At 36.3% G+C, this 143669-nt stretch overlaps 1 long non-coding RNA gene across 1 annotated transcript; it reads left to right on the top strand.

The window, feature by feature from the left end:
* The first annotated feature begins 23753 nt into the window (after nucleotides 1-23753).
* Nucleotides 23754-99871, top strand: LOC134731970 (uncharacterized). The gene is made up of 3 exons (XR_010114728.1): nucleotides 23754-23813; nucleotides 93436-93513; nucleotides 99814-99871. It is a non-coding gene; the product is annotated as an uncharacterized lncRNA (long non-coding RNA).
* Nucleotides 99872-143669: the final 43798 nt, after the last annotated feature.

Raw genomic sequence — 143669 nt, 5'->3', positions numbered from 1 at the left:
TTTGGCAGGCCAAGGCAGGAGGATCACCTGAGGTCAGGAGTTCGAGGCCAGCCTGGCCAACATGGTGAAACCCCATCTCTACTAAAAATACAAAATTAGCTTGGCGTGATGGCACATGCCTGTAATCCCAGCTACTTGGGAGGCTGAGGCGGGAGAATCACTTGAACCTGGGAGGCAGAGATTGCAATGAGCCAAGATTGCACCATTGCACTCAAGTCTGGGCAGCAGAGCAAGACTCCATCTCAAAAAAAATACATAAATAAAATTTAAAGAGTCGAATGTCACAAGAGTACAGTTATTAACTAATCATCCAGATATATGCATATAACTTAAATACCTGGGACCATAAATATTGAAGGTAAGCATAAATATTGAATCAGTAGATTTCTCAGAATGAATTCAACAAATGGCGTCTCTTTCAGTGATATCTTATTACATAGCTAGATGTTGTTTCCATCCAATATTTTTCCTTAACTTTGAAAAGTATGTATTTCATTTAGTAAGCTGTTAATGTTCAGCAAATATCAAAAAATGTTGTTCCAGTCTGTTGTATTAGTTACTCTTGACTTTCAGTGTTCTGTTATTCACTGCATTATTTCACCTCTATGAAATAAGTTATTATTTCACCTCTATGAAATAAGTTATTATTTCACCTCTATGCTAATATTTATTAATCTAATATAACATTGCATATTAGGTGTTATAGATCATGGAACTCCATCTTACTTTGCAGAACACCTCCCCTTTGCTCACTTCACATCAGCACTGTAACAAGACCGGCACGTTATACAAATGGACTTTTTAAAAGGCTATCCTGATGTAAAAGAACAGGACCATATCATGAAAAATATATGCCACACTAAGAAGCCACAGTCTTTCAAATGTAGAATGCCAAATTACTATTTTATTGTATGTAGAGCTGATAACCTCAGAGTATGGAAAGGACACTAGGTACTCTCCCCACCCTTAAACATGTATGCCAGCCCATCCAATCAACAAGGTATCAAATTAAATTTGATTTTAAATCTAAATATTGTTTGGGGATAAAGCCTGTAGGTTCATTGTGCTGCTAGGCTTTCTTTCTCGCCTCTCCCACTGTTCGAGTCTAACCCACTATCATCTGATTCTCCCATTTGTTCTACCTGTTTCCACTCTTACCTTTCTACAGTCAGTTTTCCATGCCACCATCAACATAAACTATTCATAATATAAATCGCATCATTTTTCTTTATCTGCTGAAAATCTTTCAATATCTTCTTGTTGTATTTAAAAGCCAAACTATCATGGCCTGAAAAGGCCTGGAGAACAAGCTGGTACCTGGTTCTCTCTCCTACCCACTATGCTCCCACCATCTTGATGTTCTTTCTATTTTCAGGATACACCTATCTAAGCTGCCTCAAAAACCTTGCCCTATTTTGAGTAAAGGTAAACTTAAGCCCCTGTCCTCACCTTTTCTCTTAGCCAATTCCTTCCTGCCATTGATGTTCAAAGGCTCCCTCTTGAAGAGGACTTCCCAGACTATGCTATCTAATATGATGTCACCAACCACCCTCCCTCCAGCATCCCTGACCTTGTTGACTTGGTCACTCTCTAAAATAGCACACTCTAGAATCATCTCAGAATTTGCCCTCTTTATTGTGGTTCTAGCACACACACGAATGTGGTTATTGTTTGCAGTAAGTACCTTAGCCTAGGTACACTCTCACCTCAATCCAAAAGCAGTCTGAGACAAGGGGCTGCCTGCAGGTCATTCATTTTGGGAAGTGATCATATGAAATGAAAGTGGGAGACTTTGGAATTATGCAATAGGGAAGGAGAAAAAGGCAATACAAGAGTGTTTCTGCAGTTCATCACAACTGAAGAAACAGAACTCAATCCTACTGGGAATTTCTAGGCTAGAGAAGGCATGCCTGGGATTGTCTACCTCAAGAATGGAAGAGGGAAGCACTTACGCCTTGATTCTTGTCTTGTATTGTTCAAGCATGGGAATGTCACCCCCCCTCCCCCCCCCACTTAGAGGCCGTGCATACATAAGTTCCAGGCCAGTTTCCCAGGCATCCCTTACCCTAGCGTCAGAGAAGCCCTGGGCAGACAGGAGAATCAAGTGTAGCAACTGAGGTCAGATGCTGTGGCTCACCAGGGTGAAGCTGGTTGTCTCAGCAAAGGCTGGAGTCAAATGCAGTCCAAGAGGATGTGAGCCAGGGCTCTTCAAGTACCTTTCTCCTTGCTCCTGTCCACCATCCAGAATCCAATGAGTTGGCTACCGAGGGATGAGTTGTTTTGATTTCAAAAGGAATTTGGCTAAATGGAATTTTTCAATGAAAGACTGCAGTGTGAAGGCTCAGGAAGAACAAAGGGAGAATGAGGGAACAGGAGGACAGAGATCTCTTATTCTATATCGAAATGAATATTTGTGTGGAAACTCAGTGAATGAAAAAATGTTAGGAAGACAAGAATAAGGAGATCTTGCAAAGAATATTGAGATATTTATAAAAGCTTAAAGAAAGTCGTTCATTGAGAATAATGGCTCTAAAGTGTTGGTTGTGTTTTAAAGTTATGACTTACAATTTGTATGACTATCAATTTGAATTCACACTCTGTTCCACTAAGATTGTAAAGAGAAGTACGGTTCTCTACTTTTCTACTATTATAACAGGGCTACTTTGAAGCAAGTTGTGTCTGTTTTAGCAATTTTCCAGGTGTCTAGTTAGGGACTGATTTACCCTAACGCATAAAAATAAGCATAATGCATTTTTTATTTGATCCAGATTTAAGGTGGACTATGATGTGGAGATCTGAAAATATTCATAAATGCTATAGATATAATGTGAATTCCTTAATTATAGGCTGCCTTGTGTTGTTTCAGAGAAATTGTGCCTTAATTTTAATCCTTGTGACATTTAGAAACACATCTTGAAAAATATTTAACTGCTTCATAATTTTACTTGCCAGCACAAAGGCAGTTCAAGGAAATTCAGGAAAATTTAAACATGACATGGATATTCTGAGTTAGGTCTGTCACTTCCATTTGCCTTTTAACTCTCAAGTGTATGCCAGATACAGCATTTGGGAGGGGTGCCCTGCTGAGGCTCCCCCTTAATAATGAGGCAATAATTAGATAAATTAGGTGTAAATCACATCAGTGGGTGTTTTTCCCTGTGTCTATTGATTTGTCAAAACACTTTATTATGAAAAAGCACAAGTGAAAACAACTATTTTCTCTCCGTAACTAAGACAGCATGCTTTCGGGTGAGTGTTTGCCCACCGAGCCTGCGATTCCTTGACTATAAAGCCCTCTTAGCAATTCTCCCGGAGTTCTGTGAACCAGACTGCCTTGCACAATCTCTTTCTATCATGTTTGACTCTGTGTTTTGTGCAAGGCCCTCTTCCAGTTAAGGATTTAAAGCTTGCTCTCATGTACACAAAAAAATCAGATTTATATCTTTGTACTGCAAAATGAAGCAATTATTTTGTCTTCCAATAGATTCCGCTTCCTCTGCATTGGCACCAGCGCTACCCACTGTTGTCAGCAAGGCGGTGACACTGGTGTACGCTTCATTAAATAGAGCCCTGCTGATACTGACCATTGATCCAGCAGCTAGCTCAGGTGCATTTAGCCACAATATTTTCTCCCTCTGCTCTTTACTTCTCTCCAGGGATAACCAATCAGAAGAAATGACCCTCATGCCTAGTGTTTTGAGAAGCAGAGAGCAGTTTGATTTCAATTGCCAACCTGTCCACTAGCTTGGTAAATCAAATTTCAATCTCTAAGGGCAAAAGAACACACAGCCTGCTTATGTATATCTATGTATGTGTGTGTGTGTGTGTGTGTGTGTGTGTGTGTGCATTGTACTCTAAGATCTGGTCTTTCCATATATTAAGCCACAGGAATTCACCTGGTAATGTAAAAATGAAAGATTCAAAAGTATTCACTCTTTAGAAGTGAGATTAATATTATTTAAACATACCATTGTTCCCTGAAATCGAGAATTACACACCAGCTATGTACAATGGGCCAACTGAAATCTGATCCAGCTCATTACAGAAACCGTTTCCCTTGTTGGGTATTTGGTGGCAATGTGTAAAAAAAAAGGATGATTTTTAAAAACTTGTATCTCTGCTAAGTCATCAGTCTAGGATACTGATTTCTTTCAATAAAATTTCAGATAAAAGCTATTTTTCCCAACCCATGTTAATTTTGATATTCCAGAAATAACAAATCTAGGTATTCATTTTATTGCAATACACCCAGGACATGTGGGTATGAAAGTAGTAATACTACACCAGTTTACCTTGGGCTTTATATACTTAATTCATTCTCTTAAATATATTATCTGCCCAAATAAGCCAATGTTTTCTCCTTAGCGTTTCACAGGCATAACACAGTTTAGCTATGGAAATCTGTCAGCTCTGCTTCTTTGCTAGGTGACTCTATGGAACGTGTCTTTAGAGAGTTGAACTAGTTTCCAATTTTATACAATGATATTTTTCATTTTCAGGATGTGTTATTCCACTTTTAAGGAATTCAGAGATTTGTAAGTAATATTTCTTTGAAAACATTGAGCCCATGCACTGTTTAAAATCCTTGTCATTATGTGTTGTAAATAAACCCCAAAGTTACTCTGGCTATGGAAGGAATAGAAATGATATATAATTCAGTAGTTCCTTTAGAAACTCCTTTTTCCTCTCCCCGATCTTCTCACACTGTTCCCTCTCTGGGCATTAAGCACTTTGTAAGTAAACTTATAAAAATAAAAATGGGATTTTTATGTATCTTTAACATTTTATGTGTCATCACACATTTTACATGCCAGGTAATTTAGTCATCAACCTATTTCATGACAAAGGATTAAACTTTCTAAATCTCTCTGCACCTACTGTTCTGTGATTTGTAAAAATCTTATTCTTGATATTATACACAATATTTATATAATTCTTAGGTTGCTTTTAAGATTTGTCCTGTTTTTGGTCTTTATACATAAATGTCCTTAGATTTAGCTAGAATGGAGTCAATAAAATGATTTGAGAGAGTGGCTGACAGAATATTATATTGTTTCTAGACATTACTAGGATTTTTAAAGTTTTATTTTCTGGCTATGAAGATGATAAGGGTTGGTTATTCCAATGAAAGGTCTGTGCCTAAAGTTCAATAGGTAACAAACTTAACTCAGAAAACTTCCCCACGCCCCGCTAATGTGAGCTGTTTCCTTCACCAAGTCAATAATAAATAGGAAGTGCAACCATGAATTACAATTTTTTTTTTTTTTAGTTTACATTAACACTGGTCATCACTTAGGCCAGTGATTCTCAACCAGTAATATTTTGACTCCCCAAGGACATGGCAGTATCTGGAGACATTTTTCATTGTCAAACCAGGTAGAGATGGGTAGGGAGAAGGTACTGCTGGCATTGAGTGAATGGAAGTCAGAGATGCTGCTAAATGTTACAATGCACAGGGCGTGCCCAACAATAGAGAATTATCCAGTCCAAATGTCAATAGTGTTGAGGTTAAGAAATCCTTATGGACACTAGAGAGGTATAATAGAATAGTGGAAATTAGGAACTAAGTTAACTCATTCATTAAGATAGTGTCTATGGAAATTATCAGTGAGAGCTATTAGTGTTATAGAAGAGTTCTTATCGTTGTCATTTAAAAATATTGTTCATTATTTTATTACAGCCAGATAGAAGGCACTTTCTCTAATATTCCCATTAATATGGGTTTCTGTCTCCTTCCCAATTTATCTTCACATAAATTAGGATGCATTTCTATAAGGATACATGATATAGTTAAGTATGCTAATCTTCACCAAAAGGGCAGACTGATTATTTAAAAGTCAGTTATTTCAATTTTTTTTTGTCTTCCCAGCTAAGCCAATTGGATTCTGTCGGTGAAAACAAAAAAAGAAGGTATTTTATTTCTCAAGAAATGGCATTCACTTTAATATTTTGCATTAAATCCAAATACAAAATAAATTTTTGAAGTCGAATAATGAAAGAATGTGCTTCATTTCTTCAGATATTTGTGACTTAAAATCAGTTAATCAATGTGTCATAAGTATATATGTATTTGTATTTCTGTGTAGTGGCTCATAAATAACCAATTTTACTAAACTACACATAAACATTTGCAGCCTTCTGCATTTAACTCTGTATGTCATTTTTTAAAATTTAATGTCTCATTTATTGCTGAGATGGTGAAATCATTTCAAATTATTTGATGATTTTAAGTATTTCTAACTAGTTCATATCCTTTTTGCAAACCATGCTCAAGAGTAAAGTCACTCAATAATGTCCTTAAGACAAAATGAAGATCCTTTTTTCAAATTTTATTATTTTTTAATTTAACTTTTATTTTAGGTTCAGGGGTACATGTGCAGGCTTATGATATAGTAAAATTGTGTCATGGGAGTTTGTTGTGCAGATTATTTTATCACCCAGATACTAAGTCTAGTACCCATTAGCTATTGTGTCATGGGGGTTTGTTGTGCAGATTATTTTATCTGCACTATACTAAGTGCAAATTATTTTATCTGCACTGTATTAAGCCTAGTACCCATTAGCTATTGTGTCATGGGGGTTTGTTGTGCAGATTATTTTATCACCCACGTACTAAGCCTAGTACCCATTAGCTATTTTTCCTGATCCTCTCCTTTCTCCCACCCTCCACCCTCTGATAGGCCCCAGTGTCTATTGTTCCTCTCTATGTGTCCATGTATTCTCATCATTTAGCTTCCACTTATAATGAGAACATGTGGTATTTGGTTTTCTCTTCCTGCATTATTCTGCTAAGGATAATGGCATCTAGCTCCTTTTATGTTCCTGCAAAGGACATGATCTCATTCTTCTTAATGGCTGCATAGTATTCCATGGTGTATATGTACCATGTTTTCTTTATCCAGTCTACCACTGATGAACATTTAGGTTGATTCCATGCCTTTGCTATTCTGAATGGTGCTGCACTGAATGTAAGTGTATGTGTGTCTTTATGATAGAAGGATTTATATTCCTTTGGGTATATGCCCAGTAAATGGGATTGCTGGATCAAATGGTATTTCTGTTTTTAGGTCATTTGTTTTTATTACCTCTGCCAAGTTCATTGTTAGCTATTCATCCTCCTCATCCTCTCTGGAAGTTCTTTCTAAATAATGTTGTAGAATTATTTACTTTTTTTAAAAAATTCGCTTTTGAGTACTACTTTATCTCAATAGTAAAAGTTCCTGAAGTTACTTATATAAATGCATTATATTTTTGTGAAACACACACTAAAGAAAAATGGATTCAGAAATTGTCTGTTTTTAAGATATGGAGTATGGTTTGGAGACAATATAATAGAAGGTAAGTGCCTTGACAAGAATCTTCCTCCCTATTTTATACTTATTTCTACTACAGTTTTCACTTGGTTTAGAAACCTGTAATTCCCAGACTGTCAGCCTCATTAGGGCAGGAAGGGGTCTACTTTGCACACTGTTGTAGCTTTAGTATTTAGCCCAAGTGCTGGCCCAGGGTGCACTCCATAAATATGTATATTCATTTTCTATTGGGGCTATAGTAAATTAAATAATACAAAGTTATTATCTTACAGTCCTGTAGGTCAGAGATATTAGAGGAGTCTCACAAGATTTCAGCAGGGCTGATTCCTTCTGGAGGCTCTAGGGGAGAATGTGTTCCTTTGCTTTTTCCTACTTCTAGAGGCTCCCCACTTTCTTTGGTTCATGGCCCCTTCTTCCATCTTCGAAGCAACTGCAGGTAGAATCCTTCTAATGCTGCCATCTCTCTGGTTCTCTACAGTTGGGAAGGATTCTCTGCCTTTAAGAACTCATGTGATTAGATTGGGCCTATCTGTATAATCCACAGTACTCTCCCAATCTCAAGGGCCTCAATCTTAAGCGCATCTGCAAAGACACTTTTGCCGGGTAAGATAACATGTTCACAGGCTCCAAGGATTAGACCATGGACGTCTTTAGCGGGACCTATCGTAATGTCTATTAAATGAAAAAAAAAAAAAAAAACCCTGAAAACATCTCATCAATTTTTATCATCAAAACTAGTCATCTACTTCTAACCATCTGTTGAGCTCCACTTCCATTTCCAGCGTGAGCACTGACATTCCAATGGGCATGCCGACCTTTTTTCCCAAGAATCCCTTGCTTTGATGTGTCAGCCTTCTTCTTTGATGTAAGATCCTGCCTCTGTTCATCATCACTCTACCATGTCAGCAGTCTACCATTAGGGATCACTGTCAATAATGATTGGGAGTTGATATGGTTCGGCTCTGTGTCCCTGCTCAAATCTTATGTTGAATTGTAATTCCCAGTGTTGGAGGCGGGGCCTGGTGGGAGGTGATTTGATCATGGGGGTGGTTTCTAATGGTTTAGCACAATCCCCCTTGCACTGTCTTGTGACAGAGTTCTCACAAGATCTGGTTGTTTCTGTGTATAGCACCTCCTCCTTCACTCTCTTTTCCTGCTCCATCCATGTAAGCTGTGCCTCTTTCCTCTTTGCCTTCTGCCATGATTATAAGTTTCCTGAGACCTCCCCAGTATGCTTCTGGTACAGCCTGTGGAACCAGGAGCCAATTAAACCTCTTTTCTTTATAAATACCCAGTCTCAGGTAGTTCTTTATAGCAGTGCAAGAATGGACTAATACGGGAGGGAATCTTTCAAACTCCAGAGCTTTAAGATGAGTCTGTGGCAAAATGGGAGAGAAGTAAAGAAAGGAGAGGTTGCCCATCTCTCCACGTTTTGAGCTATACCTGGTGAGAGGCATTCCAGAGTTCTGTTGCTGACATCCCATTGTAAAGAGTTTCTAATACAGTGTTTTTGATATCAATTTATGGTCCAGTAGAACCCTAACATGAGTCTATGAGACTGGATGGGAGTTAGAATCAAGTTACAAATACAAAAATGTACTGTCAAGCTTAATAAATGACCCAATTTGCTGTTTGATTCATCCTTTCCTGAAAATGAATTTTTTTCTTCATTTCCCTGGTCAAATTGATTTTTGGTGGTGTTTGGACATGTCTGCATTCCAGCTAAGGCTACACGTGGACCCACCCACATTGGATCACTTGGTTTTCTTGTTCTTAGCAGATTACAAGCAACATATTTTGTTGTTTGATACTGGTAAGCAACTATAATGGCAAAAGCAAAGAAGGGATAGTTTCTTCATCCTTTCAAAAATATTTATTGGATACATATTAAATTCTAAGTTCTACTCTACTATTGAAGCTATAACAATGAGAAAAAATTAAAAGACATTTTGACAAATATCCTGACTTGTTAAAAAGAAATAAAATCTACAGAAAGCCAATAGTAGAATGCCAAGAGTATAGCCATCACATGAAGATGATAGGCCAGCAGCTAAAAACATCTTTTGAATCTTTTATATCATTCTGTATTGTATCAGTAATAGTTTAACCATGCATTTTATGTACTATTTCTCAGTAATAATAAAAGCAAATATTGTTGAGCGTGGATTTTATGCCAGGAACTGTTCTAAGCACATTGATTCCTCACAACAACCCTACAGAAACATTATTATTAGTATCCCTGTTTAACATATGAGGAAATTGAGAAAGGTTAAGAGAAGGATTAAGTGTCATGCCTAACAGTAACAGATGGTGGTTGGCAAAGCCAGGATTTGAACACAGACATTCCAGAATAAAGTCTACACTTCTAAACACCATGCAACACTATAAGGAAGTGTAGTATATGTTTTCAAAGTGTCTCAGAATTGTTGGCATGTAAATAAATGTCATCACTTTATGATAATTCATTAAACTGTATACTATAAAGATAAGTGTACTTTTCTGTGTGGTGTATGCTAAAGTTTTAAGGGTTGATTATCATGGTACCTAAAAGGCTGAATCTAAATAATCAATCAATTCTATGGAAAACACATGTTATTATGTTGTTATTGGACTATTACTATACTTATTCACAAGCAGATGAATGGGGACATAATAAAGGAAGGTACAGAGAAGGGCAGTGAGTATCTGTGAGGAAGAGATGGTCGTCTCTGGTGGGCAAGAAGATCCTGCACTAAATCATGCCTCTTTATCTTCTGTACCTCTGATGTTTTGACATCTGGGGCATTGCTGCCTCTCTCCAGACTAGCCAATTCCTAGAGATTGCCAATGAGTTGGCCTGCTGGTGTACTTTTCATATGAAAACTAACCAATCCACAGTTCATAACCCCCAACTGCCTTTTTTATCCAGCTCTTATACTCCAGGGCCACTATTACCCTGATTAAATCACCACAGGATGCCAGGTATCAGACAACTAGGGCCAACCGCTTCATCTCTCTTTCCCTGTCTCCTCTGACACACATTATGATGAAACTATTCAAACTAGCCAATCATAAACCTGCATAGCCTGTCTACCTCTCCCACTCCTTCTTGCTAAGAAAAACAAAATAAAGGCTCTAGCCTACATTTTTCTACCTCTTGCCTCCTGACTGGCCCTGTGCTTCCCTGTGTGGTCCCCCCTGTGGTGTGGCATGCCCCCTCCTTTTGGAACTGTGAATAGGAAACAATCTTTTCAATGACAGTTGTCTCCAGGTGTGTTGGCCTCACCATAACTGAATAATAATAAAACCGATGTTTTAAAACAGACCCTTGGTATTTCCTCCACATATTTTTCTAACTTGTGATACACTTGGACAAGTGTCTTACCAAAATAATTTCAAAATTTTTTGAAGACCCACTAGAAACAAATTAGTTCTAGACACTATGGACATTTCAAAAACGAATGGCATGGCATTTGTGGGCAAGGAATCTATTTTCAACCACAGGAGATAATACAATACATTGATAATATACACTATAAGACAGACTATATGTACTAGTGAAATGGACCCAAGACTTTAGAATTATAAGAGGAAATAACTATTAAAACTTGTTAAGAAGGTCAGGGAAGTCTTCATGTAAAAGAAAGTATCTAAATTGAGCTTTGAGGGTTATGGAGCATTTTGACAAATACAGATGATTTCAGGCAGAAGAAAAACTATGAATTTTAATTGAACTATGCAAAGGTCCAGGAACAGGAGGACAGAAACTCTGGGTATTTACACTGGGTGGAAGAATAGGATGCATGTTTGGGAGACATAGATATCACAGAGATAGATGGTAGAGTTTTAGAAGACCTTGGCTAAAGAATTAGAATTGAATTCAGGAAAATGCCTAGGTTCTTGTTTAAGCATAACCAGGTTATATAATTACTAATTATATATGACCAGTATGAAATATTGGTAAGTGGGAAAACCTCTTCCTTTTTTTTTGCAGCCAGAGACAGGGGTGCATAATAAGTCAGTCTCAGGCTCTGAAACCGTGCAGAATCTTAGGTCGCAGGTTCATGCCCTCACTACCATTACCCAGAGTTTGCTGGCTCTTCTAGAAGAGAAAGATCTTACCTCGTAGAGCCTAGAAATCCTGAATTTCCACTTTATTAGCCATGATATCAAACAGACTTGAGAAATATGAATTGTATTCTATAGTCTACGAATGGGTGCTAGACTGGCTATTGCTTATTTATAGAATTCATAACGGGTCTCGCATTTGGGCTTTCAACAAAACCATTGGGAACTCTTCAATGAGAATTATTGAAAACCAGCACAATACTATGCTTTGTTTGATAAATAGGGTAAATTCCCTTCTGAAAGTTTAGGCTGAATTATCATCTTAGTGTGCATAACTAAGCACCAAACCTATATCAAGCTCTCAGAAACAGGAATCTTAATGAGGCTGGCAGCGGTTTGTGAAGAACTTTAGAGGTCTAGACAGTACACAGGATTTGGGGTAGTTAATGTAGAGGAAAGATTGTCAACTTTGGAGTGAAAACTATGTGGAGTTGTTTTGTGGCTTAGTCACTGAATTGCTCTCTAAACTTGGCCAGTGTGGGGTAATGAACAGGGTTGTTCAATGGTGATTCTGGAAACATTCTGGATTGCCTGAACGGTGAGCTGGGATGGGGCACCCCCACCTCATCCCAGTGAAAAGGGGTGTTCCCAAGACCAACTCCCCATAGTTTCAGGAGCTTCTTCTTCCTGGTAGATGTGCAACACGCCATGAGCCCCAAGTTCTTGAGTTGCTGGGCAGCTGCCATTCCCAGACTACTTCTGTAAACCACTGGCACCCTTGATGGTGGTGGAGGTGATGAGGAAGGAGGAGGAGGAAAGAACTCTTGAAACCCTGTTTAGGTTTAAATTACATTATGAGTTTATAAAATATTTAAATTTCTGCTGTGGGTCCTGGGAGCTAGGGGAAAGAGGAGAGGGAGAAAGAAAGAAGGCAAGGACTGAGGGAACTGGGAACTGGCATCAAGTGGTAAAAATTTATCTTCCTAAGTGTGAAGACTGAGAGTTTGGAGACACAGATTTAGAACATACTTTCCATGTTCTATGATAATTATGACTAACATTTATCTTATTTATCGCAATGATCCCCAAACGTTTTGGCACCAGGGACTGGTTTTCTGGAAGACATTTTTTCCACAGACGGGGAGTAGGAGAGTGGTGGGGGGTGGGCTAGTTTAGGGATGAAACTATTCCACCTCAGATCATCAGGCGTTAGTTACATTCTCATAAGGAGTGCACAACCTGGATTCCTCCCGTGCTCATTTCACAATAGGATTTGCGCTCCTATGACAATCTAAGGCAGCTCCTGATCTGACAGGAGTCGAAGCTCAGGCAGTAATGCTCACTCACCCACCACACCCCTCACCTTCTGCTGTGTGGCCCACTTCCTAACAGGCCACTGACCTACTAGTACCGGTCCACATTCCAGGGGTTGGGGACCCCTGACTTATAGTTCACAAACTTGTACAAATACATCTTCCCATGTGATTCTTCTACTAGCCCTGTAAGGTACATATTATCATCCTTTGAAAATGGAGGAAAAGCAGACTCAGATGAAGTTAACTTTTTTTCAGGGCACTCCATAGTGAATAATAGGATTAGGCTTTCAACTCAGATCCTTAGACATTGCCTATGACTAATGGACGTGCTGCCATCTCTCTACTAGCTAACATAGACTTCCTCAGTTAGAAGAACAGTCACTTTTACATTAACCCACAGGTTAGAGCGAATGCCCCTTGTTTTCTACCTGGACATCTAGGTCAAAGAAGCATGGTATTCTCTGCTCATAAACAATTTTAGTCTAAATGAAAACATGCTTGTCTGATTTCTATGGGAGTTCTCATCAATATTGGGCTGTGTTTAGTGTCTTCTTTTTCTCTCTAGGTCTGGGAAACCAGTCCTCCACAGCTTTTAGTCTTAGCTGAAAATATTTACACAGAAGCAGTGAAACAGCTATAATTCTACCAAATTGAACAAAATATCATGAATAAATTTCATATTTTTAGAGCAAAGGACCTTAACATTTAATTATTTTATCACATCTCTTGTTCCATCTTCAGCATATGCAACTGGGAAGAAAAGAAACCTTGTGTAAGGTACAGGACAAACTCATGATGCTACCATTATGCAATGCCAGGGATTCTCATATAGAAAGCTGTGGTGGAAGAGATAAGAGCACCAGAGACTCGCAGAGTTAGTGGGAAATGCTTGCACCTTTGTGATTGGCTACCATGTTCTGACACAGAGTAGCCATCGAGTATATATTATTTCATTCATTTCTGTAGAGAGACTGAGTCTTGCTCTACTGCCCAGGCTGGAGTGCAGTAGCACAATCTCAGCTCACTGCAACCTCTGCCTCCGGGTTCAAACAATTCTCCTGCCTCAGCCTCCCGAGTAGCTGGGATTACAGGCGCACCCCACCATGCCGGGCTAATTTTTGTATTTCTAGTAGAGAAGGGGTTTCACCATGTTGGCCAGGCTGTCCTCGAACTCCTGACCTCAAGTGATCTGCCTGTCTCGGCCTCCCAAAGTGCTGGAATTACAGGCATGAGCCACTGTGCCTGGCCAAGTATGTATTATTTTAATGAGCACATGGTTGTAAGAGCTAAAGTATATAATGGGCCAATACACATCTATGTATCTGTCCCCCAGAAAATTGACAAGAATAATTTAAATTCATTTGCTAATGTTTTCTCTAAAATAGCAGAGGAAATCCAGTTATTATACTCTGTAAACAACTCCCTTAAAATATTTGGAAATAGATGTCCTCTTTCTTCCTCTTCTCTTCTCCTCATCAAATTTTCAATCACAGAGTCATCATTCATTTGACCAGTTTATACCTGTTTGGTCATTGGCTGTCTTCCAAATCATACTTGAGCACTTCATAGTTTTGCCATGAAGTTAAAAATGGTCCACACTGCATAATGTGGTAAGAACTGTGACAGTGAACTATATGTTACACACCTTCAGGGACAGGCATGATTTGTCAATGACTGAATGTATGTTACTTACATCTTTAGACTGTGATCAATTTATTTTCTTTCCAAATCTTCACAGTTTCTATCTTATATTGATGCAATTTCATTGCACCAATTACACAATTATCACAATTATAATATCGTAATAATCATATTGTTATAATTATGTAATTATTACAATTTCATTGTACCTTCATATTATTGCTGTGATTCATCACTAATAATTTTATGATGTTTGTTTCTGATTCCAACTCTAACATACTTCAGCCATTGAGATTCAACTACCTCACTCTCTCCTTGGATTTGTTTTCCTTTTTCGATAAAATGAGGAAGCTCTCCTTTCCATCATTTGACCTAAGGCATTGATGAGGCTCTCATCATCACTTGCCCTAGTAAGGAGCCATACAGAACACTATTATGTTTCCCCTCAGTGTCTCTTGACTGCATTAAACTGCTCACACTTATTTAGATGTAGCTTTCCAGATGAAACAAGAGCAACTGCAATTTCCCCAAAGGAGCGGTGTGTTCTAGAATAATTTTTTTATTCAACTTAACAAGAGACAATACTAATACCAAAACTTTGCCAAAGCTGTCTGCAATGAAGAGTGAAATAAAAGGAGAATGACTATACATTTAGCTGCCAACACTGAATATGATAACACATTTTTTTTTTGCAGGAAATGCCATGTCTGTACCCAAGAATAACATTTTCCTCTTCATACAGATTTACAGGTGCAGAGCAATTGTCTCCCTCTTTTTTAGTAAAAAAAAAAAATTAATAATTTGAAGTTAGACTCAAGTAAATCTATTTATTTTGAAATAAAGAATTACTTAGAGTCCAGATTCAACATTTTTTATTAAAATTTGAGTTGAGACTTAGATTTAAAACATAATCTGACAGAAAATAAAAGGTTAGTTGTTATAAGCAGTGGCTATTTGCTTTGGTGGCTGGTTTTATTTGAAAGCTTCTGATAGCTACAGGCTGGGAGAGTCTTTGGCAACAGTCAAAAATGATTGTTTATTTGGTTGAATAACCTGACAACATATAAAAATAACTGCTAGAAATGCTATCTTCTCAAATTCAAAAGAGAGCCAAAGATTTTCTGGCAAACTTCTGGCAAAGTTGTTGAGACGCTTGTGTGCCTCCTCTCTTGTGTGATCAGTGATCACCGTGATTCTGGCCCTCGCCTGAATCCCAGGGAGGCAATGTCAGAGCCCATCATGACATCTCCCTCACTGTGCTATGTTGCTAAATCATCCTGTACTCAGCCACAGGGAATAGGAAAAGAAATAATGAAGCTTCTGAAGAAAGAAACGCTTTTCTACCCATCTACCCTCCCCTTAGCTGTTAGAGACAGCATCGAAAGGAGGTTTTGAAGTGACTGTATACCAAATTGCAATAAACAAACAGAAGAAACTTTATTGATTTTCTTATTCTTTGAAGGGCTAAGAAGCAGTATAGGAAATTGTGAAACAGCAATATCACAGAGCTCAATAAGGCTGCTCTTAGAGCAGAACCAAACAGACGAGGGAATTTACAGATCACCTGCTGCCCAGAGACCACTGGGCTTTGTGTATGTATTCCTGAATACAGAAAACTTGAGCAAACAGGTATTCATCTTTTGCATTGCTAGGTAGGAGGCTGGAATGGACTTGCTTTCTTCTTGAATTCTTTCACCCATTTATATCTGAGGTGCCATGCTGGCTACTGTCATTCCAAAGAACTGCCCATGACCAAAGTCAACATCCCCTTCTTGCTGACCACATTTTTTTTTTTTTTAGTTTTACTGTCTCTAAAGAATTCCTTCACTTAGAGAGGTGATCAAGTTGTTAGTCAAATACTCTGCTACAGGTTACACTCCTTGCTGAAGCATAGATAATTTTGTGATAATGAAGCTCACTGATTTAAATCCTTTAAATTTACAAATGCGATCTGATTTCTTGGGACATCATCATTAGGTGACATCTGAAGCAGAGCTCACTCTAGGGGGCCAAGTCATGCATTTTATTAAATTGTTACTAAAAATGACTGGCCCTTAGAATTGCAGTGCTGTAAGTTACACTTTATAGGACTCTTAATTATTTTCTTCATATCTTTTCCAAAAGGCCTATGAAGTTGAAATGCAATATTTCATTTTTGACACTTAATCCATGAGGAAGTCCTTGGAGCTCTATTATGCCTTTAAAATAATTTACGTACATTCTGTAATGATTGTGCTATGCTGAGGATGCTACAAAATGCTTTGGGTTTTATAAATAGGTTCAATGGGAAAGTTACACTAAAACTTTTATAATTATAAGTCAGTGTAGAACTAGAGTTAATCAGAAAAAAAAGCAGCTAATTCAAATGTTTAAAAATACTGTCAAAGTGTTATGGATGTATGAATGCTTCCCTTTTTATCATTAACTAAACATTTCTGATAAGATGTAAAGGAAACAGCATGGGCTTTGTAATCATATAAGCTTTGTTTTTATTTCTTACCCTGCTACCTAGAAGCTATTTGGCTTGGGTCATCTCTGCAAGCCTCAGTTTATCTCTAAGATAGAAATAAAAATACTGATTTCAGTTTGGTTGTAATGGCAAAATAAGCCCCTAGCACAGTACCCGTTACATAATTGGCAAAACTAGAAACTTCTTTACTTTCAATTAGGTTAGGGATCAGAGTTAACTTGCTCCTCTCTCAGACTCTTTATTATGTAACATTTTCAGGACATGTCCAGGCCAAGTTCCTACACTGGTTTTTAGACTCTCTCCCAGGGACAATCTGTGGACAATTATTCCACTTATAGTGCTTTCTAGACAATGAAGATGGGATAATTGGCCAGCCATTTTCCTAAAGAAGTAGAAAGCTCAGCAAGCTCCTATGGTCAAACTGTCGTGTCTTGCCTGATGCTCATTTTGTGGTTCCTTACAAAGTCCTGAAGCCTGCGTAAAAGCTTCAGGATGGCAAAAACCATGATTCTTAGGATCCAAAGTGGAAATGATTCTCTCTATGTGTAATAATTGTTAACCTGAATTTGATCTTTCGGTGGCAATTTGATCTTTCGGTGCTTTTGTAATTTTCCCATAGTAGACAATCATTTCATCTGAGAGGGCAAATGCCAGAATGTCTGGAACAAGTAGGACCTGGAACAACCAGGGGAAATAACAATGGTTCCACTGAATTGGAAGATAAAACTGCCACCTGGACATTTTGGGCTCCTTATGCTCTTAACCAACAGGCAGAAAATGGGTTCCTTTAATGAAGTGGACAATTATTTGCAAAGCCAGTAATTTCTTACCTTTAGGAAGCCCAGATTTTTAGATACACTTGATGCTGGCTATCCCTATCCTAATAACCTGGGTTGGCAAGCCACTAGGGCCTGTCTCACAATAGCAGAATGTCAGAAAACCAATTGCAAATAAGATTAGGCTTAACTGGAATTATTTATTGTAGATTAAATGCAACTAATTCTTATTTGTTCAAATATATAGAATTTCAGATACTCTTGAGTTCAAATTTCTACTTGATATCAACAATAACTCTGCTGTATTTTGCTAAAATATGTTATCTTTCCTGTAGTTGAGCAAGGCTAGCATGATTGTTAATTTTAGCATGTCAGCTTGACTGGGCTAAGGGATGCCCCCATAACTGACAGAACATTATTAATGGTTGTCTGTGAGACTATTTCTGGAGGAGAAGATAATTTCTTCTTCTTTTTCAACCCAATTTAGCACATTAAGTAGGAATTGAGACACCTACTCCTCTCAGTTTTTTCTGTTGGCTCCACAGTTTGTTCCACTTTCAGCCCAAGCTGTAGATTGCCCACCTTTCCTCTTCTATGTTCTCTTCCTCTCTTTTCCACCTCTCTCGCCTTACGTCTCCTTCCTTTAAGTTAGGTCATATTGCATTCCAAGGAGCTCCTCAATAAAAAAAAAGAACCTTAAATGTCATCTGGTTCAGTAGTTTCATTTCAAGCAATAAAAAATAACTCTCCTATGCAGACAAGTATTTTTGAAAGGACCCTTTCTTGACCTCTGGTACACTGAGCAACCCCTTGATTTCAGCCCTTTCTTACCTGCCTTTAACAAGTAGCCCTTTATTAAATTGTTCTCTTATTTCAAAATTTTATCTAAATATCTTCATTTTCTTCTTTTATCCTTGACCCTCCCCTGTCCACTGGCACACAAGGATGTCACTTGCATTTATATTTCCAACTGCACTGCCCCCTAGGTGTTTGAACATTCATGAGCTGAGGATTTCTAAGGTAATTTTACATTGGATAACCTTTTATTTGTTGGGTAAGACAGGACTACACTTTAATAGATAGTAGATTTTGGAGGGAAAATATGTTTATTTACAACCACAAATTCTGCCTGCTTTAGTAAAGTCCCACATATGGCTGAATTACTTGCTTCAAATAAAAAAACCGAACAAAACAAAAACAACCTTTTCCAGAACCCCAACACACATGCATGTGCACACATACACATACACACACACAACATATCCTAAAACAACAACAAAAATTCACACTGAGTATGCACAATAAGACTATGCTAATGGGAGGGATGGATTATTTAGGAAAAAGATGTTTCAATATTTAAGAATCCTGTGTGGGGTAGAATCACAAAACATCAGGAGAAAAGAGAGCATTTTCCAAAGAAAGTCTACCTTATTGGCTGGCATATTGAATCAATGGCAAATACATTCTTCAACTTCTAAATTTTTTCCATCAAAGATGAAAATTAAGTACAAGCAGTCTAATTTATACCATTCTTAGAATTTAAGGCATAAGGAAAATGGCTTCATAAGGAGGCACTCCCCTGTCAAATATCTTTAATGTGCATTATAGAGCTTTTTGGTTGGAAATAAGACTTTCTAGTCTAATCTGTCAAGTATGACATGTCAGCAAAACTTGATCAATTATGTGGGTATTTTATGCAGCTAAAATGATAAAGCAATTGATATTAATCTTCAGTTAAAAATGACTGATCCTGCACATCCGTTCATGGTCTTTTAGTTAGGCTGATGTCTGGACTTTATACTATTCAAAATCATTTTCATTTCTCTTTGCACTTGATGTTACTCTTAAAGCTCTCAGCCACACGCTGCTTTTAAAGTCTTAACCTGCAAGCCATTTCTGCTGTTTGTCAGCTTTGGTTTTTCACTCTTTTGTTCTCCAGTACTGACTTCATTATTTATAACAACACAGGAGCATATGCAGATTAATTTTTATAGAGCCACCCACTCACTTTTGGCATATGAAAATTCTGGGTTTCTGAACAACCTATCTAATATCCATCATATGTATATAATCATACACCTATATATGTTAAAAGAAAGACTAGAACTTTAAATAATACCAGTGGCAGGTTCAGACTGATATTGCAGTTAAGTCATATTGTCGTGAATATTTTTAACCCTATTCAGTGAATGTTTTGGTTGAGGGTTACCAGTCATTAGAGTTTAATGGATTATTTCTTTCTAAGATTTGTATTTACTTAATACAGAAAAATACCCCTTCACCAAGGACACAGCAAGATCCTCTGTGAAGAAGTAATAAGGTGCTGCCAATATGTGTCCCCTCTCACCATCCACAGTGTAACCAGGATAAGATAGATTATCCCCAACTCCAAGTAGCTTCACAAGTTGCCAGCCTTATAGAATTAATTTGCATGTGAGTTTTAGGTTAAAATTATCATGTAACTGAAGCAGTTTAGCATGACCAGTAGCTCATATAGCACAAGCACCTCTGTGTAAATCAGTTTAGGTTTCAGTAAAGTTTAAATTTTCTTTTTAAGAACTATACCACTGTAACAGAAGGAACTTAGAGAAAGCCAAGACCTTTCTTCTGTGGGGTGGGGGTGGGGGGAACTGTCTCAGGGAAGAACGTAGTCATTGCTGATGGAGTATTTTCATATTAATTAGAAGCCTTAGATTTGTTTTTGTTGCCTTAGGATAAACAAAGCATACATCTCAGACTGGTATGTAAATATCTATATAAATGATATTTGATTTTAAACATGTGTGAGTATTAAAACATCAAGTTTATATGTGAGTTACAGGACCAATCTTTGCATGTCTTGTCACTATAGGGTTAGATTCAAGTGTGGATGGTCATGAACCTTCTAAAATTTTGGAAAACTTTTAGAGTAATATACAAAATTATCAATATAGCATTTGATTAAAGTGAATATGTACTGAGAATGAGTAAAGAAAACATAAGAAATGAAAAATGTAAAACCCTGACAAATCTCATATCACAAATCCTAGAAAAATAACAATATTTTAATTAATCAGCTGCTTGCATACTCCTAATTTTCATCTTCAAATAAGAATTTTGTTATAATTCTAATTGAGAAAATAGAAACATACATTAAGTCTTTTTCCCTATGTGGTTGATAAAAATTTGTTTTTTAAAAATTATTGTTAGATGTGATTTCATAGACAGACATTCTTGCCATTTGTGGGATTGTCAGGGGTTTGTAACCTACAAATAAAGGAATTCTTGTTTATTCTATTTCACTTGATTTTTATAAAAAAGAAAAAAATTCAGTGTACAGTTCTGTTCATCTGATGATGCTTCATCATCAAATATGGAAGAGAACTTTCATTTTGACTAAGCATCTATGAAAGCTGAATCATCTACTTACAAATATACATGTTTGATAACTGTAGGGGGTTTCTACAGATTTGCTTCTGCCTTTGCATATTTTACACTTTGTTTCTTCTTCATTGCTCACAGCTAACTTACTTCCAGTACTGGTTGCCAAAAGTTACACTTTGTGTGATATCTGGCCAGGTTGGTTTGTGTTACAATGTTCAGTGAGTAAGCAAGGTAAGTCTTGGAAGTTATTCCTACACAAAAATGATTAGTGATAAATCCATTATACATTGGTGATGAAAACCACATAAATATATCTAGGTATTTCATGAAACGTTACCTGTCTTACGTAGAATGGATTTATGAGCAGGAAGTAGCAAATACTTCAGATGCCTTCATGATACGTACGTGAATGGCGGAGTGAAACCCTGCAGAAATTCAGGGGCCTGCCACCTTAGTGAAGTTTCTGAAAGTTCAATAGTCTGCAGCATGCTGAAACATCCACTTCAAAGTGAAAAACAAATTACTGTATCTTGCATCACTTATGAAAAACAGAAGTGTTTCTTGAGTTTTGGGGGCACTCTATACCACATTTGAACGTGTTACTTATATTACTTAATGGGTACAATGCGTGCTATGCTGGTGACAGATACCCTAAAAGCCCTAGTTTGACCACTGTGCAATCTATGCATGTATTAAAATTGCACTTGTATCTCATAAATTTATGCCAAAAAGATGATTCATAAGACTGCCAGTTTTGAGTGGGTAGTGAAGAAAAAACTGAGCTCTGCATGTTTAGAGTTCTTAGTCCTTGACATGGAAATGTTTCCACCAGAGGACATAACAATTATTTCACTAAATCAGATGATGAGACTAAGACCTTGGCATACGGGGCTTGTTATGCACGGAACCAACAGGCAAACAAAAATGGGTTCTTTTTTTTTTTTTTTTTTTTTTTTGAGGCGGAGTCTCGCTCTGTCACCCAGGCTGGAGTGCAGTGGCGCTATCTCGGCTCACTGCAAGCTCCGCCTCCCGGGTTCACGCCATTCGCCTGCCTCAGCCTCTCCGAGTAGCTGGGACTACAGGCGCCCGCCACCACGCCCGGCTAATTTTTTGTATTTTTAGTAGAGAAGGGGTTTCACCGTGGTCTCGATCTCCTGACCTCGTGATCCGCCCGCCTCGGCCTCCCAAAGTGCTGGGATTACAAGCGTGAGCCACCGCGCCCGTTAATTCTTAAGTAACTTCACCTGATCACCAAGAACAAATTAGGTTGCTGCTGTAAAATGTGGTCAAGGAAGACAATGTCTGCAACCCATGGGAATGTCTGGGGGGCTTTTAGACTTTCCGTGTCTAGTAATAAAGATGAATGGAAAACAACAGCAACCAAAAAAGACGGGACAATTAAGAAATCAGACCCTTTGAAATGGAAGTTTGGATGATTCCACCAGGTAAAGAACCCAGAGCAGCTGAGGTTTTGCCTGAGGTAAAGGAAAGTATGGAATGGGCAACTGGATAAAGAAGCCGTAGATAGCAACTGCAACCTCATAACCAATTATAGCAACTAGAATTGTAGTACCTTTCAAAATTTCTTTTCTTTACACGTGTGTTTGTTTGCATGCACTTAACGTTTTCTTCTTTCTCCTTCCCATTTTTACTTTATGTTCAAGCTGGTGGATTATTATTATTATTCTTGAGACAGGGTCTTGCTCTGTCATCCATGCTGGAGTGCAGTGGCACAATTATAGTTCACTGCAGCTTCAACCTCCTGGGCTCTAGCAATCCTCTCACCTCAGCCTCCCGAGTAGCTAGGATCACGGGTATGTGCCACCATACCTGGCCAATTTTTTTATTTTATTTTATTTTATTTTTTTAAATTTTATTTTATTTTAATTTTTTGTAGCAAAGCAGTCTCACTATTTTGCCCTGGCTGATCGTGAACTTGTGGGCTCAAGTGATCTCCCGCCTTGGCTTCCCAAAGAGTTGGGATTATAGGCATGAGCCATTGTGCCTGGCTTAATTTTATAATTTAGTCTTTAGGTGTTAAGATTTTCAGTGCGACTATGAATACAAAAGAGAAAACTTTTAATATAGACTGTGTGGATAGTTCAAATTCTCAAAATAATTCCATGCCATAATGGTAATGTTACCTAAAAAGGAATACTGCTACCTGTATATGTGGAAATGATCAGAAAGTTTGCTTCATTAAAGAAAAAATTGTGTATTTAAATTTGTTTAATTGTGTAAATGTTTAATTACAAATATATTTCTGTAATAAACCACAAAAAATCTAGATTAAAGAGAAAAGTATTACTTCTAAGAAAATGTTTTCACAACTAAGTTAAATCCTAAACTAATTTACTCATAGGAGTTAAGAAATTGTTTTTCTTTACATACCTTTCAGAGTTGTAAGGATTAGAAAAATAGGTAAAGTACCCAGCACACAGACAAGCTCAATAAAGTTATAGCTATTATAATGGGAGCTGGAAGGATGAAAGTTGTAAAAAGAAATAAAAGTTTGAGTGATATTACAGTGAATAAGATAAGTATGTGATTCTTGTATATGCAATATTCTATTTATGAACATGTTAGAAAAGGGATGGGCTACTTTTATTTATCATAAGGAAAGAAATGCTGTATTCATAGGGATGGTGATATGGTTAGGCTTTGCGTCTCTACCCAAATCTCACCTTGAATTGTAATCCTCATAATTTTCAGGTGTTGAGGGAGGAACCGGGTGGAGGCAATTTAATCATGGGAGTGGTTTCCCCTGTGCTGTTCTCGTGATAGTGAGTGAGTTCTCACGAGATCTGATGGTTTTATAACCGTCTGGCATTCCCGCTGCTGCCTTGTGAAGAAGGTACCTGCTTCTGCTTTGCCGTCCGCCTTGACTGTAAGTTTCATGAAGCCTCCCCAGGCATGCAGAACTGTGAATAAATTAAACCTCTTTTCTTTATTAATTACCCATTCTTGGGTATTTCTTTTTAGCAGCATGAGAACGGACTAATACAGGCAGGAACCATACAAATGTGAAAGGTAGAAGTGTGGGTCATGAACTCCTAAATGAGACTAGATGGCGTCCTGTAACACCTCGCATCTCCCCACTATTACCAAGGGTCTGACTGTGATTATTCAGTAACGCCAAAGGGTCCACATTTCTCCAGAGGTGAATTAAGTCTATGATTGGATGTTCCTGGGACGGGTTGCAGTCTTTGAAAGATATTTTTGTACTCATGTTCTGGTGGATTAAAAAAATTTTCCCCCCAAAATCCATTATTTCAGATTCAGACGTCAAATCTATGGGGCGTATTTTCCCCCAGAGGATGAGGAAAAAGAAGGAGAAAAGATAGCCAGAGGTACAGTTATTGGTGTACCTTCTCATCCAAATATCAGGTTCCGGCTGGTAGGAGGAAGAAGGCTGGGGAGTGTGCAGGCACCTGCCTTTGGGAGTGTTTCAAGTCATTTCTTTGTGGGGGAAGTAGCACTGTAAGGTGGAAAAGCAGAACAATTTGTGTCAAGCCAGACCTGAGTTTGAATCCTGTCACAGCTGATACTAATTGCCGCCTCAGCCGATACTAATTGCCGCCTCAGCCGAGCTACTTGATAACTCTGGCTTTAGTTTCAGTTGCATAATGGGGATAGTATTGCCTATCTTTAAAAATTATAATCTGTAAAACAGAGATATAAAAGTACCATATACTAAAGGATGTTCTGGAGATCACTGGACTCCAGGAGATGTAAATCTTTGCTCAACAACTGAAATCTCTATGGTCAAATAAATGTGGGGAAAGCTACTTTACTAAACCCGCTTCTTGGAGGTTCACAGCATACACACTGGCAAATACATTAATAGCTCCTGGAAATTCTGCAGTAAAAAAGGAAACCTAGTTAACAGTTAAACATATCACTTTATTTGTTTGGGAAAGACTTGGCTTTTTTTCGGATTATCTAATTACATCCCACAGAACATTTTTACCTTAATATGGTTTGGGAAGCCTTGGGCTCATACAGCGCATGGAACCTGACAGATTTCGACAAATGATAGCTATTATCTGTGGATTTCTAACTGTGTAGCTGGAGGATAACCAAGGATAGAAGGGGTGTCTTTAGTCCAATATAAAGCTAATAATTAAGATGGAAAGTTCCTGTAGGGAACGAGGCTAACTTAATTAGGTCAAGTTAATTTATGTGGCTATTTTCTTTTCGTCTGTTTATAGTGAAGTAAATCAATACTGGAAGTGTAAGAGTTTGAATATATATTTTGGACTCACATAAATGGCCTTTGACAAATTACATACATACTCACATGCACACACATCCTTCTTAAGTTAAAGACAATATAAGATATTCTCTGTATTGATTAATTTTAATATAGGCTTGTTTAAGAACTCATTTGAAGCTTATTAAGTAATGTGTTTAGTTCTTTAATGATGAGTTCTTCTTCCTGTTTTTAGGAGAGTGGTTATCAGTTTTTGAATTAAGAGTGGGGTCTGGGTTGATTCTCACTTCTACAGTTTATCAGCCATGTGGCCTTGGGCAAGTTATTTAATATCTCTAATCTCAGTTTTCTCATCTGATACCTACTTCAGAACTTTATTGAAAAGATTAAATATGTTAATCCACATATTTACTATAGCAGTTGGCACATGGTAAGAAGGAAATAAGTTTTAGTTATTAACTGTAATACAAATATTTCTATGTAGATATGCAACTAGGCTGGGCACGGTGGCTCACGCCTATAATCCCAGCACTTTGGGAGGCCGAAGTGGGTGGATCACGAGGTCAGGAGTTCGAGACAAGCCTGACGAACACGGTGAAACCCCGTCTCTACTAAAAATACAAAAATTAACCTGGCATGGTGGCACATGCCTGTAATCCCAGCTACTCAGGAGGCTGAGGCAGGAGAACTGCTTGAATCCGGGAGGCGGAGGTTGCAGTGAACTGAAATTATGCCACTGCACTCCAGCCTGGGCGACAGAGTGAGACTCTGTCTCAAAAAAAAAAAAAAATGCTACTAAAATATTTATCAAAAACTGAATCTCCTCTGGGCTGAGAATTATTCTAAGTGCTGTGCAAATCATTTAAGTCTTATTGAGGTTAAATAACTTATCCAGAATGACACATACTTAGGGAAGAGAAGGGACCACTATGTTCCTTCTTATGTAAGACAAGGTTGCTGATTAAAAAAAAAAAGGAGAGATGCAGTGACTCCTCAATTTCCAGCATAAAATGAATGTTTTTATCCCATTCCATCTGTTCAAGTCTTGAAATACAAAGACTTTGCTATGTTAGGTTATAAGATCAGTGACAACATTACCTTTCTTCACCACCTATTCACTTCAGTGAGTGAGGTTTCATTCACTGATGTAACAACTAAGAGATTTGTAATTATAGATCTATGATTTTGATGAAACTTTAGTTTCAAGCATATTATTGTTTTTGTTATGACATTCTGAAGGTAAGTTTAGTTTTTTCTATCCCCATTCTTCACATCAGTGACATGTATTCTTGAAATGAGTATTTCATTCCTCTAATCATTGTTTATTGTGTTTACAAACTTAACTGCACGTTTTCAAGTTTTTGTATTTTCCATGTACTTATGTATCTTTGATTGTGGTGCATAGGATCGTGGAGGTATATACACTGTGTCTTCCACTTTGTGGGAAAATTCCAGATACTTTTTTCCAAGAAAACAGGTTTTTGTAGGTTTCTGAGTTGTTCTAATTTCACAGTGCCTTAAAAAAAACTTTGATTTCCGAGACACATCTTAGACTGAGGAGATGTCTGCTTTGTAGTCAGATAGATCTGGGGTGAGATCCAGGTTCTTTATTTCTCTTTATAGCTGTGAGATTTTGTGCAAATAATTAACCTTTCTAAGCTTCTGTTTTCTTCTGGAGTTCTGAGAATTCAATAAGACAACACACAAAAAGCACTTAGCATGTGTCAGGCACATAGTGTGTGTTCAGAAAACATGGGTAATTATGTTATATTAATAACAATAAAACACAAATCTTTTTCTTTGTACATAAAACCTATTCAGATAGATTCCTTGCTTCCCTTTCATGCGAGTACTGCATAGAACACTTTGATGATAGCAACATTATTTTTCCTTAAGATTTTTAATGGTTTTTATTTAGCTTTGCTTTTGAAAAGGTGTTAATTCTCTTTCTGACGTGTTGTTTCCATAATACCACAAGCAAATCAGATCTAGCCACAAATTTTTAATCAGGACATTTATTGAGCATAATCCACCTAGTCATCCAGAAAAGTAATTTGTGCTTCTAAGTCTTTGCTGAGTAATTTATTTGTATACAGAGGCTTCTGAAAACTGAGTAGACAAATGTTTCACTTTAATGTTATATAGCCCTTGTCATGTATACATCTATCATATGTGCATGTGCATGTGTGTGTGTATGCATTTTATCATCTGCTCAAAATTTATAAGGCAATTAAAAAATATTTTCTGTCAATTTAAGCTGCATACACTGCCCCCTGCAGGAATAACAAGAATCATGACTGTTTATTGAGCCTTGTTAGGTGCCAAGCAGTGTGCTAGTTGTAATTCACAAATTATCTTAATTCTCATATCTTATAGCCCCTGTTTTACAGACGAGAAAATGGTGGTTCAGCGTTTACAAAATTTAAGGAGGTCTCCACAATTTATAAGTACCAGAACCAGAGCATAAATCTCCATTCTTGTCCACAGCCTGTGCTGTCTTCACTGCACTGCTCTGTGACCACTGCTGCCTCTGTTAAAACGTTTCTGCTCATTCAGAATGTATGTGCCAAACACCCTGGGATGGCTCTGTTCAATGGTCCCCAAGTGTTTTCATTTTTCCATATTAAAAGTTTTCTAGCAATATTTAACACGTTTATCTTTGAATATCACACAGTCATAAAAGATTGTTGAAAAACTAAATTGACAAGTGATAAATGCAGTCTGATAAAAGATAGATGTAATTGGTTGATTATGAGGGAAAGGTGATTCCAATGAAGTAGCAATACTCACAGCCTTTCCATAACTAAAACATTAAAACAACAGCAGATTTCTCTCTATGCATTAACACAGTATAGGGGAATAGTTGTATCCCATTCTTTGCCATTAAGTTCTCCCTAAATTAATTCCTAGAGAAATTATAGGCAAATAGCACCTTCCCCGCAGCACATTTTTAATGCAGTAAGATAAGGATTAAGAAACCCTGTGGCCCAGTAAGAAACCTATTTTGTAGTCTCTTTGTACTGATAAAATTTCTTCTGGCACTGAACTCCCACTGTCAGAAATACTATAACATTTTACTAGTTTGCAAAAGATGAAAATGTTACCAGATGTTAAATTCAAGGAGCAAGTTAACAACTTCTGTTTTCAAATGGGTAGGTTTCCATCTTAAAAAGAAATAAAAAGGGACTCCATTCACCAGCCACAGTATAAAAAAGTCGAGTCATTTCTGACTTGAATTTCGTAATTATTTAGTCTCACAAGATTGAGCTTTTGAATAATGAGATGTGCGCTAATTACCTTAATTCCCAGTAGGCTTTATAAATGCCTTCTTTTGAAACAGAAAGGCTTGAGTTTCCAGAACAAAGTAATTAAATAACTTTCACTCAGCGACATTATGGCCATAGATAGCACATGCCTTAATGCAGGAAATCTTACCATTATTCATGTGTTATGTATCTTTTGCTCTTCCATGATGATGTCTCTCCCACCCTGGCCTGGCTCCTTAGCATAAAAGGTTTATTGAAATGAAAGCATTTCAGAGGTCATTTTCTCACCTGACTCGTTAATCAGGGCTGGCATTTTTATTTAGTCCAGCTATACTCCATGTGAGAAAGATTAGTAGATCAGCAGCCACACAGAAAATGTGAGAAAAGAATAGGAGAAATGAATACACTTATCAAGTGAGTGTAGGCCTGTGTTTTTATTAGTCTTTTGATGGATCGCACCGGATACTTGGGGGAAACACACATGTGGCATTTTTCATCTGTATCCCAGAAGGATTTTTCAATGTTTCACCTTAGGTTCTTCAAAGAATAACTCTTTGATTCAGTAATAGCTATAGAAACCTTCTCCTTTGATACCCAAGGGAGGTGTGGAACTCTTCTTTTGATTAAGAAGCGCTCAGGCAATTGAAGAACATTACAATAGATGAAATAGGGAGCGGTTGTCAATCATCTTATATTAAGTCAGGCCTATACTAAAGACAAAATTGAGTTAAGTGTGAAAGAATATTTGATGCTACATATTCAAATATAGAGTGATTTTTATTCACCCTGTGCAATTCATGCAATTCATCCTTTCTCTGTTCTTCCTTTATGCTAATTTCAATCCTCATTCTAAACTGTTGGTAGAGACAATATCAAAATTATGAGAGATGAACTCAATATTTTAACATCAGATTGGCAAATTGATAGTTGTTGCTTGAATACAACATGTATGCTTTTGTTGTTAAGTACTGAAAACTTTAGTTTCAGGGATCCATCTCTCTGTGTCCATTAGATGTCTGTGGTTTTCTGAACACTTGTCCCTTATTACTTGAGATGGAACAGTGAAAATGTATTGTTGAAGATGTTCCAGTACTCCATATGGGAATTCAAGCAAAGACTGGTTAGTTTGCTAGTATGATTTCAGGATGTTTTAAAATTAGTATAGGATACTACTTCAATTACAGATGCTACCTGAAATATTAACAATGTTGATGCAACTCTACTAGCAATAGATATAAGCTTATGTAAAAAATACCCTGCAACCAGGAAGCAATATGTTGATTTTTTAAAAAATATATTGGAACAGAGAAGTTAAAGCTGCAATTATGCAACACCATTGATTCAATGATTTTCAAATCAAATATGGGTTTTATGCCACTGATTCTACATGCAGACCTGTGCACTTCTCTCCTGAACTCCAGACCCTCTACTACTGTCTCCCTCCTGCCCTTCTTCCCTTCCTTTTCTCCTTCTTCCTCCCTCTTCTCTCCTTCTGCTTTCTGTTTCTCTCTTCTTTCTTTCTTGCTTTCTTCTCTAAATAAAAGCTGAACTCTTAGTTTGTACCAATAATTATGTATGGAATATGAAACAATAAATAAGGCATTCCTGGAATTTGAAACCTAAAGGGGAGCCATATTAAAGATGATTTTGTCCATACACGTACATTACAATAGGTATAAGTGGCAGACATAATTTTCCCACAGAAACCTGATCCTTCTGTTTTCCTTTTTCTCTCCATTGTTGGAACTCCCATCCATCAAATCACACAAACATGAAATCCAGGAGTTCTAGGCTCTTTCCTCTCTCCTTAAACATCCAGCCTCTAAACTAGTTGAGTCAATTATACCACCTTAATGAGTATTGGTCAATTTTTTTTTTCTGTTTATTTCTCCTGCTCCTATCTGTAGTCTGTCATTATTCTTTCATCCATATTTCAATTAACTGTAAAACTAGCCTATCTTTCTTCAGTGTGTCTTTCTCCAATACAACCTTCATATTCATTTTTCATTATCAAATACATACTGAGTGCCTATTAGTGCCAGACACTGCGCTGGAATTCTTTTCAACACACATATCTGATATTGTCTCCCCTTTTCCCAAGCTTATAAACTTTTGATGGGTTGTCATAGCCTTTGGAATAAATGTCAGACTCTGAAGCATGGTATATACAGTCCTTCAACACAGGCTTCAACTTTTTCTTTGTCTTATTTTTCTTTTATTTCTTTTAGTTTTTTTTTCTACTTCTCACTAGTCAGCCTTTACCACAATTTCTTACCATATCAAACCTTTTCATTACTCTGAATCTTTTCAAATACTGGCTCCTGTGATTCTCACCTATTCTTCAATTGACAAATTTCTACTTATTCTTTAAGACCTAATTTTAACTTTTCTAGCCTCATTGAAGCGTATCCTGACTTTTCCACCATGTTTATGCCTGTTTTTCACTCTTATGTTTACCATCGTTAATGTCACTTGCATTACATACTGGGCTTTTTGAGTCCAGGGATTGTGCCTCATTTATTCTTGGGTCCCAATGTCTATGTCATTACTACTGCATACTAGATGCCCATTAAAAACCGAACACATGGCTCAGTGACTTAATTAACCAACATTTAGCTTGTTTTCATTTATCAAACAATCAATTGTCAAATGTTCCTTCACATGATGACAGTTTAACTGGTAAAAGATTTTATTATTGATTTTAAAACAAATACCTTATGAAAGTAGAAATATAGAATCAGTGCCACACATAAGCTGTTAGGTTATGGAAGTTTATCATGGGAGAATTTTATTTTTGTCCCTTCTGTCCTAGTTGGAAGGAATTAAGCTGTTAGTGAACATCTGATGTCTCTGGGAGATACAAGATGAAGACAGACTCAGGTTAAGTAGCAGTTTTACTTGTCATGCTAAATGAAAAGATGATCTCTGGCTACATAATACTTAGAATTCATATTTTCTTCCCTTCGTGAATACCTTCCCAAACTTGCCTGTTTTCTCCTTCAAAACTTGGCACAATACGCTTACAGGTTAAGTTGACTTGTGGAAGTTTTCTGTCATGACTCTCTATTAAAATTTAATTCGTATTATAAGGTATGTACAGCTATGCTGCCTTGATGCTGTTTTCATGATACCTGCGTGCATGCATGTGCTTTTGAATTGGCAAAAGAGACCCACAGTTCCTTCTCCTTTGAGATACATGGCAGAGATTCAGTACCTATGGAAGAAGGAATGCGACCTCCCTGCTCTCCAAAGATTAGCCACCCAATTGAGGATGCATTTCCATTGGTCTATCTGGATAGTCTCTATAGCTTTTTCACTTAGTTGAAAAATTACAATTGTTTGCTGTCTTTTAGAATGTAGGACATAGATTTCATTAAAAAGTAAATGTAGGGGATGCAGGATTACATTATTGTTGCTCAGAGCCATTCCTATGTCACTTGATTGGTATATTACATGTATCTGGTTCATTCCAAAAAAGGTGATTGGCCAGGTTCAGGATAAGTGCATGGTTGAAGCACAAATACGCAGGCCAGGAGCAATCTCTCTGTCCTACAGGATTGCTGTGTAAGGTCAATATTGCATTTGAAAGCGGCTCTGCTTTGAATATGACAGATAGGTTACCCAGAAGACCAGAGGGAATCAGTTGGTTCCTGGAATAAGTAATAAGAACTGAAACAGTAATCTTTTAAGTGCAAATTTGACAACTGAGCTATGTCTGACTAATATCGAACATCCATATCGACCCGTTGAGGTCAATAGTTGGGCTTAGTTATGCTCTGTATTGACTGCTTACATTTTCTAAATGAGAAAGAAACGGCCAAATGGGAAAATTCAATTGCACCTAGAGAAAGGTTTTTTTTTTTTTTTTTTAAGTGGAATTTAATTTTATATGGTAAATGAAGGCTATCTTTTGAAAATTTGGCCTTAGTTTCATTTTGATCTTATGAATTAATCCTATAGAAATCAATGTGTTTTTAGAGTAAGTGAGGATAAAATAGGTATGTATATACAACTATAAAACTATGGCCTAAGTTGTTTTTATAAACCAAGAGACAGTGCAGCATAATGACAAGAGCCTTTGGCTTTGCATCCATAGAGATCTGTGACAAAGCTTTGGCTTTTTTTGTTCCATATTCCATCCTTGGATAAGTGCCTTGAGCTATTTGGTTCTCATTTTCTTAATTAATAATAATAATATAGTAGAAGTTCTTTAATCCAATGCAATGTCCTAATTTTTTGATTAATGAAAAACGTAATTTAAGTGAGGAATCGTAAAATGACATCTGTACAACACACTTTTAATCTTATCATGAATGTCTAAAAGTACATTCATTCATTTAACAGTTTTTTGATGCCAAACCAATGTCAATTTTCTAGATAAAGTCTGCAGTCAGCAGGAAATTCCTTGACCTAAATAGCCATAATGTTCTGTATATATTTCTAGCTTTTATTTATGTAAAGTGGAATAATAAAGAATGTTGCAAAAGAAACTCAATACAGTGACCTTTGAGATATTTTACAATTTGTCTCTATTTTTTACATTTGTCATATCTACACCTAATTCAATACCAATTTATTTTAGCAACTAGCCTTTCTCAAGTCTTATTTAGAAATAAGCCCCTTTTGGTTCTCATATCTTAATATTTAACCAAGTTACACAATGACAATAACAAGTAGAATGGATAATAAGCAAATATGTAAAGAAATGCAGCTGACTTCTTGCTAAGCACACATCACCGCCACTGGGAGCAGAAGGCCCTTTCTAGAACAGTGCTGCCATCCCATAGAATATGTGAGCCACATATGTAATTTTACATTTTCTGGAAGCCACATTAAAAAGGAAAGACAAAAGGTGAAACTAATTTTAATAATATATGTAGCTCAATATAGTATATTACTTCAATAGGCAATCAATATAAGATTTATTGAGATATTTACGCCCTTTTTTCATAAGAAGTCTTCCAAATCTGGTGTATATTTCACACTTGCAATGTATCTCGGTTCAGACTAGCACATTTCAAGTGTTCAATAGTGGCATGTGACTAGTATCTACCATATTGGAAAGCAACATTCTAGAGATTAACCTATTCAAAAGTGACATAAGCTTTAGCCCCCATTTGTGCCAAGGGAATAACGAATATGATTGATTCAATGAGGCAGATAAGGGAGTGTTTACTGAGGTAGGTTACACTGGACCTACCTCACGGGCTTGTTATAAGGATTGGTAACATTGAGAAGCTACTAGGCATCACTGCACTATATGCATTCCATATGCCTTGTCATTTAGTCCTCACTAAAGCATTGAGCAACAAGTATTAGGTTGGGGCAAAAGTAATTGCGGTTTTTGCCATTACTTTCAATGGCAAAATAATATTAGTCAGATTTGTAAAACTGGGACTCAGAAGGGTTAACTGGGAGATAGCTTCTCCCATTTCTGAGAGGTTGAATATATTAAATCAATCAATCTCTCTCTCTATCCAATAAAGCAATGAGGGGTCTAGTTAAGATGGAAATAAGAAGAAGGGGTAAATATCAGCCTGGCAAGGCCTATGACGAGAGAAAGAGTTGGCAGAACAACGCTCCAGGCAGAGACAACAATTTCCTGTGCAAAATTTGAAGACGAAAGAATCTGCCAGGGATAAGGGAATGGAGCAGCTATCAATATTAGAGATGAGAGATTATGAGGGTGAAATCATGATATAAATGTTTATATTTGAAGCTTTTAACCTAAGGCTTAGCATAGAATAGACATAAACATAACCAGTTAATTCACAAATAAACCAGTATATAAAGAACGAAATATTCATAACACATGGTATATTTTATTGTTGTTATTTTTGGATTTTTCCAAAAGTTTTTGAATGTATGCGACAATGAATTACATAAAGTTTTCACTGAAAACATCCAGGGAAAACTTACTGTCAAGGAATTAGGAGCATCTTTGTCAAACTGCACGGCATGATCTTTGACTACTCAGACAGCAGTCTAGGAACTTGCAGTAGCTCAGGCCCATCATTATGATCATAGATTATCAGTGAACTGAAAAACGTGCAAGTCCTAGTTAACAGAAATTCCCAGCTGATAGATTCCTGGGTGATAGTTTACCGTTTTGTTTTGTTTCTTTCATTAAATAAAATTCTTTCTTTTTAATATCCATATTCAGGGCTGCCTTGGAATCAAGAAAAGTTCTTGGATTCAATTTCTAAATGCAAAGCACAATAATTAAATATAAAAATAAGATATGCTTGGGGGCCTATTTTGGTGTTTTTAGCCACAGCAGTAGCTGATTTTTTTTTTTTTTTTTTTTTTTTTTTTTTTTTTTGGGCTGTCAGGAGACAGTGAATGGTGAACACATGAAAGGTGGCTTTTAAAGTTTTCCTTAAAGAGCCTCAGCAATGTCATGAAATTGCTTCGGAAGAGGATGGCTCTCTTTAGAAAGCAAGAAAAAGGTAAAAAGGGGGATGAAATCAAAGTAAGGGAGAAGGGAAAACATTATAATGAAAGGCTTATATGTAAAGGAATGCCATTTGGATTTAGGGGATGGAATGTGAATAAAAAGCTAAAATGAAGGAATACTGAAGACTACATAAAACAAAAGACCTTTGAAGAAGGGACTGACATCCTGAAGAGTGCATAGCTATTTGCTTAAGAAGGAGGCATTGCATTCCATCTAAATGTTCATTTAGACCACATAGTAAAATAAAGGTAGTAAAATAATTTACTTCCACTGTGTTTAGTGGATATAGACTTTTGCATTAGCTCAAGATCTCTCTGTCACACAGAAAAAGCTCAACCTTAAATTATAGTTTAGAAGATCTAACATGGCCATGGCCCTGAATTCAAACCCTAGAACTGACGTTCTGAGAGACCATATGTAGAATCCATTTGTATTTCTCCCTTTTCAATTCATTGTCACCTTTGGAAAATGGGACTTGTATTGATGCATTAATTCAAAACCAAGCTCAAGAAAAATGGGGAAAGTTTCACAAACATTTTGCAAGTGGAAATTGGAAAATAACTCTGGCCTTAATTCCACAAAGACCATATAGTAATGTGGAAATGTTTGAGGTAATGAGAAAAGAAGTTTCCATTGTACAAACAATATGACTACAGCTCAGAAAAAAAGAGGAAATAATTGACACAATAGAGACAATGACTAATTTCTTCCTTTGTGATGTAATTCATACAATTGTGAAAAGGCAATAGAGTAAAAAATAAATTGTTACACAGTAGTGTCTTCCTCCTTCAGTTTGTCAATTTCTCACCCAACCTACAGTTTGAAAATATTGAGGTGGCTGCTTTCTTGTACTCACCATACATCAGAGGGAACCTCTGCTCTGACACAGGGAAGATGAGATGCTGCCTTATTTATTTTTTTTCCTTTTTCAGTTCCAGCTCAAAGAAGAGATGAGATTCTTCAGAGAAGAAACTGGGGGCAATTTCATACATTAACATGGCTTTATCCCACTTGTATGTACCCATTTCTATTAATAACTCCTTTAACCCCAATTTCAGTACGGGAATTAAAGCCCAGATCACAAAGAATCTCCTAAGGAGTATGTTTTAAGTAGCTCCAGGAAGATATGCTTCCAAGTTATTTCGAAGTTATTCTTTTGTCCTAAGAACACCCTTTCCTAAAAGTCTTCTTTTAAAATGTAAACAATCCTAAAGCTATTTACATTTTAAGATTATTTAAGAGTGGCAATCTGATGTTAAGAACACTCTGCTTCTTGCTCTCTTAACTCTAGATCTCTCGCCCAGACTACTGCACCCACTATTCTAACCAGACTTCCTGCCTCCAGTTCCTCCACTTTCTAAACTATCTTCTACTATGTCACTCATTCTCTTTCTAAATCTCAGATTAGGTGTAACATTCACATGCTAAAACCCATTGCCTAGAGCAAATTTTCTTTCAAATTGAGGTCACAATCCATTTGGTGGATCATAACAGACATAGAATAGAATGAATGGGAATAGAAAATATCAGTGTTTCACATATTGAAAGAGTAAGTGTTTCATAAATATCAGTGTTTCACAAATTGAAAGGGTAAATGTTTCACACATACCAGCATTTTGCAAATTGAAAAGGCAAGTTTTGTTATGTGAAACTTTTATTTTAATATATGTATCTTTGTATTGGGCTGCATGTGGAAAGTATTTCTTTTTTTGTGCATTGTGATAAAAATTTTGAAAGCCATTGGCTTATAAATCACAGTTGTAAGCCAAAAGTAGAATTCTAAGGCCCCTTCCCGAACCATCTGAATGGACCCCTTCTCTCTGGCTAAGGCATTCCAAAGTTAACCTGAAAAACTGGTTCAGACCCTGACAAGAAGGGAGGATCCTACATGCCTCATAATACCCTCCTTCCTTATGGAATTCAGGAAAAGTGGACCAGCACTTAACATCAACACAGACCCTAAATCTGATAAGAAACATATTCAATCTATTCTCTCTGAAGTCTACTACCTGGAGGCTCCACCTGCATGATATAAACTTTGGTTTCCACAACCCCTTATTGTAACCCAGACATTCCTTCCTATTGATAATAACTCTGTCAAACAATTGCCAATCAGAAAAATTTTATAAATCATCTACTTACAAGTGGACCAAACCAATGTATATCTTATATGTATTAGGTTGGTGAAAAAGTAATTGCAGTTTTTGACATTACTTTCAATGGCAAAAATGGCGATTATTTTACACCAACCTAATATTTGATTGATGTCTCACATCTCCCTAAAATGTGTAAAACTAGGCTGTGCCCCAACCACTTCAGGGACATGTTCTCAGGATCTCCTGAGAGCTGTGTCACGGGCCATTAATTATTCATATTTGTCTCAATAAATCACTTCAAATATTTTAGAGAGTCTGTCTCTTTTCGTCAACACCGTTCATGTTGAGTGCGGCTTAGAGGTCCTTTCACCATTGGCTTTGTCTCTACCATTCCAGCCTGTCTTCCCTTCTCCTCATTCCTTTAAATGTTATCTCTCTGCTGTAGGCCTCATACAGCTCCCTGAACATGTTTTTATGCCTTTGTGCCTTTTATTCATGTCTACTGCATTTCTTTGCTTGATGAACCTTAGAGGCCCAATTCAAAGATTACCTTCTCTGTGTTCCTCTGAGGCAGAATTAAGCGCTTCATGTTGTATTTTAAATGTATCTCTCTCAGAGGACTAAACACACACTGTTGTATTTAGTATATCATCTCTCTACAATTAAAAACTCCTCAGAGAACGGCCTAGGAAAATGTGAAATGCCCAATGTCCATTGAATAAATGAAACAGAAACACAAATGAAATAATAACTTTTGTCAAGTATAGAAAAGGTATTTTGACTACAAAATTATGGGACACTGAGAAAATCTGGAAAGAAGCAACATGATGAGGGCAGGAGATTAGGAGGGAACTTCCACCAGCTAATAGTGGTTGAGAATTCCATGAAGGAGTAAGGTGTGTAGTAAATAAATCATAGACTGTTAATTCTGAGGGTAAACAACTTTTACATAAACTGATCATTTGTTTAAAAAGTCCAACTCAAGAATAGTTCTTGCTTTTCAATATTTTCACTGATCAGTAACAAAATTATCTGTGGCATAATCAGTAATAATTACTGATCTACCAAAAACCACCCACCCAATGAATCTTATCTCAAATATTTTGGCAGTTTCATTTTCAGTGATTTTATGATTTCTTAGAATTTTTTCCTTCAAGTTACAAATGTATTTTGTTTACTTCTATTTTCAATTTTTATTAATTTTGGTATAGAACAATAATTTCCATATAAAAATGTAGAATTTTTCTGAATTCCACAGTTAATTTCTCAGGAGGAAGGAAACTGTTAACATAAGGTTAACCGATAATCATTTCTACACCTGACAAACTTACTCCACATCAGAACTTTAGTTCACTAATATCTGCATTTATGCTCATTAACACAGTTCACTAGAGATTTATGTGTTTATCGGTTTTCACTGTCATTGAAATGTGTTATTCTTTCCATTCCTTGCATATTGATACTCATCAGACCTATGGTTTATCTAATTTGAGTTGAGTGAAGCAGAACTAGATTAAGTCCAGAGGGAATTGGAATTAATAAGGACAAAAACCTTGTGTTCAAATATTTTTTTTTTTAAAAAGCATGACATAGAATATAAGTACTGCATACTGCTCAGTTCAAACCACTTTAAGGGGAAAAAATAACTTTGAATCTTTGGTAGAAAAACGGATCTCTTTATCTTTCTTGACATAGTAAACATTGATCAAATATGGCTGATTTTTGTTTCTATTTCCTTTTGCGTTCTTCAAATCTGGGTTCTTTCTTTCCCTAGTTTGTAGATGTAGTTCTTAAATGTTCCCCATTTCCTTCTGATCCTTTTTGTTTACCTTCAATTTTCTATCTTTTTCCCTTTCCTGTTTCCTCTGCTCTCCTCCTTTTTTCTTTTCTCTCTTTCCACCTTACAACGTTGTTTAAGCATGCTGTAAACTTATTCATTCCCCAAAGGCAAAAACAGCTATCTGAGCAACACTTTGTCAGCATAATACATTTACAGAATGCATATTTATGAACCTTTGAGCTTTTATTGTTTCAGAGGGCAAATAAAAAACATGAAAAGTAGCAATATAGTGTTTCAAAGGTCCCTCAAGGAAAACAAAAGTAGCTGGAAATAAATTTGGAAAAAGGTTCTTCTGTAAAAACAGAACCTTGAATTTGTACATGCAAAAGGTTGAATAGTAGAAACCATTTTTGCTCTTCCTCCTAAACTAAGACTTAGGAAATTTTAAACTTTTTAATAGGTCTAGCCTCTTAAAGTCTGGAAAATAATAATTTTAAAAGAGGATTGGATATACATGTTTATAATCCACAGAATCTTAAAACAGCATGTTGCATTTGGCTGTAATAAAAAAAAGAGGAAGGAGGGAGACTTAAATTGAAAAGCCCATCTTACTTCCAATTACAAGTTTGGCTTCCAGCATGGAGTCTTATACTAAATGAGCCAGATTAAAGAGTTCAGGACTAGAAATGAAACTCTAATAAAATGTCTTTTGAAAGGCTTATTTTAATTGATGTTAGCAAATTTAATTTCTCATAATTCTCATTGTATTCCACAGCTCTCCAAAATGAATAGTTGTTTAATATTTAATGCTTGGTGGGGAAGTGGCCAAATACACCACTGTCCAGACAGAATGGGGTAACCCAGAGCAAAAGAGAAGCCTAGAGGTGAGAATTCTGAAGCATTTTGAGGGAAACCTGTGAGCCTCAAATCTTCATATATACATGAAGGGCCAGGGGTGTTGTGTTTTCAGGGTCATCTTTGTCCTTCAATATATTCCATTTATCAATGCTGTCAGTTTCAAGCTCTCAATAAACAAAATAGCATATCTCCAAGGTCTATATCTAAAAAGCATCAAAATGGACCTTCCAACTTTGAAGTTCTGCAGTTTGAACAGTTAGGAATGGAAGATTATCTGTAACCATTATCCTAAAATCAACCTTTAATCACTGGGCAGTTTCTGGCAATGAGCTGAGCCTAAATCAGGGAGTTTCAAATGGAATAAATTGAAATTAAGCTCCAAATCCTATCTGCAGTGGAAAGAGGTGGATTTCTTAGATTGAGAACTATTGTAGTATTCAATTTCCATTGAAGAATGTGTGCTAGAGAGTGGTACATCCCTAAAGATCCTATTCATCCTGTCATATACACTTTAGATGTAAGTCCATAATAACACTTAGAAATTTCTTCTGTAGAGCACAGAAAAGAAGCCCTAGTCCCCAGCTTATTCCATATTTGTCTTCAACAATAGAGTTTTCTTGGCTCCACTGAATTTCAATCAAATTATTGCCTTCCATTCTTAAGAAACTCCATCCAGTTACAATGTGAAAATCCAAATCACAATGGAACCAAGCCAGGTAACGATGAGCTTTTGATGAATTCTTAAGTTTTCCATGGAAAGTTGCATTCCACCTCTCTGACTTTATTAGTGAGAAAGTCGGGTATTGGCATTGAATCATGAGGTTTCTATGAAACACTAATTTGGAGAAGAATGGCAAGTACCAGAGAGCAGAAAGAGGTCTATTTCATTTATCATTGTATATCTAGTGTCTACGAATGACAGTTGGTAGATGATGGATATTTGGCTATATTAATGACTGTAAATAGAAGTGTGGTCTTTATGCATTGCCCTCCTGATTACCACTTGACTGTCTGTATTGCACATACGATGTTTATTCTGCTGGGGTGCCAAATAATTGTCTGTTTATTTCACTGAGCAGAACAAATAATTTGATTTTTATGTTTTTGACATTAAGACATGTTACATTTCCTTTTTCTCTTGATTTTGTCTGCTTCTTCCACTTTTTAAATTAACCTCCATTGCACCAATTCAGGTTCTTTGTGGGATATTAATAATCCTAACACTGTCTCCAGAAAAGCACACACACTAGGCCATTGCACATAAATATTTATAGCATCCCCATCATGTAAAAACCAAATTTAGGAAAAGATTTTAAATAGCAATAATTAAATGATATTATTAAGTACCATGTAATATATTAACTGTTTGTAGTGCTATTCATTATAGGGAGACCCTAGAACTAATAGTGCATGGAAGAAAGAAAGAAACCATGATTTAAATAAGAGTTACTTAGAAATTCTTTAAGTGTCTCCTTATCTACACTGGTTAAAATACAGTATCCTTAGAATGACATATGAAGTCCTGCTTATATCTCTAGCTTTTTCAACAATTTATTTCATATACATACTATTCGTGTACCTACTGAACTACTCTCATTTTTCTGAGTACTAAAATTGTTTATTGCCTCCATTACTTTGTATAAGTTTTGTGTACCCAGTAAGCTCCTACTCGTCTCTCAGGATTAACTCGTGTTCTCTCTAGGAATCTAATCTAACACCATGCCCTGCAGAGGCTGAGCTAACAGCTCTCTTTGTTACATCACTCCTTTGTTGTAATTACAGATTTTTGAGTGTTTTGAAAGAAATGACTGTGTATTGTTCATTTTTATACCACTGGGGTCTAGCACAGTATCTGTCATATAAAAGCCACTTAAAATATGTGTTGAATAAATGAATATATGGATGGAAGGGTAAATTAATGAATGATTAAGGACCCAGTGGCATATTGTCACTAGGGTGAGAGATTATAATATTTGATGATGATGAATATATAAGACAAGCAAAGTTAGAGATAGCTGGAAATGCATGGTTTTATCTTCTCTGGCATATACCCTATGTGTGCCTTTCATCTTTTTTCTTTGGCCTCACACATGTCACTGTATCTTTGTATGAAGTTTCTCTCCCTTTTATTTATAAATATTGCTAAATCAATTTTTGAAATCATCAGTTGGTTAGCATTTCAGAGAGAATATTCATCAACACTGATGGTTACCATTTTCCAGAGATAATAAAGTATACCATTTTCTTTCAAACCCCAGGTGGTGAATTAAAGGGGGCCACAGATTCTTTCTGGCTCTTCTCATCTAGAGATAAGGTCTATTTCCCACCTCCTTGAATATGAGCTGAATTTGTAACTTGCATTAACTAATAGGATGTAGTGAAAGAGGACGTACCAGTTCTGTGTCTAGGCCTTCAGAAGCCTGACAGCTTCCGGATGCATTCTCTTGGAATCCTAGGCTACTATGTAAAGAGTTCTGGCTACCCTGCTTGCGAGCCCACGTGGATAGAGAGGGGTTGTCAGCACATTTTCAGCAGTTTGAGCCATCTGGGTAAAGTGATAGACATGTGAATGAAACCATTTTGGATTTTCAGGCACAGTCAATAACCCCAGATGACTGCAGCCACGTGAGTGATGTCAAGTGAGACTAGAAGAACCACCCAGCTGAGCCCAGCCTAGATTGCAGAATAAATGTGGTGCTAAACCACTGAGTTTTGAGATAGTGTATCACACAGCAGCATATATTCCAGATAACTGGAACATCGAAGAACCTATTTGTGAATACTTAAGCTATCCTTAAAATGATGTCCTAAATGACATATTCCTCAGCAATGAGTCTGCTAACACCAAATGCCTGTGAAATAGTCATTATAATTAAAAATCCTATTGTCAGACACATTTCAGGGTTTGGTCTTACATGCCTGGAGATGTTCTTTTTTCCCCACTGCTCTACTCAGCAGCCCTCTTTTAAGGTTGTGTCAATGCTTCAAACATAATGCTTTTCTATATAAGATTTATAACTTAGCCATAAGACTTTGACCTAGGCTGCACTTTGGTATCTAAAGTGTCAAAAGGGGGCATATTTATGTTTATCTTTTAATGGGCTCAGAGAAGTGTGCACTAACCTTATGTCTTTTTCAATGTGCACTTTGTCAGTAGAGCAGCTTTCAATGTCTGAGGGCATGTCAAAACATCTGAGTTTTATAGATCATGGATCTATTTGTTAGCCACTCAACTTTTCCATCATAGTTCAGCTCACCTTCTGGTATATTAAGTTGGACATTTTGATGAAGAAGCAAGTTACAATTGATATGATTTTCCAAAGTGAGTGTGCAATGTCTTCTAAAGAACTACTTTAAAACTGGCTTCACATTTCTTGGTCTGCATCCATCCCAGGGGAATAAAAAGGTTTTAGTTGATTAAGAAAAATTTCATATAAAAAACTTAGGCAGAGGGAAATGTGCTGTGAGGTCTTCTGACAAAGGGAAGGGTAGGACATCTTTCCCTCTGCCTGCCTACCACACTTAGGGAAGGAACTTTAATGGGACACTTGGAGAGTGTGGGATGTATTCCCTGCAGTCACTGGGGACAGTGGAGCCTGACTCATGTTAGGGCCTGTGACCACAGAGTGAGGGCTACTTCTGGGAGTGTCCAACACAACCTTCTAATAGCAAGTTAAATGTGAGAATATCAGGGACTAGATGCAAAACTCAGCTAGATTGTCAGTCCGTTTTGAAGGAAATCCTGCCTAGTAGGGAAGATTTCTAGGTGCTGGTCTTCAGAATTAAGGGATGAGGGTGTCTCAGTAGGGGATGAAACAGAGTGAATGTCAGGAGCAAGCACTTGAAAGAGTCACTGTGCTCTGCCTGTACCAGGGGCTTGGGCTTCAGGGAAACTAAAAGAACTTGGGAGCACCTGGGAGAGAAAGTCAACTGTGACAGCTGTAGCCCAGAGCATGAAAAGGCAAGCTCTAACAGTCCCAGTCAGGTTAGAGCCGTCTTTACTTTTCCTACTTTCCTTCCTCCACCCCTGGCTGGGACAAAAACAGCTGCCAGTTGGGATGAAGTGAGAAGAAAGAGGGAAACCATATCTTTTTCCTCATGGAAATGACAAGCCCACAGCAGGCCCCAGCTGAAAAGAGAAAAAATTTTATTTAAATCAAGTATAAAATTTTGCTTATTACTGGAGCATGGACACTTTCTTGATTTTTGACTTATGGTGACTGTTAGATGTTCTGTTATCCAAGACGAGCCAGAAAAGCCATGAGAATCAGAGCGGGGGAGAGACTGTTTCCACTAAATACATTTTAAAGGGGTAGGGGGAGACAAAATAAAATTGCATTGTGATTACATTCCAAGTAATCAGATATATCATAATCCAATATATTGATTATATCACCCAATTGGTTCTTTTTAAGATTTACTAGTTTCAAGTATTTAAAATGTAATTAAAATATTTTCTTATATCCTTTCACAGAAACATAACCTCATTTATTCCCTACATCTTTACTTGTCAAAAAAAATACAATGAATGCAGAGAGGAGGACACACTGGAATTCATTTGAACAATATATTGTTTTAAACCTACCGTTATTTATTAATATTAAATAATATGCTAAAATATTTCCTGGGATAACCTTGGTCAAAATCTATCATGATCTCATGTCCTGACTTCTTATTTGATGTGATTCATTGGCACATTATTATCAGTGATGAAATCCACTTTTATGTATTTTATGTCATAAACTGGTAAACTGTATATAGACTACAGAGACAAGAGAAGCTTATTATCTTTTCAAAAAATTTAGTAGTGATTATCTATTGATCTTGTAATAGAATGTGACTATAATAGTAAAACTTCATGAGTACACACATTTTCTGTGCAAATATCAAATAATACAATCAACAAGGATGGCTGTTTGATAAAATTCTTTAAATTTTCTATATGAACATGACAAATAATATTTTTTAATAATATTTTTTCTCTAAGAATTTCTAACTTCTTGCTCAAGACATATTATTTTTACTTACAGGAAGAAGAAAAGAGTTATAGCAAGGCTAACTGACTTGCCTAAGGTTAGATACCAAATCAATGAAACGAAACCCATAATCCCTACCTGAAAGCCTCAAACCACCAGACTAAATGCAAGGTCTGGATAAAACATAAGGGAGTAATACAGCTTTTAGGGAAAATCAGGAAGGAGGTATATACCCCAGGGGTGAACTGTTAGGTCTTTTCTATTTCTTGTTTTTCAGCTTATTTGAGTCTTTATGGAGCTCTAAAAATAGATATATCCGATATGTATCTAATAAAATAGTCCCTGGATACACATTTTGGCATACCATGCCTTGCTTACAGTGTCTGTAATTGAGAGCACAGAACCTATCCTGAATTTTGCCAACAGAAGTAAAGGAAATAAAAACCCCTCTTAGTAGTAAAACACAGATTGATATCACAAAAAGGAGGTTTTAAAATAAATAGAAAATATTCAGAAAAATGGAAGTAATGAAGAAAATAGTTCTCAAAAACTAGCTTTTAAAACATCATCAGCAAAGTTGTCTGTGGCAAGGCAGAAAAAACACTTGGGTCCTAATCCTGATGCTTTAGTCATCTATAGATGCTTAACAAATTACTGTAAAGTGAAGTGACTTAAAATATTTATGATCTCACAGTTTCTGTGAGTCAGGAATTCATACATAGCTTAACAGAGTTCTTGTTCTCATGGTCTTTCATGAAATTGTAGTCCAACTGTTGGTTAGGGTGATGGTCTCATCTGAAAGATTGACTGAGGGAGAATCTGCTTCCAAACTCAGTCATGTGATTGTTAGCGACTCTCAATTTCCTGCAAGCTGTTGAATTGTAGCCCTCAGTTTCTCACTGGCTGTTGTGCAGAAGCCTCTATCAGTTGCTTTCCATATAGGTCTCTCCATAGGGAACTCACAACATGACAGCTGGCTTCCATCAGAGTCAGGTGATGGAACAAGAGAGGTAAGCAAGAGAGAATGAGTAAGATAGAAGACAATATTTTTGCAGCCTAATTTCAGTAGGGACATCCCCTCACTTTTACAGTATTTTATTGTTAGAAACAAATTACTGGGTCCAGGCCATACCTGGGAGGAGATTACGCAAGGGCATGAATACCAGAAGGCAAGGACCTTAGAGAGCTACCTACCACACCTAATTCTGCAAACTAATGAGTTACATAAGTTTAGACAACTTCATACAATAATTTTAGCTTCTCTCTCTATAAAATGAGGGGTTTGGACTAGGTAATTCCTGAATTTATTTCTAATTTTTTAGTTCTATTGTTCTGATTTGCAGTTTAGTAAAATATCAGTTATATATTGAGGACCAACTATATGGTAGGCATCATGCTGGATCCTATGAAAATAGTCATTGCTTCTGCCTTCAAGTACCCCAGAACCACTTAGCATGGTACCCTTCCTCAACATAATGGGGATATTGATTCCACATTTTAAACTTAATCACAAGCTCTTGATCCAGCATATGTTCTGGGACATTTGGCTTCATTCAGAAACACTTTGTTGCAGCAGTATGAGACAGGTTTTATAACTGATAATAAGCAGAACAAGGATCAAATAATTCAGGTGTGTCTTACTTTCTAGAATAAGCACATCTCTGATAATATTGAGTGGACGAAATTAATTATTCAAGCTAGAAATTTATTAATACTGAAAATGCTATGCTCTGACTTTTAAGGAAGTTAAAAGTGACTCTTTTTTTTAAAAAATAAAGATAGTGAATACATCTGTGGAGTGAATTTTGTACATAAATACCACTTACGTGTGGGTGCATGGTTTTTAAAGAAATAGGCAGAGTTTAATTTTCTGTGTATTCTTAAAGGAGAGCAACAGAACACGAGACAAAATTATTCTGTGGAAGACTCTAATGTGGAGAGAAAATTTCTGGGGGCTATACTTTTAAAATTTCTATAACTTTTTTTTTACTCCATCTTTCTGAGCTGAACGTCAGCCATTTTTATCTCTTTCGTTTTTTTTTCTTTATTGAAACGTAAAAGCTCCCACTTCCAAGAACTACAGACTTATTTCTTCGGACCACCTCGGCATTCATGGCTACTGATTAGATTATCATGATACACTTGGTCCAGAGATTGCCGGAGAGAAAAGGACAGTCTGAGAAGCTATAGAAGTAGTGGAAGTGTGCTGAAATGGAACCCAGGCAACAATAATAGACATTCATTAAGGATGTGCTGTGTGCCACACATTATACATGCATCATCTCACTTATTTCTCATAAAATAATCCAATAAGTAGCTACTAATATTATTCACATTTTACAGAAGGGAAAATGCAAACTTAGATTAAGTGCTTTGCTCCTTAGTGACTGACCCAGATTTGGAAACGAAGGTCTGAATCCAAAGCTTTGCCCAATACTGAAATGACAGACTTTCAGTCAAAACACTCATTAAAGACATGAAGTATTTGGTGATAACTCTGCTTTCCTCCTCCCAGACTTTTGGTAAGCATTGTATCTAAAACTTATCTGTATCTCTATTATTGAAAACTTGAAGCATTTATTGAACCCCTATTATGCATCATTACATTATTTTGCTCTAATCCTAGAGGAATTCATTCATTCATTTGACAGGTATTTACTGAGTGCCTACAATGGGCCAGACACTGTGGCAAGCACTGAGGATATAAAGTGAAGAAGGCAGACATAGTTCCTGCTTGGGGTGCAAATAGAGAAGTGAAAAGGCATTTGTAATACTGTGTGGTAAATGCTACGATCAGCAAGGCCTGAATGCCTAGGAAACATGGAAGAAAAAATTGCCGCATTGGGAAGTAGGAAAGGCCATTAAAAAAAAATCGTGTTTTTTTTTTTTTTTTTTTTCACATCTGCAGATATAAATTATCTGACCTGATTTCCTTTGCATGGTGGGTATATTAGGTTGCAATATCAGAATACCTAATGCAAATCTTTAAGAATTTATCCAATAAGGCCAGATGCCGCTTGTTGAAGTTGTGTGGTCATTTATTCCATATATCTGGGACAAGAGCCTTCATTTTATTTTTTTTCTTTGGAGAATGATAGAAATTACATATACTCTTTGGATAATTGTCAAAGCACATAGATTTTCTTTTAATTGGCACAGAAAATGCCTATACTTCAGATTTCACCTAGGGAATGTAACTTTGAGCTGTCTCTTTCCTGTTTCTAAGACATTTGTGAGATTATAAGCGTTTCCTAAAAGATATACAATCTATTAATTCTTGATAGTTTACAATTAATTTTTAAGTCAATCCAATTAATAACAAAGTTACCACTAGAATGATATAAACTTGCACTTTGGCATTGTAACATTGGCTGTTGTTGAAAATGTTGACATAATGGGACTTTTCTGACGTTATGATTTTACTATGTCCCATAATGTCCCTTTATGAGGATCCAGGGAAAGAAGATTTTTTGGAATTTGGAAAATATATCCTCCTGAATAGCCGGGTAAATTTCAGCTGATGCAACTTTGCTTTGGATGCTAGGAAGCTGAGTCAAATTCACAGTATAGTTCTCAAAACTATATAAGACCTTCCATGATTCACAGCATGCAGTACTCTTGATACTGGTTTCATCTTATTTTTCTACTTTCATTTTGTCTTTATCCAACTTTGTAAAATTATTTTTTTCAGCCTGTTTCATTTTTAAATAAACTATATCTTCCTTGGAAAAATGTGAATCAACTCATGAGAATGATTGAACATTTAAATTTTGGAGATGATTTCCTGATTTTTTAATATATGCAAAACTTGCAATGCTTTAAGTTTATTACAGGCATTCATAATGAATTTTCATTTTACTATCCGAAATGACACGATCTTCCATAGTAATGCAAAGGGAGAGTGTACAGAGTTATCCCAAATTACAAGCAGTTCAAAAATAATTTATTTTTATTTGGCTTGAAATAAAATTTGACATTTACTTATGACTATGAATCTGAGTTCTCACTTAAAAATTTTCAGAAAACAACCTTTAAGTCAGTATGCAACCCTGGCTTAGGAGGACCTGCAAAATTATCCCAGTAATTTCTATTGCCCTTTGCTTAGCACTCTGTCATTTTTCCTTCAAAAGAGAGGAATGGCCTATTATTTTAATCTGATGTAGAAGAGTGCCTAAACTAAACTGCTGTCTTCTCTCTTTTTTTCTCTTTCTCTCTACTTATTATTGGTGTGGTTTAAATCATTTCCTGCTTTATCAGAGAGAATATTTTGGCTTCAAGTTCTTGCTGAACTGCAAATTGCTTGCAGCAATCAAGGTTAAAAAGGAAAGTATCAACAAAGAACAAGCTTACTTAATTACACCAATGAGAACTTGAAAGTATCAAATTCAGTTTTAAAAGGTACATAAGCAGAAAAATTATTTCTCCAGAGTGATTATATTTGCTGTGTGTGTGTACTGTTATGTATATTTAGCAGTTTTCTTCTCATGTCATCCAAATATTTTTAGATATCAAAATGGAAGTAGAATATAATATCCATGGCTGTGTGACCAATAGATTGTATACACAGCATGTTTTCTCTCTATTTTCAAATTGCTTTAGTTTATTTACCTCTTTTCACACAGAGTTCATATATTATAAATCACAAGGATGTTTCAGGGCATGACAGACCCTCATTCCTGAACAGAATGGTCTCTCATGCATAACTTTCTTTGATCAACCATTCAAGCCAAATGAGTTTAGGGTGAAAAGAACATGGAACATATTTAAACCAGAGAAGACAACAGCATATGGACTGTCATTTAGATTAAAAGATATCTATTGTTAGCCTGGTGCTTTGTTTTTACTCTTTATGAAAACAAATGGATTTCTCAGTAGTACATTCCCTAACAGATTTTAAATCTTGTAAGACTCAGTCATTCTTGTGGCTCACAAAAATAATGTTTTGACCTGGTTTTTAAAAAGATAATGGTAAAGACTCTGAATTGCTTTTTTATTTAGTCCTTGGCAAATAAACCAAATTGATATCCATCTATAATTCTAACTCAAAGGGTGAATTTCTTTTGATGGGACCATCTTTGGTAAGATAAGTGAAAATTCATCTACAAAGAAATCTTTGGGTATGATGAACTCTACTTTTATAAAAATATTATGAATAATCTAATCATTGATGCTTGAAAATTAATTTCAGATCGAAAGAAAGAGAATACTGTGACTACCTTCATGTTATTAGAATATACTTTCAAAGGCTAACCTAAACTCTAAAATAAATATAAGTATTCTAGATTGATCTGATATTTTTATGCTTTTGAGAAGAGATTTATTTTTACTTCATCACCAACTGCATAATCCTTTTGATTTATCCAATAAATCAGTCTTTTTGCTAGTAAAGACAGTTGATGTAATGTTTACCAGATTCCCATTAGCCTAAACCTAAATGGCATCTCCTGTGTGTTTTCAGTACATTTAATATGAGTTTTGGCCAGAATTTTATTGGAATGTCTATGGTTTGGTTATATATTGGCATGATAAAACAGACATTTTATGTTTAAGTACATGATCCTCATTTAAAGAAACCACCTAATTATGTAATTACATGGAAAGTTTTGGAATAATTCCAACTTTTAAGATAAATAATATAGTATACATGTTTAACAAGGGTGGCAGTGCTAATTACATATTTATTAGAGAGGCAATGTTTTATTTACAATTTGTTGGGCACCTTAGATAGAGCGTTTTTTTGTTAAGCTTCAAGAGTTGAAAATGAAGATAATTCTTAACTTGAATAAGAAGTATCAAATGAAGACTGTGTCATTTCAGGAATATTAAGGCTAATTCTCTTGCAAATAGAAAGCTATGATTTAATCTGTTTGAAATAATTCTATTGCTCTAATACATTCAAGATCCAAAAATATTTGAATGCTTTATTGTCACAAAACTATTTCTTCAGTTTTAGTTGTAAATTCTATTGAAGGACAAAGCTGCTTTCGCCATAGCTTTAATATATTTTATTAAATACGTTTACATTTAAATGTATTTATACCTTTTGATCAATACATGTGTGAATTATAGGATCCTTAATTTAAAAATATTTTATGTGGCTCTACAAGCAGTGCTTTGTTACTTCCAGTGATTCACTTATATCGTGGTGAGTTCTGAATGTTCTTCTGCGTAAATATTTACCAAAATAGTTCGAGACTATAGCAAACTCCTAATTATTCAGAGATTGATTTTTCTGGTTTTGGATTATTAAAATCTTTTGGGCTAACTTCTCATCTCTCTTGATGGCTGCTTTTAAGCTGTCCATGTATCCATCCATACATTTGATCATTCATTCTACAATATTTACAGTGTACCTATCATGTGCTAGGTACTATACCATGCTGCAGATACATTGGTGCCCAAGGTAGAATTATTTCCTCTCTCATGGTTATTTTGTCTAGACACATGCATTAAATAAGCAATTATACAAAGTTATGTGGTCACCATTGGGGTAGATGGGGCAGAATGCTCTAAAAACATTTAATGGGAGGTACTAGCTATCCAGGGGGAAATGTAGAGATGGGGTCAGAAGAGCATCCTAGAAGACCAGTGTTGAAGTTTAGACCTGAAGGAAGCTAGGAGTTGGCCCAGAGAAGATGGATAAAAGATTGGCAGAAGAGCATTCCTGATAGAGGGAACAGTATGTGTCAAGGTCCAGAAATGGAAATAAAAATTGAAATTGATGTATAGAACATACTAGAATGGGGAGAGTGGCTGGAGATGAAGCCAAAAGGCTTGATAGCCACTATCAAGCCAGAGAGACAAGGAATGATGGTGACTTCGAGTGTTCGTTTGTAGTATTTCTTACAGCAGCTCTTTCAGAAAGCTTAGAGGAGAGAGAAGAAAGGAAACATTGAGGTCAAGAACTTTAGTAAGTATTTTCATAAGTGTGAGACAACTGTTTCAAAACTTTTACCTTATCCTTTCATGGCAATGGAATTTCAGCCCCTCCAGTATAATTTTCCTTCTCCCAAGTCACTGTCTTGTGAGGATGTCTGTGTCAGAGAGGAAGCTTTGAACAGTTAGCTCTAGAAATACCTGTAAATGGGTTGCGGTTGTCTCCACAACCTTCACATTTGCCTGTCAACATCTCGCTCTCCTCTCTCAGTGCCCACCTCCAGGACCTGCTTTGCAGCACCCAGACCTCTATGGTCGCCCACCTCAATGGCCCCACATTCTCCTCCATTAATTCTTACTTCCTATGATGCACTATGTCAAAGACCTACTCTCACATGGTCAATAATGGCTTACAGCAGCAATGATCAACTGTTGTTTGTTTCCAGGAGACATATAACCAGTGATGTTTGATTGAATGATATATACCTATGTACATGTGGTAAGATATTTTTTCATTCAACACAGGCTGAAGTGATGTAGGCTTCATGTTATGGTCAATGTCCAGTATACTCACTATAACTCAGTCCTTTGCTTTCTACTCTTGCTTTATAGAATTTCTGTAAGTCTCTATGAACATCTAAAATGCACATACCCTTCTACCCCGCAATTCTATTTTTGAGAAAGTGTCTTTCAGAAATCTTTCTACATGTGCCCAAAGACATGTGTGCTGGAATATCAGTTGCAACTTTTTTTGTAAGAGTAAAAAATCACAAACAAATGAAATGCCCATCAATAGGTGGCTGTACACCTTAAAATAAATTTGCTACCTATTTCAATTCATAGAAAAATACTTTGGAGAATACACTCTAATCTGTTAATAATTATCTCAGAAAATGCCTAAGGGTTGAGGGTGAAAGAATGATGAAGGGAACTTTCATCCTTTATTCCATAGATTTCTGTATTTTTGAATCTCTTTTTCAGTGTGTATTTATTATTTTTCTAATAAAGGTCAATAAAAGATTCCTCCCTTGTCCCTCTAAAATGATAGCATTTTAGACACTGAAATGAGCCAGTGAGAGAGGTATTTTTGGAGTAAGGGATCTTGCTGGCACCACTTGTTTTAACTTATGTGGTGGCCACCTGCCTCACCCCTGTGTAAGGTTGGCTCTGGCCAGGGACATGCTGTGGGGGAACACAGAGTAACTGGAATGGGAATGAAACAGCAGCAAGGCTGATTTGCAGTGTTGAAATTATGGCCATCTGGACAAATAAAGACTGCATCCAATGGCCTTGCTGTTGCCTCCATTTCTGAGAGGTAACCACGTTTCTGTGGTGCTCATCACTGAAAGGTAGACTGGAAAATTTTCAGCTTCATTGGTATAGTGAACCACATGAAACGTGGCCAGGGGTCCTGGGAAGAGTTTATAGATTCAACTTGGTTATTTGGGATGGGGCTAGTTCTGGGCAGACTAGCTTAGCTTTAATATTTCCCTGGAAATGATTTTTTTAATTAAAACAAACAAACAAACATAATTTTTATTAACTTTAAGTGGGCCAATGGGAATTAGTTTCAGGAGGACCAGAAAGTCTTTTCAGGAGCCCTAGTAGGCTGTGACCCTTCATTCTGCCTGTGTGTCTGCCTTCTTCACTACATGGTAATTTACGCTTCTTAAAAGGCTGAAACTTTCTTTTTCACCTTTCTGGCTCTAGCCCTGTGCTTAACATAGGACAGCAGGAGTAAGAGTGAAATACCTGGAACTGGTGGAAATAACCTACTCTAATTTAGCCTAGAGCAGATTGAAAATATGGTTAAAATAACTTAATGATCTGGCCAATGTGGTGGAATTGAGAGTGCGTGCTTTGCCGTCAATCAGACCCAGTTTAGAGCCCATCCCTGACGCTTCCTAGTTGTACGTCCTTCGTCAAATCAAAACTCCCAAGACTCAGTTTCCTCAGACATAAGGTGGGGACATTAATTCCATCTCATAGCATTGGAATAATTATCCAGGATTATATATATAAAGGAGCTGGGACCTGGTGGAGGCTCAATAAATGGGACAAATGGGACTTGTCATGGAGCAGAGAGTTGTGGGGCAGAGACATCACGAGTTACTGTGAAATTACAAATAATGTCCCTTAAGATCCTAGTGCAGAGCCTGACACTTCCTCCTCCCTCCTCCATGACCATGTCTAGTGGAGTGCTGTTTTATTTAAATTAATAATTATGGTTTACTACTGAAAATTTGGTTTGTGGCAGGATATACACAGTCTGATGGAAGAGGTAGGCCTGGTGTGAATGAGTGATTATTAAACCCTTGAAGATAACAAAATGGCACTTTGAAGGGTTTCTTTACATCCAAGGTGTGATCTCCATCATGGGCATCCCCTGTCTGCCAGGGCTTCAGATCTCCAAGGGACCTCGGACTAATTTCAATTTCATAAATGTCTGAATTGAGAGTGACCTTTTGATGCAAAAGAAACATTAAAGGAGATTATAGGACCAAATCCTCAGAGCAGCTACATTCTAAAGTCCCTATTCTTTAAAATGGCAAAGCTGCTGGAATTTTGCCAGGAGAACCCCACTGAAGCAAGGGGCATGAATAAATAATAATTATGGGCATCTCTTCTTCCTTTGTTTGAGCTCTTAGGGGCAAAGACAGCACCATAGATTATAATAGATTCTACATTTCTTTTTACTTTAAAAATAATTTTGTTCTTCCCTATTTCTTTTCAACTTCTTGCCTTTCATGTATTGTCTATCCTTTATCTTTTCGAGGCTCTACTGTTTTAAATTTCCCCATTTCCATCTATGTTGTTCATTTTTTCCTGCTCAAGCATTTCCCCCTTGGTGCTGAGTTAATTTTCATTCTGTTTAACATTTGCTAGTTCCTTAGTTACTGTTCTCCTTCACATTTGTTTTGCCACAAATTGTTCCTTATGTTTAATGCATTTCTGATGCCACCTATGCTTTCTATCCCTTTTCTACCTCTTCCTTTTTTTTCCATCTTAATGTTTTTGTATTGAGGTAAAATTGTAGTTTGAATTGAAGAGATCTTAAGGATGCAACTCTTATTCTTTATTTCTTGACCCTTGGCATGTGGACTGTCCCCTGTTTAGCTGAAGATGTCAATCCTGCACCCATAAAAGTTGTGTGTGTTTGAATATTAAGCGTATAACAAGCCTCGGGAGCAAGGAGACCCTATAAATGTCAGAATGTGAAATGATTTCAGGGTGGTCTGAAATGCCTGTGTGTGGCTCCCCGATGACAAGTTTCCTTCCTGTTTGTGAATATTTCTTAGAAAAATAGGAGATTTGCCTCCAACTCCTGGTATTCTCTTCAATATTTTTAAATGAAAGACTTTGTGTACTTTCCTCAGAATCTTGGTAAAATTGTCATTGCTTTTCTTGACTTTTGTAGTTCAAAAAACAATTTGGTCTACCAACATTGAAGTAGATTTTGTCTTCAGACAGCTTCTAAGCATGAAGAATGCCCTGGGAGAAGCTGGTGATTACTGCCTTGCTCCCAATTAACCTTGAGGTTTTGTGACACCCCTCATGCCTGCCAAACAGATTATGGCTTAGTGGTGGGATGAAACTCTGCCAATGCCAGTGTGTTCCATAACAAAGTTGTGTTGGCTCAGTGGGAGAACCCCCTCTAGCCGATGACATGTTTTAGCAGAGCATGTGTTGCTGAGTGCATGGGCACACACTTGCATGAATGCACACATGCACACACCTGTGGGCATATAAGTGTGAAGCTTATTTGCACTGTTCTTTGCACTCCTCACAATTATCACAAAATGCTGCCCACTTAGGTGTCATTCAGGCATATGTTGAGGCTTTTGTGAGTGAATTAGAGGCCCTTTCTTTTCTTGGCAAAGCATTTAAAAATTCCTACTCAGACATACTGAGACATCCACGTAGAACTAGGCAAGAAGAATATACACTACAGCAGAAGGCATTCAAATGCCTAGAATTTCAGAACTGGAAAGAGGCTTAAAGGTCAGTCCCTGTCTGATGTTGGAGTCCCGTCCCGTCTGCAAGCTCCCCATGTAACCCTTCTCATGCTTTGCACACCTCCGATGTCTGGGAACTTACTGAATTGCAGTTCTAACAGAATCTCCATCCGTCATTCATGGTCTCTAAACTTTTCCTTGGTAGCAGCTTATTTTTTATTCTGAGGTTAACTCAGCAAAGTAAAGACCGAAGCTTAAAGTTCTCTAAGCACCCTTTGTTGTTGCTGCTCCTCTTTTGTATTCCTCTAGACCTTGATTGTGTAGTCACTTCAGTGTGTTGGTGAAAAAAAATTCCCTTTTACAGGAGTAGGGCAGCCACAAGATCTTCTTGCATGGGGGCCTTGGCTGTGTGAGGCCACTGCCCTCCCTTCCTAGTTCTCTACTTCTCTGTGGAGAATTACAGAACACTCTCTCTCAGGCCTTAACTCCAACTTCACTTTCATTAATATATTCAGCTAATGACCATTCTAATGGCATCTTCCAATGGGGTTTATAGAGGTGACATTTTTATATATGTGCTGTCATGTATTCTGAATAATACAAATAACTTCTTAATATATAATTGTTACACAAAACCCATACTTATAAAGGAAATCTCTACAGCACTCTTGAAACAGAGGTAGAGTGTTTACCTTGTGTAGTAGTTAAAAGGATGGCAGAGAGGAGACAATGGCAAATTGGAGGTTTCCCTCAATTCCTTCTTCCACACTTACCATGTCCCAAGACTGTCTATTGAGACAGCAACTGGAAAAGATCATTCTTGTAGCGAGCTGAAATGTGTCTTCTTGAATTTCCCAACACCTTTTTTGACTTATACAGAGCAACTTTTATCCCTCTTCCACAGCCCTCCAAATAACTGAAGACAATGTCTGTGTTCCCTGTTTCCTTTCTTCCTCAGGCAAAACGACCTCAGTTCCTCCCATCCCTCCTCTTAATGATATAATTTGGAGTCCTTTTGTATATCTGGTTTCTATTTCCTACTTGTACTCTTATGAGACTATATCTCTCCTTAAAAAGTGTGACATCTGCAACTTGGTTCAACACTTTGTTTTTTATTGCAGCACATCTATTCTGGATACTGGGCTAAGATACACACACACACACACATTCACATTAAATATACTCAATATAACACATTTTCCTAGTCTACCCTCACAAAATTGGTTGGGGACATTCAAACCCAGGCGTCTATATTTCATCCTGTGAAATTTCACTATCCTAGAGGTAGTTCATCATTTCAACCTAAGGAGTTCCTTTTGAACCCTGATTTAATAATTCAAGGAACTAACTATATCTGTTTGCCACAAACTGGATAGGCATGCTCTGCAGATCTCCATCCAAATCATTGAAGATGATATAGAACAGGCCAAGGATGTTGAAAGATGAAGGACCAATGTTGTGGCCCTGGAAACCTACCTTAAGACTGGCATCAGCACATTGATTGTTCAGTGCCCTTTGCATATGGTGATTTAACTTGTTAGCTTCTTAACTAATTCTTCTTGCATCCAGTTCGTATGACTTCATCTTTCCACCAAGGATATTACCTAAGCCAAAATGAATGAACTGCTCAAATATTAAGTATCTACCAGATTGTGAAGTTCTTGAGGATAAGGAATATGTGTTCATTATCTTTGTGTCCATAGAAACCAGCACATGGTCTGACACCCAGTAGATGCTTAATAAATTATTATTCAGTAAATATGATGAGAAAGACACGAGCTACAGTATATGAAGAATTTCAATGTATATAAGACACAATGTCTGTTTTGAAGAATATTAGAAAGATAAATCTTATATATGAATATTGAATTATCCAAACTATTATTTACCCAAAAGTAGGACAGGCAATATAATCAATGGAGAGAGAGAGAGAGAGAGAGAGAGAGACTGATCACTTGGGGTTTATTGGAATGTCAGGCAGGCTTTTCAGAGGAAGGGAACTTGAGAAAATTAAACCTGACCAAGTTTAATGGGTACAAAAACATAGAAAAAATAAGATCCAGTATTTGACAGCACAGCAGAGGGACTACAATCAACAGTAATTTATGGTATATTTAAAAATAACTAAAAGAGTGGAATTGAAAAATTCCTAATACAAAGAAATTATAAATGCTTGAGGTGATGGATTTCCCCAATTATGCTGATGTGATTATTACACACTGTATTCCTGAAATGAAATGTCACATATATCCCATACATATATATATACCTGCTATGTACCCATAAAAATTAAAAATAAAACACTAAAAAAATCTTGACCAACTTGAAATTCCCTTCCAGCTCTAAACATTCCATAATTCTAGACCACAACACATGTCTAGGAATAAAATAGAGAAGAAAGAACTCCATCTAGATGGAAAGATAATGGGAAAAAATATAGAGGCAAGTACAAGTTGTCAGGGCAACTGATGTTAAGTGATTAAACGGTACTTGATAATTTCCATGTACTTGAAAGACCAGAGAATAGATTTCTTTCTTGGTACAAGAGCAGGGAAAGATTCCCTCAGAATCCACTTTTTGAAAATATTTTAGGCTCTGACTTTTTTCTTCTCATGGTCATAACAGGAGTGGGGTACATAAATTCTTTTAACATCTATTATGGGTATTAGAATTTCTAACATGAATGTAGATCATTTTCACCTCCCTCATTTTAAAGGTGGGATAACTAAGAGTTAGAGTTCAGTAGATGTTCCAGGTCACCCAGTACCTGCAGAGCCTGAAGTAGACAGACTCATGGCTTTGAAACTCTTCTTTTTTAATCAACTGGAAGATGAGCTGCTTCAAAGCATTTCTCAGACTGTTGTGGTATTAGTGTCTGGGTTTGCAGTGGTATATTACAAAATAAGTACTGTTCCTGTTTATTATTATTATCAGCTCATTTAGGTAGAGGCAGTGTCTTTTTTTTTTTTCTTTTAAATTTTCCGTAGTCCTGAAACAATTTAGAGACTCAGAAAATGTGTGAAGAATGGGATGGGAGCTAAGAAGTGAGTCTACGGTAGAACACAAACAAACAAACACACAAACAAACACATTATCTAGTCTTTGGCCCTTGAAACCTGGGAAGAGATTCAAATACAAAATGAAAGGAGCATAGGTTCCTTTTCTACTTCATTCAAGTAAACAATGTTTTCCAGAGACAGTCAGTCAGATGACCTTCCTTTTTCAATACAACTTGGGCATCCCGGAAGCTGGTAATCAGAATGTCTTGAAATGGTTGCCAAGATAACCTGGAACCAGAGCATCAGCTCTGAGGCTGGCTCTGCTAGAAGGACTGGGCTAACTCACAGTTTTAGAAAATGATTTCCACTAGGTTAGGATGTGTCTGAGTCCCATTGTTCCCTCTGTCAGATCAGGGATACCCTTTGCTCCTCTGTTGTCTTTAAGCCACCTTCCTTCGTTTCACCTCACATAAATGCTGAGGCTCACACAAGAGCAGCTACACTGAGAAAAGTGGTAGAATTCATCCCTCCAAACCCCAAATATCTTAGTTATAGAAGACACTCGTATTTATATACTAGAAATTTCTTACTGGTTAATGTTTTGACACTAGACTCTTGTTTTAGGGTGACAGTAAAATAGATGATTGACATTAAACATTCTTTTTTTTTTAATAAAGGGAATCTAAAATCTGTTTCGTGCACTTTTCCTGCTGTAGACATACACAGCTTCATTCCTGGTTCTTTATTACCACCCACAGGCTAAAACTCAGACTGTAAAGCTTGGCTCTATAATTAAAGGAGAACCTCACTTCAATCACAGATTCAGCAGAGGCTGAATCGGGCAGGCCCACCAGCTGCGGATTTGCTAACCCAGAGAGCGACTGCGATTGTGGTGCACAGAATTTCTCCCAGTCATTCCCATCTTATTAATGCTTTGGTGTAGCATAAAGCTTCATTCATTATTCATAATAATCCAGTCAGAGGGCACTTGGAGACCTGATAAATTCTCACCTAAGTGACAACGGCTGACAGGGCCTAGGGTTTTATAGCCCTTCTCCTGCCATAGCAAGGAGCTGTGGGCAAAGGTCCAGAATGATCCTCCACTAATGACCAGTGTGATATACGAGCAGCTGCTGATTTCCTGACACCAAGGCTCCTCAGCTGAGGCTCCCACCTGCAAGCTGTGAGCTGGAGATGAATATCTGTCAGATTATAAAATGCAGGAGCAGACCACAATGTGGTATGTTCTTGGGCACGAACAGGTTAACTCTGAGAGCAGGAACATAAGCATTAAGCCTGAGAAGAAAGAAGAAAAACCACCAGCTCAAATCCCACAACAGAATAGGTGTAAATTTGGGATTGTGTCAATGGGCTCAACTGATCCAGGGCCTCAATTCTGCAAACGCTACTTTGTGACACCCAGGGGGCTGATAATCATGATGTTTTTTAAAGGATCTGGTAAATTGGTTTCTAAAAATCAATAATCACAATAATCAGATTTTGAAGAACATTAATTGTAATCTTCACAAAGGTTAAAAACTTTGGAATATTTTGTTAGTTTTTGAAGCCATCTTTGCTATCATAGGATGTGAGAGAAAAGCTATTTTTTTGTTGTTGTTCAAACCAGTCCTACTTTTCGAAAAGTGCAGGCAACTTCCTCTCAATGCTGCAAACTCCAGTGAGGTGTAGGTGCCGTTATTAGCATTTTCCCTTGGCTTTCTGTTTTAAATGTGCTGAACACTGTGAAGATGTTCTTAATTTATAGTTTTTTAATTTTCACATGTGTGTTTGTTTGGCTCTATCTCTCAATTTTAAAACTTCTGTAGATTTTTCTTGACTTAGAAAAGTGATGGAAGAAAATAAATCATGGAAAGTAGTTGTCCTAGTAGTCATCTATCTATCTATCTATCTATCTATCTGTGTGTGTGCCTGTATATATTAATCTCATTAATCAGATTTCTGTTAGAAGGGAGTTTCTCCAAATATTCTTGGCTTCTTGATCTACCTTCCCATTCACTTATCCCTGGAGGAGAAATAGTAAATTTATTGGTATAATACTTGGGAGGAGGAAGGTATACATTACTCAGTCCTACCTTCTTCTCTCCTTCCAGGATCCTGTCCTTTTCAGAAAGCTGCTATCTGGTCTGATCTCCATGCAGAAAGTTTTGCAGGCCATGCACCCGAGGGAGGCCCGAAACTGGGCAGGTTAATTCTATATTGGGAAGCCCATGAGTGCTACAAACTGTGCTATGCATTCTGACTTCATCTCTATGTATTATAAAGCTTATATTTTTATTTCTTTGTTTATTGCTTTTTGTCTACCATTGAGCTGATTAGGATTCAAGAGGGGGCAAATAGTAGTAGTATTTTTTGTTTCTCCTTAAAACCCAACTGCATCTTTTTAAATTATGTCAATTTAAGAGAGAATTGGTGAGGTGCTGGGCAGAATATATGGGACATACTTTTGCCCATATAGTTGATAATCTAGGGTTGCCACCATAGAAGTGTGTTCCTGATAGTTGGTAGACACATACTCCCAGATTTAAATGTTACTGAAATTATGGTAAACAGAGCTCCCAAGGAAAGCAACTGAACTTCAAAGTAAAGTCCTCACACCGGGGCTTGTCGGGGCGGGGGGTGGGTGGGAGGCTAGGAGAGGGATAGCATTAGGAGAAATATTTAATGTAGATGACAGGTTGATGGGTGCAGCAAACCACCATGGCAAGTGTATACGTATGTAACAAGACTGCATGTTCTGCACATGTATACCAGAACTTATAATAAAAATTAGAAAATAGAAACTTTAAAACTGAATCTATCTATAGTCCTCTGTATAGCATTCTAAATGCCATTGTTTTTATACTTGTCTATAATCTTCATGTGTCAGACATGGTTTACATTCTATTCTTGAAGCTACTTGAATAGCAAAGGCTTATTTTCTGGTTATTTACATACTGTATTTTATTTGGAAATAAGAACCAATGTGAAAAACACTCCAGGGCCACAACAATAACAAAATGAATGAAAGCTCTTTGAATGCTAGTGCTAAGCAATAGATTTCTTTTTTTCCTATGGTTAGCATACTGCTTGACACATAGGAAACCTCTCAGAAATGAAAATTGGTTTTGTGTTCAGAGGTCAACATATAAGAGAGGAGCTATAGTCTACCTCCTCTTTTTCTCTTTGCTCATGGTATTTTCAGGAAGAAAAATGGCCACTATCAATTTATTTCCTTTTGTTAATTTCAATGAATGAGTAAATAGAATCTACTTCCTCTCACCTTGAATCCAGTATAGCTTTGTGGCTTGTTTTGACCACAGAATGTGGCAAAAGTAAAGCTGTGCCATTTCTGGGACTAGCCTTAAGGTAGACTGGCAGTTTTCCACTCCTTACTTTTAGAAGCCATTCATGTACGTACCGTAAAGCCTCTCTCTGAGACCACTGTACTATGAGGGAGTGCATGCAAGCCCCGTGGAGAGGCCACAGGAGGAAGCACTGAGGCATCATCCACGTGAAGGAAGAATTCTTGGACTTTCCAACCCAGTCCATTGACCAGTGGAATGCAACTCAGTTACTCCAGCTAACACTAAGTAGAGCAGAAGATCTTACTAAATGAGCTTGCTCAACCCACAGAATTATGGGTTGTTATTTTAAAAATAATTATTATTTTAATTTGCTAAATTATGGGGTAGTTTTTAAAAGAGACAACTGAAGCAATGCCTAACTTATGCCTGCTCTGTTTTTAAAACCTAACTCCAATTATTTTTCCTACATAAAACATTCCCTTGCTCAGTCCAGGAGGAGGAAAATCTTGCTCTCTTGAAATGCACTTGAAATGTATCACATTTACTGTTAGCATGCCTTGTCTGACATGTTCTACAAAGGTTAGTTGCCTTTCTAATATGTTTAAGTTTTAAACCACTAACTAGGTTATATACTTGTTAAAGGGAAGGCCTACTTGTTTTTCTTCTTTCTGTACTTTTTTTTTTTTTTTTTTTTTGAGATGGAGTCTCGCTCTGTCGCCCAGGCTGGAGTGCAGTGGCACGATCTCGGCTCACTGCAAGCTCCGCCTCCCAGGTTCACACCATTCTCCTGCCTCAGCCTCCCAAGTAGCTGGGACCACAGGCACCTGCCACCACACCCAGCTAATTTTTTGTATTTTTAGTAGAGATGGGGTTTCACTGTGTTAGCCAGTATGGTCTCGATCTCCTGACCTCATGATCCGCCCGCCTCGGCCTCCCAAAGTGCTAGGATTACAGGCGTCAGCCACTGCGCCCGGCCTCTTTCTGTACTTTTTAAAGCCTAATTAGAAGTTTGAATATTGTAGATATTCAGTAAATATTACTATTGATCATTGATTACTGGAAGTCTTTAATAATTTTTTTCATTGAAAAATGATATCATCGGTTACTGATGAGAAACTGAGAACAAGCATTTCAACCACCTTATTTATTCCTCTAGTACCCCAGGCTTCCAAGATGTTAACATATTGAACTAATAATACTTTTAAGTATACTCAAATCTTAGTCTCAATACCCACTTGTCCTTAGCAATGTTCTAAGATCTGGTCTGAGGGTTTTGTTTCTGCTTGTCATTTATTACACCAAAAAAAAAAAATAAACCCCACAAAATTATGTACTGTAGAGAGAGAAGGGGCTATTTAAAGTACATGAGCATATTCTTGATAAGGATATGTTACTACTTTAAAAAAAAACAACAACAAATGATACACTACAATGGAGAAATCAATGATTTATTCAAATAGCTTCTCCATAGGTTAATGTTGTATATGGAATTCTGGAGGCTTCTGGTCCTTTGGAGGAAAAAGGAAACCACACAACACGTTGTTGGTGCACATGTGTTTTTATTTGCTTAAGAATTCCATAGACTCCCTGTTCCCGCGGGACCTGAATAGACGCACTTAACAGGGATAATTCTCTTTCTCATTCTGTCCTCTTCCTTCATTTATGAGACTAATTAATTTATTTTAAAAAGAAAAACTGCATTCTTGTTCTTTCAGGGACCCTGAGCCCTTGTCGCTGGGAATCCTTGTTTTGAGCTATTTCCCCGAGATTTGCTGGCTTGGCAGCAGTCTCTTTGGTCTTTTTCTGGGCAGGAGGAAACAATATTTTGTTTGGAGAAATTCTATTATTTTACAAAGTTTAAGTAGAAGAAAAGTGTTCCCATTCTGAAAGTAATAGCTAAAAATGTCTTAGTAATAATTTTTACCAGGAATGTTTTTGAGAGAAGGTGGTGCTTTTCATATGTTGGAGTTAGCCCTGTACCTAACAGTCACTATCATTTGGAGAAAGAAACAAATTTTGAGTTGAAGCTAAAATTCTGCAGCAGTGTCATTTTATTCCCTAAAATCTCAAAGCATAATAGCAGTATATGAGGATTCCAACTGGACAAACAAACTCTCAAGTGGCAAATGGGTTGCTTTCTTGACATGTGTCCCCAAAGGGAAGCTGTTTTGGTACATGCCTACCTTTGATAAAGGGCTGAAAAGTGCCCTGAGCACAATGTGGGCTGCATGGCCCCGCCTCATCAGAAAACATCTTCCGTTTGCTGTGTTTCCTCTCCTTGTCTTGTTTATTGTGATCCAACTTTCCAAGCTCATCATTGATGGCAGAAGATATTCTTTTGTGGGCATTGAGTAGACACAGACTTTCATTTCAAATACCGTAACACAAAAAGATAAAAATAATAGAAATATTTCTTTGTGAAAGTCCCTGGGCCTGCCTGCAGGTGCAGAGGGTGCTGGTTTCATTTTACTTTATCAAATCAACTGCAATATCTGAACATAAATCCCAGCTTCAGTTCCTTTCATGGCAGGCCATAAGTACAGTTGTTCACACTTTGTGTTTGGGGATGGGGGTCACTTTTTCAGCAAATTCTCATTTCCCCAGTCCTTGCCTTGGGCTAATAGTTAGTTACAAAGCTCAATCTCAAAAATGTCAAACCTAATGAAAAGAAAGAGAAATCATAAAAGAGAAAGATAGCTGCAGTTACCACCCTGGGTCCCTCTCACTCAGGCTTTGCAGATCTATCACCTAGTGAGAGAGGCAGGCTACTGCCTCGCCAACCCTGGCTACCATTGCCTCCCCAGTATCACCTGGGTACTATTAGTCAAAGAACACTTCTGGAAGAACAATATAGCAATATAGAAAGACCTGGCTGCTGAGTAGCAAAAAAAATCGAACCATGCTTCCACATTCCTCAGTCTATTCACAGCAGCATTTATGTCAATCATGAGTGTTAAAAGATGTGAACTTTTAATTTATAAAGCAGATGGTCTTTTTCTTCTTTGCTGTGTAGACTGGGATACCTGGATTTAAAGGATGTTCAATGCAATAGGATTGGGAGAAGGATTATGAGAGCCTGTTAACATTTTAGGCAGACATTTAACTTTCGAACCCAAACTCTACCATAGTGATGAGGCTGTTACTCAGGGAAAGAATCCCATGGAGAAGATCATCTCTGAAACTTCAAGAAAATTAGCTATAGTGGTCTCTGACAAGAAGACAACAGGGGCATAAAAGATCCTCCCACCCTTCCTCCCTCCCTCCCTCCCTTGCTTCCTACCTTCCTTCCTTCCCTCCTTCCCTCCCTCCCTTCCTTCTTTCCCTCCCTCCCTTCCTTCTTTCCCTCTCTCCCTCCTTTCCTCCCTCCCTCCTTCCCTCCCTCCCTCCCTCCCTTCCTCCCTCCTTCTTTCCCTCCCTCCCTTCCTCCCTCCTTCTTTCCCTCCCTCCCTTCCTTCCTACCTTCCTTCTTTCCCTCCCTCCCTCCCTACCTACCTTCCCTCCCTCCTTCCCTCCCTCCCTTCCTCCTTCCCTCCAGCCCTTCTTTCCTTCCTACCTTCCGTCTTTCCCTCCCTACCTTCCTACCTTCCTTCTTTCCCTCCCTACCTTCCTACCTTCCTTCTTTCCCTCCCTCCGTCCCTCCCTTCATTCCTTCCTTCCTTCTTTCCTTCACTCCCTCCTTCTCTCCCTCCCCCTCCCTCCCTCCTTCTCTCCCTCCCCCTCCCTCCCCCTTCCCTCCCTCCCTCCTTCCCTTCCTCCTTCTCTCCCTCCTTCCTTTCCTCCTTCCATCCTTCACTCCCTTCCTTCTTTCCTCCCTTTCCTTCTTTCCTTCCCTTCTTCCAACACATATTTTCTGAATATCTTTTATTTACCAGGTACATAGTAGGTATTTGTTCTATAATAGTGAGCAAAGTAGACAGTCCTTGCCCTCATAGGGCTTCCATTTCAATTGGGGACACACATTTAGGAATACACAGATAAATATAAAACCATTGTCATGGTTAGTGATAAGGAGAACATGGTTCTATACAAGTACTTAATAAACCTGGACTTGCTCTCTGGCTCACATTTGTTCCCTAATCCAATCTATTTTGAAACATTTTTTAGCTTATCTCTGGAGATCATGCCTTTCTAAGATGTAACTGGGAAGGTAACGATGATCTGAAAAATGTAATAATCAGAAATAAAGAATAGATATGAATTGTAGAGATTAAAAATAATCCTAAATTGTGACAAAATAAGGGTTTAGCAAACCTGATTTATTTTGCTAGTCTCAACTCTTCTTTATTTCTGATTAAGTAGGCACAAGCCTTAAAGGTTGTTAGTGACTTTAGGAAGTATAATAATCATTCTTTAATATTCAGGTTCAGAGAGGAAGGCTAGAAGAAAAGATTTTCTAATATGACAGCTATGGTAAACACTCCCTCTTTGTGTTGTGTCCTTACATGAATACACTTCACCTGGTGATGATTAGGTTGGTCTCCTATAGGCTCAATGTGGACAGGTGGAGACCCCACTGGACCTGCTGACATGTGACTCAGTCCCAGGCTAATCTCCTGGACACTGTTAAGCAACCCCTTTGCAAGAAATTCTTAAGTTATTCAACAAATTAGTATGAGCATCTCTTATGTGCCAAGCAAAGTTCTAGAATCTGGGGGCACAGCAGTGAAAAAAAAAAGACAAAAACCCTTGCCTTCATATAACTTATATTCTAGTTAGACCATAAACAAGAGAAGTGAAACATATATAATATTTTAAATGTTATATACCGAGAAATAGCACTCCATAAATATTTTCATGTTTCTGTATGGTCAGGGCTTTCTGAGCAAAAGTTAGTGGCAACCGGGTTAAAGGATGATGGAATTTCAACCCTACAGATAGAGACCTCTGGGCCAGGTGCTGTGGCTCATGCCTGTAATCCCAGCACTTTGGGAGGTAGACGTGGGTGGATCACTTGAGGTCAGGAGTTCGAGACCAGCCTGGCCAACGTGGTGAAACCTTGCCTCTATTAAAAATACAAAAATTAGCTAGGCATGGTGGTGTGTGCCTATAATCCCTGCTACTTGGGATGCTGAAGCAGAAGAATTGCTTGAACCTTGGAGGCGTAGGTTGCAGTGAGCCAAGATTGTGCCACTGCACTCAGCTTGGGCAACAGAGCAAGACTCCATCTCAAAAAAAAAAAAAAAAAAAAAAAAAAAAGACTTCTGGAAAGATAGAGCTGTTTCTTTTCTCTTTCCTGGAGCCATTATTTACATTGTATAGACAACAAAACCAACCCTGAGCCATTTGCTTATACTCCAGGGTAATAAATACCTAGAGATCATCCCTTCTGCTCTGCAGAGAAGACTTTTTTACACTCCAGAGCAAAGATTACTGTTTCTCCAGAGACAAATGTGCCCACCATCTTATATTAGCTCCTATTTTCATGACCTCTCTATACATGAGGAGATGACAGGTTCTCATCATGTCACCCCATGGGGAACAAGAACAGTATCTGTATGTATATTGGGCTGAATGGTGGCCCCTAAAAAATATTTTATTCCTATGACCTACGATTATTGTCTTATATGGCAAAAAAGTGAATCCTACCTTATATGAAAAAAAAGATGTGATTAATCACAGGCCAGATAATTAATCACACCACTCCAGAGCAAACCACATTCCTCAAATATGTATGAATGATGCTCTCTGCCATTGGACAATAAACAAGCATCTTGAGAGCAGGTGTTTAATCCTTGACTTTCTGAATGAGCCAGAAATGCAATCACATGTATCCTTATAAGAGAGAGGCAGGTGGAGTTTAGAGACAGACACACGGAGGAGAAGAGGAGGAGGAGACAATGTGGCCACAGAAGCCGAGATTGGAGTGGGGCAGCCATGAGATAAGGAACACTTGGAGCCACCAGAAGCTGAAAGAAGCAATGAACAGAATCTCCCTACTGCCCTCTAGGGAGTGTGGTCCTGCCAATACTTTGATCTTGGACTAATTTCTTTTAAAACTATGAGAGAATAAAATTCTGTTGTGTTATGCTAACAAGTTTATGGCAAATTGCTACAGCATCCACAAGCAACAAATATAGTGGGTAATTGAAAGTCTGTCGCTAAGCCAGAGTTTCACTATTCTGTTAGCGTGTGTGTGTTTATAAAATTGTATATATATTGCACACACACAGAGTTATGTGCTACTATAGGTGTTATATATAGGTTCTATGTAACTGTGCATATGGTAACATCTCAAATCCTTCACACTTTTGGAATTAATATTAGTAAGCTATGGAGAAAAATAAAGCAAGAAAGGAGACTAGCTTTTTGAGGGTTATAATTTTTAAGCAGGGTGGTCATGGAAACCCTTCTTGAAAAGATGGCATAGAGACCTGAAGAGTTTGAGTAGACCTCCCATAAGTGACATCATGCCAGGTTGCTCTGATGCCAGAACATTTTAGTCCCAATCTGAGTATGCTTTGTCCTCAAACTCTTGGTCCTACAAGCAAATCCTTTTTTCTAAATCTTTCAGCAGTGGAGAAACTGCATGCATGTCTTTTAGCTGTCAGCACAAGATAAGTTGTCACTAAAGGTTGGTAATAACTGTTTGCTTAAGACATCGCATTTTCAGCATCCAGAGTTGCCTGTATAATTGCAACTATTCCTAAGGGGTAGTAAATTAAATATTATCAGTCATTGAATAAAATAATTGGTAAAACTTCTTTCTACATGTCAGAAAATTCATTTCTGGATTGTAGTAGAATATAAATTGCAGTTTATAAGTTTTGGTATTGGGAGAGAGAAACAAGATGTGCTTGAAGCCGGGAGACAGCTCAGCAGACTCGGCACATGGATGAGGCAGAAAAATGGCACTGAAATGAATGGGGAATGATTCCATAGTAGAAAGAAAAGTCATCGAAAGAGGATGATGTCAAAATAGAAAACTTTGTTGATTACACAGCTTTGATTTGAGCGAGTTCTTAGTTGTCATAATTAACACAAAGATTTTAAAAAGTAGCTCTTGGCATAATCTTAAGGGCAGTTTTCCTGGTGGGGGGGGCGGGGTGGTGTCTGTTGAATGGATGACTTACAGACTTGCTTTAGATTTTTAGCCATCTTAGTAACAATTGCTAGTATTGCTAGTAGGATTATTAGTAGGATTGTCATCTTTATATGCTTAGGACCATGGATTGGAGACTTGGGAGAACAACAGTGTGATTCTGTGGTAGACTTTGGGAGATAATCATATTCAGTATACACAAATGCTAGTGACTTAGTAAGCGGGAACTTTACAGAGTTCTAGGACCAGATCATTTGAATAATTACATTTGCATATGGGTTTTCCCTGTCCCTACATCTATAATCTGGTCAGATAATCAAGTGTTCTTCATTTATTTGTAATAAAATGCTATTATCTACTACATTGAGTTCAGTTAAGAAGTGGGAAAGATATAGCTGATGTATAGGCACATGGACAGAAGGGTTCCTTTCTTGTTATCCATCACCTTTACAAGAAAAGGACTCCATTTATTAACTCATTTATCACAAAAGCCTTCTGAGCTGGGTATCTTTCTAATTAAATCATCCCCATTTTATAGATATGAAAACTGAGACATGGGAAGGTTAAATCATTTGCCCAAGACCATACAACCAGTTAGTAGTGGAGCCAGGATTTGGATGTGAATTGACACTGTTAACCACAGCATTATCCTACCACTCTAGTAGGTACACAATATGAGTATGTGTTCAATGCATTAATGAGTCCTTGTGCTGAGTTTTTTGGTTTCTTTTAGATCTGTCTCTTATTCAACAGTCTTATTAAAGTTGATTATGTAGGAATGGACATTATGCATATGATAAAAATGAACTATTAGGCATTTCAAAATTGAAGTTTAGTGTAGTCCTGCTGTATTTATGTACAATGAGGATGGCATTATGTAACGTATGGGGTTCTTGTGAGAATACACAACATTACAATGTTTAACCAAGTGTCTGACATAATGGATGTTCAGTAAGTGTTTCTGTTACCTCTCTTTACATAAAGAAGATCCAGGAGACTATAAAATACACTTAAAAGAGCAATATATGATTAAGTTAAGAAATCAGTACATTTTATTAATACTTTCTCATAAATGATGTTCATTTTATCTTCACCTCTGCTAAATACTAAAGAATATGGGTTTGCACTTAATCAACAACCTAAGATATGTGTACTCCATGCCCTTATCAGAGAGTTTAACTTTGAATTCTCTGACATACAGCTCTTAGTAAAAAGCTCAAAAGGCAATTGTATAGAATAACATTTAAGGGAATTACCTGTAAAAAATTCATTAAATATTGCGAATAAAGTTATCCCATATATTTAGCCAGATTAGAAACGTTCATTCTTCAACTATCTTGGATATATCCTTATAAAATTAAAATATGCTTAGATGTTTTACTTCAACCTATATTTTGGGATATTACAAATAACACAATGATGATAATTATTGTTTTTTTCAAACTAACTTTGTTGGTATATAATTTACATATAATAAAATGTACTCATTCTAACTATACAGTTTGAGGAGTTTTGACAAATATATAAACTTTTGTAACTACCAAGGTAGTCAAAATATAAAACATTTACATTGCCCCCAAATGTCCCTTTGCAGTCATTTTCTTCTGTCCTGAGTCCTGGTCTTCTTTCTGATAATATGGGTGTGTTTTACCTTTTTTGTAATATCATATAAATGGAATAATACACTATGCATTTTTTTGGTGTCTGGCTAGTTTTTTTATGTAGCACATATTTTTTAGATTCATTAATATTATTACAGGTACCAATAGTTGATCCTTTTCATTGTTGAGTAGTATTCTATTGTATGGCTAGGTCACAATTAGTTTATCGATTCACTAATTGATGGAGAATTGGGTTGTTCATAGCTTTTGACAATTATAAATGACACTGATTAGAACATTTGCATAGAAATCTTTGTGTGGCTATATATTCCCAATTTTGAGGGTAGGTACTTAGAAGGGAAATTGCTGAATTACACGGTAAGTGCATGTTTAACTTTATATGAAACTGCTGAACTCTTTTTCTGAAGTGGATGCATTATTTTACATTCTCATCAGCAGTTTGTGAGAGTTCCAGTTGCTCCACATCTTTAGGGATACTTGGGAGTGTCAGTCTTTTAAATTTTAGCCATTCTAGTAGGTCCATAATTGTAATTTTTGTAAGGTTGTTGAAGCCATTGTCTACTATATCACATAGTGCCTCCTTTATGAAAAGCCATAACAGAAAATTTTCTGCCTCCTTTCTAAAAATAGATATGTTCTTGAGCAAATGGTTCAATTTTTTAAAATGGACATTGAATCATGTAATTATTTGTTGCTGTTGACAACTTGAGCCAAATTACAACCCATCATTTGGAAATGTAGTGAATCTTACACAGCTATTTTGTGTATGCAACATACCTTAATACTATTCTTTCCTTAACCTCAAACTTCTATTGATGTTATCTTGTTGTGTCTTACACATATTTTTTTCACTAAATGTTCTAATTTAAAAATCCTTTTGTATACTATGAATTCTTACAATTTACCTCAAGCTAATTTTTATGAAATCTAATATGATTTATAAAATCTAAAAGTATATCATAATTTTCAAAGTACAGCTATTCAATTTAGCAAACACTTACTAGATTCATTCTAAGTGCCAGCTCCACAAACTAGTAACAAGGACTTTGAAACAGTTAAGGAACTTTGTCAGATAGTATGTAACAAAATATTGGGTTGAATGTAGGTAGAGCTTGAGATGTATTTTGAAGGAACAAATAGTTTCATAAGTGAGGAGAATTTCAGATGGCAAAGAAGAGTCAATAATCTTCTTATTGCAAGCCCCTTTTAGAGAATTCAGACATTCTTTCCTCCAAATCATTTTCTAGGATTTCATTTTGGTTTTGGTTTTCATTTCCACTTGAGAAAAGCATATTTCCCTTCCACACTGTGCAGATATATAATACGGGGAACTGAGAAATAAACATGAAACATGTAAGAACTTAAAAACTTAAGCCCAAATTAGGTTACAACTCTTAATGGTAATGGCACTTGTTTACAGTAGATTCAGTTTAATTTAGCTGATATCTACTAAATGTCTGCTACATGTCAGGCACCCTAGTGGACACTGAGGGACCAAAGATGAATGGTCAATGGTGCTTAGCCTGTAACTTTAAAGGGTTTACTTTGTAGAAGGCAGAAAGAGATAGGTAGATTAGCAAATGAAATGTAATGTTACCGAAACTGTGATACCAGTCTGTTTAGGGAAGGGTAAACTTATTAAGAGGGGTGAGTAAGTTCTACCATATTATCACAGTATATTAAAATGTTTTTGTAATTAATACATCAATATGACTAATTTAAATACATACTATGTATTCGGCACTGAATCTTGTCGTGTGGAAAGTATGGTAAAAGTATAGACATAATTTTTGCACTGAAGGTGTTTAGAATCTTGTTGGAAAGATGAATACTATAGACACATGAAAAAACAGCAAACTGCATCCTTAAAAGTACTTAATTCCATATCACCATATGCAATGCATAGACTGCTTGAGTTCTGACTCAAATAAAACAACTATAAACGTAGATTTGTAAGAAACAGAAGAGTGTATATAGAATGCTATATTTTATGTAAGAAAAGGGGGCAAATATGAACACTTATCTGTATTTATTTCAAAAGGAACAACTAAATGATAAACCAGACATCAATAAAACCGGTTATCTACAAATGTAGAGAGAGAAAGTGGGAAGCTAGAGCTCTCTGTACTTTGTTTTATAGCTTTGAATGTGGAGCCATTTAATGTTTTACAGAGTTAAAATCAAATCAAATCAAATCAAAACCAAATAATATTTCTAAATAAAAAATGAATGGAAACAAATGAACCTAACTGTGAGAGGTGAAACCAGCTGGACTTCCTGGGTTGAGTAGGGGCTTGGAGAACTTTTCTGTCTAGCTAAAGGATTGTAAACGCACCAATCAGCACTCTGTAAAAATGCATGAATCAGCACTCTGTGTCTAGCTAAAGAATTGTAAACGCACCAATCAGCACTCTATGTCTAGCTAAAAGACTGTAAACGCACCAATCAGCACTCTGTAAAATGGACCAATCAGCAGGATGTGGGCAGGGCCAAATAAGGGAATAAAAGCTGGCCACCCCAGCTAACAGTGGCAACTGGCTTGGGTCCCCCTCCAGGCTGTGGAAGCTTTGGTCTTTCGCACTTCACAATAAATCTTGCTGCTGCTTACTCTTTGTGTTTGCACTACCTTTATGAGCTATAACACTCACCATGAGGGTCTGTGTCTGCAGCTTCATTCCTGAAGTCAGTGAGACCATGAACCCACTGGGAGGAACAAATAACTCTGGACATGCCACCTTTATGGGCTGTAACCCTCACTGCCAGGGTCTGCATCTGCAGCTTCACTCCTGAAGTCAGCGAAACTATGAACCCACTGGAAGGAGGAAACTCTAGACACATCTGAAATCTGAAGGAACAAACTCTGGAAACACCATCTTTAAGAGCTTAACACTCACCGTGAGGGTCCGCAGCTTCATTGAAGTCAGTAAGACTAAGAACCCACAAGAAGGAATAAATTCCAGACGCAACTGTATCTCAAGTTGACATAATAGCTACACAGGGAAAAATTATCTCAATTTATTTTAAAATATAGTATTTTGACTGTATAAACCTAAACCCAAGAAAACAAGAAAAATCTAAATTGTAATCAGAGGTCCTGTAATCATTAATGTTGATATTATTATTTTAGAACAATATCATTATCAAAAATGACATTATAGAAAAAAGACTTTGTCTGTTACATGTAACAAAATAGATAAAGAAAATGTGACTAAATGTTAACAGTTGTAAAATCCTGATAATGGTTGATAATGGGTATATGGAAGTTCAATATATTGTGCTATTTTTCTGTATTTTTTAAATTTGCCATAATAAAAGTCTAAAAGTAAGCAAAAGTGGTGTTAAATATCTATATATTTATATGTAACAACTATAGACTAACATAACAATGGCATTATTGGGGGCCTTTAAACTGGTAAAGGTTAATTCAAAATAATACTCAATGCTGGTGAGTAAGTTGCAAGATGGCATTCATATTGCTAGTAAGAATGTAAATTTAATTTTAAACAAGCAAAAGTTTCTGGAAAGCAGTTGAGAAAAGCCTTAAAAAATGTTCATTGTCTCCCTCTGTGTGAACCTGTATTAGTACATTCTTTTATTCAGTATTCATTTTGCTGTCTCCATATGGTCACATATAGGATAAGCATAGCAGATTATCAAAACAGAGTTCATTAACGTAAAATCTGCAAGGTGTCACATACAGCAGGCTCAAATATACCTTTCCTCTGTATATATAGGTTTAACAAAATAATAGATGATCTAAATAAGATGACAATGCTTATTTAGTTTCAAAGGCAAATAAGCCTAAACAAGCAATTTCCATTTCAAAAGTTAAAATGTTAATATCAAATACACTTAGAATTTGATACTGAATACTGGAGTTTCATTCATTCTTCTTTCTTCGTTAGAATAAATATATTTGAAAATTCCACATGTTCTCACTTATAAGAGGGAGCTAAATCATGTGTACCCATAGACATAGAGTGTGGAATCATAGACATTGAAGATTCTCAGAGGGTGGAGCGGGGAGGGGGGTTGTTTGATGAGAAATTACTTAATAAGTACAATGTGCATGACTTGGTTGATGGATACACTAAAAGCCCAGACTTTGCCACTATACAGACATGTAACAAAATTGTACTTGTACCCCATATATTTATACAAATTTTTAACATATATTTTAAAATTTTATTTCTTTTCAAACATTTTGTAATTCACAATTAGAAGCAATTTAAACGTTTAAAGGATAATTTCCTTGTATTAAGAAATGTCAGGTTGGAGGGCCTGTTTATATAAATCCAATATTCCATAAAATTTTTGCCTGATGTTCTTATTACTCAAATTCAATTATTCTTTTATTAGAATTTTTTAAAAGGTGAGCCAGACAAGAGAAGGCTATATTGCATTCATTTCCTAAATTGCAATAAGAAATGTTGGCTCTGCTCTGCAGCACCTTTAAGAGAATTCTCACCATCCTCAACCTACAGTGACATAAACAGGCAACTTTATTTGTTTTGCATTGTGATTTGAATATGATATCATTGCTGTACTCAAAGTCTTTTATTACACAGTAGTTGTATTTTGGATATCTTTTTTCTCTATTTCACTTTCTCTTCTTGCTCTTCTTTTTTATCTTACATTTCACACTGTTGTAGCAGGAACCAGTTCACAAGGGAGAAAAGTTATTCTGTTCATTAAGCAACCTCAAGAAACAGAGGAAAAACAAGATTTCTTCATGTTTCAGACAGGAGAATTTCATTCTGCCTTGGGTGAATAAAAAATAAATCCCAGAACCTCATATTGTGTTTTAAATTTAAGGCTGTGGATAGTTTCCACACTAAAGGACTAATTTCCCTAATTTTGAAGGGCTATAGAATTGGGTAAAAACAACTATTTCTTACACCCATAATATTCTTTAAATATATTTCCCTACTTGAGGGTTGTAGGATTCTCATGGGTTGAATGTGTTGTGCTCATATTTAGAGTGTGTTTAAAAAGCATTATGAAAAGACAACACGATATTCTTTCAGCTACTCTAGAGAGAGTTTTTCTGTACGAAGAAAATAGTTTCTTTTTCTTAAGGCCTAGAAACAGCACTAAACCTTGGATTATGCTCCAGCTGAGGCCTGAATAATGAAATGGAAATAAGCAGGTCATCACTGTAGTGACATCCCACTAGAAATGTCACCACAATTGGTTGAGATACACAACAAAGACTGCAGGTTTGCATGTGGAATTCACCCACTTCCTGCAGGCACTGTGAACTTCCTGGGACTTTTTGCATTTTTTTCCCTACATTTTTATTTTCAGCATTCTTTTAGGAAACTAAGCCTGAAGGGAGCAAACTTCAGAGATTGACTGTGTGAAAGTCACTTAGAGCCAGGAGTAAAGCAAGAAAGCAAGTCCATCCTAAAATCCCAGCCACAAGGTGCTGAGTCTCATAAATCCATAGGTCAGGCTGGTGATTTCTTGCCTTTGGGCCTTCAGACGAATTTAGAAACATGAGAGCTATGAGGAATGCTGATCTAGTGTCTCTCCCAACTCCTCACTTTGTTAAAGGAAAAATAGCATACTAACTCCTATCTCCAGTGTTGGCAAAGAAGCTAAATAGGTAAAATTTGGCTTTGTGACTCTTAACATTGACTCAAAGATTCACCCAAACCCCAATACCAAATGGAGACTCTTCGCCATCCTTGTGCCCAAGTGTCCCTGACTTCCTATTCCACTCTTTCACCTGCCAACTACATTTTCCCTTTGACAAACAGTACACACTGCCTTCTTGGAATTTTTCCAGTGTGAAGGCTAATGTAAAAACAAGTCAATATGAACAAATTCTACCACACAAACCATGTTTCCCTTCCTTTTTTTCCCATAGGATTATTACATTTAATAGAAAAATACTTTAACCATTATGTTTCTGATAATGTTTTGGTAGATGAAATGGGGAAATACAGTGATACTAATGATAGTGTAGTCATTTAAATTCACAACACTGTACTGGAAAGCTTGTTGAATAAAAGATTTATACCAAATTGGTTCTTTCCTAATTACTGAAAGTCTGTACTCATTTAGTTTGGGTTAATATTTTTATTAATGATTGGAATGAAGATAGAATTCTTTTTGTAATATATTAAGAAGTGTTATGTGTTGGCATTGTTCTCAGCACTTGGCATCTGTTAACTCATTTAATTCACATTCGATCCTAAGAGTTAGATATTCCATTCTTTTTGTAGGTGCTTTTAGCTACTAGAGCATCCTTTAGAAATTATCAAGTATAAAGAAGATGAACACCCAGGAGTAGGCACTGATGGTTTGTAGGAGACAGGGAGACTTGGCAGCAGCATTTCTTTCTTTCTGGACAATTAGAGATAATGCAGCTCAACTGATCATTTGCTCTCCCCTTAGTTCACATGTGCCTCTAGAGACTATATGCTTGACTGAGGTGTCAAATGCTGACTCCACAAAATATTACCAAATAATTTGTGTAACACAAACCCGAGTTTACTCTTACCTCAGGAAAATGGAGTGCTCTCTTGACAGAGAAGAGCATTAGGGGTGCCTCAGAAAGGGCACTTTCTGAGACTTTTGCTGAGATGTTGAAGTCTGGTTTTGATTCTCGAGCTCAACTTCTCATGATATATTAAATGAGAGAATGAACATATGAAAACAAACAAAACCAAAACATGCCTAAGTTTAAATGAAAGATATAAGGTGAAATTTAACCAGTCAAATGAAAAGTTAAGTAAGATATACTACTATAGAATGAAGGTGGTCTGATTCAATAGTAATTAATTTGTTGGGATTGGCGAGGGGAGAACTCAACTAAAATCCTTGTGTTTCATTTGACTGTAACTCAGAAAGTCAAAATGTGTGGTGGCTTTATGGAGACTAATTTATCTTGGGTTGGGGTGATGATGTATTATACAGTATGTAAAGTAATAGCCCAGGACCCATCACCGAGTCTGACCCATGTGAATTCATTCATCCTTATTCGTCTAATAATTAATTAAGTTCGTGAATTATTTGAACAAATTGTGAGTCCTAGGAACTTATAGTTCTCTGGAACTGCATGTGAGGAAAGGGAGAAGCTAAGTTAGTTCAGGCCCCTTCAACCTTGAAACAAGTAATCTCAATCTACTGTGGGCTAAAAGGTGTGTGCAGTTAAACCCAACTTGGACATAATTGTCTTGGAGCCTATATGTTCTACTTCAGGCCAAAAGGATGTCTTTTTGGCAGAGGAAATAATTTAAAATGGCTACTTGGTACAGGATAGAAAGGTAAGGTGGTGATACTAGGAAGTGTAAATGGAAGAAAAAACAATATATGACACATTGGGTTTGATAGTCATTCACTGGTAATCATTTAACAAAAAATATGAGATTTGGGTCCTTTCTTCCAATAAACTCTGAGCCCTTTAAGGACAAGGGCTCTGTCCCATATATTGTAGCATAATCATATATTGTACAGGATTAGCATATTGCAGGTGTTCAATAGTCTTTGATAGACTGAAACTGTGATAGACACTAAGGTTATAGTGGTAAACCCAGCATGATCCTTCTGGGTATAAGCATTTTATTGGGACAGAGAGATTTGTAAACAGCAATGCCATATAATGTGAAAAAGAAGAATGAATGCAAACGGCATGGAAGAGGAAGCCCTTACCTATTAATCTCTAATGGGGAGGGCTTGACATAGCAATAGCATTTACCAGACCCAGAAGCAGAGGAAGATTATGGAAAAGTCATAGCATTGAAATAGCATAATATGCTCAAGGCCAGCAGGTAGTTTAGCTGGAGCATAGGCTGTATGTAGCAGCAGCAGCAGAGAAAACTGGGGTTTTGATGGGAAGCAGCATGTCAGTGACCATGGTTGTCATGGTAAAGAGTTTGGACTTGATCCCATATACACTGGGGAGACCTTAAATGATTTTCAGCAGAGAAGTTAAAAGATAATTTTTAGAAAAGGGTAAAATCATGACTCTTACACAGATATAAAAATGAACACATGTTAAGGGTTTATTTAACCCATGAGGGACCTAGACAGATGTTAAAACTGATTCATAGAAGAAGTCAGGAAGTACAAATTTATATGGAGTCAAGCAATGTTGATATGAATATGCAATGGAGACAAAACTGGCTTCTCAACAGCTGGGGAAGGGAAATTATTTGACCCTCTACTAGGCAGGCCAGAAATCACATTTTATCTGTTACCTACAACTTAGAACATTTAAAAGTAACTCAAAGATAGTGAAAGACAAGAATCATCAGATAATCTCGAGGGGGATGTTTTCCAGTAAATTCATTGTTTTTCACTGAAAGACAAATTCTTTATTCTACAAGTGATTTCTCTAATTTGTGTTTGTAAAGATCATTCAGACCGTAGGGTGAAGAAAAAAATAGACAGGTGAAAGAGAGAACCTCTGAACAAAGGTAGTAAGGATGGAAAGGAAGAGATAGAATTGAGAGAAATGATAGAGATGAAAATTATGTGACTTTGAAAGCAATTGAATGTGGATGGTGAGCAAGAGAAAATTGTCCACATTGCGCTGCTGCATAAATTGTGATGCTAAAATCCAATTTAAAGGAAAAAATGGTATGAAGAGAATAATTAAGTTTAGTTTTGGGGCTTATTGTGTGTTATGTGCCTTTGGGACATCCAAGAGGAGATAGTCAGTTGGCAGTTGGCAGAAAATAGGTAGGAACCAGAGACATGAATTTGGAAATCCAGTGAGTTAGTGACTCAAAACCTTAGATACAAATAACGGTTTTCAGAAGTAGTAAAAAAAAAAAATGAAGTCTGAGACAATATTTAATCCTTCCTCTTCTTTTTATTTTTCTTTAATTTTATAAATTGGCATATAAAATTGTATATATTTACTATGCACAAGACAGTTTTCTAAAATGGTCAAACTAAGCCAACCAACATATGCATGGCTTCACAAAGTTGTCATTTTTATAGTGAGCACATTTAAAACCTACTGTCAGCATTTTTCAAGAATATAATATATTTTTATTGACTATAGTCACCATGTTGTACAATAGATCTCTTGAGCTTATTCCTCTTGGCTAACTGAGCTTTTGTTACCTTTGATCAGCATTTCCCCAACCTCCTCCCCCACCAGTTCCCCAGCCCATGGTAACCACCATTTTACTCCTTACTTTGATGAGATAAACTTTTTCGGCTTTCACATATGAGTGAAATCATGTGGTATTTCTTTCTATGCCTAGGTTATTTCACTTACCATAATGTCTTCTAGGTTATCTGTGTTATTGCAAATGACAATTCCTTTTTTTTAATGACTGAATAGTATTTGATTGTGTATTTATACCACATTTTCTTTATTCATTCATCTATTAATAGACACTTAGGTTGATTCTATATCTTGACTGTTGTGAATAGCGCTGCAATTAACATGGGAGTGTAGATATCTCTTTTACATACTGATTTCATTTCCTTTGGCTATACAGTTGGTCCTTGAACAACAAGCACAATGGTTAGGTGTTCCAGCTTCCCACGAAGTCAAAAAATTGTGTTTAAATTTTGACTTCCCCAAAATTCAACTACTGTTGAATGGAAGCCTTTCAGATAACATAAATGGTTAATTGATATATACTTTGTATGCTGTATGTCTTGTATACTTATTTTTATAATGAAGTAAGCTAGAGAAAAAATGTGATTAAGATAATTATAAGGAAGATAAAATATATTTATTGTCATTAAGTGGAAGTAGATCATTATGAAGTTCTTCATCCTCATCATCTTCACATTGAGTAGGTGAGGAGGAGGAGAAAGAGGTGTTGGTTTTGCCATCTCAGGAGCCACAGAGGTGGAAGAAAATCTATGGATAAGTGGGCCTATGTGGTTCAAACCCATGTTGCTCCTGGCTCAACTGCATAACCTGTAGCAGTATTACCAGATTATAAGGTATTTCTATGTTTAAACTTTTGAGGAACCTCCATACTATTTTTCATAATGTTATATTAATTTACATTTTAACCAACAGTGTGCAAGCATTCCCTTTCCTACACATCCTTGTCAACACTTATCTTTTGTCTTTTTTATTTTAGCCATTCTAACAGGTATGAGATGATAACTCAGTGTGGTTTTAATTTGCATTTCCCTGAGGATTAGTAACGTTGAACCTTTTTTCATATACGTGTTTGACATTTGTATGTGTTCTTTTGAGAAGTGTCTATTCAAGTCCTTTGCCCATTTTAAAATCAAGTTATTTGTTTCCTTGTTATTTAGCTGTTTGAGTTCTTTACAAATTTTAGATATTAAACCCTTATTAGATATGTAGTTTGAAACTATTTTCTCCCATTCTGCATGTTTTCTCTTCATTCTGTTGTTTCATTTGCCATACAGAAGCATTTAGCTTGATACATACCATTTGTCTATTTTTGCTTTTTTTTTCCTGTGATTTTGGGGTCATAGCTGAAAAATCATTGCCCAGACCAACATCATAGAGCCATCCCCTACGTTTTCTTCTAGTAATTTTATACTTTCAGGTCTTACATTTAAGTATTTAATGTACTTTGAGTTGATTTTTATACACAGTGTGAGATAAAGGTCTAATTTCTTTCTTCTGCATGTAGGTAACTCAATTTTCCCAACACTATTTGTTGAAGAGCCTGTCTCTTCTCTATTGTGTGTTTTTGACAACTTTGTTGAAAATCAGGTAGCTGTAAGTGCATGGATTGATTTATGGGCTCTTTACTCTGTTCAATTGGCCTATGTGTCTGTTTTTATGCTAATACCATGCTGTTTTTGTTACTGTAACATTGTGGTGTATATTTTGAAGTCAGGTAGTGCCATGCCTCCAGTTTTGTTCTTTTTGCTCAAGATTTCTTTGGCGGCCAGGGGCGGTGGCTCACGCCTGTAATCCCAGCACTTTGGGAGGCCGAGGTGGGCGGATCACGAAGTCAGGAGATCGAGACCATCCTGGCTAACACAGTGAAACCCCGGCTCTACTAAAAATACAAAAAATTAGCTGGGCGTGGTGGCGGGTGCCTGTAGTCCTAGCTACTGGGGAGGCTGAGGCAGGAGAATGGCATGAACCCAGGAGGCGGAGCTTGTAGTGAGCCGAGATCGTACCACTGCACTCCAGCCTGGGTGACAGAGCGAGACTCCATCTCAACAAAAAAAAAAAAAAAAAAAAAAAAAGAAAAAAAGATTGCTTTGGCTACTTGCGGTCTTTGTGGCTCTATATGAATTTTAGGATTTTTTTTTTCTATTTCTGCGAATAATGTCTTTGGTATTTTGATAGTGATTGGGTTGAATCTGTAGATCACTCTGAGTGGTATGGAAGTGTTAACAATACCAATTCTTCCAATCCATGAACACAGGATGTATTTTTATTTATTTGTAAGAAACATTATTTCTATTGAATGTCAACATTTAAATAATAGCTATAGGAAGAGTTGGGATGGAATTTAGTGAATTAAGTAGAGAATGTAAAAATGATATGTCACGGAAGCTGTATTAGTTATCTATTGATGCATAAAATCATCTCAAACTTTAGTAGTTTAAAACAAACCTTACTTCACAGTGTTTCTGAGAGTCAGGAATCCAGGTGCTGCTTTACTGGGTGGTTCTGGTCCAGAGTTTCTCATAAGGTAGCAGTCAAGATGTTGGCCAGGGCTGAAATCATCTGCAGGAGCAAACCTTGGTTCCTCACTGGCTGTCGCCTGGATGCCTATGTTCCTTACCACAAGGTGCACCTTTCCATGGGCAATTGAAAGATCCTCACAATCTAGCAGTTGGATTCTTCAAGAGTGAGTGATAAAGAAAGAAAGGAAGAAAGAAAGAAAGAAAGAAAGAGTGAGAGAGAGAGAGAGAAAGAGAAAGAGAGAGCAAGAGAGCATGAGCCCAAAGCTGAACCAGGAGTCTTTTATGATTGGTCCTTACTTTGGCCATATGCTATTTATCACATAAACAACTCTGATCCAATGTGGCATGAAAATCATCTTGAAGGCAGCTATTACAGAAGCTAAAGAAAAAGAGTTATAAGAAGGAAGCACTCAATAATTATTTTTAAAAATATTCCCACCGTGTTTCATAGTTCAAGAATGACATTTATAAATTAGAGTTCAACCAAATGGTGAAAAGTGTGGAAATTTGATTTTACAAGGAACGAATTAGGGGTGTATGGATATTTAATGTGGAAAAAAGAAGAATTAGAAAGGACATGGTAGCTGTATTCAATTATTTATAGGGATTTCGTGTAAGACAATTTTGCCTTTATTTGAAGTTCAGTTTTTTAGGTTCTTCAAATTTCAAAGAACAGAGATATACTTAAGTAATGGAAATGACTCATGAGAAAATACAGGAGACTAGGAAAAAGTCTTAATAACTGCAGAGTTTAAACTTCATAGATAGTAGAATTGCATTCTGGTTACAATCACCAGTGGAAGTTTGCTCTGGATATACAATCATGTCATAACCTAATCTGGCTACCCCTAGAATCAATTGATGGATTGATTGATCCTAACTATTATTATGATTTAGCAAATCTTAATCTCTTCCTCTACTATTGCTATCCACCCACTGAGTCTTTCCTCTCCTATCATTATTTAGTCATTGCATCCACCACCTCATAAATTTTGCTTATTCTTAATTTATAATCTGTTATATTCTACCTACTGTTTTCTATCATGTATCTATAGGCTTGTACCCACCGTATTATCTGTATGTTTCTATCACACATTTAAATTTTGGGAAGGAAAAGTTTTTTTAATTGGTTCAGTTAATATTCAGCAAACATAATAACTCCATCCAATTATCTTCGTTGGATGGAGTTCTCCTATCTAATTATCTAGTTTTCTGGCCAACCCATTTTGTAGCTGCTATTTGCCTGAGGCAACAATCTTTGGTTTAGTTGCTTATGGTGAGAGTTTAAAAATCACAAGGTACAAGGTGCCATTCTGACCTAAAAGTCTGTTTTTAAAATTTTCTCAGCAGGGCAAATAGACATAGAAAATGTCAGTCTGGTATAATCAAGCAGTTCAAATAGGATCGATGGATAAAATGTTATACCAAAGCTGATGTTTACATAATGAATTTTCTAATCATTTAAACTGCTACAAAGTAAAATCAACTTAAAGATGAGACAATTAATTCCCTAATTTTGTAAGTATTCAATATAAGAAAAGACTAACAGAGATTATAGAGAAGCTTATTGAACTGGAGGGCAGGTAGAATTGTATAATTCACAACTGATCAATGTTAATGATTTAGAGTTTTTATAACCCTTCTAAGTTACTGAAAGTTTCAATCCACTCAAATGAGTAAATCAACTGAAATTCCCTTTAGGCAAAATATTGAATGTTGATTAGTAAAGGCTCTGGAATCGGGCAAACTGTGGTAGAAGTTCTGATCTCTTCACTTGATAGTGACTTCGGGTAAATTAATTCACTTCTCTAAGATTCAGTTTTTTCATCTACAATATAGGAATAAATACTGTCCCCACTTCACAGGGTTGTTTTGAATGCACCAAATGGAATGAAATGTTTCAGAAAGCACCTACCACACTGTCTGTTTTATTGGAAGGACTAAAAAAAGATGTCAAGATCCAGACAGAAAATCAGAAACTACTCAAGTATGTCAAGCAGAGGGAATTTTATTTAGGGAATTGGTTAATGAAGGTGGCTAGAAGGGCTGAAAAAACAAAAAGGGGAAGGAGGGGTCTGAAGTTTTTAACAAGAAGAAAGAAAGAGACCAGAAGTTGGCAACTCCCCAGAGCTGGAGCCCAGGTGTTTATGCCTATTGCTTTGCTGCTGGAGGGGCTGTTACTGTCAGTTCTGCTTCCTCAGTAGACAAGCAGCCTCCATGAGGTCTGAAAACCCTAACAAGGTTTTACCTTTTCATCCTACCCTCAGTGCCACTACAGCACCTCCAGCAACTGTCAGCAACCGCAACAACTATCTGAATCAGAAGCAGGGTTCTTATCTCCAGTCCAGCCTCCTTATCTCCCGCCACTGCTGTCCTATTGGCAGAACCTAACAGAGAGTCAGCTGGCAAAAGAATGTGGGAAATGTAATTTGGGAAATCCTTGCCCATACAAAGCTGAGCAAAGCACACAAGTATGAGAATGCAGCTGAGAGAAAAACAGGCAAATAACTTGGCACAGCATTTGTTGTCATTATTACGGCTATTAATACTGAAATTACTCTAGCCAATGTCACCTATTGCATCGCAAATCCAAAAGTTATATCTCAGTCCCCATCTTATTCATCCAATCAGCAACACATTGCAAAGCTGAGCACATAAAAGTTCTTTTGCACCCACACTGGCTGTTCTCAGTTTACTTTCCTTAGTCCTCCTCATCTTCCTGGCTTCTTAATTACAGAGAACCTCAGAGCTCAGTCCTTGGATCCCATCTCTTCTCTACCCACATTCTCTCCCTAGATGACCATCTTTGGTCCTGAGTGCCTTAAATGACACATGTATACTGATGACTCCCAAATATACAGATTAGTCCAAACCTCTGTCTTGAATCCCAGACTCATATATTTAAATGACTTCTCTTCACTTGCATGTCTGAGTTACTTCAAAATTATTCAGTCAAAATTGAAGTATTGATTCCCTACCAAGTTTGCTTCTCTCCCAGTCTTTCCTGTTTCAGTGAAAGGCTGCTCCATTTTCCACATCCAATGCATTGGCAAATCCTCTGTTTTAATACACAGCTCAAATCCAATCACTTCTTACTACCTCCCCTGACACCACCCCAAGGAAAGCCACCATTGTTACTCACCAAATGATTGCAACAGCATTGCAATAACCTCTTAGCTGATATGGCTTCTACTCCTGCTGCCATGTAGTCTGTTCTCTTCACAGCAGCAAGCATTACTCCTTCTAAAATAGAAGTCAGATACTGTCATTCTTCATCTCCAAGACCCTCAATGGCTCCCATCTTCTTCAGAGTAAAATCCCATGTTTTTCTATGGTTTACAGAACCCTATTGGATCTGATCCTCTACTGTATCTCCAACTGGCCACTCTGCTTCTGCTCCACTGACCTCCTAGTCCTTATACATGCAAAGCTCTCTCACCTCAGGGCCTTTGTTCTTTTTCTGCCTAGGACTCCTCTGCCCCCAATATTCACATGGCTTATTCCTCTCTTCCTCCAGTTCTCTCTTCAACGATCACCTCATTGTAGAGGTCTTCCCTGAACATCCCATCTAAATTAGCACATGTTCCCCTCTCACCTATGGTTCACTGCTTCATTTCCCTGCTTTATTCTTCTTTCTAGGAGTTATCTCCAGCTGACATTATACACACACACACACACACACACACACACACACACACACACATTTATTTGATGTTATTTCTCACTGAAATGTAACCCCATGAGATCAGATTTAGTTTTATTAATACCTGTGTCCTAGAACATTAGTTATTCAACAGCCATTTGTCATATGAATGAATTGTGACTGAAATTTTAGCAACACACTGTGGACACCTTCTTGTCTGGAGATAGTTCCTGTAGGTATGTCAAATTCCCCATCCTGCTCTAGTGCCATAGGTTGTCTGAACATCATTATGGGAAGCATGATAATTACACAATGTGATCTTTTTAATGACAAAATATAATTTACCCTCAGAAATGTTGGCTATTTAAACAAGCATATCATTAGAATTAAAAGTTGGAAATGCAGAGTAGTATCATGTTTTCAATCATGAAACTTTACAAATTTAAATGTGTGTAGAAGAATAAAATATCTTTTATTCTATGTCTACTAAATGAAAAAAGATTTATTTATCATAGTACTAATAGAACTTCAGTTTGAATAAAGTGCCTTCTTGAAAATTAAAAAAAAATGACAGCCAGCAAATAATGAATACTCATGAAACAATAGCTGGATATTATCAATAATATTCAGATTAAGTTCCACTTTCCTGAGAAGACCGCTGTACTACTGTAGCCCAGTGTGAGGCATTAACTTCTCTAAATCTGTATTTCTAAAGCTCTATTTTCATAAAATAAGTGACATTACATTAAATTTATTATTTTTTTAAAATCAGAAGTCTCATCTTCCTGTATATAACAAATGGGATTTTTTGGGGTGTTCATTATTATTTTTTTAAGTCAAAGACCATGACTGATACTATTCTGGCTATTAAATTTCAGTAACTTCAGTACCTCACACATAATTGATGCTTAATAAAGAATAATGTTAATTAGTAACTACCGTATTGAGGCTGTCATTTATTAACGCTTCATGAAATTCTATGAAGTAGATACTATTATTATTTCCATTATATAGTTAAGGAAACTGGGTCAGAGAAGTTTGGCAAAAGGGTTGTAAAAGACGAAGCTGGACATTGCACCTTCATCTATGTTGTTGATAGATTTCGGGATGTTTGAGGTACATTGAATGATGCCGATTTGTCAGGAAAGAATGTTCTTGTGTCTCCTCTTCTAATGGACAACCATAGACTATTTAGTTACTTCAAGGCCAAACTCAGTTCATTTATGACACTGAGAATAACTTGGATGTTCCCCAGCTGATGTTCTGACTTTGTTGAGGTAGTACGATCATTGCTGCTGTTTTCCTAAAGCACACACACACACACACACACACACACGGTTTGGAATAGTTCTTGGTTATTTTGGAGAGTTTTTTTTTTTTTTTTTTTTTTTTCAGAGCATGGCCTCCATTAGATGAACACATTATAGTAACTTATTCTGGAGTAAAATTTTTATGCCTGGCCGGGCACGGTGGCTTATGCCTGTAATCCCAGCACGATGGGAGGCCGAGACGAGCTGATCATGAGGTCAGGGAATCGAGACCATCCTGGCTAACACTGTGAAACCCGTCTCTACTAAAAATACAAAAAATTAGCTGGGCGTGGTGGCGGGTGCCTGTGGTCCCAGCTACTTGGGAGGCTGAGGCAGGAGAAAGGCATGAACCCAGGAGGCGGAGGCAGCATGAGCCGAGATCGCACCACTGCACTCCAGCCTGGGCGACAGAGGGAGACTCCGTCTCAAAAAAAAAAAAAAAAATTATGCCTATTATCTATATCAGTCACTAAAAGACATTGTGATGTTTAATATCTTGCTGGCTCTATTCCCAAAGAAAAAGAAAAACCTGTTCTAAAAATCAAGAGCAACTGCAGTTATTTTACAAGTAATTGCTACTTTAAAATTCTCTTTAAGTATCTGGTCTTCTTTTGAAATGGATTGAAGTGGCTTATTGATTAAATAACAACTTGGGATACAAATTTTTACCAAAAAAAAAAAAAAAATAGGCGAGAGTTCATCAAGAAAGTACTATGCCAGAGGTTTTGAAGAACCATATGTGGACTTTGCTCTAAGGTTTTTTAGCAACTGAAGCAAAAGGGAAAATCTATTGAACCATTTGATTTTCATTTTTCAACAACAGAAAGTACACTGAAAAAATAGTAATGATCATTTTCCTCCTGGCTTCAATGTCTCTTCTGTAAAATAAAGACATTAGATAAGGCAATATCTTACTATCCTTCTTTTTCTATGATTGGATAATCTTCAAGTGTAATATTACAAAAGTGAAATGAAAAGACATTTCTCATTTTAACCATTTGTAAAGGCATCAGAGAAGAGTGATCTTTCTCTGAAAGAATAACATAAGCCAGTTCCAATGCTTTGAATTCTGATGGTCTCTATATTAATACAGTTAAACAATCACAACTAAACGGTTGTTTTAATAAATTTAACCAAGGCTTTTCTTATAATCAGTGATTACTTAAAATGTAACTAGTAGCTTGACCATATTTTTTAAACAAAGATTGGTTACATATACTGTATGTACAAATGTAGCTTAATTCAATTATTATGGAAGGCAAACTTTCAACTTTCCTGTATATTTAGTTTTTTCTGTATTATTAATCTGGACTTTTGTTTTTTACAGTAATAAAAGAAAATGTGACAGTGTGGGATAAATCATTTCCTTCTTGTGTTCTCTTGATCCCTTTCTCTCAAGAATTTCTGCCTTCAGCAACTTTTCAACAAACACTTATTTAATGTCTACTGTGTGTTAGGCCCTGAACCTAACTGAAGAGATGACACCCAGTTCTATACACCCACGACTCCAACCCTAACCTCTTTTTGGTTTGAGAACAAATCTCACAGCAACTTGCGGGGTATCTTCACTTAGTTTTGATGCTTTTATCTCAAATTATACACACCCACAATCCAGTTCCTTCTTATTCTTCTTCTGAAGTATGCTCTCAGATTTTTGTTTTCTGTAAGTCAGTCCGTTAATTGATTTAAAACACATTGCTTTAGTTCTTTCTACATGATTGACACTTGGCAAGGTACTGGAGATAGGGTGGAGAACAGGAGTGACAAGCCTCCTGTAACCTTCAGACAAGGAACAAACAAGTATATGTAAAAAAATAAAGTATTTACGTTGTGGTATATAACCAGGGAAGGTCATTTTGGTGTTATCAGGGAATGACATCCGAAAAATTATGATGTAGTCCCATTCTGTGAGTACTTCAAAGTAGTAACTGTGGGGTCATCTTTAATTCTCCATTAATTTATCGTTCACCAATTAATTCATTAATATTCATTTCATATGCATTTATTGAATTCTCGCTATATACTAGGATCTGTGAAAATGCTTGAGAGGTGAAATGTATAAAACACATCCTCTGCTCTTCATGGATGTGACAATCTAGTGAGGAGGCTCATCGATAAGCAAATAAAGTCAGTGAAGTGCTATAGTTATTTTGATAGATTCCTATATGGGATTCAGTTTAGGTGAATAGGAGGGAGGTGCTTACTAGGGCATAAGCTTAAGGACATAAAATATATTTTATTCCTTTAAACATCCCCAGCTACAAGACCTGGAAATAGGCAGTGAAAGGAATATGATAAATGGATATATAAATGGCACCACATTGCTATTTATCCTGGAGTTGAGACTACATCAGAGAGTCCTATTGGTTTGATTTATTTATATGTCATTCTATTTTTCCAGATATGGTATGTTTCTTTCAATATCAAGCTATAAGTATTTCATTATTCATAATTGCATACCTGGCATTTTTAAGCTTTTTTTCTTCTCTGGAGATTCCTTTCCTTTTCATGTAGGCTTTTTCATAACAAGGGTTTATAGTTATCCCTCTGAAGTAATGCCTAAAATTACTTCCCCCATAATACGTACTCGTAAAGTCCAACCCAGAATTACGGTTTTCTGTTGGGTGTCCCAGTGATTTTCTTCAGATCTTCCAGAAGGACATACCAGCTATAGAAAATGTTTTAGAGTTTTAATCCCAAAACATATGAAGCCTTCAGTGGTACAAAAGCTAAATTATTGTGTCACATCTCAAAACAGCAGCAAACAGACAAAGACCACAAAAATAAAACCAAAAAAACAAAAATCCAATGAAATTGTAACAAGCCATTAGTTTCATTGCCCTATCATAGGTTCTGGCATATCTATTATCTACTGACACATTACAACAACCTAGGCAAGTCAACATCTGTCTCCCAGATGAACAGACTGAACTGCAGAGGAGTTGAGTAATTTCCTCAAATCACAGAACTTAACAAAAATGGCAGTGAGAAAACTTGCCCTTGACACAGACTAACAACGATTCTTCTCTGTGTCCTCCATAGCTGACATACTGCAGAAAGTTAAATACCAGAGTCACATCTCCACTTTCAGCCACATGAACTCTATTATTTATTCCTCACTATTAGTAAATTCATAATTGTTTTTAATGTTGCTTTTGTTACCAAGTATAACTAGAAATAGTTTCATCTTTCCCTGGCCTTTGTGTATTGGAAGAAAAGCAGATTGTCTTTCATTTGTAAGAGTTTTCACAGGTGGAAAGATGAACTTGTCCTTCAAATGTCTCTTTGTCCAGGTAAGTTATCCTTTCTCATGGTTTGGGCTCATTTTTATTTTGCTGTCTCTTTAGTTTTGTGGGAATTTAATTATTTCTTGTCAAAACAAAGGATCTCAACCTTAATCTTGTGTTGGCAATATAGTCAAACAGAAATTATGTCTCTTGTGAATTTTCTCATAATATGTTTATGTTTGGAGGAAATTAGTTATAAAGTTCACTGGAAAATTATTACTAAAATCATTAATATTTTTGTTTATGATGATTCTTCTAATGATCTGAAATGTCAGTAGATTTGGATTATGTAAAAATATGAACTACTTAAGTTAGTGCTTTATTTAATTTATGTTATTTTATAAAATCATCCATGCTAATATTTTCAGAATACACTTTGCTCTCTAATATATTTTATCTTCTAAAACAGCAATCACTATAAAAGTTGGTATACCTTATCTACTTTTAAAAAATATAAACATCTGGTTTATTATATTTACTATAGACCATATAAATTTGACAATCAGGCAAGAGGAAACAAAAGCCTTTCTAGAGATCTTAATACTTTCATAGAAAGAATGTTTTTAATAGAGCTTGTGAATAAGTAATTTTTTGATCATCTGCAATTTTATAGGTAGTTGATAACATTGACTGGAAATTTTGATTTTTTTTTTTCACATAGCAAATTGAGCAAACCTCTATAAAAGATGACAGTTACTCAGCCTGTCACTAAGTTGCCTGTTAAACATGACTCTTGGGGGGAAAGCACTCTTTTGCAGAACTGAATCTGAAAAACAATGTAGAATTCACCATTTGTTTTGTTCTTAAACTTTGAGATAACAAAGTTGGAAGGCAAGTCAGAATCATAACTATATTCCTACAACTGCTATGAGGGATTATTTATAAAAGAAGGAAGAAGATACCAAATTGGAAATAATGATAGAGGAAAAGTCATAGTTAGAGAATCCCGAGAATGGAAAGCAGAAACCTAATTGTAAGGCCTACAGCCTCCAGCATGCACAGAAAGTAACTTAGGTCTGAGGTCCTCTGGAATAAATCTTTGGTGATAGCAACACAGTCCACAACAGGGATACATTTATATTTATAGTTTATTCTCCATTATTGCCAGAGGCCTCAAATCCCACATAGTCAAAATCTCCATTCACTGCTGCCTGCTGGGCATTTAACAAGGGCTCTTGTAACAGGACCCAGAACAAGTATGAACATGAATAAAAAGTGCAGGGGCCAGCCAGGCACCACAGGCTGCGAGGTAGCCAAGTGGAGGCATTGGAGAGAAACAGAGAAAGCAGACAATGACCCTTAGTGCCTCAAGGCATGGCTTCAAAAGGTGTCAACACCAATTAAATTGTAAAAGCTCTGTCAGCTTCTGAAAAGTCATCCAGACAGGGACAAGACAGTACATAATCAAAGGACTGGGACGTGATTCTGTATGGCCCACAGTAGACCCAGTGTACGCATGTATGCCTGGCAATTTGTGATCCATATGTGAGCCTTCAAGATAAGTCTGTCCTTAAAGGTGTAAATACCCTTCTTCTGGGAGCTCTCTTGGTTTACCACTGGGGGATGTTGGAAACCTGTACTAGTAGGTAGCTACTGGTAGGTCCCATAGGTAATTTGCCTAAAAATATAACTATTATAACTAGAATATGTACTATTGATTATGCCCACAGACTCATGGATAAGCTAGAGTAATTGACAAAGTTCTTGGCTTCAGCTAAACAGTGGCAGCTAAGCTTTCTGTAGTAAACAATATTATGGAGAATTTTCTTTGTTGGCAAGATACTGCAGAATCTACCCTTTCTGACAGTAGGACATTCTGACAACAATGACTTTGCAGGAGGTTTGTTTCAAATACTTACACCAGTAAAAAGATATTTTGCATTTCCTATTTGGCCTTGGAGAGGGTTAATGTGGCTTTAAAGAATTAATTGGTTCCAGGCAAAGGTACTCTGATCTAAATTCAAGAAATTATGTATTTCTCTCTCTCACTCTCTCTCTCTCACTTGCCTACAAGTAACTATGATAGGTATGACCAATTTATTGGATGGTTTTCAAAGTGACAGCAGAGTTGGGGAGGAGAAGAAATGTATTTTATAGCTAGGGGGCAAATACAGAACTGTCGAAGCATTTATCACATATTTCATAGCTAAGTAATTTTCTTGGTCTACAGAACTTTTTCACTCCCTAGATCAAGTAAAATGCCTGGGGTTTAAGATAGATGGGTTTATGCTAAAAGGAAATGCCGATATGCTAATGACACTGAAGTTCCAAGCATGTTTTTTTTTTTTTTAAATCACTTGAAAATGTTATTCTTCCCTATTTGTTTATTTATTTTTGAGACAGAGTCTCCCTGTGTGTACCAGTCTGGAGTGCAGTGGCATGGTCATCACTCACTGCAACCTCAAATTACTGGACTCAAGTGATCCTCCTGCCTCAGCCTCCCAAGTAGCTACAATTTTTTTTTTTTTTTTTTTAATGAGGGAGAACATTACTTAGCAAAATGATTTAGAATGCAATTGTTCATTTTTAATCAAACAATTTGCTGTTAGTGTGGTTGAAATTACTCTTGTTTTTAAGGAAATATTAACCAGATGTAAAATAATGTACCATATTGCATACTATCAGGTTAAAACTACAATGTGTTACATGACCTATTAGATAATTTATTTAAAAGTATAACAGTTCTTCAGTAAATGAGTTCAATAACAACAAGAAGCTAGAAAACTGGGAAACACATTTATTCAGATTTTGGTATTCATCTTGATTTAATTGAGACTGGCTAAATTATGCTACCATAACAAAGAAAGAAATTTCAGTGGCTTAAGACAGAAAAAACATCTCATTTATTTCACTCTTCCATGGGTCTAGGAGACTCTACAGAGCAGTGTTCTGCCATTTGATCTCTTAGCATGGCATCTCTACCAATATGTGCCTCTAAAATTGTCAGGGCAGGCAAAGGACATTAGAAAATCAAGTGCCTACAATTAAATGCTTCTATTCAGGAGTGACACACATCATTTCTGCTCAAATTTAATTAGCCAAAGCAAGTCATGAGGTCACATCTTAATTCTGGAAGTGAATAAGATTATCTTGTATACCTGAAAGGCAAAGGAATTGGTATTGATAAACAGTTGTAAAGTCGGCCATAGACTACTCTTCTGATAACCAAATATTCTTTCCTCTTTTGTTTCCCAATCCTACATTCAATCCCTCCATAAGAGCAACCCTCTAAAAGTCTTATCCAAACTCTTCATGCAGCATGAAGTCCAAGATGTCTGCGTAGTACCTGGAAGTCAGGTAAGAATGGGACACCTTTTGATACGGAGACAAAAGTTATTTTCTCCCTTCATAATCAGTAGAATATAAAGGAATAAGGACAATTCAGAAACTCACAGTTACTCAAGTGTGGTAATTTAGTCAAGCTGCTGGACAATCATTATGAGGAATGTCTATACTGGGAGTGGGAAATGTTCCTTGATTAAGCCTCATTTCTGTTTCCTGGGAGGAGAGAATCCCAGTCAATTGTTCTTGGTGACTCCTGGTTCTACACTGTAGAAGGATCAATTCATCTTTTATGCTACTTAGTCATATCTGTAATAGGCACTGGGGAAAAGTCTCTCTTGAGGAATAAGCAGTTTTCTTAGTTCATTGAGTTCATTGCCTGCCTGAGGAGTGTTAAGTACCAAGGTAATTTTATGTCTCAAATAGCCACAATCTCTTTGAGTCCTCAAGGGCTTTTCTTTGGCAGTGAATTTCTTTCAAAGGTTTTATAGGCTCCTCAGCTATTTGATTCTGCACAGCTCCATGTACCAATTCCATGCCCACAAGTTTTTCTCAAGGTTTAATTCCTAGAATATTTGCTCTCATGCTCTCTCTTCCTCTCTTTTTGTGTTTGCAGTTGCTTGTCCAGTAAATCTGTTGAAGTTCAGTGGCAGAGTCATACACCTAGTCTCTTCTCCTTAACTATTTTTGTCCAGTTGAAAGGCTGGATGGGGCCTCTACTTTAAATTATATCTTTATTCTGAGACATGTTAATCCATTCCCAAGTTTTAACTTGGTGTGGTGTCGATACCCTTGGTTAGATCCTTGCCTTGAGGTTTAGACTTCTTTTTTTTGTTTCGCAAAAGTCATTCTCAGTTTTATCGTTTATTCTTTTGTAGCTGAATTGTTTCTTTTTCTAATCCCACTAGTCCTCAAATTTTTGTACACCTCTATTTCTTTTTATTCCTGATGGCAAACTTATCTATTATTTTCTGAGACTGTCTCCTTTTCTATTTTATGATACCTTGCCAATTGCAAACAACATCAATCCCCAGACACTCTGATTTTGTTTTTTAGTTTTTCTCTTAGTGCAAAAGTTTATTTTGCATAAGATCTGTCTTATAAATTTTCATAGGTAATAATATTACCAAATGCTTTGCCACTGCATATGACTAATTGCCATTTTATAGCCTCCACGGGGGGTGGCCATTCACAATCCCCATGCCCTGTAGGGTCAACCGCTAAGTGTATGCCACATGTTTTAGAGATTTTTTTTTTTTCATAGCAGCATCCAATCCTAGCATAAATAACTGTTTTAGTCAGCATGGATTAGGTTAGGCTGTAAAAGCCAAGAACTCATATTTCAATAGCTTATGGTATGAAGATTTTTCTTTCATACAAAGTCTGCTATGAGCCTAGAGAACTCTCCAGGCAGCTGAGCTGTCTTCTATGTGATGGCTCAGTATTGTCCTTCCTTAACAATGCAATGTCCCCCCATCATCCTTTTCCCTGGAAAATCCGTCAAAGAGAGACTACATTTCCTTTCATATCTTATTATTTCAAGGTCAGGAGGTGGGATAAATATGGACTTTCGTTTCCAACTGCTGTTTCATGACTATCTTTTCTTCCTTTTCCAAACCCCAGCTTTTTCAAAGCTGATGGTATTCGTCTTTACCATTTATTGTTACAGCTTTCATCTACCAACAATCATGAAGACTTTGTTTCTCATTCAATATCTATTTTTTAGTTCTGCTGCTTGCATTTTTAGGAATTTCAACCTCTACATAAGTGATCTAGTCAACTGATTTTTCTATTCTTTTACATCACCTTCAAAATTCTTTTTCTCACTCTCACTTTGGTTTCTAGCTTCCATGACCAAACTATGGGCCTTGTCATTAGTAGTCACTGCTCCCTCTCCAAAACTTTTGATTTCAAGCATTACATTCTTTTTTTTTAATTTAATTTTTTTATTGCAATAGTTTTGGGGAAAAAGTTGTTTTTGGTTACATAGATACGTTCTTCAGTGGTAATTTCTAAGATTTTGGCACACTCATCACCTGAGCAGAGTACACTGTGTCCAGTATAGTATGTAGTTTTTTTATCCATCACCCCCTCCCACTCTTCCCCTCTGAAGCCCCAAAGTCCTTTGTATCATTCTTATGCTTTTGCTTCCTCATAGCTTAGCTTCTCCTTATACGTGAGAACATACGATATTTGGTTTTCCATTCCTGACTTACTTCACTTAGAATAATGGTCTCCAACTCCATCCAAGTTGCGTGAAAGCCATTATTTTGTTCCTCTTTATGGCTCAGTAGTATTCCTGGTATATATATACCACATTTTCTTTCTTTCTTTTTCTTTTTCTTTTTTTTTTTTTTTGAGACAGAGTCTTGCTCTGTCACCCAGGATGGAGTGCAGTGGCGCGATCTTGGCTCACTGCAAGCTCCGCCTCCCAGGTTCACACCATTCTCCTGCCTCAGCCTCCCGAGTAGCTGGGACTACAGGTGCCTGCCACCATGCCCAGCTAATTTTTTGTATTTTTTAGTAGAGGTGAGGTTTCACTGTGTTAGCCAGGATGGTCTCAATCTCCTGATCTTGTGATTCACCCGGCCTCCCAAAGTGCTGGGATTACAGGCGTGAGCCACCGTGCCTGGCCATATACCACATTTTCTTTATCCACTCGTTGGTTGATGGGCATTTAGGCTGGCTTCATATTTTTGCAATTGAGAATTGTTCTGCTAAAAACATGCACGTGCAAGTGTTTTTTTTTTTTTTTTTTTTTTTTCACATAATGACTTCTTTTACTCTGGGTATATACCCATTGGTGGGATTGTTAGATCAAATGGTAGTTCTACTTTTAGTCCTTTAAGGAATCTCCATACTATTTTCCATAGTCGTTGTATGAGTTTACATTCCCACCAGCAGTTTTGTAAAATGATTCCCTTTTCACCACATCCAAGCCAACATCTATAATTTTTTGATTTTTAAATTATGACTATTCTTGCAGGAGTAAGGTGGTATTTCATTGTGGTATTTGATTTGCATTTCCCTGATTATTAGTGATGTTGAGCTTTTTTTTCATATGTTTGTTGGCCATTTGTATATCTTCTTTTGAGACTTGTCTATTCATCTCCTTAGTCCACTTTTGATTCCATTATTTGTTTTGTTCTTGCTGCCTTTTTTGAGTTCCTTGTAAATTCTGGGTATTAGTTCTTTGTCAAATGCACATCTCGTGAATATTTTCTCCCATTCTTTGGGTTTTCTGTTTACTCTGCTGATAATTTCTTTCGTTTTGCAGAAGCTTTTTAATTTAATTAGATCTCCGTTATTTATTTTTGTTGTTGTTACATTTACTTTTGGGTTCTTGGTCATGAACTCTTTGCCTAAGCCAATGTCTAGAAGGATTTTTCCAGTATTATCTTCCAGAAGTTTTAGGCTTTCCAGTGTTAGATTTAAGGCTTTGGTCCATCTTGAGTTAATTTTTATATGTGCTGAGAGATGAGGATCCAGCTTCATTCTTCTACATGTGGCTTGCCAATTATCTGAGTACCATTTGTTGACTAGGTTGTCCTTTCACAACTTTATGTTTTCATTTGCTTTGTCTAAGATCAGTTGATTGTAAGTATTTAGTTTTATTTCTTGGTTCTCTATTCTGTTCCATTGGTCTATATGCCTCTTTTTACACCATTACCATGCTGTTTTGATAACTATAGCCTTGTAGTATAGTTTGAAGTTGGGTAACATGATGCCTTCAAATTTGTTCTTCTTGCTTAGTCTTACTTTGGCTATGTGGGCTCTTTTTTGGTTCCATATGAATTTTAGAATTATTTTTTCTAGTTCTGTGAAGAATGATGATGCCACTTTGATGGGAATTGCATTGAATTTGTAGATTGCTTTTGGCAGTATGATCATTTTTACAATATTGATTCCACCCATAGATGAACATGAGATGTGTTTCTATTTTTTGTGTCATTGATAATTTATTTTAGCAATGTTTTTTAGTTTTCCTTGTAGAGATCTTTCACCTCCTTGGTTAGGTATATTCCTTAGTATTTTATTTTTTTGCAGCTATTGTAAAAGGGACTGGATTTGTTTCCCTGCTTGGTCATTGTTGGTGCATACCAGTGTTACTGATTTGTGTATATTGATTTTGTATCCTGAAACTTTACTGAATTCATTTATCAGATCTAGGAGCTTTTTGGATGAGTCTTTAGGGTTTTCTAGGTATATGGTCATATCATCAGTGAACAGCAACAATTTAACTTCCTGTTTACTGATTTGCATGCCCTTTATTTCTTTCTGTTGTCTGATTTTTCTGGCTGGGATTTCCAGTACAATGTTGAACAGAAGTGGTGAAAGTGGGCATTCTTGTCTGTCTTTTCTAGTTCTCAAGGGGAATGCTTTCAACTTTTCCTTGTTCAGTATAATGTTGGCTGTGGGTTTGTCATAGATGTCTTTTATTACCTTGAGGTATGTCCCTTCTATGCCAATTTTGCTGAGAGTTTTAATGATAAAGGAATGCTGGATTTTGTTAAATGCATATTCTGTATCTACTGAGATAATCATATGATTTTTGTTTTTAATTCTGTTTATGTGATCTATCGCATTTAATGACTTGTGTATGTTAAACCATTCCCACATCCCTGGTATAAAACCCACTTGATCATGGTCGATTTTCTTTTTGATATGCTGTTGGATTTGGTTAGCTAGTATTTTGCTGAGGATTTTTGCATTGGGTCATCAGGGATATTGGTCTATAGTTTTATTGTTATGTCCTTTCCTGGTTTTGGTATTAGGGTGATACTGATTTCATAGGATGATTTAGGGAGGACTTGCTATTTCTTTTGAAATAGTTTCAGTAAGATTGGTAACTATTCTTCTTTGAATATCTGATGGAATTCAGCCTGGTCCTGGTCCTCGGTTGTTTTTTTATTTTTTTATTTTTTTTATTACCGTTTTAATCTTGCTACTTGTTATTGGTATGTTCAGGGTTTATATTTCTTCTAGATTTAATCTAGGAAGGTTATATATTTCCAGCAACTTATCCATCTTCTCTAAATTTCTAGTTTCTGCACATAAAGGAATAGTCTTTTGTATTTTTGTGGTATCAGTTGTAATATTTCCCATTTTATTTCTAATTGAGCTTATTTAGATCTTCTGTCTTCTTGGCTAATCTCACTAATGGTTTATCAATTTTATTTATCTTTTCAAAGAACCTACTTTTTGTTTCATTTATCTTGAATTTGTTCGTTTGTTTCAATTTCATTAGGTTCTGCTCTGATCTTTGTTATTTCTTTTCTTCTGCTGGGTTTGAGTTTGGTTTGTTCTTTCTCTACTTCCTTGAGGTGTGACTTTAGATTTTCTTTTTGCACTCTTTCAGATTTTTTGATGTAGGCATTTAATGCAATTAACTTTCCTCTTAGAACTGCTTTTACTATATCCCAGAGGTTTTGGTAAATTGTGTTACTCTTATTGTTCAGCTCAAAGAATTTTTAAATTTCCTTCTTGATTTCATTGTTGACCCAAAGGTCATTCAAGAGCAGGTCATCTATCTTCCATGTATTTGTATAGTTTTGAGCATTCCTTTTGTAGTTAATTTCCAGTTTTATTCCACTGTGGTCTAAGAAGATACTTGATATAATTTCAATTTTCTTAAATGTATTGAGACTTGCTTTGTGACCTATTGTATGGTCTATCTTGGAGGATGCTCCATGTGCTGATGAAAAGAATGTATATTCTGGCCAGGAACAGTGACTCACACTCATAATCCCAGCACTTTGGGAGGCCAAGGGGAGTGGACAACTTGAGCTCAGGAGTTCAAGACCAGCCTGGCCAACATGGTGAAACCCTGTTTCTACTAAAAATACAAAAAAGAATTAGCAAAGCGTGGTGGCACACACCTGTAATCCTAGCTACTAGGGAAGCTGAGGTGGGAGAATCACTTGAACCTGGGAGGCGGAGGTTGCAGTGAGCTGAGATAACAACACTGCATTCCACCCTGGGTGACAAAAAAAAAAAAAAAGAATGTATATTCTGCAGTTGTTGGGTAGAATATTCTGTAAATATCTATTAAGTCAATTTGTTCTAGGGTATAGTTTAAGATCATTGTTTCTTTGCTGACTTTCTGTCTTGATGACCTGTCTAGTGCTGTCAGTGGAGTACTGAAGTCCCCCACTATCATTGTGTTGCTGTCTATCTCATTTATTACGTCTAGTAGTAATTGTTTTATAAATTTGGCAGCTCCAGTGTTAGGTGCATATATATTTAGGATAGCAATATTTTTCTGTTGGACTAATCCTTTTATCATTATATAATATTCCTCTTTGTCTTTTCAAGCATCCCATTTTTTGACCATCTTCAATTCTAGCTGACTCACAAGACACTTTACAAAGGTAGGCAAAAATCTATGAGATTTTTTTTTTTTTTGGATGATGTCCCTGGATATCAAGCCATGGCCAAACTCAAAAATGCTTTTTTAAAAAAATGTATTTTTTATTTGTACAAATTTATAGGGTACATGAAAACATTTTATTATATGTATATAATGCATACGGATCAAGTCAGGGTATTTAGGGTGTTCATCACCTGAGTACAATACATTTTTGTTAAGTATAGTCACCCTACTCTGCTATCAAAAATTGAATATATACCTTCTGTCTTACTGTACTTTAACCCACTTGGCTTCATCTCCTTCTTCCACCCTGCTCATCCTTCCCAGTCTCTGTTATCTATCTTTCCACTCTCTACTGCTATGTGATCAAATTTTTTAGCTCCCACATAAGTGAGAACCTCCTATATTTGTCTTTTTGTGCCTGGCTTAATTCACTTAAGACAATGACCTCTTTTTCAATCCATGTTGCTGAAATGACAAGATTTCATTCTCTTTAATGTATTCTATTGTGCATATATAATACATTTTCTTTATCCATTAATCTTTTGATGAACACTTAAAATGATTCTATATCTTTGCTATTGTGAATAGTGCTGCAATAGACATGTGATGCAGGTATCCCATTAGTATATTGAGGTTTTTTCTTTTGAGTAGATACCCAGTAGGGGATTGTTGAATCAAATGGTAATTTTAGCTTTTTTTGAGAATTCTCCATACTGTTTTTCATAGTGGCTGTACTAGTTTACATTTTCATCAACTTTGTATAATAGTTCCCTTTCCTCTGCATCCTTGCCAAAATGTGTGTGTTTTTTGCATCCTTGCCAAAATGTGTCTGTGTGTGTGGTTTTTGTGTGTGTGTGGTTTTTTTTTTGTGTGTGTGTGTGTGGTTTTTTTTTGGCTTTTCAACAACAGCCATTCTAACTGGAGTAAGATGATATCTCATTGTGGATTTGATTTGCATTTCTCTAATGATTAGTGTTGTTGAGCATTTTTTCATAGATGTGTTGGCCATTTGTATGTCTTTTTTTGAGAAATGTTTACTCATATCTTTTGCCCACTTTTTAATGAGATTTTAAATATTTTTCCTGTTGAGTAGTTTGAATTCCTTGTATATTCTCGATAGTCCCTTGTTAGATGAATAGTTTGCAGACATTTTCTTCTGTTCAATAGACTGACTCCTCACTGTGTTGTTTCCTTTGCCATACAGAGCTTTCTAGTTTAATATAATCTCATTTGTCTATTTTTGTTTTTGTTGCCTGTGCTATTGAGGTCTTAGTCATAAATTCTTTGCCTAGACCATAGTCCTGGAGAGTTCCTCTAGGTTTTGGTCTAGCATTTAAATACTTTTGGCTCTTATGTTTAAGTCTTCAATCTATTTTGGGTTGATTTTTGTATATGGTAAGGGATAGGGGAACTGTTTCATTCTTCTGCATATGGCTATCCAATTTTCCTAGAACCATTTATTGAAGATGGAGTTTTTTCCCCAATGAACATTCTTGCTGGCTTTGTTGAAGATCAGTTGGCCTAAATGTATTGGCTTATTTTCTGATTCTCTATTCTGCTTCATGTCTATGTGTCTATTTTTATGATCTTTGATACTTATGTGCACTATTCCTATTTCTCACAGTTTCTCCTGGGGTAAGTCCTTTGCCCAAGTAAATTTGAAATTGACACTTTTTTAGGAAAACAAAGTCTCTAATTTTTTCTTTTAATTACATTTTTTTTTCTTACTTCCAAGATTTCCACATTGGATAGAAGAGTAGCCAAAAATGCCTGAGGAAACATACAAAAACATTTCTTTATGAGCCCATTCTTATGTTCTGCATATATTTTACTCTTCTCAATTTAAAACCACTGATTGTATAATAGAAATATAATTACAATTATATATATATATATATCTCCATAGGTATTTTTTGTCTGTTTAAAGACTTTCTGTTTAAAAGGAAACTGGTGTCATATAACACTACATTTTCTTGTTTGAAAATTATATTTCTTATGCTGAAAACTGCCAAGGAATAAAATGATGTGTAACTAGGGAAATGTCATTGTTTCCATAGTGAAAAAAAGCACAGATCTTAAAATGTTAAAATCCCAGCACTTTCACATTAACTTTAAAATCTGCAACAAAAAAATTATGTAAGTACCTGTCAAAGAACAGGATAAAAACATTTAAGATTGTTGGTAGAAGGAAAGTCTGAGAGTGAAAATTGATTCATTGTTATTCTATTTCCATTTGTTAATTTTCTGTTCCTTTTTCCCACCAACCCCTTTTAATTTTACCTTATCTGTGTTACATTTTAATATGCATAGTAGGACATTCAGACAAAATTAAATTAACATAATATAAATATAGAGAAAATGCCATAATTTGGTTTCTCACAAACAGAATGTAAATATGACACACCTTCACCTGGACTGCCAAATAGTTGCATTAATTCTTGTCTGCTTTCCTTTGACTGAGTCTGTATTTTTAAGAGCTTTCTAGCTCAAAACTGATATAATTAAATAAATATAAGTGTAGAGAAGTTTTGCACATTTTTAAAGAGAAACCCAAATAATACACAAAAATTTTATGTGGCTTATACATTATCACTGACTGTTGTTCTCATCAATCTGCCAAATTATCCAAATGGTTAGATCCAGAAGCTATAAGCATCTGCCAGAATAAATTGATGCTGTCCATTGACTTAATTATCAGGATTTTTTTTCCTTAGTTTCTGTTTGGTACTTGTTTTGAAAGGGCTTATTCAGTTGCAAATAATAGTAAAAACGAATTCAGATACTTATTAGCAGAAATCGTAATTTATTAACTCCTTCAACTGAAGAATACAAAGATAGATTCAGATATGGCTCAGCCCTGGACCTCAAACTACATAATCAACTATTTTTCTTTCTCCTTCCACCCCCTTTAAGCACTGCCCCTCTCTCTTATATAACTTCTCTTTGGCTTCAGTCATGGTTCCCTCTGTATGGTAGTTGCAAGAAGTTTAATAATTCTAGGCTTATACTATCTTAAGGTTGGCAATCTGATTGGAAATTTCCAGAGCTTTTCCAAATAGTTAACAGAATTTTAAGATTATTAAACACCGCATGTTCTCACTCATAGGTGGGAATTGAACAATGAGAACTCATGGACACAGGAAGGGGAACATCACGCTCCGGGGACTGTTGTGGGGTGGGGGGAGGGGGGAGGGACAGCATTAGGAGATACACCTAATGCTAAATGACGAGTTAATGGGTGCAGGAAATCAACATGGCACATGGATACATATGTAACAAACCTGCACATTGTGCACATGTACCCTAAAACCCTAAAGTATAAAAAAAAAAAAAAAAAAAAAAAAAAAAAAAAAAAAAAGATTATTTCTGACTCGTAGGAGTGCAGCCGCATGCTTATTCATGACCCAGCCTCTGTGGCCAGGAGATAAAGTGTTCTCATTAACTAGCCCTGGGTTATGAGTCAATTTCTGGAGCCAGAGGACTGGGTTCAAATCCTCCCTGAATCAAACAGACCAAGAATGGCAGATAGAAGTTACCTGATTCCAAATCTGGATACAATTATTTAAAAGGAGAGGTTAGACAGGCAGTGTGCAATGTTGCATATTATGGAACTCATCTGTAGGCAACAATAGAATTGTTAGTTTTATAGCTGTGCACTCTTATATATGTCCAAAATGCTTGATTCATTGATCTCACTCTCTAAATAGTTGTGGAAACTTCACAATTGCTTAGTATAAGTGCTCCAACCAAATACTCATCAATTTTGTTTACAAAAGTTCAATTTCAAATCAAGTAGAAAGATAAGAGAAAAAGAGAGAAAAGACTATTCAAATTGCTTAGAGTTTTTATTGGCTAAGGGAAGTAATGGTGTTGGTTGATTTGGTCAAGGATAAAACAGAACATTTTCGGAGAAACTTTGAACACCTAATCATATAGTGTTTTTCCCCCCACTTTCAAATCCTTGAGAATTTTGTGTAGACAGTATTTCTCCACAAACACCTAATAAAAAAGGAAATAGGAAGGAGAGGTAGGGAATTTTAAATAGACTTTTGAGCTGCCACCTGGTTTTTATTAAACTCACACTCTGATATTCATTAGCCTGCCTTGATGTCTTTTCATTCTTGTGAACATAAGATAGTGCTTATTTTAATGACTACTGAAAATCGGCTTGGATTTTAAGTCAGTAATAGTTTTGAATCACTTAACTTGAATCTCATGTCTTCTCTGAAAACAATTAAGATTTGCTCTATTTGGCCCTTTGCCATTTATATGAACCTGTGGATTATGGTTACAAAGAGATGCAGAAATAACAAACTAAGGTAAAAAAAAAACTTTGAATGCGTCATATTCCTCCCTTCATGCAAAAGAACAATTGTAGTTATTCTGCATAAAATGTACTTTTGCAATTTATAATGACTGCATTCACAGGCTTTATATTGAATAATAATTTATGTGGTAAATATCTTAGGTATAGCTAATATTTTAATGAGATAAATAATATTTCTTATTTCTTCTCAGGTATGCCTAGATATTTTACAAAGAGGTTCAATCTGCTCTGCTTGCAAGGCATATTATCAAAATTAAAGTTTGTATCAAAAAAGTTTATATCAAAAATTAAATTCTAAAATTTAGGATTTTAAAAAGAATCTCCAATTTAATTGGGGCACTGGATATAATTAAAACATATTTGTTGAAATAATATACTCTTATAAGAGTCTGATTGAGTGTTACAATAGGGTTACATTCAAGGTATGATCAAAACGTAGAATAAGAAAGGGAGAGGATCTAGTCAAGGAGGTGCTTAAAGAATAAATTGGGATAAGCTAGCTGGACAAGAAGGTAGAGAAGAAGGGGGCGGGCAGAGGTGTGCCAGAAAGAAGAAATGCCCAAGATAGAGGAATTGAGCAACTGAATAGCTCGAGATTCCTTAAGAACCCTTAGAATGGAAAGGCTGTAGTGCTGGAGAATAGACTAGGCAACACTGGGGGAGCAATTGAAGATAGTGCTGAAGTTAAAATGAGGCAGGCAGGGACAGAACTCAGAGAAAGCCTTTGTTAAAGTTTGGATATTTGCTCTTCCAAACTTCATGTTATTAATAAAATTTGACTCCAATGTTGGAAGTGGGGCCCAATGGGAAATATTTGGGTCATGGTAGTGGATCTCTCATGAATAGATTAATACCCTCCCTGAAGGAAGTGTGGTGAGTGAGTTTTCACTCTTAGTTCCTGACACAGCTGGTTGTTAAAGGGTCTGGTACCTCCCTTCCCTCTCTCTTGCTTCCTCTCTCACTATGTGATATGCACACACTGGCTCCTCTTCACCCTCTGCCAAGAGTGACAGCAGCCCGAGGTCCTCACCTGTTGCAGATGCTGGTGCCATACTTCTTGAACAACCTGCAGAACTGTGAGACAAATAAACCTCTTTTCTTTATAAGTAACCCAGCCTCACGTATTCCTTTGTAGCAACACAGACTGGTAGACCATGTTTTAACCATTTTATTTTCTTAGAGAGATGAATAATGAGAGAGAGATGTTGACTATGAATCTCTGAATTATATGATCATATCCTGTCAGTCTTCTTCTAAAGGCAGTTAATGGTGCTTTTTCTTTGGACAAAATAAAGTCTAAACCCTGAGCTCAAAGTGAATTCTTTCTGTTCCCCATTGTGTTCCCTCAGGCACAGCATGCTCCTCAACTTACTGTTTCTCCAACAACACTGGATTTTTATTTTTCTGTGCCCTCTGTCTAGAATATTTTCCTCCCCATTTCTGCCTATCAGGTTAATACCCAGTTCTAAAGACAAATGTCACCTTCCATAAAGGTTTTGCTAATTTTGACTACATCTTCATCTTGCCTTACAGGGAAAACATGTTCCTTCTCAGTTGTACTTCTAAACCACTTTCTTTTTTCTATCTTTCTCATGGGATTTTTCATTTTCTTTCTTGAATTATGAATATGTGTATATATATATATATATATACACACATGCACATCCATAATACACAATAGATGTACATAAACATCCATAATGCATAATATATATTTGTGTGGGCCTGTATATATGTGTGTATACATTTAAATACCATTACTAAATTTTAAGGTTCTAGACACAACAGGGATTGTCTATACATTTTATTAATTCTTCTTTTAGTAGCATTTAGCACAGTGCTTTGTACTTAGCTGTAGTTGACAGAGGCAGGGGACGCTGTATCATCATGAGAGAGTATAGACAGATATGCTTTACACGCAGATTTTCCAGGGAGATCACCAACCTGAAAGAGCCAGTTCAGGTTTTTCAGAATGATGTGAAATAGATCAATTAGTAAGGCAATTTTGAAGTTACTTTTGAGCAGTGGCCAGAACAAAACAATGGACCTTTTAAACCATTTTTTGAATTGCAAACCCTTCAGAGTTTGCTCTAAAGAAAGGTCTCACTTGGGTGAGAATTTATTTGGTCAAATGGGGTGGGAAAAAGTATATGATAGAACTAATGACTTTCAATAACTGTTACCTCAACTTTGAAAAGCTTGATGAATCCAATATGGATGTTTCTGAATGAATTAGTAAAATTTGATCAAGCCAAGTGTCTATGCATCTCAAATTTTGTTACACATTGCCCACATTTTCTTGGGTTGCTGAAGTTCATAATATATTTTATCTCTTAAGCCATGATATATTTTATCTTTTAAGCCTATAAGGTATATTTCAGTTTCTCTACTGGTGCCAGAAGAAAAAGTGCTTTGGCAGTAATGTTCAATGGAAAATCCATTCTCGGTTATGCTAGGACGCAGCAGACACAGGGGGCATGTGTGAGTTTAAAAGAGAGATTTAGTGGGCTGTTCAGCAGCACAGAGATTAAGAAGTTGAACTCAGTAGTTTCATAGACGCTGACGTTATTCGACTTCTGGTAAAAAGCATTGCATATGTTAAAGGTCTGGTCCATTTTTAACCATGTATGGTAATTTAGACACTTTAATTTTCAACAATGCTGTATAATCATAACCATATTCTCTGAACAGTTGGAAAAGTTTATCAGAAGATAAACATTCAACCTGATCAGATACTTTCATCCACAAAACAAAACAATTTTATAAATTCCATGGATTAAAATATGAAAGAGAGCAAAGCATTTACTATTACTTTAAAAACTATTTACTTTGATTTTTGAAAATAAATATTTTTGGACAACTGTTGGAGAAACATTATTTATCTTTAAGAAATGTCGCTGGTCCTACTGCCTGATATAATGTCTGTTGCTGTGACAGTTTTCTCAACTGCAACAGCTTCCTCCTTTCCTTGGTCTTCATTCCCTTTCCGCTTTCTAATTTTCTGTCCTTTCCTTATTTTATTCTTCTACTCTTCTGATTTAACTCATTTTCCTCTCCTCCTCTTCCTACTCTGACCTGAGTCACTAACAGTTAAATACTACTTATATAAGTTCTGTTGGAAATTTTGAAAAGCAAAGGATTTTTTTTGACATTTCAATTTTTTTTCCTCTTCTTCCCTTTCTGTGTTTCCTTCAACTGTTCCTTTTTTGTTTCCTCCCTTCTTTCTTTATATTTAAGAAAATCTGCTAATATTCTTTATAGATTTAATAATTTAAGTCAGGAGAAACTTCTGACTGAATCCCAATAAAAATTATGGAAACAAAGAATTTGCTTTCAAACATTGTTTAAAATATATGTAATCTGAATATTTTAATTTCTTTAGGTTTTTGAGGTTGGAGAGGACATAAAAGCTTTCATTCAATGTTTGAATCCTTTGATACAAGATTTTCTCCTTTTCTACCACCAGTTGATAAACCTAATAACTCATTTGATGGAAATCTACTACCCTCCACAAGAAGGACCTTCCTTTCTTATATTGGGGTACAATGTGTATTTGTCTCCTATGAATCCTATTTTTCCTGCCTTTCTTCCTGCAGCCATTTAGAAGAGGCATTATTTATTTATTTATTTTTTGAGACAGAGTCTTGCTCTGTCACCCAGGCTGGAGTGCAGTGGTGCGATCTCGGCTCACTGCAGGCTCTGCCTCCCGGGTTCACGCCATTCTCCTGCCTCAGCCTCCTGAGTAGCTGGGACTACAGGTGCCTGCCACCACACCCAGCTAATTTTTTTGTATTTTTTAACAGAGATGGGGTTTCACCATGTTAGCCAGAATGGTCTCGATCTCCTGACCTTGTGATCCACCTGCTTCGGCCTCCCAAAGTGCTGGGATTGCAGGCATGAGCCACCATGCCTGGGCAGAAGAGGCATTTTTGATAAATAAGAAAACACTTCAGATGTTTTTAATATGCCATCGTAAAATGTCCTGGAAGGGTGCACTAAAACTGTTTAAAAATGACAACTTTTGTGAAGTGGGACTAGGGGATAAGGGAGATAATTCTAGAAGTTAAGACTCATACTGGATTTAAAATATACTCATTCATGTATTAATTTAATAGCAGTAATAATTATTATTTTAAAATAACATTATGTCCTCTATGAGTCTCCTCTTAAAAATGCAAATGTTTACAGCTAATTTTTTTCTCAAATAATAATTACTTTTAGGCCTTACTTCTGTCTTTTTATTTTCTCTGCTCATGGCTCTATCCTTTTGAAAGATATTTGAGTGTGGCAGCCAAATTGAACCAAAATGACGAATTTATTTCATGGTGATTTAGTTGTGTGTATGTGTACAGGTGTCTAAATGTATATTGATATGCACAGATTAGACATCGTTTAGTATACAACCCTTAGTTTAGCATAAAGAACTTAATAGATATATAGAGAAAATTATCACAGTCACTAAAAATGGAAGAAAAAAGGATTTTAATAGAAAAAAACATATTATTTTCCACACAGGACAGAAATGACATGATCTTTATTTTTGTGTCGTGGGTTTTCCTACCTGTCTTAACTACAAAAAAATAACCCGGCATATACTGTTCCAACTAACAGGTTAAAAAGCATGCATTGAAGGATATTTATTAGTTTTCAAATACACTATTGTTTTGTACTGTCTTTATAATGAAAATGTGTATTTTTCTTAGGCAACATCTTATTTGTTTAATGTTTTAATTTTACCACTTAATTTTTTCAATTTTCTCTTTAATCATGTTGAAATGTCCAAAATTGTAGTATCTTAGGGAGTCAAGAAAGTGCTTTCTTTCCAACCCCTTCCACCCAGAAGACTGATGTTTTATGATAAAATATGGCAAGTGCAGAGTATTTATAAAAGCAATGTGAGAAAAGTAATGTGAGTCACAAAGGTAAAGAACAACGATGCCCTGTCAGCTCAAGTTAGGGAATTGATATCTTCATAGGTTAATGACACTGAAGTAAGCAACTTCTTGGATCTGGCAAGAGGGTGTTGTATGGCAGGATGTTGCAAAGTATGGCTTTTGTGCTATTGTTGATGCTATGAATCAATTCTCTGAGTCAACTCATGACAAGTCGATGTGGAATCTAGTGAGAGTGCAGAATGGAATGGAATTATCCTTGGAGAAGTTGTTGATGCAGGAACTCTGAATCTTGAGTTTTGATTCCGATTCTAGCCCTGAAACTAATTACCTGAGTGTCAGTTAACTTCTCTGTGCCCCAGTTTCTTCACCTATAAAATGTGAATATTAAACTACATCAATAGGAGGTTTCACGCTTTTGACCTTTTATGGATGTAGGGAATCACTGTGGAAAATCTGAAGGACTACATCCAGGAGGAAAACAAGACAAAATATTCTATGATGGGACACCAGCTAGCTTTGGGTTATCAACATTTTCTGAAAAAATGTTAGTAACCATTGTTACAAGTGTCATGAAGTAAGACGTAAAGTGATTAGAGATCAGCCATGTCAACAGTTCAGAGCACTCAACCATTCCTGTCTCCTTTTTACTAAATAAGTATAATCTACCATAAAGTGGTTAAACTTGAAAAACTTTTCTTATAGCATCTGCAGAAAAATGTAGACAGAGAGCTAAGAACGATTAGCTACAAATAATTAGTATTAAAAGTGAATAAAAACAGTTCTAAAGATCCAATAATTCAATTTGCTGTTTTAAAAATAATTGGAAATTGTCAATTATTTTTAAAACAAAATGGGACATTGATTCTTAATGGGTTTGTTTTAAAATGCATAGCATTTTCCATTCACTTCAGCATTTCCACTAATTGGGTTTCATTATTAGTAAGAAAATCGATATACATTATTCATGGAAGTAGTAACTATCAAAGGAAGTAACATATAGAGCCAACAGCTACCTCTCTCCATTATGATTCAAAAATAGTATGCTACAAAATATAGTGCTTCAGAATATAACTTTTTCATATTATTAAACATGAGACATTCTTATATCTGAATTCTATTGGCTATGGAAAAAATTTCAGGAAAAAATAAAATTTTGAGATTCCTGGGATATAATCATCCTTTGTATTTTCAAATTAAAGTGAATAGTAATTAGCAAGTTAAATTTATTAAAGCTAAGTTTATAAACACTGAGAGGGAAATCTATTTTCTATAAAATTCTTGCAGAAAATTGAAAAGTTGAGGAATTATACTTATTAAGAAAGCAAATTCAAATAAACAGAATTAAACAAATGACTTGATGGACAATGACCCAAATTGTGGGGGACAGTCTTTTGGAATTAAAATCTGTTTCTTAATTTAAACTACAGAATAATACAACAGATTTTATAATTTTGTGTTATTAGTGAATTCTTCATAATAGAAATTATTCTGAACTAACAGTTGAAGAATTTGCTGTGACGTGGTTTGCATCCTTCCCCACCCTCATAGTTTAAATAAGGCTGGCAAGCTCATGAGATTAGGCATTCCCATAACACTGTAAAAGCTTCCTGGCTTTATGCCTCCCAGAAATAACAGCATAGAGTGTTTTTATAATAATCCTACTTTGGGGTAAAAACAGGAAGGGAGAGGCATGTTAAATTACATTTTTTATAAGATGAACAGAACCAAAAGAAAATAGAACAGTATCCTTTCAGTTTTGGGAAAGTTAAAATGGACTCTGATTATTCAGATTATTTACTTGTTTTTGAATAGAAAGTGTCCTGATATGCTGTTAAAATGTTATAAAATTTCTGTCTATCTTTTTTCCTGAAACTGAGCTACCAAGCTAAGGTGACAATATTTAATTCACTTGTCTACCTTACTTACAAAACACACTTTGTTGGACAGATACATATTGTCTGCTGACATAAATTCTTAAGATCAGGTTTAATATTAGTGCATTATGGAATTTTTCTAATCTTTCCTAGGATCAAATAGGTTATTAATACTTTTTAATTTTGTTATTATATGTCTTATCAGCAATTGACATTTACTGAATGTTTTATTCAGTAATAACTGCATATACAATTCTAAATGTCTAGTTCTAATACTTTCTAAATGATAGGAAAGAACACAACTGTTGTTAATAAATACAATAGTATTTCTCAAATTTTGAAGGGAAGAAAATTCTTATCTAAATAAACTCTCAGGAACAGATGATCTTTTGCTATTTTGTGTTTTCCTTTTGGGTATCTGTTATCAAGGAGGATGATAAACATATTTCTTGTATCTGACTACCGTGATATTTTTCTCTATTCGTTTTGAAATGGCATTAGTTTTCTTCTGACACTATTGTTATTCTTTCCAGCATGGCAACCTTGGGCTAACAGCATACGTTAGTAAATGCTGTGCTTTTTCTTTAAGGCTTTTCTAATTTTTAATTAAAAAGAAAAGATAGATTCTTGCTGATCACCTACAGGAGTGTGACTCTCCATGGTTACCTGTCACTCAAAGAACTCCAGCTCTGAGGAATGCTAATTAGCCCTGCTAAAGCACCATAATTGAACTGGAGAGATGACTGCCGAAGGTGCAGGTCTGCCTTCATTCAGAACAGTCCTGCCATCTAAATGGATGGAGCCATCCTGACAATATGAGGGAATAAAGGAAGACGAGGAGAAAAAAGAAAAACAACATTCCATCTGCCATTTTTTTTTTTTTTTTTTTTTGCTCAGTTTTAAAGTGATTATCAAGATGTAACCTGGATACCATGTGGACATTTTAAAAAAATGTTTTCTTTAGCCATAAGAGAATGAGCCATAGCACCTGCTTGACAATGATCTCTGTGGTGACTACAGCATTTGAACTGTATAAAAATGAATATTGAAACAAATGGACGTATTGGGACATCAGTGCAGATAATCATAATGATGATAATAGATGTATATTTTGGGAAGAGTAGTCAATCTCTATTTAAATGACGACAGTATTTGGGTACAGACAACTGACCACACAGGAATGTTTCTTGGTTATTTTTTGGAGGGCAAGAGAGAAAGTTCTGGATATTGCAATGCCTCTCAAACATGTACATTGGCATTTAGAAATTTAAAGGAGAATATAACATCTAGTGGAGAAAATCTCAGACCATCACTTATAGTAAAAGAAAGAAAACTAAGATAATTGTGTTCCAAAAAAGATTTCATTTTTCAACTTAGTTCTAAATATTAATGTGGGAAATAAATAATTGTAAAGTGATGATATACTTGACATAATAAGACAGTAGGATGTTCCATATAATCATGAAATCATAGGATTCTATAACTATAGGGACCTTAGATGTGTTCAAAGAAGTTAGACAAATTTAACAGTTTCTTTGAACAAGAAATGATTTGCTAATTGGGAAGCTCTTAGAGACAGAAGAGTTCAGGGAGCTCTAATTAGCATTGTGGGCAGGCAACGTTTATGGACAGAAAATGAGAGTGAGATATAGAAACAGCTCAGTATTTGCCTTGTTTGAATATGGCCTGATCACTTGACAGCCTGTGATTGACTGAAGATTGGCTGATGTGATTGGCTGAGACTCAGTTACTTGTTACAAAAGAATATTCCTAAATTAGGCTTTAAGTAAGTTACTTGGTTGTAGTTCATTATATTGGGCCTATAAGTACGGAGGCATCCTCAGGCCAAATATAGTTTAATTTAACAGCAATAACCACGTACAATGCTTTGGAAATTAACCTTTAGAGAAGCTGTCACTAGCCCCAAACCACATAATAAATGACAGGTAGAGGTCAGAACAGAATCCAAGACCTCTGACCCCATGTTTATCACGTGGGGTAAAGAGTAGGAGGACGAAATGTGATTTGATTCTAAGGTGACGTGGTGCAAAATCCATAAGGTCAGAGATTTTTACCTTAGCCTTTGTTATAGTATTTGTAGCACCTCAAAGAGTGTCTAATGCCTCACATCTATTTATGAACAGACACATTCTTATATAAGTTGAATTTTAAAAATTACTTTCAGATATTTAAAAGGCTGGACCACCCAATAAGATAATTTTGCACTCCTTTCCTTGCTTCCCTCCCTCCTTCCTACCTTTCTCCCTCCCTCCCTCCCCCTTTCCTTTCCTTTCCCTTCCCTTCTTTCCTTTCCTCTCTCTCCTCCCTCCCTCCCTCCCTTCTTTCTTCCCTCTCTCCCTCCCTTCCTTCCTCCCTCCCTCCCTCCCTTCTCTTCCTTCTCTTCCTCCTTCCCTCCCACCTTCCTTCCTACCATCCTTCCTTCATTTATTCCTTCTTGTTCATGTTGGTGTGAATCAGTTTAGAAGTTAAATTGAATGTGGTGACTTTGACACATGTGTATTACTGGAATAATTGGAAATCACTCTTATCCTAACTTACTTAGATGTGTTGTAGACTAATTACTTCTTCCTTCAGAGAAGTAAATACAACATACTTAACCAACAGACATTGAAAGCCTAATATGGGAATAAAAGAAACAGATGAAACCAAAAAACTAGCTCCATTAGGTAACTACTGTATTCTAGGTACACATATTATTTTATGTGATTCTTGCAGCAAACCCATACTTTTGATACCGTGTATATATTTTATAGATAGGAAATCAAGTTTCAGAACGTGTTAGTAATTTTCTCAAGGTAATAAAAGTAGTAAATGAAAGAGCTAGGATTTAAACCCAAATAGTTTTTCTCCAAATCCATGCTTTTTCACAATACTGTGCTTCATTATGACTTCCAACTATAATTGCCTAGTCTCTTCAACATGCAGTCCACACAACTGAAAATCAGTTTTCTTTACAGTTCTCACAGAGCTATGATAATTGGTATTATATAGTGGGCAGCCTTATCTTTAGAGTGCGATTATTCCAACTCTTGTCCATCCTATTTTGGCTGGGGTAGTCAAAGAAGACTTCTCAGAGATGGTGACCTTAATGCTGAGACCCAAAGGAGGAAATGAGGCCAGCCAGGCCACCATCTTGGGGGGAAAAAGTCAGGCAGAGGAAATAAAGGTGCAAAGTCCCCATGAAAGAAAAAAAAAAAGAAATAGCTTTGTCTGGTATTTAGAACAAACTGAATGGGATGAGGGAGGGATACAAAAGATGAGTTTGGAAAGACAGGGGTCAGTCAGATTTTGCAGAATCTTGTAAACAAAGTAAAAAAATTAGCATTTTATTCCAATTGTAGCAGGAAAGAACGGCAGGATTTTTAGCACAGATGTGCCATGATACCATTTATGCTTTAGAAAGATTGTTGAGAGCATAATAAATTATTGGGAGCAAGAGTGGAAGGGGCCTGTTGAGAAGGCCTAGGAGTTTCAGATAAGAGAGCAGAGTTTCAGCAGTGCAGAGGGTGAGAAATCATCAGCTTTGGGATACATATCCGGGGTTATATCAGCCTGATTTTTGGATGATGGGAGGTGGATGTGAGAGAAAGAGAGGACTTAAGGTTGTCTGTGGTGTTTTTGTCCCGAGAAGGGTCCAATGGGACAGTGCTATTTACCCAATGATAACTGAGGAAGGAACAATATGAGGGACACGTTAACATAGTGCTTTTTGCATAGAAAACTCTTAAAACACAGTTTTATAATGAATGAAGGATAAAGATTTAGATTGTTTTATTTGTGGTTGCTCAATAAATACTTCACTGATATAGTTTAAAAAATGATCTAGCGTAAAGTAAGAATACAATTTTAAACAAAAAGCAGTCATTATAGCTAATGGTAAAGTATATCACTGTACCGTAGAAGCAGCAGCATATATTCAGAGAAAAAAAGCTAAATGGTTGTGAAATTTCCTCTCAAGGTCATTTGGAAAGGCTATAACAAAAAGAAAAGAAAAGAAAAGCAAGAAATAGCAGCATGTCAAGTGGGCTATTTACCACACCTTTTTCCACCATGTAAGTAAGAAGTCACATCTTGTCAAATCTGCATTGTTCATGAGAATGGAATGCTTCAAGGAGACCAACCCTTTTCCACACCCTTAACTCTTTTTCTTTCATCCTAGGTAAAAATAAAAATGAAACTTGACTTTCAGTAAGAAGAAACTGACCACAGGATTAAAGATGTAAAGACAATTATTATAAAGCTACTCTGATTTGCGAAATCCTATTTACAATGCGAGTGTGTGTGCATAAAAGTTTTCTTGTCTTCTAATAGTGGTTTTTATTATTTTTATTTGACACAGTGGGTAGAATTTTTTAACTTCTTTATTGAACATGAGCACCAACACATATAATTTTGAATAACAACCGATAATATCAGAATTTTAAGTTTGTCCTAAAATTAGTGAAAGACCTTTTGCTGAGCTTACTTATTAAGAACGTCCTCTTTAGCACTGGAAGTTTTACTCTTGGTGTTTTGCCAGAGAATTGTATAACCATTGCCCACCTTCATCTCTCTTATCTAACTGATTGTAATTTCCTTTTTCTTGCTTTTAAAACTTTAGTGTTTACTTTCTACTCTATTCATTTTTCTTTTTTGATATTTTGCTTGATAACTATTCTTTATATTATTTCTTTAACCTGTTTTCAAGCCTCTTCAAGTATTTTCTAGACATTTATTTGGGGTGAAGCATAGGGATGCAGGGAGAAAGTTAAATAGTAGACAGGTGCATGAATAAATATTACATTGGCATGTGTGTTTTCTCTACTTTTATGACTCACATGTTGGGACCCACAGCTAGGTCATATGCATCCATGGAGTTCATGTCATTTCTCCAGGGTTGAGTGTGTACAGAGCATGGGGCTGTGTATGAGAAACAGGTTGTTCTGTATTCAAGATGTATACCCAGTGGATCATTCCATCATTTGTTATTTATTTACATGTTGAATATGTCTACTATCCTTTCATATTGGACTGTTTCTCTGATCTTCACTATTAGAAATTAGGACCCAATAAATAAGGGATACTCCTATGAATGGGGGGCTGTGAAGCACAAGTAACACCAAAACATTAGTTCAGTGCCATTGAGAGAAATACAACAACATTTCTGGTTTTTGAAATCAAGAATATTTAGTATAACCACTTATTATCTTCATGTATTCCATTTTCATTATGTTTCACACTAAGAGAAGTGAATACTTATCGAAATACCTTTAAAATGCATTTATTTTGAGTGACATTTATCTCTTCACATTTAAAATTACAGCCATGCTGAGTAGCAGACACTGTGGTTGTCCCTTGATATCTTAACATCTTTCATTGTAATAGTAAAGATGATGTTTCCAGCCTCCCCTACGGGCTGAGTGACCATGTAACTAAGTTCTGGTCAGTGAGATGTAAAGAGATATAATATGTGCAATTTCTAGGTCTAAGGAGATGAGGCATTTTGTCTTCTTCTTCCTTACCCCCTCCCTGCTGGTGGGGATGGGGATCTAGTGGTGAGTCTACTGGACCGTTCAAATGAAGTCAACTGCTTAGGACTAGCAAAGCATCATGATAGAAAAGGGTCAGCGCTTCTCATGACATTCCAGAATAAAGCCACAAAGTAACTCAGACTCATATATTAGAGTATCTCATTGACACAGTATAATATCTGGACAAATTGATTTTCAAAATTGTGTCTAAAAAGTTTTTTAAAAAAACCCTGTAACATGTTACATTCAGTCCTACCTATTTGTGTAAGTAGTCCTAGCTTGAGCTATACTGATTTTGTTATATATGAGAGGTGCATTTCTATTGAGATGAGCAAGAAATGTCTCAGCTATACTTACAGGCGAGTATACATTGTATATTACACAATTGTCAGTATATGGACATCTACATAAAAACAATATATATGCATGAAGATGGAGAGAGAACACTAAAGGATGCTGACGTTACTGTGAGGCTCACCTGCTAGTTAAGCCACTCATTCCTACATATCATACTCAAAGAGTATCAGAGTGAGCAAATCTGTGCTGTAGAAAAATCACAGGTTGCTTCATGTCAAAGACATTAGAAGTTTCTTGAGAGTTAAAGCCTTGAATCTTAGGTTTTTGAAGGCCCAGTGTCTGCTCTATGGCATTTTATAGTTTTGCTATTTGATCATCTGGGGAGCATTTTATGGCAGATGTTACCTAATGACTCCTTTAGTGATTAATCCAGGCATGCCTAGGAACTACTAAGGGGAAGAAACAGCTTTGTAAATATATAACAGACAAATATGATAGGAGCTGGTTACATGCACTGGAATGATCCAATAGCAACTTATGTGATTTCTTAGTTGGTTGCTCACAGCATTTACACGTGTTGCTTGCAAAGTATTAAGTGCTAAAGCTGGTAACACAAAACTAAAAGGCTCACTGTAAACATTTTCCTTACAAATAAAACATTTTCAGTAACTCTGGGAACTTATGGGTTCATTGTAACTGCTAATTGGAATCCTCATATACTGACTGAAAATCATAGTGAATAAGAAATATGGTGATCATTTAACAATAAACTGCAGAAACGTAAGCCGAGCATTGTTATATGTTAATCAAAAGGCTTCAAATGGAATTATTGTGTGAAAGAACTCTTTCAAAAGGGATTGCTATAGGTCTCCTATAGTAGCTATCATTTATTAAGTACTTATCATGGTTCAAAAATGTGCTAAGTACTTTCTATGGATTATCTTGTTGAATCTTTAGTGTAACTCTTTGAAGTAGTTACTATTATTGATTTGAAAAGGAAACTGAGATTTAGAGTGTTTAAGCACATTGCCCCAAATAACGGAATTAATAATTAGTAGTACAAGGATATAAACCCAGGTTTGCCTGACTCCGAAGTTCATTCCCTTAATATGAAGCATGGATCTATTTATTGACAGAAAAAACAACCATATTCCATTTATGATAAGAAGTTGAATCAGTGTAATACATATGTTAAGACAAAGTAAATCGGTATCTTGTATAGTAAAGATCTTTCCCAAATAAGCAGTTGAATCTATTTAATATATATTTATCCTCTTTGAATCTCTTCTTCCAAGTCTCTGTTCTTGTTATGGAGGGTTTTCAGCAAAAGGCCCTTGGTCTTCCGACAACACATTGCTGAATATCCTTCCACACACATTGCTTTTCTGTTCTCATGGAGGTATTCAGACACCCTTTATAATCCTCCTTTTAGCAGCAGAGCACCTTCTAGAGCCTCAGACAGCTATGTGATGTCATTGAGTGGCTGCAAGCATCTAAAAGGAAAAAAAAAATGCAACTGGTTTCGTCTTGTCCTCTACTTGGACCAACATATAAATGACCAGGAGTTAAATCTATATTTGGAGAACTTGGAAATGAAATCTTAATCTCTGGAAGTTGAAATAATGTAGTTAAGTCAATGTTTAAAATAAAATTTATTTGCAGGATTAAAAGGTTTAGAAAAAAACAGTTGGAGAAAGACAGCAAAAGAAATCTTCACTTTATAGAATGTTTTGGCACTTATAAATTATTCTGAAAAATATTAGATGAAAAAGATTTTTTCGACAATTTGTAGTTGTATGAGGAACATCCATCAACAACAAATTGTTTAAAATGCAGTCAAATGGTATTAATATATCACATTGTTGCCTCTCTCAAGCATTTCTTACAAATTCACATTTAATTGTGGACAGGATTCTAACACTTTTTCATTTAAAAGTCATTTGAGAAATTTTAGGATCAAGTGCAAAGGAATGTTATGGAGTTGAGATGAGAAGTATGACAGTAATTGAGCTTCGCCAAAGAAGAATTTTATGAAGTTGAAAGCAGAACATATTTAGTTATTAAAAATATTTCATTACTTTTTAACACTTAGAATGTAAAATTTTTAGTCTCTATCCATGACACATTTATTTTAAGATCATGTAGTATTTGACAGTTTCAGAACAATGAATTTGAACATTCCTTATAGGATTTTGGATCTGCATTTATTCTCATTCTGTTGATGTCCTGGGGAAAATATTTTGTCCTGGTGTATTCAAGTGGATACACTGTTCTACCCCTTCCACATTCTCTCTCTAATGAAGCCAGTTGTATACCCTAGAGAATAATAGATTTCTTTTTAACTGGTACATGGTCTCTGGTAGATTTTCAAATGCAACAAAAACAAAAATAAGACAAAAATAAACCTCAAAAATAGTTAGAAAGAATATCTCTCTAAAGAAAAAAAATCCAAAAAAAAAAAAAAACTAGAGAGAACTGCATTAGAAATAAGGTGTATTATTATCCCATTAGCTGATGACATAGTAAAAATTCAGTGTCATTTGAGGTACTTCCATAGGGAACAGCAGAGATTTTTCCATTGAATGTAGATAAAATTGATGCCCCAAAGTCTGATTTTTTTTTTCTTATGGTTTCTCATTAGCGTCAATAAAACAAAAACAAAATCACAGTTGTCTTGAACAACCACTAGGAGTTCTATCCTTGTTAGGCTAGGCTGCCTCCATAAAAATGACACTGTTCCATGTGGCAGTCACTCATTTTACAAATCAAACACTAAGAAGCTGAGGTAGAGCCTATGCTATTCATGTAGAACTGCATTCCGGCTAAAAGCAGGGATGAGAGACAAGTGGTCTGGTGTTTACTTCAGCTTTCCACAGAGCAGTCATTAAATTTATAAATGCACATCCTCAGAATCTTCCATCCTTGTTGATTACTTTTTTAAAAAACCTTCCATGTGGGTCTGTAGGAAAATTGTCTGTAATTATATTATGTTGCAGACCTGGCCTAGCTAAATGTATTATGTTATATGGTGTGAGAAGGAGAAATCTGTTTAGCTAATAAAATTCTTGCCTGTAAGAATTTCTCTGGCATCTTTATCTCATTGAATAATGTCCATTAACCTCTACTACTTAGAAATTTGAAACAGCTCCCCAATTTCAAAATATTGCTTATGATTTTCATGTCAGCATCCAACACAATATTATTAAGGCTATATTTAATTCTAGATTATGATCACTTTTACTCACCTACATGGGGAAAAATACATACACAGACATATATTCATTTATTCATAAATATGTAGAAATACATGAAAATACATTCCCAAAAGTTAATCATTGTATTGCATATAATAAGTAATAATGGTTTTCAAAGGAAAAATAAATTTTATTTCTAGATTGAATGTATGTTATAAAAAATGATAACATTTGAACTTAAAATTCAGAATTTTTTAAGATTCTTCATTTTTCAAATTGCCATGTTACTACTATCTTTTCCCTTGTACAGAATTAATCTAGAAGTGGAAATGTTTTGATTGGGTTCACATTGGGAGGGACTGAAGTTGGAGGAAACATCCAACACTGGCAGTATGCAAATTGGAAACCCAGAACTCACTTTAGTCTCCTAATACTGACAGTATTTGTGTCATGGAGCCAGCAGTTGAATGTATGCTGGTGTTATGGCCAACAGATGGGCTTCTTTGGAGAAATTCCGAGAATCTCACCTAGTATAAATCTATGTAGTGACACAAGGAAGTAATTCAGTCATTTAATTGACAGGGAACTGTTAACTCACCCAAAATGGTAGAATCAGTTGTGTGGTCAGGAAAAGTTGAGACACTTGACGGAGAGTTATGTTTCAAAGGAAATTATGGGCTCCACCATCACTGAAGCTGCCACATTTTTGCATAGATATGGCAATGGGAAGAAATGGCAGAGAGAAAGTAAATAAATAAAAGATCTTCTGCAAAATAGGAAAAAGATTTAATTGATGTTAATAAGTACCATTGGCTTTATTTTCTGAAAATGAAGAAGGTGACTTTCAAAGTCATTGTGGTTCCATTAGGAATTCTTTTTGTCTGAAATTTTATACATCTAGGGTATGCAACATGCTCGTAAATTAATCATATTTTGCTTTGTGACAACTCTTGAATAATTTCCTTGATTGTTATTTAACTTCTGTGTTTTTATTTAATTTTTCATAATTGGTACTGACTTTGGATTGCAAATTGCTCTAGTTGTTAGACTTTGCCTTAAAATTGTATTTCCTGCAGCACCTTCCAAGTGCCTTCACAGAGTAGGAGTTCAGGTAAGTATTTTGTAAATTTACAATTCGATGTATTTCTGTAGACTTAAGAATTGAAATTAATTAAAATATATTTGTAAAGTTTCAGATATAGCGTGTGGCTAAAACTAGCATGCAGCACACTTGTTCAAAATTAGATAGACAAGGAGCACACACAGGATAAGACGCTTGAGATATTTATGTACTCGGAAAAGAACTGCATTTTAAATTAAAACTGAAATTCTATGTAAGTGTATTAATAGATATTTAGGAAACAGGGTAATATAATATGCTTAAAGAATAGAAACATAAGAAAAGGGTTTGGGACATCAAAATTGAGTGTCATTTACAGCATTACTTTTGTTTTTATGAGAAACCTTTGGTAGGAATTGTAAAGACTACTTATTGTTCCATTTGGATGACTACATCTTCTTATCAGTAGAGTTGTGACATATCCATAAGAATCTCACACATTTGTTAAAAGCAATTAATGTAAAGCGAGTCTCTGAATTTTAAAATAGCTCGCTAACACACATTAGGTGTCTTAGTCTGTTTCTATTGCTTAGAATACTTGAAACTAGATGATTTATTTTAAAAAGGAACTTATTTCTTATAGTTATGAGCTATGGAGGCTAGAAGTTCAAGGCTGGGGGTTCGCATCTGGGGAGAGCCTTCTTGCTGGTGGGGATTCTGGAGAGTCGTGAGGTGGCTCAGGGCATCACATGGTGAGAGGGCTGAGTGTGCTAGCTCAGGTCTCTCTTCCTCTTCTTATAAAGCCACTAGTCTCACTCCCATAAAAGTTTATTAATCTATTAATCCACAAATGGATTAATTCATTAATAAGAGCAGAAGCTTCATGACCTAGTTATCTCTTGAAGGCACCACCTTTCAATACTGCTACATTGGGGATTAAATTTCAACATGCATTTTGGAGGGGACAAATATTCAATCCATAGTAGTGGGTTCTCTAAAAATACTTTAAACATAAATGAAGAGATGAATAGATCATTATTAAAAATCATCTTGAATAAAGGATCTCTTAATTATAAGGCCTGGGCTGATAAGTAAAAAGTACAACTCAGTTGAAAGTGTTTTCATCAGTAGCAATTAGAAAAGAGAATATCTCTTCCACATTTATTCTTTTAATACAGCATTTGATAAATGAAATAGGGTATGAAAGTCTTACATCTCTATATATGGCTAGAAAGGAATATTTGGGATACATAAAATAGAAAGATACATGATAAATAGGTAGACAGACAGATAGGTGAGTGTGTGTTTGTGTGTGTGTTGAACCAGGTGGCTCAAATTCTAGCCATAGCAGAATCTTTGTAATTTTATAAACATGTCATTCACTTCCATAGTTTCAGGTGTCTGATCATGGTTCTCTCTCTGCCCTAGATGTTTTCTTTGCTTGTCTACATGGAAAGCTCCCACTTCTCCTTAAAGTCCAACTCAAATGTAGTCTCTTTTCTGAAGACTTTTCTGACCCTCTAGGGAGAATTAACAACTTCTGTGAGTACATTCCCATACAAAACTTTACAAGTGTTTGATAACATACTCTTCATTTTGTATCATGCTTCTTGTTGCATGTCTGCATCTCCCATTGCACTACAGGCTTTTCAAGGACAGAAGGATAATCCCCAGACTATTACTTTGATGTTTTGAAGTAGAGAAATACCAGATTTGGTTAGGATTAATAGTGAACTTAGAAAAAGAATATAAATGTTCAAGACACAGCTTTCTAAAGAAAGCTTAGAAAGGTTACAAACAATTCACGAAAAAAATAAAAGCCAATAAACATGTTTAAAATGCTTGATCTCACACAAGTCAAAGATTATTGTAACAAGTAAAAACACAAATTGAAAATATTTTTTAAAATTGTAATAGCCTATACAAAAGAGTTGTGGGGAAAGAGGCTCTCCCATACTCTGTTGGTGGGAGTAAAAATGGCTACATCTAGAGAACATGTTGGTGATAAATATTATGATCTTATAAATGTTTTCTGTTCCAAAAATTCCACATCCTAAGAAATCATCATAAACATGCATTATGTATATTTACATGCATAAAACACACATTATGTATGTTTACATACATAAACATACTTTATGTAAAGTGTACATTTCATGTATGATAGGAGAATATTGGCTACATCTTCAGTGTCAAAAAATTTGAGATCGGTTAAATAAATTAACATGAAATATAATATGCAGACATTAAAATGATACCAACAAAAGGATGTTTATTGGTATAAAAATTTAGGAAATATTTAGAGAAACTGACTATATTATTTAATAATGCAAGATATGGGCACTATGATCCCATTCATAACATCTTTCTACCCATTAGGAATAACACAGAAAATTATAAGTATTTATCATAACTAAAATGCAACAATTTTGGACGGTACTTTCCATGTATTAAAAAGTTTCTCCAGTATACATTTGTTTTCATCTGTTAGCAGAAACATTTGATGAAACTAAAATTAAAATAAAAATTGCTGAAGTTAATATAACTCACGATAGGAGGTAGAGCATCTTTTTCCGTGGAGGCAGCAGTAGGGCTGAGGACTAATGGGACTGTGAAACTGAAAAGATAATGGCAGGACTGGGGCCAATCAAGTGGCTATGATATTTGGGAGATTGGGTATATACGAGGGATTGAGCAAATAAGTAAATATGTTGGGTCTTTCTAATGATTAGATTCAACTTTTGCATCTTTGGCAGGAATGAAACAGAAATGACAGAATTCTTCCCATTGCCTCCTATCAAGGGCTCACAGTATCAATTGGTCTCATTAATGTTAATTTGAATTTCTTTAATTAGAGTGGAACTTTGGGTCTTCTCCACAGTAAAATTATATTCTCCTCTTTGAAAGATTCATCAGGAACAAGATTTTACAGAATTTCAAAATATGGCCCCACAAAATATCCTTATTAATCACAAAGTTTAATCAATTTAGTGTAATCAAATTAATTTACTTAATTGATTAATGTCAGTATGGGTTCATAAATTCCCATTTTATTCAATGCATTATTATCTACTACTGTCATGTTTTCATGTGTATATTATCTTAGATTTTGCCGTTGGAAACCCTTTCACACCAATTTCTGTCTTCTTATGGCATGACATGTCATCATCATTCTTTGAGCACTTCCTTACTTTCTGGCAAAACCAAATGTTCTGTCTTACCTACTACTTCTGTTGTGCCAACCCTAGAATCAACCATTTCTGCAGGTAACCATGGAGGAACATGGTATTTACTTATTTATTTATTTATTATTCTTTTTTTTTTTTTTTTTTTTTTTTTGGAGATGGAGTCTTGCTCTGTTGCCCAGGCTGGACTGTAGTGATGTGATCTTGGTTCACTACAACCTCCACCTCCTGGGTTCAAGCAATTCTCCTGCCTCAGTCTCCCGAGTAGCTGGGATTACAGGTGTCAGCCACCATGCCCAGCAAAATTTTTCTGTGTTTTTAGTAGAGACAGAGTTTTACCAGGTTAGCCATGTTCATCTCAAACTCCTGACCTCATGATCCGCCTGCCTCGGCCTCCCAAAGTGCTGGGATTTCAAGCGTGAGCCACCATGCCCAGCCCAGAACATGGTATTTAGAAACCACAATCTGACTGCTAGATGTGTTTCTTGCTACAAGGACACTGCTGTTTGTTTTGCCGTCTCAGTTAACAGATCAAGAGAATAGGTGTAGGTGTATACATACATGCATTCATACACATATACACATTTATATCTGTATTTATTTTCTATATCTTGCTACTTACACTAAAAAACTGAATTCACACACCAATATTTTCAATTCCAATTCACTACCAAAGTGTCCATTCTATTCTCCCTTTCCTTATCTGTAATTCCTTCTCCAACATTACCCTCATTATTCCTAATGCACTTTTTCATTTCAAGTTCTTATATATAACCAAACTCTTATTGCTAGCCCTCATCCTTGCACAGACACTTTTCTCATTCCACTCAGAACTAAAGCATCTTGTTAAAGAGTGCTTCTGGGTGCATCATCATCCCCACCTTGAATATGTGTGTTTCCTCTTCTTACTCCAGCTCCTGTATCTCACCCTGGGCTGCTGTGGCCCTTGCAGACGTATCCCCCACCTCAGGCAGATGCCTACCTTCCTGGGCCCCTTGGCTTTTGAATTAAAATATTTGGGAAGGAAAGGGGGAAGATAGAGAATGGAAGAATAGTAAAAAGAGAGAACAGAAGAGAAGAGAGGTTGAAAGCAGAAAAGAAAGAGAAGTTTAGAAATTCTTATCTTGAAACTCTGAAGCATTAGTTTTTGGAATTTTCATCTGAAAGCAAATCAAGACTCAAGTTTATGTTGAAGAAAAGAATCACATAGATTTAGTCTATAGTTTGTTATAACTTATATGTATTTATTAGTATTGATAGTCCTTCCAGTCATTTTACGATATATTTCTGAACAAAGTATATTACACAATTAGGATCCATGTCATTTAGCAATTTTTATAAAATCAAAATGAATTGACATGTATTATATTAATTAATGGTTATTAAATTACATTTTAGAATAGTATACTAGCATTTTGAAGCATTCTGTAAAATACTATTTCCAAAGTTAAGGCAATTCTTTGAAACTTTTTTTCGGGCTGGGCGTGGTGGTTCACACCTGTAATCCCAGCACTTTGGGAGGCTGTGGCGGGTGGATCACCTAAGGTCAGGAGTTTGAGACCAGCCTAGCCAACATGGTGAAACCTCGTCTCTACTAAAAATACAAAAAGTAGCCAGGCATGGTGGTGGGCACCTGTAATCCCAGCTACTTAGGAGGCTGAGGCAAGACAGTCGCTTGAACCTGGGAGGCAGAGGTTACAGTAAGCAGGGACTGTACCACTGTACTCCAGCCTGAGCGACAGAGTGAGACTCCATCTCAAAAAACAAACACACAAATGAAAAAAACAAAAAAACTTGTTTAGATTTCTAAAATTTTGCTAATGGCATATTTAACATCATTTTTAGATAATACAAACTCTGTATCTAAGACATGTTAAAATTATTTAGTTGGCTATCAAAGTGTTCAATCACTTAACTTAGAAAGCTCATTCATTTTATCCAATAAAATGCTTTACAAACTTAAATATATATATGTAGCATTATTAAGTATTGTTAGTATAAAACCTAATATATAAAAGATTTTTTAAAAAAATATAGCATTTTAGCCTGGTAGTGGCATAGGGGGTATATTTTGTGAATTAATATTCAAGGAGATATTCTTTAAACTAAGTCATGACATGATAATTGTGGGTCTAAGTCAGCACTTAATAATGAATGAAAATAGAATAAAAAAGAGTATGAGTAATTGCACAAAGGAATCATTTGTATTTACATGTTCTGTGAAATATTTATTTTAGTTTAATGTGTGCTATGCTTTTTTGAATCTATCTACTGGATCACTATGTAAAATATTTCTTAGTGCTCACTGCCAAAATAATTGAAAACTACTGACTCAAAGGTTAATCAAAATTTTCGATATGATATCTAAGATGAAAGAAACTTTCCAGCAGATTAAGATATAAATAAATACCAAGTAGGAGACAAATTGAATAACATAAATGTATCGAAAGCAATAATAAATAATAGTTCAACATTTTTCTCAGTATTAAGGAACTTTCACTGAGCATTGCGCAGTAGGTATTGCTAGAAATGAATGCATTTCCCCCCAGTTGCTGACTCAGAAATGCATCATGATTTTGCCCTTGGGTGGTGCACTGATGGTATTCTTATTTCCAGTGTAAGTTGCAGAGTAAGCAAAAAAGAATCTAGAAAAAAATGCTTTTTTGCAATAATAAAATATGTCACTGAATGCATGGGTGTCAGAACACTCCCACATATTTCTAGTTCTTATCCAGTTGTCCCTAATGAGGAACAAGTAAACAGAATTAGAATTCAAAAGATTTGGATTTGGTATGACCTCTGCAATTCTACCAGATGGTACAACTCCAAGGGACACCATTCGCATAGAACACAATGTACAGGGAATACATTTTGCAACACACACCCTGAGGCCACTGTTCCTCTGCCACTGCCACAACCATGGAAGCAATGGTTCTGAACCTTCATTTCATCATCTGGAAATATGTGAACTGAGTTTGTCTTGTTCATATTCATTAAGTATAATGGGCTATGTTGGCTCCTGAAGAAAGAGGAATCACTCTTGGAAGCTTCACAATTCTCCTTTTCATTATGTTTCTTCCCTGTCTCTGGTGCAGTTTTAGGTTCATAGCAAAATTGAGAGAAATGTGCAGAGATTTCCCATGTACCTGTTACCCACACACAAGCATAGCCTTCACCATTATCTCCCATCAGAATGACACATTTGTTATAATTTATGAACTACATTGACACACCTTTATCATGAAAAGTCCATAATTTGCATAAGAGTTTATCTTGGTGTTGACTATTCTGCGAGTTTGGACAAATACATAATGACAGGTATCCGCTGTTGTAGTATCATACACGGTAGTTTCACCGCCCTAAAATCCTCTGTGCTCTGCCTATTCATTCTCTCCCTGCCCCAACCCCTGACAACTATGGATCTTTTTTGTCGTCCATAGTTTGCTTTTTCTATAGAATGTCATACAATAGGAATCATACATAGCCTTTTCAGATAGGCTGCTATCACTTAGTAATATATTTCAGTTTCTTCTATGTCTTTTTATGGCTTGATAGCTCACTTCTTTTTAGTGCAGAGTAATATTCCATTGTCTGGATGTACCTCAGTTTACTTATCCAATAACCTAATGAAGGACATCTTGGTTGCTGCCAAGTTTTAGGAATTATGAATAAAGCTTCTTTAAATATCTTCGTGCAGGTTTTTGTGTGGACATAAGTTTTCAACTCCTTTGGGTAAATATCAGGGAGCACAATTGCTGGACCACAGGGTAATATTATGTTTAGTTTTGTAAGAAAGCAGCAAATTCTTCCAAAGTGCTGTACCATTTTGCATTCCTACCAGCAATGAATGAGAAATTATTTATATTTTAATAAAACTTTGGAGGACTTAAATGCCTAACATACATTCTACGGATGTCCTTTCAATCACCCTTCTAGGGCAAAAATATGAGGTACACCATTTATATTCTGTAGTTAAATTACATGTCTATTCCTCACATTTGTCCATTGATTATGGGGTTGACAATAGCTATTTTCCTTCAGTTATTCTATAAACACTTTAATTATGCTATATAAATGTGTTACATGCACTCACATGTTTATAAATTTTTATAGCCATCAATTTGCCTTCCTTCTTCAATTTTCCCTTCCATTCTTCCTTCTTTCTTTCCTTTTAGATGGTAGGTAGAGGTAGCGAATGTTACCACTTTCACCATTATTTTTTGAAAAATGTTAATTTTATTCAAAATGACAATTTTTGACTCAGATTTTTTTAGAACAGCTTTGTATTTACAGAAAAAATGTAAAGATAGTACAGAAAGTTCTCGTATATCTCATACTCTGTGTCTCCTATTAACATCATATATTGGTATGGTACAGTTGTCACAATTAATGAATGAATATTGCTACATTATTAAGTAAAGTCCTTGTTTTATTCAGATTTCCTTGGTTTTTAACTTAATGCTCTTTTTCTTTTCTAGGATCCTCTCCAGATTGTCATATATAAGTTAACTGTCATGTTTTCTTAGGTTCCACTTGACTGTGACAATTTTTGATGACTATGAAAATTTTGAGATTACTTGCATTAAAAAAATAAGTATATTTAAACCTGTTTTTTTTTTTCAATATAGCAATGGAGTCTTGATGTATTGCCTTAGACTGGCCTCAAACTCCTGAGCTTAAGCAATCCTCCTGCCTCACCCTCCTGAGTAGCTAGGACCAAAGGCATGTGCCATCATGCCTAGCTAAGGAGTACTGGTATCTTGTACAATGTACCTCAGTTGGGATTTGCCTGATATCATGATTAGGTTGGGGTTATGAGTTTTGGGGAAGAAGAACATAGCCATAAAGTACCATCAAAATGACTTGCCACTATTAATGTTAACTTGATCAACTGGCTGAGGTGTGTTTGTCAAGATTGTCTATGGTAAAGTTATTCCTCCCCACTTTTTCTGAATTGTGCTGTTTAGAAGGAAGTCACCGTACAACTTACATGGAGTGAAGAGTTATGTTCCACCTTCTTGGGTGGAGGTGACTTTTCTGCATAATTTGGGATTCTTTGGACAAAAGATGTGTCTAATCTCCTCCCATTTTCTTATTTATTCAATTGTTTTTGTTGGTAGGGACTCCTGGATATTTATTTTAGACTTTGGGTTTTATAAAGTTTTTAGGTTATGGAAAACTCCCTTGATTTTATTTAGATCTCTTACCTTACCAGCTCAGCTCTTGCCACTTCTTACCACATACCCAAAATTCTAGGCACAGGAAGCACTTCTCTGTTTGCAGACATGCCACTCAGACGTCTCTCTGTCTTCACACACTATTTCTTCACCTGGAATTCCCTTTTCCATATACTATAGTTGAATTCATGTCAATTCTTTGAGATCTAGCTCATATAACTGCCTGGAAATTAGACTTTATTTTCACTTCCTTGGAAGTTTATGTGTATACCTTTATAGTAGTATTTATCACATTATCTAATATTTGTTTGCTTGTTTGTCTTCCTCACTATATTGTGAAGTCATTGTGATACTGGCTATTCCTTACTTTATTCTCCAGTAGCTAGCTCTCTGCCTAAGCAAGTTCTTGACAATATACAATATTTGAATGGATGGACAAGAAATAGAATTTTGCTAGTTAACAAAGCTGATTTTAGAAGGACTCTCTTGAGTCCTTTCTTTAGAAAAATGACATCGTGGTTCTGCTGTTAGTAGAATATACAATTTGAGTTGTTTTTATCTTCTTTAATGATGTGTTTATTCTGATCATGTAGACTTCCATATGCAGTAATCTTTTAAGATCAGGCATTTGTGAGATGGCTGTCCAGAGTGAAGAATGCAGTTCCTAGCCAAAGAACAGCCTTTCCCTCTGTGAGGAGAACATATCCCCCAAGGCAGGAATGGAAACCAGGGTGACCTTGGCCTCATTAGTAGACTGCCCTAACCAGCTGAGCTAACCAGCCAGACTACAAAGACGGCAGAAAAGAAATCTAACAAACATAGACATTCACTTTGTAACATATAAAGTACAGTCTGTGTTGACACACACAAACTGGTTTGACTGTTTTTACTGTCAAGTAGTCAAGAAAATATTTAAGTAATTCAAAAAGCAGTCAAGTTGGCCCACAAGCATGTCTGACTTTCTTATTTTCTCTGACTAGACTTTGAGTACTGATTTGACTGGTTTGTGTTTGTAGAAACAGTCACATTTTCCTTGCCAAAAGAGAATGCTTTTTTTCACTGAGACTTAATGAAATAACTGTTACATCATATAAATTCATTTCCTTAAGAATATGTGTCAGACTATCAAATCAGTTAAGGAAAATTCTCATCTTTTTTTCTCTTTGAAATTATGGATGGGCTAGTTTGGTTCCAAATTAAGTGAATTCATAGTGCCATCTAGTGCTTCAAAGCAGAATTGTCAGAGCAACTGTGGAGATACCTTAAATCAGGCATTGACTTTAACACATTATCTTCAATTCTATGTTTAAACGAGTCACCTGGCTGATCCAGGCTAGCATTTTCTTTTTTGGATTATTACAAGTTGATTGGGTATTGAAGTTTTATCACATTTACTGATGTGAGAAGTCATTGATTAAAGTATAGCTTGAAAAGAACCCCCAAAACATAACCAAAAACATATGTCCCTTTTATTTTTAAGAGTATTAAGGATGAAATTAACCCCACAAATAAAACCAAACAGTGCCTCACAAGATAGATGATGAAAATCACAACCATAGATAAATTAAATCTCCTCCCACTCAAACAAGATGAAGTAAAACAGAGACCTGAGGATCGGTGTGATTTTATTTCATGTGCTTTTGAAATATATGTTCTCAGAGAGGGTTTAGAACTGAGATACAAAGAGGAAAATGTTCACTGAAGAGAACAAACAACACATAGATGAGAGAATTGTTTCCACCTCAAGTAAACAAACATACCTCTATTTTCCAAACAGTTTCTGCCTTGATTGCCCTCCATTCCCTTATAAAATGGTGGCAATATTTTCAGAACTTTATGTAAAATTTATGAGGGAAACAGGCGTAGTTAAGACACTCTTGATTTGGAACCATTGCTGATCAAGGGACAAAATGTGACATATTTACATATTTTTCTTCAGAATTGAAATAGAATAATGTTTTCTATTTCTCTGCACGTTAAAATTTTAAAAGCAATTGCATGTGTTATTTCATCTCCCAACCACACTGTGCAGTATCATTAGCCTCATTTTAGAGTGGGTAGCTGAATTAGCATTCAAAGCCTGTCTCATACCCTCCAATGCACTGACAAGGCTACATGTGCCTTTGCCTTTTTTTTTTCTTAGGGGTTTTTGAGAGCTTAGATCTGAAACAGTAAGAAGAGGAGTAGGGTTAGGAAGTGAGTGTAAGAGGAGGAAGAATTAAACGCATACATAGGGAGAGAGGGTCACTCACACTGCCTGCAAGAGAGGCAAGCAGGGAAAGCCTTATGCAAAGTTTCATACAGAGCTTCATCACCCATGATATCGGAGTTATCTAGAGAATGGAACAATAATTACGACTGTTGTAAACAATCCAACCTTAATGAAATATTCCTAAATACAATATTCAGAAGTATCAAACACTAAATGAGAATTCCTAAAGAGTGGATGAAAATTCAGTACAGAGATCCATTAACGTATTGAATAGTTTTTTATATCAATTGCTGCTAGTCATATGCAATCAATTTCTTTTTCTTTTTCCTACCCATTCTTGTTCATTTCAGATAATTCACTTTGGTTTTGATATTACTAGAGATGCAAAGTGTATTTTATAAATATTTTGCAGTTAAAAATTGTTTCATAGTATAGGTTTTAAAATGTGATAATAAAGCTTCATTTTGAATAGAGTTTTGCTTTAATCATTGTAGATCAGCCTTAATGTACTCAATTAAAAGTAGTTTTCTCATCATCATAAATGTTCTAATATGCGTTTCCACCTATCCCTAATTGCCTATCCTAGGGGAAAGTCCTTTGCCATTGCAGCATTAAGTCACCATAGATGAAAAAGAATGCTTGAATGCTTAAATTCTAAAATACTTATGATCTAGTTTACTTGCATTATCAACTCATCACAACTTATTGGTAAGCAATTGCAGTGCCTCTTGGCTAAAAAAGCAATGCCAGAAGTGGTAAGGCTCATGCTGACAGCTGTGCCTGGGCTATTGCTAGCTACTTCAGTACTCCTTGCCCTTGGCAAAGAACTTAGCGAGAGAACAATAAAACATATTGTTGTAACACAGTAAAAGGTACCCAGTTTGCCAGTTTGCATATTTCTCTGCAGCTACCCGTGATACAGGTAGCTATGGGCAGAGCTTGCAGCTTTGCCGGCCTTGCTGGCTTTGAACAAAAGTATTTTGTTTCAGGCCATTCTATTGGGTGGGTTCCTGTGGGTATTTTGAAGAAGACTAGGGAAAGAGGTGTGTGTGTGTGTTTTACTTTGTTGTTACTGTTTTTTAACAACAAATCATGAATTAATTTACCCCATACGAAACCTAAACAAAGGAAAAAAGCTTTTGGGAATCATCTTCGAAAAGAGCTGGCAGCCAGGAGAAAGAAAACATTTGCTACAGCAGTTAGGACAACATATTTGTTTGACTGAGTTTATTTTTTATCATCCACTGAACGCTTTCATTTGACTTAGCTGTTGTGTTTTGTGCCACAAAGCTAGGTCTGTCCACGTCATGGAGGCCCTCCTTCCTGGAATCTCAGTCCACCAGCACAGTGTAAACTTCCATTTACAGTGAACATGTGGAATACCTTGGCTGTGCTGGCAGGAAAAGGGAGCTGATGTCAAATGAGCTGTAACCACAAAAAATCAGACAGAAAAAATTTGCAACTCAGAGTGAGATAATAAAGAAATCTTTTTTATGTTTCTGGAACAAAAACATGAATTATTTTAAATTTTATTTATGTATTTATTTATTTTATTTTAATTTATTTTATTTGATTTATTTATTTATTTATTTTTTTGCTTTCCTGAAAATATCAGCCTTCTGTCTCGTCTAAACTTTTGCAGGGTATTACCAAAAACCATCCTTGGTATCGAACATGTTTAAACTTTATTATCCTTTTGTAATTCTGGCATCTGTGGGTAGATTCCAGAAATCAACCATCTCTGCATCATCTGGAGGATAGCACAGAGCCTTGCATACAGTATCTGTGGATGGTCATTTGTTGAATGCATGAATTTACAAAACATACTAGCCATTTATAAAAATATTTTTTGAAATTAAATTAAGGTGAAAACAGTAAAAGATAATGTTCTATATTAAACAAGTATCTTCTAGAAGTGGCATAACATAGGTAAATATGTAATTTGTGCAAGTATCAGCCAAGCAAATTTCATACCTATGTATCTGTTCTCCCTTAATTATATTTTGGTTTTTCTGTGGGCCATCAAAAACAGCCAACTTTCTCTATTTTTTAAAAATATAATTTTTAAATATTATTCTCTTTGTTACAAAATGAAAGTCCAATCTAAAAGCAGATAATAACTTTGAAAGGAAATAAAAATTAACATTGGTTTAGGTCTAACTATGTTCAAGGAACTTAATTTTGTGTGTGCTTGTATTGTCTATAAATAAATTGGCATGTAATGATTAAACAGCAAATTCAAATTAATTAGTACATGGACTTCTTTAACTACAGCTGCTGTAAGTGTAGGAAACATTCGATTATATAAAAAAGTAGATAATTGCAGGTTTGCTTTTTTTCTTCTTGCCTCCCTCTCTCTTTTTTAAATAGAGATTTAAGAGAACAGAAGTTTTTCGGCCGGGCGCGGTGGCTCACGCCTGTAATCCCAGCACTTTGGGAGGCCGAGGCGGGCGGATCACGAGGTCAGGAGATCGAGACCATCCTGGCTAACACGGTGAAATCCCGTCTCCACTAAAAATACAAAAAATTAGCCGGGCGAGGTGGCGGGCGCCTGTAGTCCCAGCTAGGCGGGAGGCTGAGGCAGGAGAATGGCGTGAACCCCGGGGGGCGGAGCCTGCAGTGAGCCAAGATCGCGCCACTGCACTGCAGCCTGGGTGAAAGAGCCAGACTCCGTCTCAAAAAAAGAAGTTTTTCTCCTATCAAAATTCATGACAGCGTATAAAATCCTGCTCAAAATAGTCATGTGTGATGAGGTGATTCCCAGTGCATGTTTGGAAGGATGTTCCATCTTCTCAGGGACCATATTTGCACAGATCTATGTTGCTAAAGCTATGGAAATACCATAGTTGAAGGACATTGATAATTGCAGACTGAAGAATTGACAGCACTCACGTGTGGATACACGCACATGTGCACACACACAAACAAATAAGCTACAGAAGAGGAGCTAGACAACCAAGACCAAAACACTTTTTTAGATGTATCTGGCTAAGGTTTTCATGTCATTGAGTAAGAACTGACATCTAAGAATAGTACTACAATACAGTTTATACCTAGACAGTTAAAATACAACTATTAATTGGTTGGCATGTATTATGGACTTAATGTTTGTGTCTCCCCAGAGTTCGTATGTTGAAATCCTATCTACCAATGTGATGGTGTTTGGAGGTGAGGGCTTAGAGTTGGATTAGGCCATGAGGGTGGGACCATCATGATGAGGTTAATGCTCTCAAAGACATTATGCTAAGTGAAATAGGCCAGGCACAAAAAAGACAAATACTGCGTGATCTCACTTACATGTGGAATCTAAAAAAATCAATCTCAGAAACAGAGTAGAAAGTTGGTTGCTAGAGGCTAATGAAGTGGGGAGGGCAGAGAAGAGTGGGATGGAACAAAAGGACATATTGGTTAAAGACTACAAAGTTTCAGTTCAGTTAGAATGAAGGAATACATTTTTGTGATCTATTGTACTACATAGTGACTATAATTAATAGTAAGGTATTGTATATTTTTAAATTGATTAAAAATAGATTTTAAACATTCTCACCACAATGTAAAGGATAAACTGACTTGATTTAATCTTTCTATAGTGTATACATGGATCAAAAGATAACATTGTATTCCATATACAATTATCACTTGTCAATTTAAAAATGATAAAAAGAAAATTAGGTGAAACAAACAAAAAAAGAGACATAGATCTCTCTCTCTCTCTCTCTCTGCCATGTAAGAATACAACAAGAAGATGGCCATTTGTGAGCCAGGAAGAGAGCCCTTACCACACACATGGCTTGCAGGTACCTTGATCTTGGACTTTCTAGCCTCCAAAACTGTGAGAAATAAATGTTTGCTGTTTAAGCCACCCAGTCTATGATAATTTGTTATAGAATACCAAACCGACTGCTGCATATGAACCGATAGCATATGAACATATATTTAGGCTTACCATTAATAATCATTCTGTTGTGTGAATTAAGTTGCTCTATACAAAACTGCTTTAAAATTTCCAAATTTAGCAAATAACAAAAACTAATGCCTAGATACACTTTTTAGAAAGTGCCCTGAACTCAATGTCAGGATCCAACTGATAATTTCAGTAAAAACTGTTGCACTCCGAGTGGGAAAGCAAGTTAACCAGTGCTTATTGGTTGCTCTACATGTAGCACTTTTTAATGCAGTTGTCTCTACATTGATCTATGCCATGCACATCTCCTGACTCTTTCTCCTTTTCTTTTCCCTACATTTGCACTGCCTTGCCTCAGGTTCTCTTCATCTTCCATTTGTTACAAAATAATGAAAATTACTATAATTTTGACGATCTCCAGTACTCTATGACATCAATTTTATACTTTATTCTCTCACATTCCCTCATAATATCCAGTATTTTTACTTATTGTGGAAACACTTCTTCATCATACAAATATCATTCAGAGTCATCTTTTCATTATTTCTTCTACAAATGTTTATCCTTCCAGTGAAGAAGAATGAATATAAGTTTCAGTGTTAGACATGAGTTTGAATGATATTTTTTTTTACTGTGAGAACATTCCAGTTTTCTTTTCTGTAAAATGGGAATAATAATATCTATCTGACAGGCTAGTTTCAAAATGAAATTGGAAAGTGCATTATGTAAAGTTCTTAGACTGGTGACAGATAGAGAAAAAGTTCCAAGTAAGTGCTAGTTCCTTTTTATAAATGTGCCTGATCTTTAAGATATTTTGTTGATGCTCTGTACAAATTAGTTATATAAATCGCATTTATTATTTATTACTGAAACTCAATTATTGGTGAGAGAGGAGAAAATAAACAAGAGTATGGTTTGTCAATTATGATGGTGGTCATTCTTTCTTACAAAAACAAAAATAACCTTATGTTGTAGGCCAACTCTCTGATAAGAGAATTTGTGGAATATCCATCCTTGTAAATGAAGAATTTATCATGGTTAAAATAAGAGCTGAAATGTGCTAGGCACCTTAATCTGATTATTATGCATCATATAGTTCAAAACATCACAAAATATCTCAGGACTATCTACAATTATTACTTTCCAATTAAAAAATAAAATTAGATTGTTTTTAGCAGCTGCAGAAAGAGCCACTCTTTTTAAAACAGCTGAATTAAGTGATGTAAATAGGAGGAAATAGTGCAAGATGGCTGACTAGAAGCCTACACCAATTGTCTTCCCCACAGGACTACCAATATGAACAACTATCCACACAAAAAAGCACCTTCATAAAGACCAAAAATCAACTTAAGTACTAGCTTGGCTACAGTGGGGTAGAGTGCGTGGCAGGCTCTTTGGGTCCCTGATTCTAGGCCTTGGCTCTTGGATGGCATTTCTGAACCTGTCCTGGGCCAGAGGAGAACCACTGCTCGAAAGAGCGAGTCCCATGTCTGGCAGCATTCTGAAGAATGCTGACTGAAGAACGCTTGGACCTTGAATGAACATCGATGGTTTCTAGGCAGTACTCACCATGGGCTTGGGGCAGGGGTGGCCACAGAAAGAGACACCTCTGCTTGTGAAAAGGGAAGGGAAGATTGCAAATGACTTTTTCCTGTGGCTTCAGTGCCAATTCAGCCTCAGTAGAATAGAGCACCAGGTAGATTCTAAAGTTTCTGACTCCAGACCCTGGCTGCTGTATAGGATCTATGGACCTGCCTGGAACCAGGAGGAACTTGCCACCCTGAAGGGAAGAACACAAGCCTGGCTGGCTTTACTGCCTGCTGATTGTAGAGGCCTAGGGCTTTAAGCAAATGTGAGCAGTAGCCAGTCAGTAGTTGCAATGGACCTTGGATGAGATCCAGCACTTTGCTGACTTCTGGCCTGACCAGTGCAGTTTCAGTGGCGATGGCCACAGGGGTGCTTGGTGAGCTATCCCCCAGCTCCAGGCAGCTCAGCACACAGAGGGAACTGATGTTTGGTGGGAGAAAGTAAGGGAAGAGAACAAGAGTCTCTGCCTGGTATTCCAGGTAATTCTCCAAGATCTTAGCCAAGACAACCAAGGCAGTACTTCAACAAGTCTTCAAGAGCCACAGTGTTTCTGGGTTTGGGATGCCCCCTAATGCAGATATGGCTGCAGAGACCAAAAACTTAGATCACAACACCCAAGTCCCTTCTAATACCTAGAAAGTTTTCCCAAAAAGGATGAGTACAAACAAGCCCAGATTGCAAAGACAAAAATAAATACCTAACCCTTCAATGCCCAGACATTGACAAACATCCACAAATATCAAGACTATCCAGGAAAACATGACCTCACCAAATGAACTAAATAAGGCACCATTGACCAATCCTGGAGAGACAAAGCTATGTGACCTTCCAGACAGAGAATTTAAAATACTTGTTTTGAGGAAATTCAATGAATCTTAAGATAACAGACAAAGAATTCAGAATCTTACCAGAGATATTTAACAAAGAAATTGAACTAATTAAAAAGAATCAGGCAGAAATTCTGGAGATGAAAAATGTGACTGACGTACTGAATAACACATCAGAATTGCTTAACAGCAGAATTGGCCAAGAAAAAGAAAGAATTAGTGAGCTTGAAGATAGGCTATTTGAAAATGCACAGTCAGAAGTGACAAAAAGAAAAAGGAATAAAAAAGAATGAAGGCTGCCTACAAGATGTAGAAAATAGCCTCAAAAGGGCAAATCTAAGAGTTATTGGCCATAAAGAGGAAGTGGAGAGATAGATTGGGGTAGAAAGTTTATTCGAAAGGATAATAACAGAGAACTTCCCAAACCTAGAGAAATATATCAATATTCAAGTACAAGGTTTATCGAACATCAAACAGATTTAAACCTAAATAAGACTATACCTCAAGACATTTAATAATCAAACTCCCAAAGGTCAAGGATAAAGAAAGTATCCCAACAGCAGCAAGAGAAAAGAAACAAATAACATACAATGGAGTGCCAAAAAAATAAAATCAAAAAGAAATAAAGACTTAAATCTAAGACCTTAAACTAAGACCTCAAACTAAGACTAAACCTAAGACCTCCGTAATATTTAAATTTTAGAAGACATTGAGGAATCTCTCCAGGATACTGGTCTGGGCAAAGGTTTCTTGAGCAATACTCCGCAAGCATAGGTTATCAAAGCCAGAATTCACAAATGGGATCACATCAAGTTAAAAAGCTTTTGCACTGTGAAGGAAACAATCAACTAAGTGAAGAGACAACCCACAGAATGGGAGAAAGTATTTACAATCTATCCATCTGACAAGGGATTTTTTTATTTATTATTACACTTTAAGTTCTTGGGTACATGTGCAGAATATGCAGTTTTGTTACATAGGTATACACGTGCCATGGTGGTTTGCTACACTCATCAACCCGTTACCTACATTAGGTATTTCTCCTAATACTATTCCTCCCCTGGGCCCCTACCTCCTGACAGGCCCCAGTGTGTGATGTTCCCCTCCCTGTGTCCATGTGTTCTCATTGTTCAACTCTCATTTATGAGTGAGAACATGCGGTGTTTGGTTTTCTGTTCTTGTGATAGTTTGCTGAGAATGATGGTTTCCAGCTTCACCCATGTCCCTGCAAAGGACATGAACTCATCCTTTCTTATGGCTGTATAGTATTCCATGGTGTATATGTGCCACATTTTCTTTCAGTCTATTATTGATGGACATCTATGTTGGTTTTAAGTCTTTGCTATTGTGAATAGTGCTGCAATAAACAAACGTGTGCAGTGTGCATGTGTCTTCATAGTAGAATGATTCATAATCCTTTGGGTATATACCCAGTAATGGGATTGCTGTGTCAAGTGGTATTACTAGCTCTAGATCATTGAGGAATCACCACACTGTCTTCCACAGTGGTTGAACGAATTTACACTCCCACCAACAGTGTAAAAGTGTTCCTATTTCTCCACATCCTCTCCAGCATCTGTTGTTTCCTTTTTAATGATCGCCATTCTAACTGGTGTGAGATGGTATCTTATTGTGGTTTTGATTTGCATTTCTCTAATGACAAGTGATGATGAGCATTTTTTCATGTGCCTGTTGGCTGCATAAATGTCTTCTTTTGAGAAGTGTCTGTTCATAACCTTTGCCTACTTTTTGATGGGGTTGTTTTTCTCTTGTAAATTTATTTAAGTTCTTTGTAGATTCTGGATATTAGCCCTTTGTCAGATGGATAGATTGCAAAAATTTTCTCCCATTCTGTAGGTTGTCTGTTCACTCTGATGGTAGTTTCTTTTGCTGTGCAGAAGCTCTTTAATTAGATCCCATTTGTCAATTTTGGCTTTTGTTGCCATTGCTTTTGGTGTTTTAGACTTGAATTCTTCACCCATGCCTATGTCCTGAACGGTACTGCCTAGGTTTTTCTTCTAGTATTTTTATGGTTTTAGGTCTTACGTTTAAGTCTTTAATCCATCTTAAGTTGATTTTTTGTATAAGGTGGAAGGAAGGGGTCCAGTTTCAGTTTTCTGCATATGGCTAGCCAGTTTGCCTAACATTATTTATTAAATAGGGAGTCATTTCCCCATTGCCTGTTTGTGTCAGGTTTGTCAAAGATCAGATGGTTGTAGATGTGTGGTGTTATTTCTGAGGCCTCTGTTCTGTTCCATTGGTCTATATCTCTGTTTTGGTACCAGTACCATGCTGTTTTGGTTACTGTAGCCTTGTAGTATAGTTTGAAATCAGGTAGTGTGATGCCACCAGCTTTGTTCTTTTTGCTTAGGATTGTCTTGACTATGTGGGCTCTTTTTGGGTTACATATGAAGTTTAAAGTAGTTTTTTCCAATTCTTTGAAGAAAGTCAGTGGTAGCTTGATGGGGATAGCATTGAATCTGTAAATTACTTTGGGCAGTATGGTCATTTTCACAATATTGATTCTTCCTATCCATGAACATGGATTGTTTTTCCATTTGTTTGTGTCCTCTCTTATTTCCTTGAGCAGTGGTTTGTAGTTCTCCTTGAAGAGGTCCTTCACATCCCTTGTAAGTTGTATTCCTAGGTATTTTATTCTCTTAGTAGGAATTGTGAATAGGAGTTCACTCATGATTTGACTCTCTGTCTGTTACTGGTGTATAGGAATACTTGTGATTTTTGCACATTGATTTTGTGTCCTGAGAGTTTGCTGAAGTTGGTTATCAGCTTAAGGAGATGTTGGGCTGAAATGATGGGGTTTTCTAAAGATACAATCATGTCATCTGCAAACAGAGACAATTCACCTTCCTCTCTCCCTATTTGAATACCCTTCATTTCTTCCTTTTGCCTGATTGTCCTGGACAGAACTTCCAATACTATGTTGAATAGGAGTGGTGAGAGAGGGCATTCTTGTCTTGTGCCAGTTTATAAAGGGAAGGCTTCCAGTTTTTGCCCATTCAGTATGATATTGACTGTGGGTTTGTCATAAATAGCTCTTATTATTTTGAGATACATTCCATCGATACCTAGTTTATTGAGAGTTTTTAGCATGAAGGGTTGTTGAATATTTTTGAAAGCCATTTCTGCCTCTCAAGATAATCATGTGGTTTTTGTCATTGGTTCTGTTTATGTGATGTTTACGTTTATTGGTTTGTGTTTGTTGAACCAGCCTTGCATTCCAGGGATGAAGCCGACTTGATTGTGGTGGATAAGCTTTTTGATGTGCTGCTGGGATTCAGTTTGCCTGTATTTTATTAAGAATTTTTGCATCAATGTTCACCAGGGATATTGGCCTGAAGTTTTCTTTTTTGTTGTTGTGTCCTGCCAGGTTTTGGTATTAGAATGATGCTGGCCTCATAAAATGAGTTAGGGAGGATTCCCTCTTTTTCTGTTGATTGGAATAGTTTCAGAAGGAATGGTACCAGCTCCTCTTTCTACCTCTGGTAGAATTCAGCTGTGAATCCATCTGGTCCTGGATTTTTTTGGTTGGTAAGCTATTAGTTGCTGCCAATTCAGAACTTGTTATTGGTCTATTCAGGGATTTGACTTCTTTCTGGTTTAGTCTTGGGAGGGTGTATATGTCCAGGAATTTATCCATTTATTCTAGATTTTCTAGTTTATATGCATAGAGGTGTTTATAGTATTCTCTGATGGTAGTTTGTGTTTCTGAGAGATCGGTGGTGATATCCCCTTTATCATTTTTTGTTGTATCTATTTTATTCTTCTCTCTTTTCTTCTTTATTAGTCTGGCTAGAGGTCTATTTTGTTGATCTTTTCAAAAAACCAGTTCCTGGATTCACTGATTTTTTTATGAAGGGTTTTAAGTCTCTCTCTCTCCTTTAGTTCTGCTCTGATCTTAGTTATTTCTTGTCTTCTGCTGGCTTTTGAATTTGTTTGCTGTTGCTTCTCTAGTTCTTTTAATTGTGATGTTAGGGTGTCAATTTTAGATCTTTCCTGCTTTCTCTTGTGGGCATATGTGCAAGGGAAATTTAGTGCTATAAATTTCCCTCTACACACCTGCTTTAAATGTGACCCAGAGATTCTGGTCTGTTGTGTCTTTGTTCTCACTGGTTTCAAAGAACATCTTTATTTCTGCCTTCATTTCATTATTTACCCAGTAGTCATTCAGGAGCAGGTTGTTCAGTTTCCATGTAGTTGTGTGGTTTTGAGTGAGTTTCTTAATCCTGAGTTCTAATTTGATTGCACTGTGGTCTGAAAGACTGTTTGTTATAATTTCTGTGTTTTTTTTTTTTTTTGCATTTTCTGGGGAGTGTTTTACTTTCAATTATGTAGTCAGTTTTAGAATAAGTGTGATGTGGTGCTGAGAAGAATGTATATTCTGTTAATTTGGGGTGGAGAATTCTGTAGATGTCTATTAGGTCCACTTGGTCCAGAGCTGAGTTCATGTCCTGAATATCCTTGTTAATTTTCTGTCTCATTGATCTGTCCAATATCGACAGTGGGGTGTTAAAGTCTCCCACTATTATTGTATGGGAGTCTAAGTCTCTTTGTAGGTCTCTAAGAACTTGCTTTATGAATCTGGGTGCTCCTGTGTTGGGTGCATATATATTTAGGATAGTTAGCTCTTCTTGTTGCATTGATCCCTTTACCATTATGTAATGCCCTTCTTTGTCTCTTTTGATCTTTGTTGGTTTAGTTTGTTTTGTCAGAGATTAGGATTGCAACTCTTGTTGTTTTTTGCTTTCCATTTGCTTGGTAAATATTCCTCCATCCTGACAAGGGATTCTTACCTGGAATATACAAGGAGCTCAAACAACTCTATAGGAAAAAAATCAAATAATCTTATTAAATAATGGGCAAAAAATCATAATAAACACATCTCACAAGAAAACATTCAAACGGAAAACAGGCATATGGAAAAGAGCTCAATATTACTGATCATCAGAGAAATGAAAATCAAAACTCCAATGAGATATCATCTGATCCCAGTAGAAATGGCTTTTATCAAAATGATAAGCAATAACGAATAATTGGGCTGACGTGGAGAAAAGGGAACCCTCATACAATTTTGGTGGAATGTAAGTTAGTACAACCACTATTGAGAACTGTATGGAGTTTCTTCAAAAATCTAAAGATAGAACTATTATATGTTCTAGCAATTCTGCTACTGGATATTTATCCAAAGGAAATAAATCAGTATGTGGAAGAGATATCTGAACTCCCATGTTTATTGCAGCACCATTTGCACTAGCCAAGATTTGGAAGCAACCTACGTGTTCATCAACAGATGAGTGGATAAAGAAAATGTGGTACATATACACAACGGAGTACTATTCAGCCATAAAAAATGAGATCCTGTCATTTGCAACAACATTGTTGGAACTGGAGGACATTATGTTAAGTGAAATAAGCTAGGCACAGAAAGACAAATTTTGCATGTTCTCAGTCATTTGTGGGAGTAAATTTTAAAATAATTGAACTCATGCATATAGAGAGTAGAAAGAAGGTGATCAGAGGCTGGGAAGGGTAGTGGTTGGGGGTGGGAAGTGGGTGTGATTAACAGGTACAAAAATATAGTTAAATAGGATGAATAAGGTCTAGTATTTGATAACACAACAGGGTGACTACAGTCAACAGTAAATTAATGTACATTTTAAAATATAGAGCATAATTGGAATGTTTGTAACACAGAGAAAGGATAAATGCT

The sequence above is a fragment of the Symphalangus syndactylus genome, chromosome 19, assembly GCF_028878055.3.
Source record: "Symphalangus syndactylus isolate Jambi chromosome 19, NHGRI_mSymSyn1-v2.1_pri, whole genome shotgun sequence".
NCBI lineage: Eukaryota > Metazoa > Chordata > Mammalia > Primates > Hylobatidae > Symphalangus > Symphalangus syndactylus.
The sequence above is the reverse complement of the archived record's forward strand: the minus strand, read 5'-3'. Positions and strand labels throughout refer to the sequence as shown.